This window comes from Aquarana catesbeiana, linkage group LG09 (assembly GCF_042186555.1).
Source record: "Aquarana catesbeiana isolate 2022-GZ linkage group LG09, ASM4218655v1, whole genome shotgun sequence".
In the NCBI taxonomy this organism is placed as follows: domain Eukaryota; kingdom Metazoa; phylum Chordata; class Amphibia; order Anura; family Ranidae; genus Aquarana; species Aquarana catesbeiana.
The window spans coordinates 89,568,984-89,713,162 of NC_133332.1; the positions used below are offsets into that span (position 1 = coordinate 89,568,984).

Below are 144,179 nucleotides of genomic sequence, written 5' to 3' on the forward strand. Positions count from 1 at the left end.
TCAGGCTCAGATGTCCTCTTGTCCACCAACTAGCAGATAACCAAACAAATGATAGAGCCGACAACTCCAAAAATCCTTGAAAAGGCTTTATTAATTACATGACAGTGAGTAAAAACATGGGCTAACCGACTCTGTTATTCGTTTGGTTATCTAAAGTAGTAGAGATCCTTTTAGAGCCTTTTTACATAGTTACACTGGTTCAGCTTGGATCAATAAAACTATGTATATACCATACATGGCCAATGCCCCTGGAAGCTAGAAAATCACTGAATTAGAAAACGCTACTACAGTGATCTCCACTTGCTTCTGAGTACCGTGATGAGCAGCCGGCCTAATGTATTGTGGACACAGGAGGTCATCCACTCAGTACAGGGGCCATTCATTTTCTGAATGAATACAATGCGTTCTCTGATTGGGCAAGGTGGAGAGGTGGGGTGGTGATATAACAATGATGGTGACATCACAGTGGACCTTATGTATTAAAACTAATATGTTTGAAAATTACTAACCATGCCTTTATAGCAAGTACCTTGAATGTCCGGTTTCCAAAATGGGGTCATTTTGTGGGTGTTTATACTGTCTTAGCACTTCAGGGCCTCCAAAAATGTGGTAGGTAGTCAAGAAATTAGATACCTAATGTATGCCCCCTTAAAGCGTGAAGGTGCTTCTTGGATTTTGGGTCCCTCTATGTGTCTAGGCACCATAAAAGCCTTACATGTGGTATCACCATACCCAGGAAGAGCAGCAAAATGTGTTTTGGGGTGTGGCTGTGGGGTGTGAAAAATAACTTGTTAAAATTACAATTTTGTGAAATAAATTTCAATTGAATTTACCGTACTTGCTTAGTTTTCCCGAAAAAATTGTAGTTAGATCTTTATAATACTCACCACGCCTCTTATTGTATACCTTGGGGTAAGCACGTTCTGAAATGGGGTCACTTTTGGGGTGTTTGTACAGTTCTGGCATTTTAGAGCCAAAGAAATCGCAGACGGGGTTCATACATTTCAAATGTATGTACTAGTTTGTAGACTCTTACAGCGTAAATAATTTACACTTATTTGTTTTGTTTCTTTTGCTAAAAAAAAATGTAGCAGAATAAATTTGAGCATGATTTCGTGATTTTTTTATTGGGTATTTTCTTTAATAACAGAAAGTAAGAGAAACATTTTTTAGACATTTTTCTTTATATAGCAAAAGATAAAAAAAGCAGTGATTAAATACCATCAAAAGAAATCTCTATCTGTTAAAAAAAATATATAAAATTAATTTGGGTAAAGCATTGCTTGACCAAGAAATTGGCAGTCAAACTATGACAGCACTGAAAACTGAAGAAAGGAAAGGACGTGTTCTCTGACATGTTACATTTATCACATTATCTTGACTATCGGAGGTATATGGACAAGGGGAGCCGTTATCGGATGTACGAATGCAATCGGTGAGCTTAAAGCTTGTGCTACTTGCAACATTTTTAGGGCCTTGCACCCCTCTACAGATGGCCTGCACGGTGGCTGCGGTTGAATAGATGAAAGTGTTCAATATCTTGCATTGACCGTGTATGAAGAGTAATTTGTCATACATGACTTTGTTACAGTTGATGTTCAGGTCATTTTTAATGTGCTTCTTCTGAAATGTTGCCCAGTTCTGAGACAAGGACAGATGGAAGAGACCCAGGATGATCCCAAATACCAGAAGAAGAGATTTTGCACACATTCTGTCCAATGTTTCTGAAAAGAGAGATATAATAAAATGTATCACTGTTTACAAGATATCAAAAATACAATGAAGATAGAATTGTTTCAGGGAGAACATGTTTAATTTTTTTGGGGGGGGATTGATGGGATGTGTATTCATGGATGTTTATTTTATAAATGTGCTTTGTTTTCTTATTATTTACATGCTCTCGCTTTTCTTTGTGTTTTCTCTCTGTGAAAAAATAGCAGTAATAGCAGTTACTCCAGAGCTTAGCAAATGAGGTAGAGCTTCACTTTGCAAAGAATACCCAATCACATGCAAGGAAATAAAAAAACAGCATTTTTGCTTGCACATGATTGGATGATGGAAGTCAGCAGAGCTTTCCCTCTTTCTTAAGCTCTGGAAAAAATATCCTTGCATAATACAACTGAACTAGAACAAGCATTTAATCCCTTAAGACACATTTACATCAATACAGTCTGTTGCAGTGCATTAAGGCAAGCGTGGGTTGTGTTAGGGTAACCCATTCATTATAATTTGGCTGCTAACTCACCTCAACAGACCAATTTTTGAACATGACCTTTTTTTTGATGCACCACAATGTGGCATAACACAAAACACAGTATGTGTGTTGTGGTGTGCTGGCCCTGACTGTACAGTGTGTTGGGGTGCCATTGACAAAGAATGACACTGAACAACACACACAGCCAAGTGTTTATGTGACTAACAATTGACTGAAAATGGGATAAAAAATGTTTTATCGGGAGTAAGAACCAAGATGCATCTGCATTTAAAGGGTGTGCATCCTCGTCATCAGGGCTAGGTAAACAAAATGAATATCATCAGAATAACTCATTCACTTAGGCCAATGAGCTCCATAAACACCAGGCTTTTTACAACAATGTAGATAAGAACAACATGGTAAAATGTGAAAAGGAGCTGGGAGCTCCATCTGCTGGCTTCATATTGACAATACAAAGCCTTATTGTTCAATATTTTATGTGTACCTGACCTGAAAAAAAAGGGAGATTAAATTTTTTGGTCCTGAACATAATAAGCACAGAAACTATATACAAAGACTTTTGTTGAGACTATTGGTTAGTTTTTGGAGTATGACAAATTTTCTTTTTTGCTACTTTTCTACTTTTCTTGGTGCTCAAACTACTTAAAGCGGAGTTCCACCCTGACATTTTTTTTCCAGAATTGGACTCCTCTAAACCTATAAAAAAACATTTGGAGGGATTTTTTTTATACTTACCAGAATTGCCCTGTTGCTATGTAGTCCCCATAATCTGACACTTCCTGGTCTGCGGAGCTCCTCGTCATTTCCTCCCTCGCCTGTGCTCTTGGAAATGATGTGTCATCATTTCCCATGAGTCTGTGGGCAGTACTGTGATCAAAAATCGCATTATTTCCTGACAGGAAATGACGTGATTTAAGGCGGATCACATTGACGAGATGTGTTTATCTATGTTGCTATAACAATGTGGCGGGACCTTCCTCTGTCGCCTCCCATTGTTATGGCAACTTTAGAAACAATCGGCGCTATGGCCACCGGTGAATCACGCATTTGTGAGATCGAGAGGTGCATGCTGGTTACCCAGCATGCACCTCTCCATGGCCTATCAAGGAAGAGCTATTGATTGGGCTTCACATGACCACAATCATGATGGCAACGGCCACAACAGGAGGGAGAAAATTGTAAGTGGAAAATGTATATTTTAGAAAGTTCCACAATTAACCATGTATAATCTTTTTATTTTAAAAATGAATGATGCTCGGATCAATTTAAAAAAATTAAACAAAATTTGGCCGGAACTCAGCTTTAATACATAAATAATATGTAGATACTCTGGGTCTAATAATACAGTGACTTCCAATATGTTTCTCAAACTTTTTTTTGAAAAGATTTAACAATTTTTGTGGTGAAGAACTTATTTATTTTTACATATATGTTTAATTTTACATTTAATGTGAAGGATGTGCCTGCTTTCGAGAGCAAATCAGATTGAAGCGAGGCTCCAAAGTCAACAAACGGAACAAACAAATGGAACGGTCTCAATTATTATAATATAATTAGAGCGATTGAGTTCTCCCGAGATCTCGCACAAGTCTTGCGTTACAAAAGGAACCAATAAATTACAGACTGACAGAGATTGTGTTTTTATATATGTTACTTTTTAAACTTTTGTGACATTGATTTACCATTTAATTTTTTGATATGTTCAAGGTTTCAAAATGCTATTAATTTAAAATAATATGTAGATACTCTGGGTCTAATAATACAGTGACTTCCAATATGTTTCTCAAACTTTTTTTTGAAAAGATTTAACGGGGCAGGAGGCGGAGCCTAGCGGAGCAGACATGCATTGTTAGAGCTCCACACCGCTGAGGAGAGAAGAGAAGGACAAAGCGGAGCCTGCAGGCTCAAAAGGTATCCATTTGAACCTTTTTGCCCCAGGGAACAAACTGTGAAAGTTTGGGCAGGAAATATGGTACTGGGAGGAAACCGTGGCAGAAATAAAAATCACCTCACAAAGAGCTCACAGGCACTCACTGCAGCTGAAGCAGCTCCAGTCACCTCACAAGATACAGCATCAGGGCACTCTCACAGAGAAAATGTCACAGCAAGACTCTCCATTTGAGTCAGATACAGAACAAATCCTCTCACAAACTTCTCCACAAGCCTCCTCAGTATCCCCAGTAATATTATTACAATTTGAAAAGATGCTTCATAAGGCTTTAAAACAAACCTCAGACCAAATAACAAACAGCCTAACCAAAGAAATAAGAGAGCTGGGAAACCGCACCGCAGCCTTAGAAATAAAAATTGATGAAATTGAAATTACAACCCAAGAAAATATAACAGAATTGGAACAATTAAAAAAAGAGAATTTAATACTTCAAACTAAGCTCGAAGATTACGAAAATAGAGCCAGACGTTCAAACTTGCGCATAAGGGGAATACCTGAAACTGTGACAGACCTGCAATCTACTATTACTGCTCTATTACAAGAACTAAAGCCAGATATCCCTATTGAACGTTTAGAACTGGACAGAGTACACAGAGCCCTCACAGCCAAAAAGAAAGATGGACCCCCACGTGATATAATCACAAAATTTCATTATTACAGAACGAAAGAACAAATACTAATTGCTGCAAGAGAAAAAAAGGAACTTAATTTTCAAGGACACAATTATCAAATTTTTGCTGACCTATCCCAACTTACTATTACTAAAAGACGATCCATGAAACCCCAACTAATGGAACTGCAACGCCACAACATTATGTATCAATGGGGCTTCCCCTTTTCAGTCAGATTTAACTACCAAGGTACAATTTACAGAAGCAGATCAGCAGATGAACTACAACAAACCCTTTTAAAATTAAATCTGACAGAACCCACAAGCAGCAACACTCCCACACGCAGAAGAATGGCATCATCTTCACCTTCAGGCAGCACCCAGAAAATTCCAGAACAAAATGGGAATCATCATTCTCACAAAAGAGGCCGCTATGCCACATCATCCATGGACCAAGAAGATTCAATGGACTGACATCCTAATTCCTGATATCTCTTCATTTATTATACTAAGAGATGGTTCTCTATAAAAAACCTATATTTATAACTGAATGTAACTGCATTCTGATAGTCACACACTGTGTGGGATCATGTTACATTCCAGTTATATTTCTTATTACTTCTGATTCATATAGCCTTAGAATATATAAGTGAAATAAGGAAATTCTTGTTCAGTTATATATTATCAGGTAATAACAATAGATTTATTACTTTTTAGGACAAATATGTTCAATAATCCAGAAGTAATGGAAGCTTTTTTTTTTTCTTTCTTTTCTTAAAACAAATATATTATTACCTAACTAGTTCCTAGAATTATGTTTTTGTTTATTCTAATCTGAAGCAATACAACCTCAATTTTATGAGTTAACATATCTAAACAGTTACATATGAATAAAATATATGTAATTGTTTACTCTAAAAGGGTTAAAATCCCAAAATAATTCAAACTATCTTCATCAATACCAAAGTTATTAACAGTACCTTTCTAACTGAATTATTTAGCCTAGGGCAAGACTAACCATATACAACCACCCTGGAATAAATAATTTCAACAAAAACTATATTCTGCACTCCAACTAATGAAACATCATTTTGATGTCTTTTGACATAGCACTTCTCTCCTGTAAGCGGAAGATCCGTGTACCCCCATTAGCCCTCCTCATTCTCCCAACCATATTATGTGGGAGTGTGACAAAGGCACTTATTCCCCTGAGAGAGATATTTATTCTCTTTCACGGGTAAATTGTGATTACTTGCAAAAAATAATTTATACAATGTATCATCTAATCTCATATGTTTTTTGTTTACTCTTTACTCCAGAATTCACTGGTTTCTTTTCTATCTATTCATCTCTTCAGTCCACACAGGTTGATCTGCGCAGTCAGCTCTGCATAACAAAAAGTAAGTCAAAACTATTTGATCTATTGCCATGGCACCACTGAATATACTTTCCCTGAATGTTCAGGGAATAAATGTCCCTCAAAAAAGGACCAAAGCCTTCCGTACTTTCCATAACAAGAAGGCTCACATAGTATGCCTCCAAGAAACACACTTCACCAAAGATTCTACTCCAAAATATATTTCTCCTTTTTATCAACAAATTTACACGGCTTCTGCCTGTACCAAGCAAAGGGGAACTCTAATTGCATTTCACCGATCCACACCATTCACCTTATCATCAGAAATTAAAGACCCAGAAGGTAGATACCTGATACTCATGGGTTATATAATGGATACAGCAATCACGGTGATTTCCTACTACGCTCCTAACAAACAACCTACACCATTCCTCTCACATATATTACAAGTGATTAATACACACAAAATAGGAACAGTGATAATGTGTGGGGATTCGAACCAGGTCCTCCTCCCATTTCTAGATAAATCACCTTTTACACCATCCAAAATAACCTCTAGATTACCTTTTTCTCAACTTCTTTCCAAATACAATCTGGTAGATTCGTGGAGAGAAAGTAACCCAATGAAAAAGAAATTCACTTATTTCTCGCACCCTCATCAAACCTTCACTAAAATAGATCATATTTTTCTAACAATAGGAATGATACCAGAAATTATTGCATCAGATATAATTCCGATCCGGTCTGACCATAATGCAGTATACACTACTATAGCCTCAGCCATACCAAAAGCGCATGACCCAACGTGGTACTTACCAGACATAATGCTCAAACACCCACTACATCAGATGGCCATTGAACAAGCTTTAAAGGAATACATATCAATTAATAATACAACAGACATCTCCCCAATAACACTGTGGGAAGCTCATAAGCCTGTCTTGCGTGGTACAATACAAAGACAAATGGCACTATTTAAACGGGAACGCAAAAATCTAGCAAAAAAACTAGAACTCAATTTTCTGGTACAATGTTTTTATTGGAAAAAAAAAAAAGGGAAAAAACCCAGATAACGAATTCCCACGCAGGGGATATGTACAAAACGATAAGAAAGAGGTTTACATAAAAGTACATAATTAAACATATTTTAAGAGTGTATTATATCAACTGACATTGACCTACCAGTTAGGGCCGTAGGTCAGTGCACTATGTCCAGGCCATAGGGCCTAGGGCTGAGGCAGGCAAGGGTGAGCAGAGTTGTCCGCAAAACAGGGAAGAGGGTGGCAGACAAACACGAGGAGAGAAAAAAGAAAAAAGAGAAGGGGGGAAAGAGAAGAAGGGAAGAACACATATACCATTACGGGGGGGGGGGGAAGAGGTAAGTGTAGGGTAGAACGTCGGGCGGGAGGCCCAGGAAGAGAGGAAATGGGAGGAAGGGGAAAGGGGTCCCCCAGGCTGGAGGTTAGTTCAAAATGAATTTACAGACCTAGACTAGTTGGATTTAGGTTAGGGAGTGTGTAGGACCACCATGGGGCCCATACCTTAAGAAATTTTGCATGGGAGTCGTGAAGGACGCTGGACATTTTCTCGTGGATCATGAGGGTCGTCAATGAAGTCTTCACCTCTGCGAATGAGACAGAGGGTTTTTTCCAAGCCCTCGCTATTGTTCGTTTGGCGGCAATAAATAAGTATGTAGCTAGTTTCTGTTGATGGGAGAAAAGGCCCGGGAGCGGGCAATGAAGTCATGCAAATTTGGGGTCTTTGCGGAAGTGAACATGAAATAGGGAGGAAAGTAGACCAAAAACCCTTGACCAGAAGCCTACAAGACGGGGGCAAGACCACCATGTGTGCAGTTCATCTCCTCTTTGACCACAACCTCGGAAGCATCTATCATTGCATGATGGGTTTGATTTGGCGATGCGGGCTGGAACCCAGTACCAGCGCAGGAGGACCTTATAGGCCGCCTCCAACGTGGCAGTGTTAAAGGAGCATTTTGCTATGCTGGACCAGGCTTTACTCCAATCCGCTAGATCTATGGGGGATAGGTCGCGTTCCCATTTAAGCACATAGGAAAGGGTAGTGGGAGTGTTGCCAGCAGTTAGTGAGGAGTATATCATAGAAATGGTGCCGCGAGCACCCGGGCATTGTTGGCAGAAGTGCTCAAAGGCAGTCATTTGATACGGGAAGGAGCCTAGGCGCCAGAGGGAAGTTATCCAGTGTCGCAGTTGGATATAGCGGAAAAGTTCAGCAGGTGGAGCATCATGGGTCTCTTGATACGAGGACCACGCAGGGAAGGCGCGGGTACGAAGAAAGTGACGAACCAGGGAGAACCCATGGGCAGGCCACCTTGAAAAAATATGGGGTTGTTCCAGGCCCGGTGGGAACATAGGGTTATTCAAGAGGGGAAGCAGTGGTAAGAATGGGGACATAAGTTTGCCTGAGTATCGAATCGAGTCCCACAATTTCAGACTGTGCGTCATGAGGGGGCTAGCAGAAGGCGGTCGCATTTTAGGGGGTAGCCACAATAAGGCCGAGATAGGGACAGGCGCGCAATTGGGTATCTCCAGGAGAACCCATAGGGGGATATCAGAGGTCGCGTGGAGCATGGTGAGTTGGGAAATTTGGGCTGCTTGGTAGTACTTTGCAACGTCCGGAACGCCTAGTCCACCCCGTAACCTATGGGCATAGAGAGTGGAGCGGGAAACTCTGGGGCGTTTATGTGCCCAGATAAAGGAGAGAAGTCTGTTCTGGAGTAGCCGCAGATAGAAGGCAGGGACCCGGACAGGAAGGGTTCGAAAGAAGTAAAGAATCTTTGGGAGAATGGTCATCTTGACCGCATGGATACGACCGATCCAAGATAAAGTGGGGAATCGCCAAGAAGTCATGAGGGCCGTGATGGTGCGTAAGAGTGGGTAATAGTTGGCGGAGAAAAGGGAGGCGTAAGAAGGGGTCAACTTAATGCCCAAGTAGTCCAGAGAGGAACTTGCCCATCGGTAAGGGAAGGAAGAGTGGAGATGTAAGACTAGGGGGCCTGGGAGAGTGACATTCAGGGCGGTAGTTTTGTTGTGGGTTGATACGGAGGCCAGAGATAGATGAAAATCGGGTTAGAAGGGCCTGGAGGTTTGGTAGGGTGATGATGGGGTTGGTGAGGGTTAGGAGGGCATCGTCAGCGAACATATTCAGTTTATAGTTGTCACCTGCGTAAGGGATGCCCGTGATATTAGGGTCTGCCCTGAGGGCAATAGCTAGCGGCTCAAGGGCAAGAACAAAAAGGACCAGAGATAGAGGGCAGCCTTGCCTCGTTCCTCTAGATATAGGAAAAGAGGGCGAAAAGCAACCAGCATAGCGGACCGAGGCAGAGGGGGTTGAGTAAAGGGCCGTCAGCCACGATAGAATCGAGTCGCCAAAGCCCCAACGTTGTAGCACGTAACGAAGATAGTCCCATGAGAGGGTATCGAAAGCTTTATAAACGTCAAGGGAGAGGAGAAAGCCCGGGATTTTGCGTTGCTGCAGTAGGGTGATCAAGTGAACAACTTTCCGGACATTGTCCCCTGCCTGACGGCCAGGTACAAAGCCCACCTGGTCTCTATGAACCAAGGAGCGCAAGTATTTGTTAATGCGAAAGGATAGGATTTTCCCCAAGAGCTTCACATCCTCATTTAATAGAGAGAATGGGCGAAACGCCTGGGGTTCGTGAGCCTCCTCTGTGGTCTTAGGAATCATGGAAATGTGAGATCGTAATGAGTCTGGGGAGGGCAGCGCACCTTGTTTCATGCAGTTGAAATAGGCCGTCAGATGGGGGAGCAAGAGGGGAGAAAGCTTACGGTAGTATAGTCCGGTGAAGCCATCTGGGCCCGGGGCCTTCGAAACACGAATACCCTTGATGGCCTGAGTCACCTCCAGTTCGGTAATGTCAGCATTAAGAGTCGCACAGGCTTCTGAGGAGAGAGGCGGAAGGTGAAGATCACGGAAGAAATCGTCCGCGAGATTAAGAGGGAAGGGGGAGGGTTTGCTATAAAGTGAGGCTAGGAAATCTGCCAGGGCTGCAGTGACTTTGCTCGGATCTGAAGTGAGGTCTCCATTTGCAGTACGGAGGCGGATAGGTTTATGGCTGCGAGATGTAGCATTGAGTTTCTTAGCCAGCATTGCGCCCGGTTTATTCGCGCAAGAATAGAATTTATGTTTAGCCCACCGCAGGGCCCTCTCGGTTTGGTCGGAGGCCAACAAGTCTAATTCGGCTGCAAGGGTGTCCCTAGCTTTCTTATTTGCTAGCGTGGGGTGGGATTTCCACTCTGCATCAGGGGAGGCCAAAAGAACTGTAAGTTCCCGGGTCCGCTTTTCCCTATGGCGTTTGCGGGAGGATGCCAGTTGTATACAGTGGCCCCTCATGGTAGCCTTGTGGGCCTCCCAAAGAGAGATGGGCGAAGACACGGAGCCTACATTTTCTTTGAAGAAAGTTTGGAGTCGCGTATGGATTTCAAGAAGGGCGTCTTGTGATGTAAGAAGTGAGTCGTTTAATCGCCATTGAAAGGTAGGGCGTGTTAGGCCTGAGAGAGTGAACAAAAAAACAATAGGGTCATGATCCGACCACACAGAAGGGGGATCGTAATTTTATGGACATTGGAGATGTGGCGTAGAGGGATAAAAACGTGGTTGATCCTACAGAAGCTGTCGTGCGGGCTAGAGTAGTAAGTGAAGTCGCGGTCACGGGGATGGAGCTCCCGCCAGGCATCTACCAAGCCATGGGATTGTATAAGGGATCTCATCTGCTCCTCCACAACTAAATCATGAGAGGGGGTGGATCCAGATAGGTATTTCCTGTCCACCGAGGAGTCCAGGGCTACGTTCGTGTCACCCATCAAGATGAGGGTCCCGGAGCTGTGCTGGGACACGACCTTGAGGAGGTGGGAGAAAAATTTATGTTGGAATCGGTTCGGAGCATAGTACCCAACCAGGGTTACATTCTGGCCATTTAACGTGCCCTGGAGTAATAGGTATCTACCAGTTGGGTCCGCAATTTCCTTGGAGCATGAGAATAGGAGATTGCGTCTAAAGGCAATGAGAACCCCCCTCTGCTTTTCGGGGGCAGAAGCCAGGTAGAATGTGGGGAAGTGAGGGGAGATAAATTTCGGGGCAGAAGAGGTGGAAAACCTGGTCTCTTGCAAGCATACTACGTCAATGCCACTAGATTTTAGGTTGTGAAACACCTTGGATCGTTTTGCTGGAGAATTAAAACCATGGATATTATGGGAATAAAACTTCAACGGAGATTGGGTCATTGTGGGGAAATGAAGGTTAGCTCACGTGGTGGTGTCCAGCAGCTGCAGATCAGGTCGGTAGGGATCCCTGTCAGCGACACTTGCGGATTTCCAGCCTGGGGGAAGAAAAGAAAAGAGAGACAGGGAAAGGTGCAAGACAAGAGACAAGGGGCAGGACGGGGGAAGGAAAAAAAAAACATAAAAACAAAAATACAAAAACAGTACAAACGTACTAGATGCGCCACGTTGGGCGTAAACCACGTCTTCAGCGAGACGTGTAAGGCGGGGGGGCTCGACCGCCGGACACATGGCCATTTTAAGTCTTGGCAGCTCAAAATTTAGCAAGAAGAGGGGGGTGCCGGGAAGAGGGGGGGGGAGGGGATCACTGGCCGAGTCAGCCACAGGAAGGGGAGAGGGGAAAGAGAAGGAAGGGAAAAAAAAAAAAAAAGATTTCCTTAAAAAGGAAGGGGGGGGGGGTGCAACTAAGGGTTAGGGCAAGATTGCTGGTGCTCACAACCAACCCAAGGATAAATTGCAATGAGGGATTGCCAAGAGAGCTTTAAACACAGAATTATTATATAACAATAAAGAACACAAATGGGATGTGTAACTTCTAATGTTCAGACCATTTAGTTAGTCCGGATTCCAGCCAGCCAACCTGGAATATCAGGTACAAAGTCCGTCAAGGGGTCCCCTGAATCCCGCCACCAGGCGCAAGCACCACCAGGAAGCGGGCCCCAGAGAGTCCAAGTAAACTAGTAAAAGGGGCTGGACATTAATTATCAACCTGGAGATGAGTCACAGCAATTAAGCAGTACTTAAACATATAATTCAGTATTACTTGAAAACAGTATTAAACATAACTTGTAAATAACATTAGCGGTGCATATCAAACAGTCAGGCTAACCCCCAGCCACCTGGCCAGGGGGCTCAGTTATAGGGTCCACCTGAAAGCCTCCCTGGGCCGGTCACCAACCGCTATCGCTAGCGGAGGGAGGGCCCCGGGAGACCTCCGATAGGGTAAATAAGGACCTAGGCATCGTTGGTTAAAGATCAGACAGGAGTATACAGGAGGTAGGGAAGGAAGGGTCAGGACCATGAGAGGCAGGGGGAGGAAAAGGGAAGGGAAGAGGGGGAGGAGAGGGGGGGAGAGGTAAAAGGAGGGGGTGGGAGGAGGGAAGGGCAGGGGTAAAAAAAAAAAAGGGGGGGGGAGGGGGCGTAGTGGGCTCCCATGTACCATGCATTTTCAGGACCTTACGCTTAAGGGGACGGGGAAGAACCCCGTAGTGCAAATGAGACAATGGGGTTCTGGATGTGATGGAGCCTATGATGTTAATGCAACATGGAAGTCCAGAGTGGAGATCTTGAGGAGGTGGCGAGAAGTAGTAAGAGTCAGGTGCTGTGTGGTTTGGAATATACCAATACGTTCGGAAAGTCCTGGAGCAGCACAATTGAGTCTAACAGGGTGCCAAAGCAGGTGAAATGGTTCAGAGACTTCCAGGCAGGGTGTGCAGGAGAGGTATAGGGCAGTCATATAGAAGGATGGTGAGGGGGCGACATCACAATATGCACCAACCGGTTGGGTCAAGGCAGGCTGGGGGTGGGGGGGAAGGCATATGATCCAATCCAAGCACGGCCATCATTGGGCATGTGTGAATAGGGAAGGTCAGGAGTCAATATTGATATCGAGGAGGGATCCAATCCAACCATCACTTACGGGAGATGGTTGGTGAAATACAAAAGGGTCCTGAGGACCAAAGGGGAAGACAGGACTCATGGTTTCAAGGGTCAATCTGGATCAGATCGTTGGGAGCCAGCCATAGATGGAGCGGGAGGGGGAGGGCGTCTTGGCCCTTTGACCTTTTCCCATGTGCGACCCGGGAGGTTGGTGGAAAGCTGAGGGGGGTTGATCCAGTTGGGCTTCGGGTGTTTTTACCAGATGGTAGCAGATGGAGAGAGTCCAGGACGGACTGTGCTTCGTCTGGCGAGGTCAGCGTGTGACTGCGACCATTGTATGAGAAGGATAGCTTGAAGGGGAAGCCCCAGCGGTACCGAATTTGGTGCGATTGAAGAGCTGAGGTGTAAGGCTTCATCTGTCTCCTTTTCACAATCGTAGACTGGGAGAGATCCGTAAAAAGTTGGTAGTGGTATCCCTGGAACGTGAGGTTCGGCCTGTCCCGGGCCGCGCGAAGGAGGGTTTCCTTAGTGCGGTAATAAGTGAATTTTATGATGATGTCGCGGGGTGGTCCCTCTGATTTCTTGGGGCCGAGTGACCGATGGATACGGTCAAATTCTAGCCTGTCAATGGGGATGGCTGGGACAAGCTCCTGGAACAGGGCTGTGGCAGTGGAGGTGAGGTCCATGACCGTTTCGGGGATGCCCCGCAAGCGCAAGTTACCCCTGCGGGCCCTGTTCTCAAAATCCTCCAGGCGTAGTAAGGCTACATCCAGTTCTTTCTTGATGTCAGAAATGTCCTGCTCATGGTTTTCTAAGACAGTAGCAGCGGCATCCATCTTGTCCTCTAGGTCATTGGTGCGGGAGCCGAGCTCCCTGATTTCTTTAGTGAGGTGGGTGGCCAGCTTGGTGGTTGCGGCTGATAGTTCTGCCTGCAACATGGTCTTGAAGCAGGAGAGCAGATCGGCATCCCGCAGTGATGGCAGCTGGAGCGGGTCCCCGCCGACGGCGGGAGACTGATCCAAATCCTCGGCTGTAAGCTGGGAGAAGGGGTCCGGACTTGAGGCCGGGGCTTCAAACATGGCGTCCGGCGGGGAGGCCCCAGGCAGTGTGCGGTCTGCAGATCGTGAGCTGGATGCTCGTTTGAGCATCGCTGTTCGTGTCGCTGGATGCACGGCAGCTGCGGGAGTCAGCGGGAGGTGGTGGGGGACGGGGGTTCCCTCTTACTTAGCTTTTTATGGGGCCGATGTGTCCTGGCGGTGAGGAGCGAGGCTAGGATGCGGCCATCTTCGTTCGCTGCTCACGAGCGCCCCCCTAGAACTCAATTTTAATGCAGCCTACATATCATTTCAAGATAATCCATCTCAGAGTACAAAATCTCATCTGGAAAAATCTAGATTGGAATACGATCTATTTCTCACTGAGTCAGTTGATAAATCCCTCAAACGCTCCAAACACAATTTCTACATGAATACAAACAAACCAGGTACATATTTGGCTCGGGCATTAAATTCAACTAACAAATCTTTCAAACCAATACGTTTGAAATTATCAAAAAATGTTTACACTTGTAATCCAGTTAAAATAGTCCATAAATTTCACTCACATCTGGCAACTTTATACAAGACAAACAATGAATTTAATCCTACAGAGGCTGAATCCTTCTTCTCAAAAATAACCTTACCTGAGTTATCTCAGAATCAAAAAAGCAGTTTGGATGAGCCTATAACTATAGATGAAGTTGCTAACGCCATAAAAGACCTAAAACTTAACAAAAGACCAGGCCCAGACGGCTACTCGGCTTTATACTATAAAACATTCTCAGAAATACTCTCTCCTATTCTCACTGAAACTTTTAACAAACTTCTAGATGGACATTCTTTTCGGCAAGAAACACTAATGGCAATTGTTTGTATGATCCCAAAACCCCTTTCTGATGATACTTCCTGTGTGAATTATCGGCCTATCTCTCTGTTAAACCTCGATATTAAATTATTAGCAAAAATAATAGCAAAACGCCTCAATAGCATTATAGGAAAATTAATACATAGAGATCAAGTAGGCTTCATGCCAAATAGACAGGCAGGCGATAATATACGCAGGGCAGTGTTATTGGCACATATTGCTAAAAAACGGAAAATCCCTTTATGTTTTCTATCTCTCGATATTAAGAGGGCATTTGACACAGTATCCTGGCAATATATGCAATATTCATTACAAAAATGGGGTTTTGGACCCCACTTTTTAACATGGATCAAAGCATTATATAATAAACCCAAAGCCTATATAAAATGCTGGATACAAATCTGAAGCCTTTAATATCGAAAGAGGTACCCAACAGGGTTGCCCATTATCTCCCTTATTATTTGCCCTTATACTCGAACCCATGGCCCAATATATCAGAACAAACCAAACTATAACTGGCATTGAAGTAGGAGGTATTACACACAAATTATGTATATTTGCAGACGATATATTACTTTTTCTATCATCACCACAGGTCTCTGGTCCTAACTTAATACCAGCTCTTGATGGATTTGCAGCCCTATCCGGCCTTATTATTAATCCTAAGAAATGCCTAGTGCTTAATATTTCACTCACAAACATGGAATTGATCCCGGCTAGGGCTGCACTCCCATTCACATGGGCAGAAAAATCAATCCCATATCTTGGAATTCATTTAACAGCCTCTCATTCTGACTTATTCTCAACCAATTATCCTCCTGTATTAAGACAGATCACAAATCTAATAAAACAATGGTCGCAACTTCCTTTATCCTGGATGGGGAAGATTAATGCAATTAAAATGACTATTCTACCCAAATTGCTTTATCTATTCAGAGTCCTCCCTATTCCAATTCCTTCCTATTTTTTGAGAATAGTACAAAAAAGAGCAACTTCGTTTATATGGGGCTCTTCTAAACCACGTATACCTATACACACACTACATCTTCCCAAAAATAAAGGAGGCCTGGGATACCCTAATTTTACTAACTACTACAGAGCGGCACATTTGGCCAGTCTGTCCAAATACCATGCAAAACAGGAAATCCCATTATGGGTATTTATAGAGGCTTCAGAAAATGACCCTCTATTAATATCAAATTTATTATGGCTTGATCCTAAAGACCGCTTTAAAATTCATAATCCCATAACTAAACACTTCTTATCTCTCTGGGATAAACTAAAAACCAAATATCAGTTACAATCTCCACACAATCCTCTCCTTTCTTTTATCAGAAATCCGGCCTTTTATCCGGCATGGATCTACCCAAATTCTTTTAAAGCTTGGACAACATCAGGCATTCAGACACTAAATGACTTCATAGCATCTAAATCATTCCTTTCATTCCCATCGCTTAGAGAAAAATATGATCTACCAAACTCTGAGATATTTAGATATCTCCAAATCAAAAATTTCTATACACCATTCCTAAAGGGGGATACACCATTATCCCAATTATCCATTTTTGAATCAATCTGTACAAAAGATCCATTTGCTAAAGGTACAATTTCATCACTTTATAATCAATTATATGGAGTACCAAATCTTAATAGACCCTCTTACGTTCAGAGGTGGGAGGAGGACCTGGGACGAACTTTAGAAGACACGGACTGGTCTAACATATGGCTCACATCTAAGTCATCTTCACCCAACATCTTAGCACTGGAGACAAATTATAAAGTCCTAATTCGCTGGTACCTTGTACCCGCTAGAGTGGCAAAATATTCACCTAATACCTCAGCTCTTTGTTTTCGAGGATGCCCAGAAATAGGCACATATTTACACATATGGTGGACGTGCCCAGTAATCCAAACCTTCTGGAAGGAAGTCTTCGTGATTGCATCTAAAATATTTTAAAAAATAATACAACCAGATCCATATTTAACTTTACTTAATCTAAAACCGGAATGGTTAACACTCTCTCAATTCAAACTTATGATCCAACTAATAACGGCTGCAAAACAAACAGTGGCCAAGGCATGGAAATCTCCTACATTGGTACTAGCAGAAACAATTCACAGAATGAATAATACAATGTCCCATGCTAAGATGGTAGCCATCGATCAAAATCAAATTCCAAAATTTGAAAAACTTTGGCATCCTTGGATAAAACAACAGTTCCTGTCAAACTTCAATGACTCTGTCCTGTTGCCATGGTAACAGATTAAATGACTTACAGAGACACCCATTCTAAGGCTTCAAAGAGAACTAAAAAGAATAATAAACTGACGAGCGGGACAACCTTGTGGACCATACCTCTACCTTTCAACCCTTTTTCTTCCTTCTCTTTCCTTTTCTCCATCTTACGATTAAAGCTCATTATCAGAATTTATTTGACCTATATACACTCTACTTGTAAACAATATGTATAGTAGGTATAAATCATTTAAATACCTACAAAAGTAACTAAGGAAATGATATATATCTTTAATTTAGGTTTACGTGAACCCAATGTTTAATATTTGAAATTTCATGATATTTACCTATAGAAACCCTACTGTAAAACAATGAGCTTACTTTATAGATCCTTGTAAACTTACTTTATGTATCTTTATAACATTGTATACTCAATAAACTTCTTTTGACAAGGAAAAGATTTAACAATTTTTGTGGTGAAGAACTTATTTATTTTTACATATATGTTTAATTTTACATTTAATGTGAAGGATGTGCCTGCTTTCGAGAGCAAATCAGATTGAAGCGAGGCTCCAAAGTCAACAAACGGAACAAACAAATGGAACGGCCTCAATTATTATAATATAATTAGAGCGATTGAGTTCTCCCGAGATCTCGCACAAGTCTTGCGTTACGAAAGGAACCAATAAATTACAGACTGACAGAGATTGTGTTTTTATATATGTTACTTTTTAAACTTTTGTGACATTGATTTAATTTTTCGATATGTTCAAGGTTTCAAAATGCTATTAATTTAAAATTATTTTCCAAAACTCCCATGGCACACCTGCAGATCTCAAGCGGCACACTGTTTGAGAGTCACTGATTTAAACAATGTAATAAATCACTGTACAGGAACTACCTGTCAGCAATGTGCAGCCGTAAGGCCCCGTTCACATTTGTGCGTTTTGTAGCGCGGAGCTCCAAAACACTCAACAAGCACAAAACCTATTGTTTTTAAAAGCCCTGGTTCACATCTGAGTGTCGTGTCACTTGTAGCAAAATGCCTGTTGCTCAAAAAAGTAAATAAGCTACTTTTTAGGCAGAATTGAGCATTTTTGTTCCCATAGACTTCAATGGAAATGCCTAAAAAGAGCGACATGAGCTTTTTTTCAAGTGTTTTTGCAGGCTTTTTGTCACACATTGAATCCCATTAAAAAAAAGAAGAAGCAGGATCTTCCATTCTATGGATAGTGTAGGACCCACTGATATTGGGGTACTTTGATGTAGTAGTAGTGGGCTTAGCACTATATGGCCATATGGTTTAACTAAATCCCCATATTTTCTGAATATGCTCAGGTGTTTTTAACCTGTTGCTGTCCGCCCACCGTCATATGACGGCGGAGTGGTGTGGTTCTTGTTCTGGGCCACCGTCATATGATGGCGGCTGGTATACACATGGGCATGGCTGTTCACCATGTGATCGGCCGCGATTACGTCACGGCCGATCACAAAGGGTATTACCGCTTTAGACCGTGCATGCGCGCGATCGGGAGCGCACAGCGCGGTCACATCGGTGGCGGCGTGTTCCCAGGAACACTGCTCGTCACCGAAAAGGGTAAACAGCTAATGGCTGGTGGCTGTTTACCACGTGTTTGGCTGTGATCCATTCACAGCCGATCACTAACTGTAAACATAGACCGGTTACTAGCTGTCACCGGCTCTTCTCTCCTCACACACCGTTTCCAGTGTGAGGAGAGAAGAGCCAGGAGCAGTGAGTGACCGATCTATGTGTGTTCTGTAGTGTACTGCACCAACACCACAAAGAGAACCTGTCACATTGCCCCCCCCAATTACAGCTGTCACCCAACAGTCACCACATCAGTACTTATAAAAGTGCACCTGTCACCCATCAGTGCCCACAAAGTGCACCTGTCACCCGTCAGTGCCCACTAAGTGCACCTGTCACCCGTCAGTGCCCACTAAGTGCACCTGTCACCCGTCAGTGCCCACAAAGTGCACCTGTCACCTGTCAGTGCCCACAAAGTGCACCTGTCACCATCAGAGACTGCCGTCAGCGACTGCACCTGTCACCTTTCAGTGACCGTCATCAGTGACCGTCATCAGTGACCGTCGTCAGTGACCCATCCGTGACCCTTATCTGTCACCTATCAGTCCAATAAAGTGCACCAGTCACCATCAGAGACTGCCATCAGTGACTGTCAACCGTTACCTGTCACCTGTCACCCACCAGTGACCGTCGCACGTCAATGATCACCTGTCACCCATCAGTGACCGTCACCTGTCACCGATCACCTGTCACCCATCAGTGACCGTCACCTGTCGCCCATCAGTAACCGTAATTTGTCACCTGTCACACAGCCCATCAGAAAAAATGTCCAAAAGATTTTATACAAGTGAGGAGGCGTTCCAGATGCTCTCCATGACTGATGAGAGCAGCGGGGAGCTCTCATCAGATTCAAATGCCAATTCCTGTGAATCAAATTCAGCATTTAAACAGATCGAAAGTAGTGGATCAGCAAACGATTCAGAGGAAGAATGGATCCCTCCTAAAAGAGCACGGCACTCTGGAAACCAGGCAGCCACCAGCAATATACCCCAGGATCAAATTCCCAGTACTAGCGCTGCTGTCAGCGATAGACCCCAAAACCAAAGGCCCAGTCCTAGAGCTGCCGCCAGTGAAAGGCCACAAGAAATGCCCAGTACTAGCACTTCCGCAGCATCATGCCCAAATGCCAGCACAGGAACTCCAACTACCAGCACTGGAGTGCCACGTCCCCCAAGATCCAGGGCCGCTACATATCTCCCAGAAGGTCTTGCCAATCCAATATGGCTGCCTTCCGACTCAGGATCAGCAAGAATTCCCCCTTTCACGGCACAGCCAGGTGTGCAGGCCAATACCCACAATTTTTCTGCAATTGATTGTTTTAATTTATTTTTGCCCAACACTTTGCTGCAACTCATCGTGGACCAGACCAATTTATATGCCCAGCAGCATATTGCCAACAACCCCCAATCTTCTTACTCCCATCCATTCGGGTAGAAGGATTTGACTCTGGAGGAGTTCAAAATGTTTATGGGCCTCACCATAAACATGGGGCTTACAAAAAAAAATGAAGGACATGCCTATTGGTCCACCCACCCTATTCACCACATGCCCATTTACTCTTCTGTAATGCCCAGGTCCCGATACGAAATGATAATGCGCTTCCTTCATTTCAATGACAACACCCAGTGCCCTCCCCGCAATCATCCAAATTACGATAAATTATATAAACTTCGCCCACTCATTAATTTCTTTTCCCAGCGATTTGCAGAACTCTATGTCCCCGATAAGCATATATGTGTAGATGAGTCCCTGGTACCCTTTTCTGGCTGGCTAGGAATAAAACAATACATTCCTAGCAAAAGGGCCAAATACGGAGTAAAATTTTATAAGCTTTGCGAGAGAGTCATGGGATATCTGTATGCGTTCCGCATATACGAAGGAAGAGATTCCCAGCTCCAGCCCCCTGAGTGCCCGGCCTACATGGGCACAACTGGTAAAATTGTATGGGACCTGGCCTACCCACTGCTGAAGAAAGGTTACCACATATACCTGGATAACTTTTATACCAGCCTGCCCCTTTTCAAACACCTATACCTCGCACAAACCCTGGCCTGTGGAATAAAAAGGGCTTCCCACAAGCCATAGTAAACAAGAAATTGCGAAGGGGAGAAAGAGCAATTTTGAGATGCAACGAAGTGCTGGCCTTGAGGTGGAAGGATACCAGGAATGTGTACATGATGTCCACCATCCATGACGACACTACAGTTGAAGTTCAGAGAAGATGAGGTCCCATTGTAAAGCCAAAATGTGTACAAGATTACAATCTGTACATGGGTGGGGTGGATTTCAACGACCAAATGCTTCAGCCCTATTTAGCAATAAGGAGGTCCCGTTTCTGGTACAAGAAAGTAGCACTCTATTTAATTCATTTGGCCATTTATAATGCCTACATAATTTACACCAAATCCACCGAAAGCCCTGCCCACTTCCTAAAATTCATTGAAGAAGTTGTCACGTCCCTCATCTACCATCAAAGACCCCCCCAGAAAACCTTCGCTCTGATGCTGTAAGCCGACTGCATGAACGCCACTTCCCGGACCACATTCCCCCATCTGAAGCAGGCCGAAGACGCCAAAAAAGATGTCGAGTATGCAGCAGTAAAGGATTTCGAAGAGATACCAGCTACCATTGTTCCCAGTGTCCCCTTGAACCCGGCCTTTGCATTGGTGAATGCTTCAGACTATATCACACATCCCTTAAATATTAGCCCATATTCTTAACCACTTCCCCATTTTCATGATCTGTGCTGACCATTTCCCATGCTTCCTCAAATAACCATTCTACTGCCTTCTATGTGAACTGACCCTGGCCTGTTTTTTGACTATGCCTCTGCCAACCGTTTGGACTGCTTACATGTGAACCGACCCTGGCCTGTTTTACCAACTACACTTCTGCCTACTGTTTGGACTGCTTTCATGTGAACTGACCCTGGCCTGTTTTACCAACTATGCTTCTGCCTAATGTTTGGACTGCTTACATGTGAACTGACCATGGCCTGTTTTACCAACTATGCTTCTGCCCACCACTTGGACTGCTTGCACGTCATCTGACCCTGGCCTGTTTTATGGACTTTGCTTTTGCCTACCGCTTGGACTGATCTGTTGCCCTGCTACTATAGGACACAGGGGTCTCACATGTGAGGGGCTCCAGAAATGTTTTTCCAGATGGAGAAAACAATTTTTTTTGTTGTCTCCGGGTTTCATAATTTCCGGATTAGGGTCTGGAGTCCGGAGGCTTCATAGAGATTTGGGTGGGTCGAAGCCTCTACCCATGTGCCCCTGTAAACAGGTCTTACCTGATTGCGGCCCTCAGCCTGCTGCTGACTTACTGCCGCCATCCCCCTGCCTGCAGCATAAACTGACCACACCTCTGCCTGCTACCTGGACTATGGAAATAATTAGCTGTAGCAAGAGGCAGTATGTTTATGAAGGGCTGGAGAGCGGTACAATAATGAGTGCAGGGAGGTAACGGTGTACCAGGACCAATATTATGGCTGTGTTGGCTGTCTCTGCCTGGACAATTTCTATGGACAAATGCTTTGGCTGTGCTGACGATATCCTTGTGCTGACTATAGACAATATTCCTGCCTGCTGCCTGGATAATTACTATTGTTGCTAAGCACTAGGGATGAGCTTCGTGTTCGAGTCGAACCCATGTTCGACTCGAACATCGGCTGTTCGCCCGTTCGCCGAATTGCGAACGATATGGGCCGTTCGCGCTAAATTCGTGTGGCGCGTCACGGCCCATAATTCACTGCGGCATCGCAGTGCATTGCTGGCTGATGATTGGCCAAGCATGCACTATGACCCGCATGCTTGGCCAATCACAGCGCCGTCAGTAGAGAGAGCTGTAATTGGCCAAAGCCAGGGTGGCTTTGGCCAATTATGTCTCAGGGGATTTAGTACACACCCCACACTATATAAGGCCGCCTGCACGGCGGCCCTGTGTAGTGTGTGTTCCGGTGTGCTGAGAGATAGAGAGAGAGAGAGACAGTGTCATTTGATTTGAGTTAGATAGATTAGGCAGAACAGTCAGTCAGTTAGCTGCACTTACAGTGTATTGTGTATATATATGCATCCCAGGTGTTGCATATATATATATACACTGTATTCAGTTTAGCTAGATCCGTTCCTGTTATCTTCTATCTAGACTATTTACATTTAGTGCAGTGCGTCCTGCTCACAGTGTTCAGCTAGATCCGTTCCTGCTATTTACATTTAGTGCAGTGCGTCCTGCTCACAGTGTTCAGCTAGATCCGTTCCTGTTATCTTCTAGACTATTTACATTTAGTGCAGTGCGTCCTGCTCACAGTGTTCAGCTAGATCCGTTCCTGTTATTTACATTTAGTGCAGTGCGTCCTGCTCACAGTGTTCAGCTAGATCCGTTCCTGCTATTTACATTTAGTGCAGTGCGTCCTGCTCACAGTGTTCAGCTAGATCCGTTCCTGCTATTTACATTTAGTGCAGTGCGTCCTGCTCACAGTGTTCAGCTAGATCCGTTCCTGCTATTTACATTTAGTGCAGTGCGTCCTGCTCACAGTGTTCAGCTAGATCCGTTCCTGCTATTTACATTTAGTGCAGTGCGTCCTGCTCACAGTGTTCAGCTAGATCCGTTCCTGTTATCTTCTAGACTATTTACATTTAGTGCAGTGCGTCCTGCTCACAGTGTTCAGCTAGATCCGTTCCTGCTATTTACATTTAGTGCAGTGCGTCCTGCTCACAGTGTTCAGCTAGATCCGTTCCTGTTATCTTCTAGACTATTTACATTTAGTGCAGTGCGTCCTGCTCACAGTGTTCAGCTAGATCCGTTCCTGTTATCTTCTAGACTATTTACATTTAGTGCAGTGCGTCCTGCTCACAGTGTTCAGCTAGATCCGTTCCTGTTATCTTCTAGACTATTTACATTTAGTGCAGTGCGTCCTGCTCACAGTGTTCAGCTAGATCCGTTCCTGTTATCTTCCTACTGACAGGCAGGCTTGTCTGGTTACAGTATATAAAGCTACCTGAAGAAAATTACAGGTGTTCTATTTGATCCTATTAGTACCACGGTCAGGCAGCTAGACTATTTACATTTAGTACAGTGCGTCCTGCTCACAGTGTTCAGCTAGATCCGTTCCTGTTATCTTCCTACTGACAGGCAGGCTTGTCTGGTTACAGTATATAAAGCTACCTGAAGAAAATTACAGGTGTTCTATTTGATCCTATTAGTACCACGGTCAGGCAGCTAGACTATTTACATTTAGTACAGTGCGTCCTGCTCACAGTGTACAGCTAGATCCGTTCCTGTTATCTTCCTACTGACAGGCAGGCTTGTCTGGTTACAGTATATAAAGCTACCTGAAGAAAATTACAGGTGTTCTATTTGATCCTATTAGTACCACGGTCAGGCAGCTAGACTATTTACATTTAGTACAGTGCGTCCTGCTCACAGTGTTCAGCTAGATCCGTTCCTGTTATCTTCCTACTGACAGGCAGGCTTGTCTGGTTACAGTATATAAAGCTACCTGAAGAAAATTACAGGTGTTCTATCCCAGCTTAGTGCAGCTACAGGCCATTAGTATGTCTGGAAGGCCAAGAAGGAGAGGCAGACAGTCACAAGCCAATAAGAGAGGGCAAGCAGGCTCTGTGTCTAGTGCTGGTCGTGGAGACGGTGCATCCTCATCAGCACGTGGCCATGGGACACGCTTGGCCTTTTTTTTGGCAGCTGGCCGTGTTGAGCCGCAACATGCGGAAGACTTGGTCGAGTGGATGACCAAGCCGTCCTCATCCTCCTCATCCTCTCTCACCCATGCCCAGGGTGCTTTGTCTGGCAAAAGCAGCGGCCTCTTCCCTCAGCTCAATGTCATCAGTGACTCCTTCCCTAGCTCCACTATGTCCTCATGAGGATTCCCTCGAACTGTTTGACCACAGTGTTGGGTACATGCTCCAGGAGGATGCCCAGCGTTTGGAAGGCTCTGATGACGATACTGAGCTCGATGAAGGCAGTAACATGAGCACGGACAGAGGGGGTGCCCAAGAAGGACAGCAATCTGGCAGTCATGCTCCCCCTGCTGCAGCATACTGCCAGGTTTGCTCCAGTGATGAGGAGGGAGGGGATGATGAGGTCACTGACTCAACGTGGGTGCCTGATAGGAGAGAGGAGGAGGAGGAGGAGAAGGAGGCGGCGGCACATCACCAACGAGGCAGGATGCCCTCCAGGGGCCAGCCTAAGGGCAGCACATTGACTGCATCACACCCCAAAGCTCCACATGTGCAGGGCGCTGCAGTCTCTGCGCGTTATTCAAAAAGTTCTTTGGTGTGGGCCTTTTTTGAGACGAGTGCATCAGATCGCACCGCTGCTATTTGCAACATATGTCTCAAGCGTATCTCGCGTGGCCAAAACATCTCCCGCTTGGGTACCACATGCTTGACCAGACATATGTTGACCTGCCATGCAGTTCGTTGGCAAGCGTATCTAAAAGACCCACACCAAAGAACAAAGAGGATCTCTCCTTGCTCCTCATCAGCTGAGATTTCCAACCCCACTAGACCTTCAGTCCTCTCTGAGACCTGCAGTGAGAGGAATGAAGGTGTAGCATTAGGTGTGTCACAGTCAAGTACTTGTGGGCAATCTGCTTTTGGTACACCGACGTCAGATTGTACCAGGCAAATTTCCCTGCCCCAGCTGCTGCACCGCCGAAAGAAGTTTGCTCCCAGCCATCCACATGCCCAGCGGTTGAATGCTAGCTTGGCAAAATTGCTAGCACTTCAACTGCTGCCTTTTCAGTTGGTAGACTCTGCCCCCTTCCGTGAGTTTGTGGAATGTGCGGTTCCTCAGTGGCAGGTACCCAAACGCCACTTTTTCTCACGGAAGGCGATTCCGGCTCTCTACCGGCATGTGGAAGGCAATGTCCATGCCTCGCTGGACAGGGCGGTCAGCGGTAAGGTGCATATTACCGCTGACTCATGGTCCAGCAGGCATGGACAGGGACGTTACCTAAGTTTCACGGCGCATTGGGTGACTCTGCTGGCAGCTGGGAAGGATGCAGGACAAGGTGCAGTAGTGTTGGAGGTTGTTCCGCCACCACGCCTCCAAAATGCTGATTGTGACACACCTCTCTCCTCCACCCCCTCCTCTTCTTCTTCCTCCATGGCCTCTTCCTCGGAACCAGCGGTGCTCCGTAGGCGTTCAAGGGGCTACGCAAGTACGCAGGCCAAAAGATGCCATGCGGTGCTTGAGCTGGTGTGCTTGGGGGACAGGAGCCACACTGGGGCAGAGGTTCTGTCAGCTCTGCAGGGGCAGGTTCAGAGGTGGTTGACGCCACGCCAACTTAAGGCAGGAATGGTGGTTTGCGACAATGGCACCAACCTCCTCTCTGCCCTCCGACAGGGACAAATGACCCATGTGCCCTGTTTGGCTCACGTCCTTAACTTGGTGGTGCAGCGGTTCTTGGGCAGGTACCCGGGCTTACAGGATGTCCTGAGGCAGGCCAGGAAAGTCTGTGTGCATTTCCGCCGGTCATATAATGCCAGTGCTCGGCTGACGGACCTCCAAAAGGAGTTTAACCTGCCCAAGAACCGCCTAATCTGTGACATGCCCACCAGGTGGAACTCAACGTTGGCCATGCTGCAGCGGCTGCACACGCAGCAGAGGGCCATCAATGAGTACCTGTGCGACTATGGCACCAGGACAGGGTCAGGGGAGCTTGGTTTTTTTTCCCCACGCCAGTGGGCCATGATCAGGGATGCATGCACTGTCCTGTCACCATTCGAGGAGGCCACGAGGATGGTGAGCACTGACAGTGCATGCATCAGTGACACTGTCCCCCTTGTCCACCTGTTGGAGCACACGCTGCATGGAATAATGGACAGGGCACTTGAGGCAGAACAGAGGCAGGAAGAGGAGGACTTCCTTAGCTCTCAAGGCCCCCTTTATCCAGACAGTGTTCCTGCGTGCCCGCCGATCACACAGGAAGAGGACGAGGAGGAGGAGGAGGAGGAGGAAGATTGTGTCAGTATGGAGGTGGAGCCTGGCACTCAGCATCAGCAGCAGTCTTTAAGGGATCAGTCCCAAGGAACACATGGACTTGTACGTGGCTGGGAGGAGGTGGCTGCGGACGTTGTTGTCCTTAGTGACCCAGAGGACTCCGGACCGAATGCCTCAGCAAACCTACGCTGCATGGCCTCCCTGATCCTGCAAAGCCTGCGTAAGGATCCTCGTATTCGTGGTATCAAGGAGAAGGACCAATACTGGCTGGCAACCCTCCTTGATCCACGTTACAAGGGTAAGGTTGCGGACCTTATCTTGCCATCGCAGAGGGAGCAGAGGATGAAACATCTTCGGGAGGCCTTGCAGAAAGGTCTGTGCAACGCGTTCCCAGAGACTGGGAGGTTACAAACACCTGTTTCTGGACAACGTGTTGCTGAGGCTTCGGTCAGTCAAAGAAGGAGCGGTGGAGAAGGTGGCCGTCTGACCGATGCGTTCAGACAATTTTTTGGTCCGCAGCCCCAAGGTATGATCGGTTCCAGCAACCATCGCCAGCGTCTGTTTTACATGGTGCAGGAATACCTAGGGGCAAGATCAGACTTGGACACCTTTCCCACCGAAAATCCTCTGGGTTACTGGGTCTTGAGGATGGATCACTGGCCAGAGCTTGCACAGTATGCAATTGAGCTACTGGCCTGTATTGCATCCAGCGTTCTTTCGGAACGCACATTCAGTGCTGCTGGAGGCGTGGTAACCGATCACAGGGTGCGTCTGTCCACCGACTCGGTCGATCGGCTGACCTTCATAAAAATGAATGAGTCTTGGATCACCACCAGCTACCAAGCACCTGATGCTGATGTAACCGAATAATTTTTTTTGAAATCTCAGATCCCTTCAAAGACTGCCTATGCTGATGCTGAGTGACTATCCCTGAGTAATTATCCTCTTCCTCCTCAATCATCACGCTGATAGCTTGTAAGAAAATTTTTGGTTCTGGGCGCCACCACCAGTGCCTAAGGCACAATTTTTCAGCCCCTGTTTAACAGGGGCGTGTAATTACAATTTTTGATGTAATACTTTGCAGCAGGGCTCGTTCCTACATTCCAACTAGAGTGTCTGTGAGGGGTTGCAGTGTTGTGGCACCAGCACCAGTGCCTAAGGCCCAATTTTTCTGCCCCTGTCTAACAGGGGCGTGTAATTACAATTTTTGAAGCAATACTTTGCAGCAGGGCTCGTTCCTGCGTTCCAACTAGAGTGTCTGTGAGGGGTTTCAGTGTTGCGGCACCAGCACCAGTGCCTAAGGCCCAATTTTTCTGCCCCTGTCTAACAGGGGCGTGTAATTACAATTTTTGAAGCAATACTTTGCAGCAGGGCTCGTTCCTGCGTTCCAACTAGAGTGTCTGTGAGGGGTTGCAGTGTTGTGGCACCAGCACCAGTGCCTAAGGCCTAATTTTTCAGCTCCTGTTCAACAGGGGCATGTAATTACAATTCTTGATCTAATATTTCACAGCAGGGCCCTGTGAGGGCTTACAGTGTTGTGGCCACAGCAACACCTAAGGCCCAAATTTCTGCTGAGTATATAGGGCAGGACCCTACTTTCAAACATCTAACTTACAAACGACTCCTACTTGCAAACGGAAGGAGACAACAGGAAGTGAAATGAAATCTACCCCTAGGAAGGGAAATTCTGTCCTGTAAGAGTTAATATGGGAAAACAATTTCTCCTTTCCACTGATGCTTTCCAATCCTTGTTCCACAAAAAAACCCAAATTTTCAAAAAACATTTTTCATTGGGACAAAAAAGTGAGGTGAAATCTTCTGAAGAGGAGGAAAGACAGCAAAACAAATGTCACAGGGGTGATAACCCTTCCCTATGTTTTCCAAAAAGCTTAGAAAAGATTTTTTGGCTGGAGCTAAACACGTTAAAAATGTTCAAAATTACAAACAGATTCTACTTAACAACATACCTACAGTCCCTGTCTTGTTTGCACCGCCTGTATACTGCTGTTCAGAGTATATAGGGCCTGGTGGCCCCACACCTTTCCTTATTTTAATTTGGGTGCGGGGTTCCCCTTAATATCCATACAAGACCCAAAGGGCCTGGTAATGGACTGGGGGGTACCCATGCCGTTTGTTTCACTGATTTTCATCCATATTGCTATGACCCGACATGACATTAAACCCGCAAGCAGTTTTAAATGAGATTTTTTCCTTTAAAAATGACATTTGGTGCAGGGACTGTTCTAAACATGGGAAACACGCGTCACTTTACAGGCATACTATAGACACCCCCCAGGTACGATATTTAAAGGAATATTTCACTTTTTTTTTTTTACTTTAAGCATCATTAAAATCACTGCTCCCGAAAAAACGGCCGTTTTTAAAAGTTTTTTTTGCATTGATACATGTCCCCTGGGGTAGGACCCGGGTCCCCAAACCCTTTTTAGGACAATACCATGCAAATTAGCCTTTAAAATGAGCACTTTTGATTTCGAACGTTCGAGTCCCATAGACGTCAATGGGGTTCTAACGTTCGTGCGAACTTTCGGTCCGTTCGCGGGTTCTGGTGCGAACCGAACCGGGGGGTGTTCGGCTCATCCCTACTAAGCACATCCCTGCCTGCTGCCTGCTGCCTGCACCAATTCTGTCCTCTGGGGACACTACTAAAACCACAGGTAATACTTTTATTTTACCCTTTCCTCAATAGAATTTATTTTGGAGTGTAATTTTTGGTATGTAAATGCAATGTGTTAGAAATATAAAGGCCTTCAAAAATAATAGGTTGTCAGGAAATTAGATGTGCAATTTATGCTTGTAGAACGCCTGAAGGTGCTACTTCAATGGTGGGCCTCTGTATGTGGTCAGGCTGTGTAAAAGTCTGACACATGTGGTATCGCCATACTCAGGAGGAGTAGCAGAATGTATTTTGGGGTGTCATTTTTGCTATGTACATGCTATGTGTTGGAAATATCTTAACAATGGACAACTTTGTGGAAAAAAAATGCGTTTTCATTTTTTTTCCACATTTTCCAAAACTTCTGGAAAAAAATGAACCATTCAAAAGACTCATTATGCCTCATAGATTATACATTGAGGTGTCTGCTTTCCAAAATGGGGTCATTTTGTGGGTGTTTCCATTGTCCTGGGGCTCCAGGGCCTTCAAAACTGTAATAGGTGGTTGAGAAATGAGATGTGTAATTTATGCTCCTAGAATGCCTGAAGGTGCTACTTCTCTGGCGGGCCTCTGTATGTGGCCAGGCTGTGTAAAAGTCTCACACATGTGGTATCGCTGTACTCAGGAGGAGTAGCAGAATGTATTTTGGAGTCTTTACTCCAGAATTCACTGGTTTCTTTTCTATCTATTCATCTCTTCAGTCCACACAGGTTGATCTGCGCAGTCAGCTCTGCATAACAAAAAGTAAGTCAAAACTATTTGATCTGTTACCATGGCACCACTGAATATACTTTCCCTGAATGTTCAGGGAATAAATGTCCCTCAAAAAAGGACCAAAGCCTTCCGTACTTTCCATAACAAGAAGGCTCACATAGTATGCCTCCAAGAAACACACTTCACCAAAGATTCTACTCCAAAATATATTTCTCCTTTTTATCAACAAATTTACACGGCTTCTGCCTGTACCAAGCAAAGGGGAACTCTAATTGCATTTCACCGATCCACACCATTCACCTTATCATCAGAAATTAAAGACCCAGAAGGTAGATACCTGATACTCATGGGTTATATAATGGATACAGCAATCACGGTGATTTCCTACTACGCTCCTAACAAACAACCTACACCATTCCTCTCACATATATTACAAGTGATTAATACACACAAAATAGGAACAGTGATAATGTGTGGGGATTCGAACCAGGTCCTCCTCCCATTTCTAGATAAATCACCTTTTACACCATCCAAAATAACCTCTAGATTACCTTTTTCTCAACTTCTTTCCAAATACAATCTGGTAGATTCATGGAGAGAAAGTAACCCAATGAAAAAGAAATTCACTTATTTCTCGCACCCTCATCAAACCTTCACCAGAATAGATCATATTTTTCTAACAATAGGAATGATACCAGAAATTATTGCATCAGATATAATTCCGATTCCGTGGTCTGACCATAATGCAGTATACACTACTATAGCCTCAGCCATACCAAAAGCGCATGACCCAACGTGGTACTTACTGGACATAATGCTCAAACACCCACTACATCAGATGGCCATTAAACAAGCTTTAAAGGAATACATATCAATTAATAATACAACAGACATCTCCCCAATAACACTGTGGGAAGCTCATAAGCCTGTCTTGCGTGGTACAATACAAAGACAAATGGCACTATTTAAATGGGAACGCAAAAATCTAGCAAAAAAACTAGAACTCAATTTTAATGCAGCCTACATATCATTTCAAGATAATCCATCTCAGAGTACAAAATCTCATCTGGAAAAATCTAGATTGGAATACAATCTATTTCTCACTGAGTCAGTTGATAAATCCCTCAAACGCTCCAAACACAATTTCTACATGAATACAAACAAACCAGGTACATATTTGGCTCGGGCATTAAATTCAACTAACAAATCTTTCAAACCAATACGTTTGAAATTATCAAAAAATGTTTACACTTGTAATCCAGTTAAAATAGTCCATAAATTTCACTCACATCTGGCAACTTTATACAAGACAAACAATGAATTTAATCCTACAGAGGCTGAATCCTTCTTCTCAAAAATAACCTTACCTGAGTTATCTCAGAATCAAAAAAGCAGTTTGGATGAGCCTATAACTATAGATGAAGTTGCTAACGCCATAAAAGACCTAAAACTTAACAAAAGACCAGGCCCAGACGGCTACTCGGCTTTATACTATAAAACATTCTCAGAAATACTCTCTCTCATTCTCACTGAAACTTTTAACAAACTTCTAGATGGACATTCTTTTCGGCAAGAAACACTAATGGCAATTGTTTGTATGATCCCAAAACCCCTTTCTGATGATACTTCCTGTGTGAATTATCGGCCTATCTCTCTGTTAAACCTCGATATTAAATTATTAGCAAAAATAATAGCAAAACGCCTCAATAGCATTATAGGAAAATTAATACATAGAGATCAAGTAGGCTTCATGCCAAATAGACAGGCAGGCGATAATATACGCAGGGCAGTGTTATTGGCACATATTGCTAAAAAACGGAAAATCCCTTTATGTTTCTATCTCTCGATATTAAGAGGGCATTTGACACAGTATCCTGGCAATATATGCAATATTCATTACAAAAATGGGGTTTTGGACCCCACTTTTTAACATGGATCAAAGCATTATATAATAAACCCAAAGCCTATATAAAATATGCTGGATACAAATCTGAAGCCTTTAATATCGAAAGAGGTACCCAACAGGGTTGCCCATTATCTCCCTTATTATTTGCCCTTATACTCGAACCCATGGCCCAATACATCAGAACAAACCAAACTATAACTGGCATTGAAGTAGGAGGTATTACACACAAATTATGTATATTTGCAGACGATATATTACTTTTCCTATCATCACCACCGGTCTCTGGTCCTAACTTAATACCAGCTCTTGATGGGTTTGCAGCCCTATCCGGCCTTATGATTAATCCTAAGAAATGCCTAGTGCTTAATATTTCACTCACAAACATGGAATTGATCCCGGCTAGGGCTGCACTCCCATTCACATGGGCAGAAAAATCAATCCCATATCTTGGAATTCATTTAACAGCATCTCATTCTGACTTATTCTCAACCAATTATCCTCCTGTATTAAGACAGATCACAAATCTAATAAAACAATGGTCGCAACTTCCTTTATCCTGGATAGGGAAGATTAATGCAATCAAAATGACTATTCTACCCAAATTGCTTTATCTATTCAGAGTCCTCCCTATTCCAATTCCTTCCTATTATTTGAGAATAGTACAAAAAAGAGCAACTTCGTTTATATGGGGCTCTTCTAAACCACGTATACCTATACACACACTACATCTTCCCAAAAATAAAGGAGGCCTGGGATACCCTAATTTTACTAACTACTACAGAGCAGCACATTTGGCCAGTCTGTCCAAATACCATGCAAAACAGGAAATCCCATTATGGGTATTTATAGAGGCTTCAGAAAATGACCCTCTATTAATATCAAATTTATTATGGCTTGATCCTAAAGACCGCTTTAAAATTCATAATCCCATAACTAAACACTTCTTATCTCTCTGGGATAAACAAAAAACCAAATATCAGTTGCAATCTCCACACAATCCTCTCCTTTCTTTTATCAGAAATCCGGCCTTTTATCCGGCATGGATCTACCCAAATTCTTTTAAAGCTTGGACAACATCAGGCATTCAGACACTAAATGACTTCATAGCATCTAAATCATTCCTTTCATTCCCATCGCTTAGAGAAAAATATGATCTACCAAACTCTGAGATATTTAGATATCTCCAAATCAAAAATTTCTATACACCATTCCTAAAGGGGGATACACCATTATCCCAATTATCCATTTTTGAATCAATCTGTACAAAAGATCCATTTGCTAAAGGTACAATTTCATCACTTTATAATCAATTATATGGAGTACCAAATCTTAATAGACCCTCTTACGTTCAGAGGTGGGAGGAGGACCTGGGACGAACTTTAGAAGACACGGACTGGTCTAACATATGGCTCACATCTAAGTCATCTTCACCCAACATCTTAGCACTGGAGACAAATTATAAAGTCCTAACTCGCTGGTATCTTGTACCCGCTAGAGTGGCAAAATATTCACCTAATACCTCAGCTCTTTGTTTTCGAGGATGCCCAGAAATAGGCACATATTTACACATATGGTGGACGTGCCCAGTAATCCAAACCTTCTGGAAGGAAGTCTTCGTGATTGCATCTAAAATATTTAAAAAAATAATACAACCAGATCCATATTTAACTTTACTTAATCTAAAACCGGAATGGTTAACACTCTCTCAATTCAAACTTATGATCCAACTAATAACGGCTGCAAAACAAACAGTGGCCAAGGCATGGAAATCTCCTACATTGGTACTAGCAGAAACAATTCACAGAATGAATAATACAATGTCCCATGCTAAGATGGTAGCCATCGATCAAAATCAAATTCCAAAATTTGAAAAACTTTGGCATCCTTGGATAAAACAACAGTTCCTGTCAAACTTCAATGACTCTGTCCTGTTGCCATGGTAACAGATTAAATAACTTACAGAGACACCCATTCTAAGGCTTCAAAGAGAACTAAAAAGAATAATAAACTGACGAGCGGGACAACCTTGTGGACCATACCTCTACCTTTCAACCCTTTTTCTTCTTTCTCTTTCCTTTTCTCCACCTTACGATTAAAGCTCATTATCAGAATTTATTTGACCTATATACACTCTACTTGTAAACAATATGTATAGTAGGTATAAATCATTTAAATACCTAAAAAAGTAACTAAGGAAATGATATATATCTTTAATTTAGGTTTACGTGAACCCAATGTTTAATATTTGAAATTTCATGATATTTACCTATATAAACCCTACTGTAAAACAATGAGCTTACTTTATAGATCCTTGTAAACTTACTTTATGTATCTTTATAACATTGTATACTCAATAAACTTTTAATAAACTAAAAATGGACAACATTGTGGAAAAAAAATGCGTTTTAATTTTTTTCCCACATTTTCCAAAAACTTTTGGAAAAAAATGAACCTTTCAAAACACTCATTATGCCTCATAGATTATACGTTGGGGTGTCTGCTTTCCAAAATGGGGTAATTTTGTGAGTATTTGTACTTTCCTGGCTTGTTAGACCCCATTCACACAGGGACGACTTGTCAGGCGACCTAGTCGCCTGACAAGTCGCCTCCCGTTCTGTACTATGGAGCCGTTCTAAGGGGAGCGACGCAAGTCGCTCCGATTTAGAAAAAGGTTCCTGTACGACTTCGGGGGCGACTTGGGGCGACTTGCATAGACTTCTATGCAGAAGTCGTTTTGCAAGTCGCCCGGCCATTCGTTTGCAGGTCGCCTCGCTGAGGCGACCGGCAAGTCGTGTTGCCCCTATGTGAATGGGGTCTTAGTGTCTCATGAAATTAGATAAGTCTTCAGTACATCAGGTGTGATCAGGTGTGATCAGGTGTGATCAATTTTCAATGATTTGCACCATAGCTTGTAGACTCTATAACTTTCACAAAAAACAAATAATATAAACTAATTAGGGTTATTTTTACCAAAGATATGTAGTCGTGTAAATTTTTGCCAAAATTTATGAAGAAATATTACTAATTTGCAAAATTTTATGACAGAAACAAAAAAAAGGCATTTTTTCACCAAATTTTCAGTCTTTTTTTATTTATAGCACAAAAAATAAAAAAAAAACGGCTAGTGATTAAATACCACCAAAAGAAAGCTCTATTCGAGTGAAAAAAAGGACGCAAATTTCATTTGGGTACAGTGTTGCATGACTGAGTAATTGTCATTCAAAGTGTGAGAGCGCTGAAAGCTGAAAATTGGTCTGGGCAGGAAGGGGGTGAAAGTGCCCTGTAGGCAAGTGGTTAAATAGCCTTGCATGAATTAAATGTAATTTTTGTATGTGTGCGCTGTAATCTTTTTTTTCTGTCTGTATGGTCTTTTGGCTGCACCATCTTTTATGCATTTTTTAAGGTGTGCCCCCCAAATCTTTGTTTGAATCCCATTAAGTCACGCTACTATCAGACCCATGAAGTTGCAATGTATTAGTTAACTGGAAGATTTACCCCCCTTCATGACCAGGCTATCTTTGCGATAAGGCACTGCGTTACTTTAACTGATAATTGCGCGGTGGAGTGACACTGTACCCAAATAAAATGTATGTCCTTTTTTTCCATAAATAGAGCTTTCTTTTGGTGGTATTTAATCACCTCTATGGTTTTTATTTTTTGAGCTATAAACAAAAAAAGACCGACAATATTGGAAAAAAAAAACCCAATATTTTTAACTTTCTGCTATAAAACATATCGAATACAAAAATGTAAAAAATCTAATTTCTTCATAAATTTAGGCCAATATGTATTCTTCTATATATTTTTGATTAAAAAAAAATTCCAATAAGTGTTTATTGATTTATTTGCGCAAAAGTTATAGTGTCTACAAACTATAGGATATATTTTTATGGAATTTTTTTATTTTATTTTATTTTATTACTAGTAATAGTGGCAATCGATGACTTATAGTGGGACTGTGATATTGCGGCAGACAAATCGGATACTAACTGACACTTTTGCAACTTTCTGGGGAGCAGTGACAGTACTAATGACACTAGCTGGGAAGGGGTTAACATCAGGAGCGATCAAAGGGTTAACTGTGTGCCTAACAATGTGTTTTCTCACTGTGGGGAGGTGATTTTAATCTGGGAAGGCATTGATCCATGTTCCCGCTTTGCAGGAATACAGGATCAATGCCTTACCTACTGACAAAACAGGAATCCACCTTGTTTACATAGGCAGATCACCATTCTGACTCTGCCTAATGATTGGCGGGTGCTGGCGGACATCGAGCCCACGGTACCCACAGATCAGCTCTCGATGTGTCTAATCACAGTGGGAGCGGGTCGCCAGCGGCGTGCATGCGCGTCCCAGATCTGGTAGTGCAGGATCATGTACTAGGTATGTGATCCTGCACAGGAGAGCTACCTTTCTGCTGTATATTTACAGTATACGGTCAGCAAGCGGTTAAAGCAGACCTCCAAGCAGATTTAAAAGTTGAACCTTAAAGTGGAAATTCAGTCAAATACCAACTATACCTAAACCTACTCCCATCCCCATTCTAAGCCCTATTCCCACTACCCTGTAAAGGAAGGATGTGTATATTTACCTAATCTGAGGACGCTCCACTCCAGTTAAATCAAAGGTTCCCACGCTAGCTTCAGTATAGAGGAAGGACAGCAGACAATGGATTCCCCAAAGCAAGAATATGGGTGATGTCATTGTCCAGGCTCTGCAGCCATTGTAACTCCTCTTCACTGAAGCCGGCCGCTGGGGAGGTCATGTGACTGGATCAGATCACCCTCAGAATAGGTAGGTATAAGTATCATTTCCTTTAAAGGGTAGTTAGAATAGGGCTTAAAATGGGGGGAGCATGTTTAAGTATAGTAGGTGTAGAATTCTGGTCAAGCCCTAACTACTTTTAAAAATACTCCCTCCCCCCCTCCTAACACATATTCTGACTAGCCTGTGTATGAAAAGATCTGTATACTTTGCCTATTACCAAAAGTGTTGGGACTCCTGTCTTTACACGCACATGAACTTTAATGGTATCCCAGTCTTAGTCTGTAGGGTTCAATATTGAGTTGGCCCACCCTTTGCAGCTATAACAGCTTCAACTCTTCTGGGAAAGCTGTCCAGAAGGTTTAGGAGTGTGTCTATGGGAATGTTTGATCATTCTTCCAGAAGAGCATTTGTGAGGTCAGACACTGATGTGGCCCAGAAGGCCTGGCTCGCAGTTTCCACACTAATTCACCCTAAAGGTGTTCTATCGGGTTGAGGTCAGGACTCTGTGCAGGCCAGTCAAGTTCCTCCACTCCAAACTCGCTGATCCATGTCTTTATGGACCTTGCTTTGTGCACTGGTCCAAATCATTTGGTGGACGTCACAAATGCCCTTCTGGAAGAATGGTCAAACATTCCCATAGACACACTCCTAAACCTTGTGAACAGCCTTCCCAGAAGAGTTGAAGCTGTTATAGCTGCAAATGGTGGGCCAACTCAATATTGAACCCTACGGACTAAGACTGGGATGCCATTAAAGTTCATGTGCGTGTAAAGGCAGACGTCCCAATACCTTTGGTAATATAGTGTACAGTATGTCCATAAAGTAATCATATCTGAAGAGGAACACAAAAAATATGTATAGATCATGTGCCATATTAAGATACAGACATATATCTAGCACATTGATGGAAATTAAGAAGAGCCTTACATACCACAAATTTCCATTCTCAAGTTCAGATGGAGACAGGGCGGGGTATTGAAAAAACAGCAGGCAGATACCATGCGCATGCAGCTATTGCGCCACCATAGCAGGTAAAAACCATGCCAAGATAATAAATAGTTAAAAAAAAAACATTTCTTATCTTGGCTTGGTTTTTACCTGTTATAGTGGCACAATAACTGCATTAGGTATATGCCTGCTGGGTTTTTTTTTCAATGTCCCGCCCTGTCTCCATCTGAACTTGAGATTGGAAATTTGTGGTATGTAAGGCTCTTCCTAATTTCCATCAATGTGCTAGATATATGTCTGTATCTTAATTTGGTACGTGGTCTATACATATTATTTGTGTTCCAATTCAGATATTACTACTTTATGGACATATATTGTCTGTTTTTTAATTGATACAACATTGGAATATCCTTATGAGGTGACTTTTTTAAAAATCTTTGCTAACAAGGCAAGTGTGCCATTGGTGTTGTTACTCTGCCTTTTCAATGTTATTTGATCTATACAGATAATATATGGCGTATGCACCTTCTCCCATACTTGCCCCGGGGGATTGATTGGGTGCCTCCATATGGCCTGTGTCTAACCTACTTCATTTGACATCTTGGGTGAGTATTGACTGGTCACCATGTTCACCAAATACACATAAATTACACAATTAGTTTTGTATAATTATTGGTTATTATTACTATTATGTTCTTTGTTACAGAATTTCATTCCCTCACTGAACTCCTGAAGGAGCTGGTATCCACGAAACATGTTGAGATTTGGTTAATACTATATATTCACTTTATTCCATTTTGCTTTGACCACTCGCTGATGAATATAGGCATCTTGTTGATATTTTAGTATAGCCAGCTTCAGATGGAAAAACTTTTTTAACGAGTTTTAACAATGAGTCGTCTGTCATAATTGGTATATGTAATAAAGCTTATATGTTTTAATCATGTTGTAATGTCCTTGATGGTACCAAGAACATCCTGTTGCCCTAGTACTTTCTATTCAATAGGGCTAGAAAGAAGATTTTGATATCAATCTGATATCGATATAATATCCCCTAAATGGGTTCAACAGTCAATAGTAATGGGAGTGTCAAAATGTCACAAAAATGAGAACATGAGTACTGAACAAAACATGAGATTATGGGTGCTGAAAAAAAATAAAATAATAATCATCTCAAAACTGGTATGTGTATAAATTGAACCATACATTATACAATTGTAAAAGGAATTAAAATATATATATATATGTAGATCATATTTAACATATGATATTAAAGAAAACATAAAAATTATGAAGTTACTCACCATCCTTGTATCGTATCTTGTATCCTGTTAGGTAGTAGGAGAGGCACAATGAAGACCTATAAAATGATAATAAGCTATGAGTGACTGACACCAACTGGAATAATAACATGAAACACAAAGACATGGCAATATTACAATCATAGGTCTGAGCACAGGGTGTGCCAGGTGTGCCTGGGCACACCCTAATCACCCTGTGTATTGCAGCTTCCCCTTAGTAAACTGTGTGTACTATGCGTCCTATGCCCTACTGACACCATCTATTGTCCTACTCACAGCAATCTCTGCCCTACTGGTACTATCCATGTTTTCTTATATTTTAAAATAAGAGTGTGTGTGTAACTACTGTGCGTATATACACGCACGCATGTGTGTTTGAGCTTTGGGGTGCACACCCTAATGCAAAAGGCTGCACACACCTATGATTACAATACATTATAGTGTGTCCCTCTCCAGCCCCCATACCTGATATGTAGACGGACTTTACTATGCCGAGGAATCTTCACAGGCTGGCTTTTATTTTACTTTGCATTGGCTTTAGTCCAAAAACAAAGTGCAAAATAACGACCACAAACCAACGAATCAGTGCGCACACATCCTTTATCTCTCATCTGTTAATGCTGAACTCCGGCCATTTGTTTTCCCAATGAGTGGGGCTGTTCCCGCACAACATGGGTGAACTGCTCGTTTTTGAGGGGACAGCAAATTTACATTGTTATACAAGCTGTACACTCACTACTTTACATTGTAGCAAAGTGTCATTTTTTCAGTGTTAAACAAACAAGATATTTGGGGGGCACACCCTAAAAGATGCATTAAAGATGGTGCAGGCATAAGACCATACAACAGAACAAAATATTACAGCGCACACATACAAAAAAGACATTTACCTCCTGCAGGGCTATTTAAAACACCTGAACATTTTCAAAAAATATTATCAAAAAATATGGGGATTTGGTCACACCATATTACTATCTGGTGCTTAAGCCCACTTACTGCGACAAAGTACCCCATGTTTTTTGAAAATGTCTAGGTGTTTTTAATAACCCTGCAGGAGGTAAATGTATTTTTTGCATGTGTGTGCTGTAATATTTTGTTCCATTTCTTCAGTGTTGTCACATGAAAAGATATAATAAAATATTTACAAAAATGTGAGGGGTGTACTCACTTTTGTTAAATACTGTGTAACCTGATGCAGTCAGCACTATTTATTGTAATAATTAGTGGCCATATAAACTTCCTTTTTTACTAAGGTGTGTAATGAATTTCCTTTTTCCTGTGTCCCTTTCCCCTATTTTTACACAGTGGCAGGACCTCTCACTGTCACAGTATATATAGATATACACTGTATATATAATGTATATTTTTAAATTTTCTTTTATGTGTTGTGCTTTGTATATATTGTGGTCGGAGAACACTGGGCACAGCATGTTGCCTAGTGGAGTGGAGACATCCATACTAGTGTAGCGGTACCCGCTGAAGATTATGGCTTGTCTGTCACCCTGCCCAGCCCTGCATTCACTCTCAGGCATACAGAGACATGAATTAGTCAGTGAACTTTGTTTTTTTGTTTTATTGAGGGATATAATTTAGATGGGATTAGGAGATATGGGATGCCAAGCGTGAATCAATGCAATTAGGACAACTATGTACACTCCCTGTAAATACTCCTTAAGCTTCCTCCTGCACATTGCTTCCTTTCTGAAGTCACTTCTCCTCACTCCACCAGTGCATTGCTTCCTTTCTGAAATTTCTCCTCAATCCACCAGCACATCGCTTCCTTTCTGAAATTTCTCCTCAATCCACCAGCACATCGCTTCCTTTCTGAAATTTCTCCTCAATCCACCAGCGCATCGCTTCCTTTCTGAAGTCACTTCTCCTCACTCCACCAGCACATCGCTTCCTTTCTGAAATTTCTCCTCACTCCACCAGCGCATCGCTTCCTTTCTGAACTCTCAGGAACAGCTTAGCACAAAGTAGTTAGGCCTGACACTGGCTCAGCCAAGCCCTAGCAATTACCTTTTGCAGGCAGGGACCGCGGGCCCCTATAGTATAACAAGTAGAAAGTCTTTGGTGCTAGCTGTCCTAACCTGCGGCTACTGAGCCCAGTAACCCATCTTCAGGCCTTGCCAGCCCTCCTGGCTGTGACCAGTTGTTCTCCCTGGAGTCTCTTAGGAGTGCTCTCTCCCGCTATCCTCTCCTTGCTCTCTCTTGTGCCTCCGGTCCAGGACCTTCATGCATTCTTAAAGATGGTCCGACTGCACCCCAGCCCAGGCCCAAGGTCACTCCCCCAGACTGGGGAGCTCCCTCAAGGCCCCAACAGCCTCTACACTCTCTCACTCCAGCTCTTCCACCCGACAACTGCTCCCCAGCTGGGCTGACCCATGGGTATTTAAGGAGGCCTGCCCCCTGCCAATCCAGGTTGGGGATAGGTCAGGGCTCCTCAGAATACCCCAGGCAGCGCCACCTCTCCTCCTCTCTTTTCAGAATCTTCTGGAAAGAAGAGGGAGGTCTCAGTGGCGCTGCCTGTGAGTCACCAGCTGCTACCCTGAGCCACTCTCAGCCCAGCTAGGACTAAAACCAACAGGCCTAGTGGCTAGCCAGGCCTGCCTAAATTTACCTAAACCTAACCAAAAAATCCTCACTCTAGCACCTACCTACCTAGAGGGTGCTACACTAGTCATTCCGCAGCCGTGCTGACATACTTTTGGTAGTAGAAGCTTCCACGGATATTTGTACTCCAGCGTAGAAATGACCCTCCCTCCTAGAATGTAAGCTCTAATGAGCAGAGCCCTCTGATTCCTCCTGTATTGAATTGTATTGTAATTGTACTGTCTGCCCTCATGCTGTAAAGCACTGAGCAAGTGGTTGGTGCTATATAAATCCTGTATAATAATATAATAATAATCATTTTTATGTGGCTTTTCCTTCATATGGGCTAATAGATGATGAATACAGAAACAGAGTGCTAGCTCCATTTCAGTTCACAACTGTGACTTTAGAAAATTGAATATGTGTTTTATTGAAAATGCATGTCGTGTTTTTTTTGCGCTTTTTAATGCATTGCCTTAAAATCAATGTAATGCAAAGTGTGCATTTTCTTCCCTCACAGAAAATAAAGTTTGTGTTTTTGGTGCTCTACTATTGACTGTAATGGAAGGCACATTTTTCATGCACTATACAGTTGATGTAGCAAGCAGGACTCAAAAGTGCAGTGCATTATATAAAAACTCAGCGCCCTATACCTACACCAACACTAAAGAGCCGTACACACGGTCCGAATATTGGGTAGTATTGGCTGGTTCAATAGAAATCAGCCGACATTCGGCCGCGTGTAAAGCAGCCGGTCCAACAGAAGCCATCTGAACATCCATTTTTTGTCGAATGTGCATGAATGGAAAAGGTCTGCCGATCGGCATCTGATCATCACTCTTAGCCAATGACAGAGAGCGTGTGTTCACGGGGGGGACATCTCCCTGTCAGAACACAGCACAGCTCAGCAGGAAGATCGCTGGACTAACATTGGATTGTTAGTACAGGATCTCCTCCAGAGCTCTTCAGGTTTTTTCAGCCCGCTGGATTGAACGGAAAACAAAACCTGATAGTGTGTAACAGGCTTAAGACAAAAAAAAAAAAAAACAATTCTGAACTACAATGAAGTATAAGAGGATTTTCACATGCTCAAACAATGATTAGACATGAAAACCTAAATATAATACACAAATACCTATTTTGTTTTACAAAAAACTGCATAAAAATTGAAATGCCCAGTGTGGAGAGAGAGTCCCAAAAATGAGCAGAAGATTAGTGAGGTGTTGATAATGTTTAATCATTGTTGAAATAAACATCTGTGAGGCTTGGTACATACCTATGCAGTTTGCTTTTGATCCATTTCTGCAGTGCTTTTTGCTGTGCGTGTTGTGTTTTTTTGCGCATGCGATTTTGCCGCAATTTGCATTTTTTATGCTTTTCTTTTGCCCAATTTGTTGTTGTCTATTGAACCAAAGTCTATTGAACCAAAAAAGCAAAAAAAAGCACCATTTTGCATTTAAAAAAGTCCCTGACCCTTTCCAAAAATGCAGCGGCTAAAAAACACGTAAATGTGTCCCATAGGAAACCGTATTAAATGAACTGTAGTGCGTTTCTGCAAAAAGCTACAAAAAACTCATAGGTGTGAACTGAGCCTAAAGCAATGATACCAAGCAATGAAAACCAACACAAACAAATGCAGTCCCTTATATAACATGAGCCCTGTTGTTTGGCATGAAAATTTACCCCTCATCAAAACCCCTCATTACATGCGATTCAGAATATGTCACATATGTTCTGGAATGCCCATGCTCCCTTCAATATGTGGGGAGGACTACACAACAATTAAAAACTAGAATAAACGAACAACTTACAAATATAAAAAATGGCTACCCTAACCACAGTGTTTCCAAACACTGGAGGGGTACACATATGAAGAGAGCCATATCACAAAATGAGACATAATGGGGTTGATTTACTAAAGACAATTAGACTGTGCACTTTGCAAAGTGCAGTTGCCCTCTGCAAGGGCAGTTGCTCCAGAGCTTAGAAAATGAGGTAAAGCTTCACTGTGCAAAGGCTAGCCCAATCACATGCAAGGAAAATTTAAAAAAAACAGCATTTTTGCTTGCACATGATTGGCCGATGGAAGTCAGCAGAGCTCTTCCTCATTTACTAAGCTCTGGAGCAACTGCACTTTGCAAAGTGCATGACAGTTGGATACCAGATGTTACTCTAACCATCTCTATACCCCCCTTTGATCTTAAACCCCTTATAATTAAGACCACACCATTCGTTGGGGTATAAAAGGCCGTAGCAGCCAACTTTATTTATATAAAAATACTTTTTCAAAAATAACTTATGGAAAAATTATCCATCAATAACCAAAACAATAACTTACGGAAAAAAGAGAGCGTTGGTCTGGGCAATAAAACCTTGACACTCAAACCGATGGCCATCACCAAAAATTTATGGCACTGCAGTCCATCTCAAATATCAAAAATTAGGCCTCAAGCCGACAAACTGGCTCAGAGACTGCCAGTGACCGCAGTGCCCCCATATCACTTCCCGGCTAACCTCCGTTAGCCGGGAACCAGCATCTGGACCCATACAACGTCAGGTCCCACTCTTACTTGCCATCTTCCTTCCCTTGCGCAGACCAACGCCCGCCACTGCCACGACTTCTCTTCATCTCACACCTGTAAAACAGTTAAAACAACCACCACGCAAAACATAAAAGCACAACAACCTTAGGGAGGGTGGGCGGGAACTTTCCACAACTTTCTGCTTGTACCTCCCAGGGCGGGCCTCCTATTTATCAGTCCCTCCCTGTGTTATCCTCCCCCTCGGCACCATGTCTCCACCCTCTAATTCATTAACCCTGTTACCTCCGTCATGTGCGCCTTGCACATACCTCATTTCGTTCGGCTGCTCCAGGCTTTTCTTGACAGTTGGATACCAGATGTTACTCTAACCATCTCTATACCCCCCTTTGATCTTAAACCCCTTATAATTAAGACCACACCATTCGTTGGGGTATAAAAGGCCGTAGCAGCCAACTTTATTTATATAAAAATACTTTTTCAAAAATAACTTATGGAAAAATTATCCATCAATAACCAAAACAATAACTTACGGAAAAAAGAGAGCGTTGGTCTGGGCAATAAAACCTTGACACTCAAACCGATGGCCATCACCAAAAATTTATGGCACTGCAGTCCATCTCAAATATCAAAAATTAGGCCTCAAGCCGACAAACTGGCTCAGAGACTGCCAGTGACCGCAGTGCCCCCATATCACTTCCCGGCTAACCTCCGTTAGCCGGGAACCAGCATCTGGACCCATACAACGTCAGGTCCCACTCTTACTTGCCATCTTCCTTCCCTTGCGCAGACCAACGCCCGCCACAGCACCCTAAGAGTAAAGCCTTACTCGCGGGTGCCCTCCCAAACCCGAAAAGCTCGCTGGATCCCGTCCTGCAATCCCAAGTTCCATAAATCAATTCCCACCTCATTGAGGTGGACGCCGTCAGCCCTCAAGTACCTCCAGGTCTCAAATTCCAACTCCATATGCCTTATGGCCAAACCCCCATTATTAACTACAAATTTGCTCACTTCCCGGTTAATCTTTCTCCTGGCCCTGTTAACGCCTGCCACCGACCTGGCCATTCTCCACGAACTGCGAGCCACCATATCTGACCACACTATAATAGTATGGGGGAATTCCGCCATTAATCGCCGCACATCACATTTTATGTCCCGCGTGATATCCACCATTGTACGCAAACCAAGGTCATTACCCCCCGCATGAACTACCAAGATGTCTGGTGGTCTGTCTCGCTGGGCGTGGCGCTGCACTTCTGGTACTAATCGACCCCATAACATGCCCGGTATCCCCAACCATTTTATGCATACTTCTCTCCTGTTAAACCCCAACTGCCTGCCCCCATGTCGAGCATCTCCCCTTCTTGCCCCCCAACACACATAAGAATGGCCCATAATCCAGACCAATCTTGCCACCGAACCTGAAATTAGAAGAAGACAATAAAAACTAACCACTAACAATTTAGTGATGAAAACCCACTAACATCTATAACTGAAACAGTAACGCCGTAAAACTTGCTGCAATATTTCTCTTCCTCTTCCTTACCTTCTTTTTTTTTTTTTTTTTTATATTCCTACCACCAAATGAGGACGTACATAAGATTGGAACCTGTTGGATTCCCACCTCCCAATACGTTTTACCGACTCCACGTCGAGACCATGCTTGGATGCCTCTGTAGCAGCCCCAATCCTGAACGAATGTGAAGAAAATTCCTTTTCTTCCAAGCCTACCCCCTTCAAACATCTTCGAAAAACTACTGCAAACTGAAACCTGGATAACCAACTCCCATCCCGATGCACTAACAAGGAACCTTTGAAATCTGGACGTACCGCTAAAAATTCCCTGACCGTGGCCACCGGACACAAAGAGGAACCATGAACCGGAAAAACTTGGACCATCTTACCTTTTCCAACCTGATCCGTTTTTGACCTCTTGAAAAACACCTGCAAAATCTCCTCAACCAACTTTACATCCTGGCAACCCAAACCCCCTTCTACCTTTTTTGAAGGACTAACCAGTTCCCCTATCCTAAATGCCCCAAAGAACGCTAACACGAAAGCCACTTTAAACAACAAAACTTCGTACTCTGATGAACACACCACCTTTAATTGATCAACAACACCCCCCAAAATTTCGAAAGTAACCGGTCTCCTGGAGTCCCGCTTCACCACCGACCTCCTGTAGCCCTTTAGCGCTTGTCTCACTCGAAAGTCTTTTGTTACGTCCGGCTGTCCCTGTAACTTGAACAGGAAAGCCAACCCTGCTAAGTTCGCGCTAATCACAGATGCCGACCTACCTTCCTCCATTTTCCTAATAATGAAATATAGCAATAACAAATTCACTGCCTGCCCGATCGGTTCCTCCCCAATCCCTGCCACAAAAGCCAACCACTCCTTCCATACCTTTTGGTATGCCGACCAGGTGCCCCCACTTACCGACCGCTCAATCCATCCTGCGGCGATTCTAACGCTATGTCCCACATCCACTCGGGACAAGGCACCCCGCGTTGCTCCGCTTCCGGCGCCAACTCTCGGAACCTGTCCCACTGGAATCGAGACAACGCGTCAGCTATCACATTTTCCACCCCCGGTAAGTGAACAGCATGAATAAAAATATTCAATTGTAAACATCTTAACACTAGATGCTGTAGCAACCTGATCACTGGCGGAGAGGACGCCGTGATCCTATTAATCACCTGCACTACCCCTAAGTTATCACCATGGAAACGCACCTTCCGATCCTTGAAAGATGCTCCCCATAATTCCACCGCCAGCACCACTGGAAACAGTTCCAGCAGCACTAAGTTCTTCGTGAACCCTCCTGCTACCCAAGATTGTGGCCAAGGACCAGCACTCCACTGCCCCTGAAAAAACGCACCAAAACCAGAGGCACCCGCCGCATCAGTAAAGAGCTCCAAGTCAAAATTGCTGACTGGGCCCGACATCCACATTGCCCTGCCATTAAATGACTCCAAAAAGGTATGCCATACCCTTAAATCTTCCCTGTGCGTTTTTTTGATCCTAACGAAATGCCTTGGTGATTGTATGCCACTTGTGCTAGCCGCAAGCCTGCGGCTAAACACTCTCCCCATTGGTAGTATCCGGCACGCAAAATTAAGTTTTCCCAACACAGACTGTAACACCCGCAACTGAACTTTGTGCAAACCTATTAAACCTGCAACCTCTTTTTTTAGATCCTCCAGCTTGTCGTCCGGCAGCCTGCATTCCATTGCCTCCGAATCCAAAATTATGCCCAGAAATTTGATGACCGTGCATGGTCCCTCCGTCTTGTCCGCCGCCAATGGAATGCCGAATCTGTCAGTAATATGTGCCAACGTCGCCATGAGCACCGCGCAAATTCTGGATGCAGCCGGGCCGATACAAAGGAAATCGTCCAAGTAGTGAATGACTGAATTCACCCCTGACACGTCCCTCACCACCCATTCCACGAATGAGCTAAATTTCTCAAATAATGCACATGACACAGAGCAGCCCATTGGCAAGCACATGTCTACGTAGAATTCTTCATTCCAATGGCAGCCCAGCAGCCGGAAACTTTCCGGGTGAACCGGCAGTAGTCGAAATGCCGATTCCACATCTGCCTTTGCCATCAAAGCCCCCTTGCCGTAATGCCGTACCCATCCTACTGCCGCATCAAATGACGTGTACGTCACTGAGCACTCCTCCTGGCCAATAGCGTCATTCACCGACCCACCCTTAGGGAACGATAAGTGGTGAATTAGCCTAAATTTGTTGGGTTCCTTCTTCGGCACAACTCCCAATGGAGATACAACCAAATCTGCCAGAGGTGCTTCGGCGAAGGGGCCGCCCATTCTACCCATTGCAACCTCCTTCTTCAGTTTCTCTGAAACCACCTCCGGATGTTGCAATGCAGAACGTAAATTTTTTGGCACAGGAGGAACAACCGCTAACGTACATGGGATCCTAAAACCTAACGAAAAACCTTCCTCCAACAGGACTGCCGCTCTTCTATCCGGATACCTACCTAGAAACGGCCGCATCCTTTCCACTTTCACCGGAGTCCTCCCTCTTGTTTCCAGCGTCAACTGTTCGACCCTTACTTTGCTTAAAGCATCTTGACGCTGGGTGCGTTCCCCCGCAGCCTGTACACTCGTGTTTGTACTTGCACGTGGCCCCAAATTTGCAGGCCCCTGTGTTGTACTGCCAGCAACTCCCTTTTCTATTTCCTGCCGAATGTCCCTGGGCTGAAGGTCCACCGGCTCCCCCCTGAAAAAACTGGTTAGGAGCCCTCACCGTTGTCATCAGGCGCATCCACAGGCTGATGTCCTTGTGGTCCCAACGAAGCTCCGGACGCACCGCTCTCCTCTGCCTGAACTGTTCATCGTACCGGAGCCAAGCTGTGCCCCCGTAGACTCTGTACGCTTCCCCTATCGCATCTTGATAACAAAATAACGCTGAACAGTGTTCCGGTTGCTTTTCCCCGATCACACTTGCCATGATAGCAAATGCCTGCAACCAATTCGTAAATGTCCTAGGTATTAAACGATATCTCCTCTTTTCCTCGTCATCTTTTTTGGAGCTATCGGGTTTCACCCTGTCCAAGTTAAATTTCTCTAGGGGCAACAATGAAAAAATTTCTATGTACTCACCCTTCCACAGCTTCTCTCGAACCTCCTGCTTCAGGTGAGCTCCCAATGGCCCCTCAAAACACACATATACCTCACAACGAGCTGCGTCCCCCAATCTAGTTATATCCTGCCTACCCGCGACTTCCTTAGCCGCCACAGCATTGTCCGTCCCCTGCTTATCCCCGCTCACCACTGCCTCCAGCACCGCAGGTGGTGCCGCCACCGCTGGCAAAGCTACTGTTACATCTGCACTCCCCGTAGTCGGGACCCATGCCGCCGCCGGTACCGGAGCCTGCCGTTCCGCCGCCTCAAACTTCTGTACCAACTCCTTAATGCCCGCCAAAAACCCCAATAAACCAGAAACCCCCCCAGCAGGCCCAACGCTTACTGTACTAGCACATGACCCCCCGACTGTAACCCCCATCCCTGCCATGTCAGCACTAACTGTAGTATGTCCTGATGTACAAGACTCACCGGGCTGCACAGGTACGATCCCATCAGCCGACCTTCCGCCCGCTGCTGCTGCTGCTCTCCTGGAAGGGGGGGGGCGCCTCCTCTTCCGATCCGGATCCTTCCTCCACCACGCCAGGGATGTCCTCTTCCTCCTCAGATGAGGGCCCGCTAGGCCTGCCGACCATAGCTGCCGCAGCGACCTCCATGTTTCCCCTCCTCTGCGCAGGAACCGTTCCGCCCGACTTCCGGACAGCCTTCCCAGGACCGGTGTTGGAAACCACAGTCCTGCCGGCCTCCGCTCTCCTGTCCACCATGCCCGATCGGCCTCTCTCTCCTCTCTTCTGGTCCCCTGCTGCAGATGCAGGTGTCCCGGGCACTCTCCCTCTGGTCCTGGCCTGCGTTCCTGCTAGGCCGCCCGCCATGTTCCTGGGGGCGGGGCTTGCGTACCTTTCCGATCCTCTCCTCCTAGGCCTCAGCTCCGCTCCGTCCTCTTCCCGCCCCGCTGTCCGGTCCACTGCGGTCGCATAACCGCTGCTTCCTTCTCCCCCAGCCGCTCGTTTCGACGGTGGGCCCGCCGGGAGCCCCGCACCGGGACTACCCCGCTGCCGCTGTGCTGTCCCTGGATGCTCTGGGGAGAAACGCTCCGGCGGCCTAGAGCGGCGCGCTCTGTTGCCGGTTCTCCCACGTTCCACCGATAACCGCTCCTCACCTGCCAGTGCTGCACCGACCGCTGCCTGGAGCCAAGCTGTGCCCCGCACCGCCGCTTCATCCCTCAGCTGGGCCATGATCCGCTCTATCTCTGCCATGCTGCCTCAAAACTTTCCACAACTTTCTGCTTGTACCTCCCAGGGCGGGCCTCCTATTTATCAGTCCCTCCCTGTGTTATCCTCCCCCTCGGCACCATGTCTCCACCCTCTAATTCATTAACCCTGTTACCTCCGTCATGTGCGCCTTGCACATACCTCATTTCGTTCGGCTGCTCCAGGCTTTTCTCAGTCTGTTTGCCTTTAGTAAATCAACCTCATTGGCTCTATAAATTACATACCATGCAACCCCATGGAATGAATATAGAAATAGATCTAAATTGCTTCTTGACCAATGATTGACACATTGGGTCACTCTCTGTTATTCTTTTTATATTTTATATCTTCCCAATTAGCTGGTAACACTCTAAAATGTCATTCCCACATTTTCCAACTAGTTAGAATTACCCTCTACCAGACATGGGGGTAAGTCACACATGTGCAAGTCACAAGCAAGTCTCAAGTCTTAACCTTCAAGTCATAAGCAAGTCCCAAGTTACTGTGGCGAAAAGCAAGCAAGTCAAGTCGAGTCCCTGCTAGAAGTCAAGCAAGTCAAGTCAAGTCATTTATTTTGGTCAAGTCACAAATTAAGTCAAAATACTGATCTACCCCATTTCTATCCTTTAAATGAGTTAAAAGTCAGTTTTCAGGAAAGGTTTTGTTTTATTTTCAACATTAACAAAACTGCTTAGTGCTTTTTTCTTGGCATATTAAAGAAACACTTTGAATGCCCAAATAGCAGACAAGGAGCAGAACACTCAGCAATTAAATGGCCAACAAGCCTGAAAAAATGTAGTCCTTGCTGAGGGGGAGTGCAGTGGCCGTCGCAGCGCAGGAGAAAAAAGCACAGAGCCGAGAAGGAGGAGAAAACAAGGAAAGAAGGTTTGTACCTACCTAGGTTTCATAGTTTTAGCATGTGCAATGATATTGATGATTGATTGCATCTGCAATCATATCTGCATCCTGCAATCATCAGTACAGGCCAGGGCCCTGCTAGCTGCTACATCACTAGTGCAGATTTGCAGAAGCTGCAGGTCTGTTTGATGCAGTGCCAAGCAAGCTAATGCTTCCCTGCAAAGTTTGCAGGGAAGTTTTCAGGGAAGCATTTGCTTGGCACTGCAACAAACAAACCTGCAGCTTCTGCAAATCTGTTTCCTCCTCCTCGGCTCTGTGCTTTTTCTTCTGCGCTGCGATGACCACTGCACTGACCCCCATTCTCAGACCAGTTCCTCCCTGAGTCGTGTGACTGTCCCTGCTCCAGTGCCCCCTCAGTAGAAGAATAATAGTCTGCCATGACTTACTCTATGGCTGCTGGACTGGACTCCACTCAGATTCAGTCAGTCGGCTAGGCTTGGCTGGCTCCTTGGGCAACTTCCAGTTCCTTCTTCCTCCCTCACCGTGAGGCCCGTGACTCACGCTGCTGGCTCTGCACACTTGCACAGAAGCCCAGCCCCTCCCTCAGAGATCACTCCGCAGCAGGAGGGGGGCGGCGCCGCGGCCTGGCCGGATGGAATACAGAGACCTGTACAGCCTAGGAGGAGAGACTGCAGTGCAGTCATCATCAAATAAAAAAAAAGTCTGCGGCGGCCGCGAACACTGCAAGCGCCGCTCGCGGACACCTATCCGATCCCCGCCCACAATGTTAGCAAGCTGTATTTGTGCGGGCAGAAGCCGGGACTCGGGGGAGCTTTCTTTTGTGGGGGGGGGCGGCTTTTGCCTAGGCCAAGACACAGCACTGGTGGTGCCAAGTCATTGCAAGTCATTGCAAGTCAAATAGCCCAAGTCAAAGTCAAGTCGCAAGTCATTAGTGGCAAGTCAAAGTCAAGTCGAGTAATTTATTTAATTTTGTCAAGCAAGTCGCAAGTCCTCAAACAGGTGACTCGAGTCCGACTCGAGTCAAGTCATGTGACTTGAGTCCCCCACCTCTGCCCTCTACTCTTGTCCCCAATAGCTCTAACACTATCCCCTTATTATATATGTCCATCTGTAGGATATTAATCTTTTTAAGTTAATATGAAATTTATAATATGGGCTGCTGATGGGCTGGAATTTATAATATGGGCTATTTGCTGAGAGGCATGATGAGTATTTTGCAGCTCTCATTTGTTTTTGAAAATGAAGAAAGACAAGAAAAAAACAATTTTTTTTCTTTTTTCAACTTTCAAAACTTTGTGACAAAAAGTGAGGTCTGCAAAATACTCACTATACCTCTCAGCATATAGCTTGGGGTGTCTACTTTCCAAAATGGGATCATTTGGGGGGGGTTTTGTGCCACCTGGGCATTCCATGGCCTCCGAAACTGTGATAGGCAGTGAAGAGTGAAATCAAAAATTTACACCCTTAGAAAACCTGAAGGCGGTGCTTGGTTTTCGGTGTCCCGTACGAGGCTAGGCTCCCAAAAAGTCTCACACATGTTATATCTCCGTACTCAGGAGAAGCAACAGAATGCATTTTGGGGTGTAATTTCATATATGCCCATGGCATGTTTGAGCAATATATCATTTAGTGACAACTTTGTGCAAAAAAAAAAATTGCTTTTTCCCGCAACTTGTGTCACAATATAAAATATTCCATGGACTCGACATGCCTCTCAGCAAATAGCTTGGGGTGTCTACTTTCCAAAATGGGGTCATTTGGGGGGGTTTTGAACTGTCCTGGCATTTTATGCACAACATTTAGAAGCTTATGTCACACATCACCCACTCTTCTAACCACTTGAAGACAAAGCCCTATCTGACACTTTTTGTTTACATGAAAAAATTATTTTTTTTTTGCAAGAAAATTACTTTGAATCCCCAAACATTATATATATTTTTTAAAACAAATGCCCTGCAGATTAAAATGGTGGGTGTTTCTTTTTTTTTCACACAGTATTTGCGCAGCGATTTTTCAAATGCATTTTTTTGGGAAAAAACACACTTTTTAAAATTTGAATTCACTAAAACACACTATATTGCCCAAATGTTTGAAGAAATAAAAAAGATGATCTTAGGCCGAATACATGGATATCAAACATGACATGCTTTAAAATTGCGCACAAACGTGCAGTGGCAACAAACTAAATACATTTTTAAAAGCCTTTAAAAGCCTTTACACGTTACCACTTTAGATTTACAGAGGAGGTCTACTGCTAAAATTACTGCCCTCGATCTGACCTTCGTGGTGATACCTCACATGCATGGTGCAATTGCTGTTTACATTTGACGCCAGACCGACACTTGTGTTCGCCTTAGCGCGAGAGCAGGGGGGGACAGGGGTGCTTTTTTTATTGTTTATTTTTATATTTTTGGTTTTTTATCTTATTTTTAAACTGTTCCTTTTTATTTATTTTTTTTAATCATTTTTATTGTTATCTCAGGGAATATAAATATCCCCTATGATAGCAATAGGTAGTGACAGGTACTCTTTTTTGAAAAAATTGGGGTCTATTAGACCCTAGATCTCTCCTCTGCCTCAAAGCATCTGACCACACCAAGATCGGTGTGATAAAATGCTTTCCCAATTTCCCAATGGCGCTGTTTACATCCGGCGAAATCTAAGTCATGAAATGCTCGTAGCTTCCGGTTTCTTAGGCCATAGAGATGTTTGGAGCCACTCTGGTCTCTGATCAGCTCTATGGTCAGCTGGCTGAATCACCGGCTGCATTCTCAGGTTCCCTGTTGAGACAGGAGAGCAAGAGAGAAACACACTGGCACTAACCTGACGCTGCCTGGGGCTGGTGCTTGCCAGTTCACCAAAACGCTACCCAAAAAACTGTTAGCGATCGCAGGGATCAGGCCTGACTCTGCGAACGCTGCAGTTATGCGTTTAGTGTTTTGTAAGTGACAGTGATCGATCGATACTGCATTTGGGTGGGCTGGGCCGGGCGGAGGGGCAAAACGCAGGTGCTAGCAGGTATCTGGGCTGATCCCACTAACACTGCATTTTTGGGAACCCTAAACTGCTGGGGACGCTAGTATAGATCTGATCGGATCAGATATTGATCCGTTCAGATACTATGCCACTTAGGGAGGCGTATGCTGCGTGCGTGGGTGTTAGTGGTACTGGCGCTAACCTGACGCTGCCTGGGGCGATGCATATCACCGCCGGGCGATCAGGGGACTAAACCTTTATTCGGTAATACACGGCGGGTGCCCTGACACTATAAAAAATAAACTAACTAACCAGCGTCACCATAACAGTTAGACGTGATCACTGGTGAAAGGGTTAACTAGGGGGCAATCAAGGGGTTAAAACCTTTATTCGGTAGTATATGGGGGTCCCTGATGCTATAAAACGCTGACGGCGAACCTATATATTTACCTCCCTAACTAGCGTCACCAGTGACACTAATACAGTGATCAGAAAAATGATCGCTTAGTGACACTGGTGACAGGGGGTGATCAAGGGGTTAAAACTTTATTAGGGGGGTTAGGGGGGTACCCTAGACCTAAAGGGGGCTAACCCTAACTGCCCCACCACACTAACTGTCACAAACTGACACCAATGCAGTAATCAGAAAAAACAAAACAAAAACTGCTTGGTGTCAGTGTGACGGGGGGGGGGTGATTGGGGGGTGATCAGGGGGTGATTGGGGGGGATCGGGGGTGTAATGTATGCCTGGCATGTTCTACCGTGTGTGTTGTGTTGTGCAACTCACTCAGATGTCTTCTCCCGCCCGCGGGAGGCAGATCACGTACCAGGTACGTGATTTTGCCTGTCCGTGCCATTCTGCCGCAGTATATCTGCGTTAGGTGGTCGGCAAGTGGTTAATCCATTTTGGAAGATCCTTTTGCTTCACTGGCTACTGAGCTAGTCCACCACTGGGACATTTTCTATTATCACTTTTATTGTGTGTCACAAATTTGCGATTTATACATTTTTTTATATATTTATTTACTTTCTAATTTTCAAGGTTTGTAAAAGGTTTTCCATTTAAGTTCTTATATTGTATTTAACATCTAACATTCTAATAATTTTTTAATATCCACTTTAACCAATAGCGCCCCCTATCTATCTACAATAAGCATATATTGACATTATGGCGGACACATCGAACACTTTTGACACTATTTTGGGACCATTTTCATTTATACAGCGATCAGTGCTATAAAAATGCACTGATTACTGTGTAAATGACACTGGCAAGGAAGAGGTTAACCACCAGGGGGCGATGAAGGGGTTAAGTGTGTCCTAGGGAGTGATTCTAACTGTGGGGGTGGGGGCTACCTAGGACATGACAGCGATCGCTGCTCCCGATCACAGGTAGATCTCTGTCATTACACAAGGCAGAAGGGGGAAATGCCTTGTTACATAGGCTTCTCCCTGTTCTACCTCTCCACACTGCAATTGCGGCCCGCCAGAGAACATCGAGTTCCCGGGACCCGCGGGCACGCTCCTGCGGCGCCGCCGGTGCGTGCGCACCCGAAAGGCGTCAAATTTAAAGGGACGTACCTGTACGCCCATTTGCCTGCCTGTGCCATTGTGCCGACGTACATCTGTGTGCGGCGGCCGGCAAGCGGTTAAAGCCCAACTGAACATTCCGTTTTAATTAGCTAAATCCATTACAGGCGCATAAAAAGAAGCAGCATTTAAACTAATACAGTTCTTTAAAAAAATAATAAAAAAAAAAGCCTGTTCAGTGCCAGCATGGTGCAGAGAAGGACCCTTTAGTCTCTCTGCAGAGATTCACTTACCACCTGCTGAGTATGAGCTAAAGCTTCTCAGTTAATAGAGGGTATGAGTTTTGCTGATTGCAGTTACAGGTTTACCTCAGCAGGGGGTGTGTCGGACCTCTGCAGAGAGATCACTGCTTCCACACAGAGTGCAAGGGTTCTTCTTTACAGCATTCTGGCAGGGTACAACTTTTTTACTCTTTAGGCTGTAGCTGCTTTCTATAGAAAATGAATGGTAGGTATGATACACCTGCAATGTATTTTGCTCATTTAAAGATTGGTTGGGGTTTAACTATTTTAACAGATTAGGTTATCAGCTGAATTATCAGCGGACGTAACTATAACCTTTTTTTCACATATACACAATGAAAGCTACAGGAACCTGAACTCTTCACAGCAATGTTTCTGTGGCTCAATCAGGGTAATGTGGCTGCATAGTATACTCTCTACTGTATAAGACTCTGTAACAACAGTGAGTCCAGATGAGACTCACTACTTTAATTTCCTCCTGGAATTGCTGTACTCGGGTAGCAAACAAAAAGGCGCTGGGTCTTCTGGAGAAGCTGCATGAAATGATGGTCCTGCCTGGCTGCCTGCACTCCAGTTCTGGCCTCTCTCTTGGCCACAGATCACTTGCCTCATCAGGTGTGGTCTCTCTGAGCTGCTGAAGGAGAGAAGCAGAGAAATGTCTCCTTCCTGGGAATGTCCAGGAACCTAGGGAATTGTGGGAAAGGAGCTAAAAGGGCCTGTGCCTTCATCTGAGTATGGTGAGAAAATGGGCACTAATCTACAATGTAATAGTTCATAAGCCACCAAGTGGTAGTTTTGGCATTTTTTTATTGCATGGAATAGGATTGTTTCAATCTGAAACTTTAATGGCCTCAATTGTAATCAGGGCTCGCGTCCACAGCAGGATGGCATTACCATTAGCAGTGAAGTCCTGTAGGACTGTGAGCTGTGGCAGGCAATGTGGGTGTGCAGGAAGGGCAGAGTGTCCGTGCCAAAGGGGTGGTCTGCCTCGGGTGCCACACATTGGGGGGGTTGTCATCCCTGCGCGCCCCTCCTCCCCTCCCTTAGTCCTCCTCCAGTGGCTGCTGTAACAAAGTCCCGCCTCCTAGACTTCAGTTATGGGCGAAACAATGCCAGCAAATTGAATCAGTGAATTAGTCTCACGTGTATTATAAGAGGCGGGACCTTGTCATAGCAGCCACTGGAGGAGGAGGAGGACTGAGGGAGGGGAGGATGGGCATGCCAGGATATTCAAATCCAAGATCCATCCAAGCACTGGTAAGGCTGCATTGCTGGGCACTGGTCAGGCTGCATTGCTGGGCACTGGTCAGGCTGTATTGCTGGGCACTGGTGAGGTTGGATTGCTGGGCACTGGTGAGGTTGGATTGCTGGGCACTTGTAAGGCTGCATTGCTGGACACTGGTCAGGCTGCATTGCTGAGCACTGGTGAGGCTGCGTTGATCGGCACTGGTAAGGCTGCATTGATGGACACTGGTGAGGCTGCATTGATGGACACTGGTGAGGCTGCATTGCTGGGCACTGTTGAGGCTGCATTGCTGGGCATTGGTGATGCATTGCTGGGCACTGGTGATGTTGCATTGCTGGACACTGATCAGATGGCATTACTGATCACTGATCAGCCTGCATTGCTGGGCACTGGTAAGGCTGCATTGCTGGGCACTGGTAAGGCTGCATTTGATGGGCACTGATCAAGCTGCATTTGATGGGCACTCACACTGGTGAGGCTGCATTGATGGACACTGGTGAGGCTGCATTGCTGGGCACTGGTGAGGCTGCATTGCTGGGCACTGTTGAGGCTGCATTGCTGGGCATTGGTGATGCACTGCTGGGCACTGGTGATGTTGCATTGCTGGACACTGATCAGATGGCATTACTGATCACTGATCAGCCTGCATTGCTGGGCACTGGTGAGGCTGCATTGCTGGGCACTGATCAGATGGCATTACTGATCACTGATCAGCCTGCATTGCTGGGCACTGGTAAGGCTGCATTGCTGGGCACTGGTAAGGCTGCATTTGATGGGCACTGATCAAGCTGCATTTGATGGGCACTGATCAGTCTGCATTTGATGGGCAGCGATCAGGCTGCATTTGATGGGCACTGGCGAGGCTGCAATGATGGGCACTGATCAGGCTGCATTTGAAGGGCACTGGCTAAGCTGCATTTAATGGGCACTGGCGAGGCTGCACTTGATGGGCACTGGCGATGCTGCAGAGATGGGCACTGATCAGGCTGCATTTGATGGGCACTGGTCAGGCTGCATTTGATGGGCACTGAGGAGTGAGCGGCCCGGGGCCTGGGCCCCACTTTACACAATCAATACAGGCAGCCTGAGGAGAGGGGCCCCGGGCCGGCACACTCAGCACTCCTGGCCTCACTCCTCTGCACAGACCAACACATGTGTTCGGACACCTTGGGGCAGGAGGGGCCCCACATATCAGAGCCTGCATAGAAACATAGTGCAGGAAGGGCCCCCAGACTTCAGAAAGACCGTGCATAGAGACATGGTGCAGAAGGGGCCCCCAGGCATTGCAACTTGTTTTAGAAATTCCCTGCGAGGGAACAATTATCACACATTGTGGTGTTTTTTTATTATAGCATACAGGTCAAATAATTTTGTTGTTCTATATTTATTTCTTTAATGCATGTGAATTTTGGAGGTGTCCTTGTAAACTGGCACTTTACAATAACTTGCACTTTAATCGTTAAAAAAGGAGTACGTATTATACAGTATATATATATATATACACACACACACACACACACACACACACACACACACACACACCCTTTTTTTATTTTTAAGTTGGGGGTGATTTTTTCTTGGGTGAGCTCCCACACTTTGTTTTCCCAGGACTTGACCCCTGATTGTAATACTTAAATAGTCTAGGTAGAAGTGACTTATCCAGTATTGTAGGCTGTACAGTACACACATGGCACTGATAATTCCTAATTACAGGGCACTGATCTAATCATTGAACACATATTCTGTTCAGATTTAAGAAACATCAATGTATACCTGGTCATTTTTCAGTTGTTTTTTTTCTTTTATTCTGTGATGAATTGAAAATGAAAGAATATGAAAACTCGACATTTCATATTCCTGTAATGAGCCTACTGTACCATGTACTTGTATGAGAAAGTATCCTGTTCTCTTTGTATTGCTTCATTTGTGTGAAATCCCTGGTGTTCCTACCAGTCCCTCTGCTTTCCAATTAGAAGACTGACCACACTCGGCATACAAGCACAGAGTGGCCAGTTTTCTGGCTTTGTTGGAAGCTAATCCAATGATCAGACTTGTGCTGACACCCCTCCTCCCCCACTGCACAGCAATTCACTGGGAAGATCAGTGTGTTGATGTTTCTCCTTCCTGAGCTTCTTATTCAGCTAAGAACAGAAGGTATGTGATCACTTTGAAAAAAAAAAAGGGGGGGAAGAGTATTTATTATGCTTTTTATATGTATACACAAATGTTAACTTTCATTTCTATTTTAACCCCTTTTGGACCGCCCCACATACATGTACTGCGGCAGGGCGGCACTTCAGCGGGTATGCCAGTTTCTTTTCTGGGTCTGGGGCGCACCCAGCGACCGCTCCCCCTGTGATTGAATACAGTGGGAGCCAATCAACGGGTTCAGAAGACCCCGATGTTCGCTGGCACCCGGCAAATGTTTCCAAGAGAGGCAGAACGGTGGGCTGCCTATGTAAACAAGGCAGATCGCCATTCTGTGAGAGGGAAAGATGGAGATACGTGCTCCTGCTTAGCAGAAATACAGGATCTCTGTCTTCCCCCAGTCAAAGCACATCCCCTACACAGTTTACAAGCACTCCCAGGGAACACATTTAATCCTTTGATCGCCCCTGATGTTAACCAGTTCCCTGCCAGTGTCATCAGTACAGTGACAGTGCATATGTTTTAGCACTGGTCACTGTATTAGTGTCACTGGTCCTCAAAAAGTGTCCGATTTGTAGTGTCGCAGTCCCGCTATAAGTCACTTATGGCTGTCATTGCTAGTAAAAAAATTAAAAAATAAAATAAAGGAAAATTTCATAAAAATATCCCTTAGTTTGTAGACGCTATAACTTTTGCGCAGACCAATCAATATACGCTTATTGGGATATTTTTATACCAAAAACTTGTAGCAGAATACATATTGGCCTAAATTGATGAAATAATTTGATGTTTACATTTTTTTATTGGGTATGTTTTAATTGTCAGTCTTTTTTGTTTATAGCGAAAAAATAAATAAATAAATAAATAAACATAAAACGCAGAGGTGATCTAATACTACCAAAAGAAAGATCTAAAAGTCAATATTTTATTTGGGTAAAGCGTAGCATGACCGCGCAATTGTCAGTTAAAGTAACGCATTTCCATATTGCAAAAAATGGCCTGGTCATGAAGGGGGGTAAACATTCCAGAGCTGAAGTGGTTAAACTGAATGAGTTGTTTTACAAGGTGAGGGTTCACATATAATTTAAGCATGTATGAATACTGCACAGTAATATGTAGATTGTGTGCTGGGCATAGTCCTGTATACTGGGTGTAATTCTCAGCATCTATTCTTATACTATATGTAAGGAAGTTGCACAATAGCACTTCTCTATGCACATATCTGCAAAATATGCAGCCTTATTATCAGTAATCTTTTTACAGATCTGAAAGCAACTGTATAGTTTTGTTTAGACAGATGGAAAACACACAGCTATGTAAAGATCAATGAACGTACGGTGCTTACAGATTTGTAAAACAAAAATCAGGAAAAATCTGGGTCTGTGGTCAGTAATTTACATGTGTGTGCAGTACAGATGCTCTCTATTGGAGCCTTCTGCATCCTAGTTACAGAAGGACACTATGCAGCTTCATTGGGAAGCCACCTGGGTCCTGGCAGCAAAAGGCAAACTAGGTGGCTTCATAGAGAATCTGCCCACACCATAGCAACAGAAAGACACTAAGCAGCTTCAATAAAAACCCGCCGGCGTCCTAGCAACAGGACAATGTACATTGTAATGTTGTATAAATGTTTCTCCAATGTTACATGCCTATAGAGCACTTTTTACGCTGAATCTTCCTGCCAACAAGACCCCGTGTATTAGTTGCCAAGTGTGTGAGCCCTAATTCTGTATGCTGGGTGTAAGTGTCAGTATTTGTTCTTGTTCTGTATATAAGAACTCTGTACAATAGTATTTCTCTTGTTCTGTGTGCTGGGTGTAATTCTCAGTCCATTCTTATTCTATATGAATGAATGCTACACACTACACAGTGTACTCTGCTAAATATAATTCTCAGTATCTGACCATACCATGGAAATTATATAAGGTGACCTCTCTTTACTCCTGTGTGGGGCTTTTTTTCTCAGAGATTAGGTGAAGGAACTCCCGCCTTCTGAGTCAGCCTTCATTTCTGTCCCCTACCCACCTCTGAGCACTGTCCCTTGGTTCCGCCACCTACCTACCTCACAGTACCGCCCCTTTCAGATAATACAGAACCAAGTATCATTTTGTGCTGCTAAGTGATTTGAATGGAATTTGTTAATGATAGCAAGAAAGACAGTAAAATAGATCCCCTGTGGAAAACAATAGACCCCACCCCTGCAACAGTAGACCCCCCAGAAACATTTAACCTCCCTCAACAACAATAGATACCGCTATGCAACAATAGACTTGTCCCCCAGCATGCGTGGAATTTTGTGCGTCGGAATTGTGTACACACGATCGGAATTTCTGACAACGAATGTTGCTGTCGGAAAATTTGAGAACCAGCTCTTAAATTTTTGTTGTCGGAAATTCCGAAAAAAAAATGTCCAATGGAGCATACACACGGTCGGAATTTCCGACAACAAGCTCCCATCAAACATTTGTTGTCGGAAATTCTGATCGTGTGTACGCGGCATTTCAGTGTAAACAATCTACACTTATTTATTTATTTATTTTTACCAAATAAATGTAGCAGAATACATTTGGGCATGATTTCATGATGCAAGATTTTTTATTGGGTATTTTTTTTTATACCAGAAAGTAAGAGAAACATTTTAGTAGTAATTTTTCTTTATATAGTAAAAGATAAAAAAAAAAAAAAAAAGCAAAGTTGATTAAATACCATCAAAAGAAAATTTGGGTAAAGCGTTGCTTGACCAAGTAATTGCTGGTCAAACTACAGTATGACAGCACTGAAAACTAACTAAGGACATCGTCCTATTCCAGCAAAATGTACAGGATATTGATTCTCACATTTTACACATATGTAATTATTTTCCGTTCTGGAGCTATATGGACAAGGGCGGGGTGTAATAGAAGTACGAGTGCAAGTGTTGAGCTGGAATCTTGTGGTACTTAATACATTCATATTTATCACCCCGGTACAGATGGCCTTCACGGTGGTTGCAGAAGAAATTATGAAAGTGTTCACTCTCTTGCATTGACCTCCTACGATATATATATTGTTGTCCATGATGGTGTTACAGTTGATGATCGGTGTGTTTATAATGTGCTTCTGCTGAAATGTTGCCCAGTTCTGAGACAAGGACAGATGGGAGAGACCCAGGAGGATCCCAAATACCAGAAGAAGAGATTTTGCACACATTCTGTCCAATGTTTCTGAAAAGAGAGATACAATAAAAATATATCAGTTTAAAAGATTTTTAAAAAGTAATGAAAATAGAATTGTTTCAGTGAGGACATATTACATTTTTTTAGGGAGATTGGTGGGATGTGTTTTTATGATTTTTTTAATTTTATTAATGTTCTTTGTAATTTTTTTTATTACTATGTGTGTGCTATCCCTTTTCTTTGTATTTTCTTTCTGTGGAAATAAATTGTGGCAACTATTTAAAGCCCTTAAAAACAGCACAAGCCACTTTCATTTCTCCTTCAGCATTGACTCCAATACATTTTACCAGAAAAATTTCCAAATCTCCAAGATTTCACCAAAATATCAAATTCTTCCCAACCACTTGTTAACCATATAGCAACCACCCACTGAGGGGGGGGGGTCTACGTACCTGGTAGGTGATCTGTTCCGTGTCTGGGGCGCACGCGCAGGCTGCCGGCGACCCACTCCCGCTGTGATTGGACACAGTGAGAGCCAATCAGCGGGTCCGGCGGACGCGATGTCTGCCGGGACCCACCGATCGTTCTGGAGAAAGGCAGAATGGCAGTCTGCCTATGTAAACAAGGCAGATCGGCGTTCTGTGACAAGGGAATGTGCTGATGCTGTGTTCCTGTGTCCCTGTCAAAGCACCCCCCCCACAGTTATCAATCACTCCTAGGGAACACATTTAACCCTTTCATCGTCCCTGATGTTAACTCCTTCCCTGCCAGTGTCATTAGTGCAGTAACAATGCATATTTTTAGCACTGATCACTGTATTAGTGTCACTGGTCTCCCAAAAGTGTCAGTCAGGTGTCCGATTTGTCTACCGCAATATCTCAGTTCTGCTATATGTCGCTGATCGCTGCCATTACTAGTAATAAATAAGAATAAAAAAATACACCATAGTTTGTAGACGCTGTAACTTTTGCGCAAACCAATCAATATACACATATTGCAACTTTTTTTTTACCAAAAGTATGTAGCAGAATACATATTGGCCTAAATTGCTGAAGAAATTTGATTTTTTACATTTTTTTATTGGGAAAGTTTTATAGCAGAAAGTAAAAAGTATAGTTTTTTTTCAAAATTGTCTGTATTTTTTTGTATATAGCACAAAAAATAAAAACTGCAGAAGTAATCACATACCACTAAAAAAAAGCTCTATTTGTCAGAAAAAAAAGGACATACCTTTTACTTGGGTACAGCGCCGCATGCCCATGCAATTGTCAATTAAAGTAACGCAGTGCTGTATCGCAAAATATGGCCAGGTCATGAAGGGGGGTAAACCTTCTGGAGCTGAAGTGATTCATTATCAGCAACACAGGGAGGGCACTGTTCGCAATGGGTTGGGTGACTCATAGACCTACAGTGGGGTTGATTTACCAAAGGCAAATAGACTGTGCACTTTGCAAGTGCCCTTACTTCAGAGCTTAGTAAATGAAGCAAAGAATACCCAATCACATGCATGGAAATAAAAAAAACAGCATGTTTGTGTGCACATGATTGGGTGATGGAAGTTAGCAGAGCTTTTCCTCTATCCTAAGCTCTGGAATAAATACCCTTGCATAGTACAACTGCACTTGCAAAGTGGACACTATATTTCCTTCAGTAAATCAACCTCATTGTGAGAAGGAGCAGTAAAGCCCAGAAGCAGAAGCAGAGTCTGTATGGTTGGTGAGCTTTTACAAGCCTATGTAATATCAAAATAATAAACAGAATTAAAATTAAAAATATTAATGTGTTGTCAAAAATTGCTTTAACCCCCTGACGCCGACATAACACAAATATGGTAGATTATGGTAGTAACAATAAATATAAATTTAAAAAAATAAATAAATAAATAAATTTAAAAAAGATAAATTTTTACTATTTTGGGCCAGTTTACCTTCGAAAATTTAATAATAAAAAAAAAAGTAATTGTGATGATATGTAAAGTTTTACTAACACATGTTAAAGTTGAAAAATTATACTTGGGCATTAGTGCTACTTCGCGTGCATGAAGACATCTGTGTGACTTCATGCACAAATCTCTATGCAAGTCACACCTGAACTTGCAAAAAGTAGCATAAGAACTACTTTCAATCAGAGTCACACCGATTTGACCCCTTCCATTGCAGACAATAGGGTGCGACTTGTCATGCGATTTGAAACTATCAAATTGCATGACTAGTTGCACCGGTGTGGCCAGGGGCTTAGGCATGAAGGGGTTAATGTAAATCTTGCATAACGGTTTTCCCTAAATTCATGCTGAGGTTGTAGAATTACTATCAGTGGAAAACAATTTTGGTGCATTTTTAAATAAAATCTCCACCATCGTGCTGAAGGATGCGGAGTTGGGAGATAAAACTGCCCAATCCCTAATTAATGTTATTCATGGACTCCACAAGACTTTTCGTATTATTGTACTATAGTACAGTAGTAAACTGCTGCAAACATAGTATATTATTTCAGCAATTTTATTGGTTCTCAATTTAATGTCCAATTTCAGCCCAAACATATTTTTTTAAATTATTGTAGAACATAAGCAGAACAAGCAGTTAATCCCTTACATCATTACAGTCTGTTGCAGTGCATTAAGTCAAGCATGGGTTGTGTTAGGCCTCGTACACACCGTACAATTGTTGGCCAACCGAGCGTCTGCTTTTTGTCAAAAGGGCGTGTGCCAGGATCTTGTCTTGCATACCAACGGTACACAATTGTCGTGCCACAAACACGAACGTAGTGACGTACTACGAGGAATTTCAGCTCTTCAGCGCCACCCTTTGGGCCCCTTCTGCTAATTTCGTGTTTGGGGAGCATTGATTCCAAGCATGCGTGTTTGTACTTTCGACTTTTGTGTGACGGATTTGTGACCATACGAAAATCAGACGTCAAACCGTTGTCCGCTGAAAATTTATTAGCCTGCCATCCAACATTTGTTGGCGGATAGTTGGACAACAGTTGTGAAAAGGAGCGTACTAACGGTAAGATTTTAGGACAACAGTCTGTCAACAGACAATCCCCTGCCAACAATCGTATCATGTGTACGAGGCTTTAGGGTAGCCCACTCACTATAATTTGGTTGTAATTACCTCAACAGAACAATTAATGAACATGACCCTTTTTTGGATGCACCACAATGTGGCATAACACAAAACACAGTATGTGTGTTGTGGTGTGCTGGCCCTGACTGTACAGTGTGTTGGGGTGCCATTGACAGAGAATGACATTGAACAACACACAGCCAAGTGTTGCTGCGACTAACAAATGACTGAAAATGGCATAAAACATATTTTATTGGGAGTAAGAACCAAGATGCAACTGCATTTAAAGGGTGTGTATCCTCGTCATCAGGGCTGGAGGTCAACAAAATGAATATCACTCATTATCACTGAATAACTCATTCATTAGAGCCAATGAGCTCTATAAGCTAGGGTGACCAGATGTCCCCGGAAACAGTTTCCGGGGACAGTTCCCAGACTGAAGACACCGTCCCCGGACCAAGTATGTCCCCTGACCAAGTATGTCCCCATACCAAGTATGTCCCAGCTTTTGTTCCCAGATTGTAGTGGCTTAGTGTGTGCCTGTGGGGGGCAGCCAGTACTCTCGCCCTGGGTGCAACATTTAGGAGGGGCGCAAAATTATTACTGTGCCCCCCTAAGTGTGCCGTGTTGCGGCCATGTGAAGCATGCCTCCCTCAGCCCTCTACACCCCCGATGAGGCATGTCTCGACTCCCAGGCATTGCTCTACAGCACCCCCCCACCCATGGACTCCTGTGGTCCAGCCTGTCCCCCATGATCCCTCTGGTGCGGGCGGCCCATGTGTGTGTGAGAACTACGGAGGGGGAGGGGTGGTACGGCGACTGTTGGAGGAGCTCTTGGCAGGGAATACTGAAGAGTGGCTGGACTCCAGAACAGTACCCGGTGCTGGGGAGAGCCCTGCTCCGATGGATGATCATGGGGCCATAGAGAGGTGAGGAAAATCAACTGATCTACACTGTACATGTGTGGGGGGAGGGGGAGTGTGAGTAGTGCAGGAAGTAGGAGTCAGGTAGGTCAGTGTAGTGGTCAGTGTAGGGATCAGGTAGGTCAGTATAGGAATCAGGTGGGTCAGTGTAGTGGTCAGGTAGGTCAGTGTAGGGATCAGGTAGGCCAATGTAGTGGTCAGGTAGGTCAGTGTAGGAATCAGGTAGGTCAGTGTAGTGGACAGTGTATAAATTAGGTAGTGTAGTGGTCAGTATAGGAATCAGGTGGGTCAGTGTAGTTGTCAAGTAGGTCAGTGTAGGAATCAAGTAAGTTAGTGTAGTGGTCAGTATAGGAATCAGGTAGGTCAGTGTAGGAATCAGGTAGGTCACTGTAGTGGTCAGTATAAGAATTGAGTAGGTCAGTGTAGGAAGCAGGTAGGTTAGAGCAGTGGTCAGGTAGGTTAGTGTATGAAGTAGGTAGGTTAGTGTAGTGATCCGTGTAAGAATCAGGTTAGTCAGTACTACTGTACTTGTGGAAGGGACTCAAGGAGTGCTAAAAGTCAGAGGGTTAGAGGGCGCAAATTTCTTGCCTTGCCCCGGGTGCTGACAACCCACGCTACGCTACCAACTGCATATATAATTTGAGGAAAATATGCTTAAAAAATAGTTTACCATTTGCCAATAAAAAAAATATGTCCCCGGATTTCATTTTAAAAATCTGGTCACTTTACTATAAACACCTGGCTTTTTATAACAATGTAGATATAAACAACCTGGTAAAATGTGAAAAGGAGCTGGGAGCTCCATCTGCTGGCTTCATATGACAATAAAAGCCTTACTGTTCAATATTTTAGGTGTACCTGACCTGAAAAAAATATAGATTTAAAGCGGTTTCCTGCAAGGCAAAATACCTAATGTGCTAGTAGCAATGCATACTAGCACATTATGTGAAACTTACTTCAAAACGATGCCTTCCAGCGATGCAATGTCATCGCTGGAAACGGCATCCATCTATACCGGGTCTTCCAGTAAATATCTCCTAAACAATGCATATTTAGGAGGTATTTACACTACCCATAGGTAATCCTTAACATAGGCTTACCTACGGGTAAAACTTAAAAGATGGAAGTTTACTTCCTCTTTAATTATTTGGTTCTGAACATAATGAGCACAGAAACTATATACAAAGGCACTATACATTCCCTTTTATTGGTTAGTTTTTAGAGTATGACAAATTTTCTTTTTTGATACTTTCTTGGTGCTCAAACTACTTAAAGCGCAGCTCTACCTTAAACAAAAATATTAAAAGTCAGCAGCTACAAATACTGCAGCTGCTGACTTTTAATAAATGGACACTTACCTGTCCCGGGGTCCAGCAATGTCGGCAGCCGAAGCCGATCGTTTGCTCGTCTCTCTTCTGCCCCCACTGCCATTCTTGGTCAGGGAATCAGGAGGTGAAGCGTTGCGGCTTCACTGCCCGGTTCCCTACTGTGCATGCGCGAGTCGCGCTGCGCGTCTACACTGGTCCCCTTTGTGTTATGGAAACTGTGTGTTTCCCACAACACAATGGGGGGGGGGGGGGGGCGGGCATTTGCGGCTAGCTGCGGCTATCTATGCCCGGAAGTGGGTGCAGATACCTGTATTATACAGGTATCTGCACCCCCCTCCCCCTGAAAGGTGCCAATTGAGGCACCGGAGGGGGGGAGGAATCCGATGAGCGGAAGTTCCACTTTAGGGTGGAACTCCGCTTTAACCACTTAAGGACCGGGCCTATTACTAATTTGTTGTTTACAAGTTAAAATCATTTTTTTTTGCTAGAAAATTACTTAGAACCCCCAAACATTATATATATATATTTTTTTTTCCAACACCCTAGAGAATAATATGGCAGTCGCTACAATACCTTTTGTCACACCGTATTTGCGCAGCGGTCTTACAAGCGCACTTTTTTTGGAAAAAATTCACTTCTTTTGGAAAAAATTCACTTTTTTGAATTAATAAATAAGACAACAGTAAAGTTAGCCCAATTTTATTTTATATTGTGAAAGATGATGTTACACCGAGTAAAGTGATACTAAACATGTAATGCTTTAAAGTTGCGCCCGCTAGTGGAATGGCGACAAACTTTTACCCTTAAAAATCTCCATATACGACGTTTAAAAAATTCTACAGGTTGCATGTTTTGAGTTACAGAGGATGTCTAGGGCTAGAATTATTGCTCCCACTCTAATGATCGCGCCAATACCTCACACGTGTGATTTGAACACCGTTTTCATGTGCAGGCGCTACTCACGTATACGTTCACTTCTGCACACGAGTTTGGGAAGGGATGGGGCGCGTTTACATTTTTTTTTCTTATTTATATTACCTTTTATTTTTAATTTTTACACTGTTCTTTAAAAAAAATTGAAAAAAAACAGAGGAATGGGAAAAAGCGCATATCCTTACACATAGTATGTCGTCAGCAACTAAGGCCCGTGAGACGAATTTCAAGCTTCTTTCTCGTTGGTATAGATGCCCGTTGTTGCTCCACCGGATATATCCAAATGTCTCAGACCTTTGTTGGCGCTGTCACTCCGCTAAGGGTTCGCTATTGCATATTTGGTGGTAATGTCCATCTGTACATAATTTTTGGGATATGATACTCCAACTTCATACTCGTGCAACTGGGATAACTATTCCCAACACACCACAAATTACTATCTTACCCGGCTCTGGTAGTTTTATTTATATTTTATTTTTATTTTTAGTAATCCCCCCCCTTCCCTTTTTTCCCTTATTTTTGTGTATATATATATATATATATATATATATATATATATATATATATATATATATATATATATATATATATATATATATATATATATATATATATATATATATATATATATATATATATATATATATATATAACACCACTGTGGGAGTTGAAGATAGGGAGTAGGAAATTATATATTTTATCTAGTTGGACGAAGGAAGATAAGGCAGGTTTATTCTTCTTAGGGCTTCTTAGGGTATAAAATTCTGAATGGTCTAAAGTATCACCATGTGTTTCTTTATAACATATGAGTTTATTGATGAGTATACTGTCTCTAGTGTTGTTTTCTCCTTCTTTTCTCTCTCTCTTTTCTTTTTTTTCTTCTTCTCTCCCTTTTCGTAGAGGATCCTGCAGGGTGTTGGCATATGTTTATATGTATTATGTTTTATACATTATTGTAATGTGTTATGTTTTTTATCATTACCTATAGGATGTGGATAATGTTTTTGTCATGTAAATGTAAAAAATTTTCAATAAAATCAGAGTTAAACGCAAAAAAAAAAAAAATTGTGTCACTTTTATTCCTATTACAAGGAATGTAAACAACCCTTGTAATAGAAAAAAGCATGACAGGACCTCTTAAATATGAGATCCTGGAAAAAAACGCAGAGGGAACATGTCAGCTCCCTCAGCGGTGACCGGGTGCTGCTGCAGGGCTTCGTTCTAAGGGAAGTATGTGATGGGCACTCATTAGGAGTGCCCCACTATTCCCACTCTTTCTGCCCACCTCCTTCATTCATAGAAGCCATACTATGACTGAAAAACTATCTTTGAAAGGTGAACGGCCAGAAAATTCAAAGGTCCTCCTCCATCCCTTTTCCTTCATGGAAGCTATAGTGCGGCTATGTGGGCGGTATAGTTGGGCACTCTTGATGAGAGCCTATCACATCTCCCTGAGCTCTAATAACCCCGGAATATTACAACATAGAGGGGTGATTGGAGGAAGAAGATTTCTACTAAACCAGAAGACAACAGCACAAGGGACACATCACTGTAGTAAGTAATGTCCTTTGCCATTGTTAATAAAAAATAATAATAATAATAAAAATGCCATAAATCTATCCCCTATTTATAGACCTGATAACTTTTGTGCAAACCAATCAATATATGCTTGTTGCCAAAAACATGTATCAGAATATATATCAGCCCAAACTGATGAATAAATTTGTTTGTTTTACTTTTTTTTTTTGGAATTGTTTTATAGCAGAAAGTAAAAAATATATATTTTTTCCCCACCAAAAGAAAGCTCTATTTGTGGGAAAAAAAAGGACATCAATTTTGTTTGGGTACAGCTTCGCACGACTGCGCAATTGTCAGTTAAAGTGTCTCAGTGCCGTATCTCAAAAAATGGCCTGGTCAGGAAGTGGGCTGAAGTGGTTAATAAATAAATAATATGTAGATCGGTGGCGGAATTATAGGAGTCGCTGATATCGCCATGGCGACCGGGCCCCTTGCTGCAGGGGGCCCTGTACTCTTCGATAGGAGGAACGGCAGGGGCGGCTGAGACCAAGCTCCCCGATCGTCAGCTGAACTGTAATTGGCACGGACTGTGCAGGGAGCTTGTCAAAGTGAAAGCCCAGTGTGTGCTGTGCTCTTTGTCTCCCCCTACAGTGCAATACCTGGCAGGAAGAGCTAAGGTAAAGAAGGTCTGCCATTTTTTTAATAAGACTATCTATCTACTGTATGTGTGTTTATATGTGTGCATGTATGTGTGTGTGTGTGTGTGTATGTATGCATGTGTGTGTGCATGTATGTTTGCATATGTATGTATGTGAGTGTGCATGTATGTATGTATGTATGTGAGTGTGCATGTATGTGCATGTGTTTATCAGTGGCGGTGCATCCATAAGGGGAGGCGCCGCCCCCTCTCTCCAACCACCCCCTCCCTCTATGACCAATGGATAGATTCATGCATAGCATGAATCTATCCATGGCCACCGCTGCCACCCCCATATTTAGGTGCCTGGCCCCTTTTCAGGTGCCGGGCGCCTGAATTACAGCGGCGGGGGGTGTTTTTGAAGTACCTGATTAGAGCCATAGGCTCTAATAGGCTTCAAAATAGGTGAACTGTGAGTACCATGCTTGGCACTCACAGTCCACCCAGGTGTGTTAGAAAAGCAAATTAATATTCACTTTCCTAACACTGAACCGCCTTTCTGCCAATCAGGTGTGCGGGTCTGTTACCCGTCATCTGATTGGCTGAAACGATAGGCGCGGCTATTGGACGCCTAGCAGGAGGAGAGGACGGGAGATGAGGATGGCAGGAGACGCATGGAGGACACCGCTCGTAGCCGTCACCTGCTGCTCCACCGAGACAGGGTAAGTGCTGGGCAGACAGTGAGCGGGCGGGGGGAATCACAGTGGCAGCATTCAATGGCACAGTTGCAGCATTTGATGGCACACTGGCAGCATTTAATGGGCACACTGGCAGCATTTAATGGCAACAGTGGCAGCATTCAATGGCACAGTTGCAGCATTTGATGGCACACTGGCAGCATTTAATGGGCACACTAGCAGCATTTAATGGGCACAGTGGCAGCATTCAATGGCACAGTTGCAGCATTTGATGGCACACTGGCAGAATTTAATGGGCACACTGGCAGCATTTAATGGGCACAGTGGCAGCATTCAATGGCACAGTTGCAGCATTTGATGGCACACTGGCAGCATTTGATGGGCACAGTGGCGGCATTTGATGGGCACAGTGGCTGGATTTGATGGGCACAGTGGCGGCATTTGGCACAGTGGCAGACTTCGATGGGCACAGTGGCAGACATCGATGGGCACAGTGGCAGTGTTTGATGGGCACACTGGCAGCATTTGATGGCACAGTGGCAGCGTTTGATGGCACAGTGGCGGCGTTTGATGGGCACAGTGGTGGTGTTTGATGGCACAGCGGCAGAGTTTGATAGGCACAGTGGCAGCATTTAATGGGCACAGTGGTGGCGTTTGATGGCACAGTGGTGGCGTTTGATGGCACAGTGGCGGCATTTGATGGGCACAGTGGTGGTGTTTGATGGCACAGTGGTGGCGTTTGATGGCACAGTGGCAGCAATTGATGGGCACAGTGGCTGCAATTGAAGGGCACAGTGGCTGCAATTGATGTTTTTTTTCTAAATTTCTCAGTTTGCTTGCGTCTCCCTAAAAATTTTGAGCACCAGCCGCCACTGGTTTATATGTGCATTTATATATATATATGTGTGTGTGTTTTTATATATGTGTGTGTGTGTTTATACGTGTGTGTGTGTTTACATGTATGAATGCACATTTTAGGTATACGTTTTAATCCTGACCCCCTATATGTGTAAAATCAGAACCGATTTTTTAATTTTTTTTTTTGCTTGTTCATAGTACCAGCAAAAAAACGCTGTTCCTCCAAAAAGCGATCCATGCTCAGTTCGCTTTTCAGAGGCATTTGACAGCCGGTAAAGAGGCAATTTGTTGCCTACTGACCGCCTGTTTTAACCCCTTAAATGCATCATCACTATCCCGCAACTGCATGCAATGCACACAGTTGTGGAGTGCTTGCAGTGCAGCCCCATTCACCTAGGGGTATACTTCAAGGGGGCCCTGACTGGAAAAAGATTGAGAAACACCGACCTAGAGGAACCCATCTCTCCATTTCCCTTCTGCAGCCGCTGAATGCCTGTGGGAGGGAGAGGAGGAGAAGCTGGGGAAATGGAAAAATCGGTTCCTTTATATGCAGCCACCCACTTGTGACCGGGCCCTGGTGTTCCGCCATTGGGCTCGGAGAAAGGGGCCGGGTCAGGGGGGCCCTCCATGGTTTCTTGCATCGGGGCCCTGAAGGTTCTAGTTATGCCACTGATGTAGATACTCTGCAAAACACAGGCATGCCGCGCAACTGTCCCTGATTTTGAGGAACTGTCCCTTATTTGGAATAATGTCCCTCTTTCCTCCTCATTTTTCCCTCATTTTGGTCTGATGTATATACCTGTATTAAAATGCACTATTTGTCTATCAAAAAGTCGTTTACAGTGTTAAAACTTTCATCTCATTTCTCAATTGTTGCATTTAATAATTTCAAAGCCAGTATAAAGGAATAGTAGTGGTAAAAATAAAAGCACTTGTGGGTTTAACTAATCATTTTTTGTGTATTAATTCTCGTTTTCTGCTCAAACAGCAACTCTCCGCCCCTTTTCAGCGGCACACCTTTTAGTTCAAAAATGCCTGACAAAAACTGCAAAAATGTGCAAGTCTGCTCCAAAAAACACTTGAAAATGTGACACTTATGCCTTGTACGTTGTGCACGACTGGAGTTCTGACGGAATTCCGCTCAAGCTGTCTTGCATACACACAGTCACACCAAATTCCGACCGTCCAGAACGCGGTGACGTATAACAAGTACAACGGGACTAGAAAACGGAAGTTCAATAGCCAGTAGCCAATAGCTTCTGTCTCGTACTTGCTTCAGAGCATGCGTCGTTTTTGGTGCGTCAGAACAGCATACAGACGAGCTTTTGTTTGTCGGAAAAATATAGAACATGTTCTCTATCTAAGTCCGTCTGAATTTCCGACAGAAAAAGTCCGATGGGGCATACACACGGTCGGAATATATGATGAAAAGCTCCCATCGGACTCTTTCTGTCGGAAATTCCACTCGTGTGTACACCCCATTAGGTGTGAATGTAGCTTCAGTCATCTCCAGTTGTCTTTCATAAAGTTCTCCTGGGAAACTGTCAGGTGTTTTTAGATCCACAACAACTGGAGACAAGGTTCACATTCCTGACAGGTAAATCCTGCAGAGCGACCTTTTACATTGTTTAAAGCCTAAGGCCCCTTTCACACATGCGATCCATTTTCACGGACTCCACTTGCTCATCAGGGATCGTTCCGCTGATCACCACTGAGCCGGCGGATGACAGGTCCGTCTCCGCTCACTGTGCAAAGACGGACCTGTCAGATCTTCGCTCTCCTCTGTGGGGAGATCGGATGAAAATGGAATGCCTGTCCGTTTTCATCCGATCCACCAGACGGATGGAAAATTTCCCATCCATCTGGATTTAGCAGAGCGGAGTGGATCGGATGTCAGCGGACAGGTCACTGCTGACATCCGTCATTCCATAGAGGTGCATGGAGCGTCCGTTCAGGTCCGCCTGAAAAAACTGACAGGCGGACCTGAACGGTCTGAATGTGTGAAAGGGGCCTAAGTTTAGTAGAAAAAAAAAAATAAAGCAGGACAAAGGACATGGCCGTCTATCAGTGTGATGTGTCTCTTGTGCTGCTGTCTCCTGGTTTAGTAGAAATCTTTTTCCTTCGATCCCTGACCAGCGTAATCTTCCAGTGTGACAGGGACTAATACAGCTGAGGAAGCTGTGATGGGCACTCATTAGGAGTGCCCCACTATTCCCACTCTTTCTGCCCACCTCCTCCATTCATAGACGCAATACTATGACTTGAAAGGTGAACGGCCAGAAAATTCAAAGGTCCTCCTCCATCCCTTTTCCTTCATGGAAGCTATAGTGCGGCTAAGTGGGCGGCATAGTTGGGCACTCTTGATGAGAGCCTATCACATCTCCCTGAGCTCTAATAACCCCGGAATATTACAACATAGAGGGGTGATTGGAGGAAGAAGATTTCTACTAAACCAGAAGACAACAGTACAAGGGACACATCACTGTAAGTAATGTCCTTTGTGCTGATTTTATTTTTTACTGAACGTTTGCTTTAAATCATATTAGAAGTCATGCTAGGATCAGACCCACAAATTTACAATGTATTGATAAACAGGGGGTAATACCCTTTACAAACAAGCATAGAAACTTTTGTTACTAATTGCTTTATGCTAACGTAATGGCACCGATTGTATAACTACAACAATGAAGCCACTGCGGTGGACTTTAAAGCAGACCTTCAAGCAGATTTAAAAGTTTCACCTTAAAGTGGAATTCCAGTTAAATACCAACTATACTTAAACCTGCTCCCGCCCCCATTTTAAGCCCTATGCCCACTAACTACCCTGTTAAGGAAGGATGTGTGTACTTGTACCTATTCTGAGGATGCTCTGCCCTGGTTACAAGAAAAACTCCCACGCTGGTTTCAGTATAGAGGAAGGATAATGAACAATGGAACTTGACTGGCCTGCACAGAGTCCTGACCTCAACCCAATAGAATACCTTTGGGATGAATAAGAGTGGCGACTGTGAGCCAGGCCTTCTCATCCAACATCAGTGTCTGACCTCACAAATGCACTTCTGGAAGAATGGTCAAACATTCCCATAGACACACTTCTAAACCTTGTGGACAGCCTTCCAGAAGAGTTGAAGCTGTTATAACTGCAAAGGGTGGGCCAACTCAATATTGTACCCTACAGACTAATGCCCCGTACACACAGTCGGACTTTGTTCGGACATTTCGACAACAAAATCCTAGGATTTTTTCCGACGGATGTTGGCTCAAACTTGTTTTGCGTACACACGGTCGCACAAAGTTGTCGGAATTTCCGATCGCCAACAACGTGGTGACGTCAAACACGTACGACGAGACTAGAAAAAGAACATTTCAGAACCAAGCGCGGCACCCTTTGGGCTCCTTTTGCTAATCTCGTGTTAGTAAAAGTTTGGTGAGAGACGATTCGCGCTTTTTCAGACTCGTGGTTTTCAGATCGTTTTCTGCTGTTCAGTTTGTGCTTGTGGGTTTGTATCTGCTCTTCAGTGCGTGCAAGCAAGTTCCACGTGACTTTAAGTAGTCATTGTGTTCTTGTTCGTTCGTTACTGTTTTTCAGGTCACTCTTCACAGGCCTTGCTGTTCTTCAGTGCGTTCTGTTACTTCGTTCTGAGCAGCCGACCGTTTTCTAGCCATGTTTCGTATGCGTACTCCTCGTAGAGTTCGTGCTGTGCGGGGGCTTGGTGTTGGGGTCCTGACCTTGACACAAGTCCAGTCCATGAACAGGGTGGGGAGGAGTTCATGGACCAAGAATTGGTTGCTTCAGCGTGACCAGTTCTCTCATATGCCTTTGCTCCGTGAGATCCGTGAGAATAATCCTGATGATTTCAGGAACTTTCTCCGGATGACGGACCCCGTATTTCACCGTCTGTTGGCTTCGCTGACCCCCTATATCAGCAGGCAGGATACCTGCCTGAGGCAAGCCATCACTCTGGAGCAGAGGCTCGACGCTACCCTGCGGTACTTGGCGACAGGGAGAAGTCTGCAGGACTTGAAGTTCTCGACAGGCATCTCCCCCCAGGCTCTGGGGATCATTATCCCGGAGACCTGTTCTGCCATCATCCAGGTCCTGCAGAAGGAGTATATGAAGGTAAAATTTTTATCCTTTAATCTCACATTTTTTTGTATTTAATGATTGATAATATATTATATTTCTTTCCTCATTCCCTAATGACCATGATTGGAATATGCTGTGAATGTCCCCTTTGTCCTCATGCATGCTGGATTTGTATGTAATTAATTTTTTAGTCCTTCATACAGATTGTCCTTCAATAACCTCCCCAGCATGCTCTCCTGCCCCTGTATTCACCTCATGTAGTCACTTAACAATGTATTTTATCAGCTCCATAGTAGTGCTTTACCCCAAACACCCCCTAAAATGTTTTGAAATGTGATTTGTGCTTTAAATTCAGGCAGAGTGCCATAGACTTTTTTTGTGGTGTCCCCAAATCATTTTTATTAACCCTCCCTCCCTCCAACTGGTAAGTCAGCTGATCCCAATTCTCTATCTATCCTCAATCATCTATCTGCTGACTTTGCCAAACCCATACACACTATAGCCATCTCTTTAGTGCACAGATGTATGGATGAATTACCCAAAGCATGTAGTGCAAGGGCCTGCCTGTATACTTTCAAATGGTACTGTTTAAACTTTTTAGATCCTATTATTATCTTGAGACAGGTAATAGCAGAATGTCCAAATGGCCTCAAATGTGTACAGTGTGTATTTATATCTTTGTATTATGACACTTCTTACCTGTCCAGTGGGCTGCCAATAGTGTAACTAAGGAGGGGCTGTTCCAAGTAATACCCTGTATTTAGGCATTCATCTCTCAATGAAGAGGGTTACCTGTCCAAGAGTTCCCCACCCCCCATAATGTTAGAAATGGCCCATGAGAGGGGGGGGGGAATATGATAGGTGTACCTTATACTTTGGTGTTGTTAAATTCCCCTTAATAATGCTATCTGGAGGTTGCCCCAGAATGTTTGTGCCTAATCTGCTTGCCAGGTTTATGTGAAAAAAATATTAATTTATTTTTGTTTTCCTCAACAGTTTCCTTCCACGCCATAGGAATGGCAGACTGTGGCCTCCCACTTTGCCCAGCGGTGGGACTTTCCTAACTGCGGAGGGGCAATTGATGGGAAACACGTCCACATCGTCCCACCACCCAACTCGGGGTCGTACTATTTCAACTATAAGGGGTTCAATAGTATTGTGATGTTGGCGGTGGTGTCGGCTAATTACGACTTCTTGTATGTGGACGTGGGGAAGAATGGCCGGATGTCCGATGGTGGAGTCATCACCCAGACGGAGTTCTACAGGCGTCTCCAGAATGGCAGCTTGGACTTGCCAGCTCCAGAGGACAATGTGGAGGGACTCCCATTCGTGTTCGTTGCTGATGAAGCGTTTGCGCTGGGGGACCATCTTATGCGGCCATTCCCTATGAGGACCCTCACCCCAGAACAGAGGGTTTTTAATTACCGGCTGGCCAGAGCCAGAAGAGTGGTGGAGAACACATTTGGAATCCTGGCCAGCCGGTTCCACCTATTTCTGACACCCATCCATATGGCGGAGTATAAACTTAATCATATAATCATGGCGTGCTGTATTCTCCATAACTTTTTACGGAAACATTCGGCCAACTATGCTGGCTCTGTTGGGCCTGAGGCCGGAGTGATACATGAAACAACACTGACGGCGCTTGAAAGTGGCCGTCCTGGCTTGCCCTCCCTGAGTGCCCGTGATGTCCGGTTACGATACCTGGAGTTCTTTGCAGGTAGGGGGGCCATCAATATGCCAGCAAATTTGTGAAGCCTTTATCAAATAAAAAAGCAAAAAAAAGAAATTCTTTGTGGACATTTACTGCTTGTGTTTGTTTTAGCTGACCCTGACAGAAATGTGTTGAGTCCAGAAAATGGCGTGATTGTGTAACCTTATACAAAGCACTGTTGGGTGTTATTTACTAAAGGCAAAGACACTTTTCACTACAAGTGCACTTGCAACTGCACTGAAACTGCACTTGTAGTGCAAAGAGGATTTGCCCTTAGGAAATAACCCCCATTTTCATAGAAAACACCAATTACATCACCAACAAAGTGTTTTATTAGCGTTGACACAATAATCCACACATTCTTGCTTAACAGTCTCTTTAATACCTGCACAATCACATGTGCATTTCGAAAAGTTTTTTCTAACAAACCCACATGTTTGTTGTTTATAAATTTTTGGGGTAGCATTATAAAACAGATAAAGGTCCATTTATTAAGATAAAACAGGCATGTGTAAAACCAACAAGAAAGACACAAATCTTGAACTTACAAAGTTCACATTTGGTAGAACTTGAAGGCAATATCAGACATGAGTATTTAGGAACTGTGTTTGATATTGCGTTCAGATGGGGTGAAGTCACCCTAGGAAAAGGCAAATTTGGAAGATGCACACAAATTTAACAATGTCAACATGTGCTAGCTGCCATCACGGGGGATCAAGGGATGTGTTTTGGGGGAGAAACCCCTTCCTCTCAGCTACTTTATTATTGAGGAAGGGGTTGCACCCCCAAAACGCGTCCATTGATCTACCGTGATGGCAGATAGCACATGTTGGCACACTGTGTGCATCCTACAAATTAGGCTTTTCTACAAATCTTTCAAACATTTAGAACATTGGAGCACACCAAAAAACCAAGGGATTGGGAGGGGTTTTAAACTCACCCCAAAACATCAATGATGTTTTTATTTTTTAGAATAACATCATTGATGTTTGTCTTGAGGTTTTCCAATTGTAAATTACACCCCATGATCTCCCCGATCAGGATCTGGGCACTTTCTGATGTGAAAGGATCTGGATCCCCAACATCACGATCACCTAAAAAGAGATAAACCAAACAAAAACAGGTATCAAAAATATGCCGGCATCCATCTCTTATCTGAGCCTGTGGTCGCAGACACTCACCTGTTGTGGTGACAATTTCCACCACGTCTTCTTCATCCTCCTGCACTTCTTGGGTTGGGGGAATTTCCCCTTCTTCCAGAGGTGGGGGGTCTCTGGTCTCCTCGGATGAGGGGTGTCCTCCGAGTCTTTTCTCCCCTATGTAAAACAAAAATGCTATACTTAGCACACAGTGATTTGATGGCAGAACTATAAATAGGAAACATTGCTTGGAAGTGGGGTACAATTGTCTATTTTGGCAGAGTTAAAAAATGTAGCGTTTTCAGTGTCCTTTGTCAAGCTTCAATACTTTACCTGTTTGGTACAAGCTTCACAGATGGAGACCCCCCATAGTATACACTGGAGCACCTGTGTGGCCCCCTAATAAAAATGTTGTTCTTGTGTCCCACACTAGAGCTCCAGTGTCCAGATGTGAAAACAGCTGCTGCGTGTCCTCTCCTTACACAGAATCTAGTTTGCATTTCATTCTAGTAACAAAGCCATCTACACAACCAAAATAGTTTAGGACAAGTAGGGCGTAAAAATTGTGGCCCAATGCATATGGCCTAAACAATGGTGTTTTATAGGCCGAAAGAAAAATCTTTGATACGAACGAATAATGTGCCCATGAACATGAAAGTTGCCATTTACAAATGTACACTTCTAAGAAAAGCTCATGGAGCAGCACGAACGTAAGAAACATAAAAAGAATAGGAACACAGGACAACTACTTACTTTTTTGCAGCACTCTCCGGATCTTTCTGTACTGCTCATGTTCTCCTAATTTGAGGTCCGACCACAGCTTCCTGAGCTGATCTTTCGATCGTCGTACCCCTAATTTCCGGTGCAGACTTTTGACCACTTTCGCAATTATCTTGGCCTTTCTGACATTGGGGTTGGGGTAAGTTCCATACTTTCCATCATAGTCGGCCTTCTTCAGGATGTCGACCATCTCCAACATCTCCCCAAAGGACATATTTCAGGCCTTAAATCTTCTTCTGGATCGGGACATTTCCGGCTCCGGGCTTTCCTCCTCCTCGTTGCTATAATTAGCACGATCCTGCTGTGTATCTGCCATGTGCTCTTCCCCCACTGCGCAGAACGAAAAGGGGCGGGGAATAGACTAGAAAGAACGTCAGGGGCGGGAGGAGTTACATGCATGCGCAGTGTGTATAAAGCGTAACACGCGTGCGTATTACGTACGATCTGTGAGCGGATGAAGGAGCATCGAAAGCGCCGATCGTGATAACGAAGGTAAGATCTAAACTTGGGCCTATACTGCTTCGAAATTGAGGCCTATATTGTAACTATATTAGGAGAGTTTCGTCTGACATTAGGGTTTGTCTTGTGTTGTGTCTTGCAGATAAAATGGATGGCTTCAATGACCACAACTTCCTCCCCCTGTTCATAGACAAATACAGGGAGCTGCCCTGTCTGTGGCAAGTGAGACATCCCCATTACAACAATAAACAAAAGAGGCAGGCAGCGCTGGAGAAACTGCTGGAGTTGGTGAAGCCGGTGGTCCCCACAGCAACCATCCCCTATTTAAAAAACAAAATTGGTGGCCTGAGGAGCACTTATCTTAGGGAGCGCAAGAAGGTCACAGATTCCCAGAGATGCGGAACTGCAGCAGATGACGTTTATATCCCCAGGATGTGGTACTATGAGAGACTGAGATTTCTGTCAGACCACACTGAAGTCAGGGAATCCCTCTCTACTCTTCCTTCCACTCTTCCTTCCACCCCAGCTGAGGCTTCCGATGTCCAACCTGGGCCTTCCAGCCAGGAAGAAGTGGAGGAGCCCAGCTGGAGCCAGGTATAGCATTCTTCTACAGATTTCTGGTCAATAAATAAATTATGTTTACTAGATGTTATTATTGATCACTAATTGATGATTGAAAAAAGTGTTTTACATATCAATAGACAGTAGTGGGCAAAAATAATTGGGACAAGAATGAAAAATGCTGAGCTCAGAAGGATAGTCTGTTATATTTGTTAACATTCAATTTGCAAAAGTCAGGAGGTGAAAATTGTGTGTGATTGATGAATAAAAAACTAAAACTATGTCCCTTTTTCATACACAGGAAGACCTCAGCCAGGAGGAGGCTGTGGAATGTGGCAGCCAGGAGGAGGCGGGGATTAGTGGCAGCCAGGAGGAGGTGGGGCTAAGTGTCAGTCAAGAGAAGCCTGGGACAAGTCGCAGGTTCCTCCCCTCCGCCTTCCATACAAAAGGGCGAGGAAGACGACTCCCATGCAGAATTCTGCGCTCAGGCTCATTCAGGAGGCTTCTGCGTCCCTCCGAGCCTTACCCACTCCTGAAGAGGCCTTTACCTGCATGGCTGCCACAAAACTGCAGGGCATACAGGAGAGTCAACGCCTCCTGTGTGAGAAACTTATTTATAAAGTCCTAACTAAGGGGGTGAGTGGGGAACTAACACCCAAGACCGACGTGATTGAGTTGGACCATCCTCCTCCTCCTCCTCCTGCTGCCACAACTCCACCACCACAGCCACAGCGTGGAAGGAAGCATGGAAAGAAGACCAGAGAGTGATTGCCCTGGGTTCAGTCTGGTCTGACAAAAGCTGCAGTCTCTCGTATGACCACAGCCTGGGGACACAGATGTCACCTGCTGCTTTCTGGATCTCTGGGACTTCGAGACCAGACTGCACCACCTTAGATATGGACTCCTCAGGCCACCAATTTTGCTTGAAAATTATTGATGTCTGCCCTGGGGGTCCAAGGCTTTGCCAATTTCTGCAGTTTATCCAGCGTTGCCTCCCTCTTTGTTTAGTTGTGAGCCCTTAATAAAAAATTTTGGGGGGGGAAATTATACTCTCCTGTGTGTTTCCATCCAAAAATGACAGTTTGTTGGTGACGATTCAGGTACATTTCTAACATAAAATGTGAAATTAACAAGGGACAACAACACCAAACAATCTCCTACAGATTAAATATAACAACATATCAATGGTGTTGTGGTAACTTGACACAAAAAACACACACAAAAATTTTCTGGAGTACAAATAAAAATCCCTTAAAAACAAAAACAAAAAAACACCAAAATTATGATGTCAGATGTAACAAATCAAAATATATTGAGGGAATCCCGATAAATAGTAAAGAAATAAGTTTGTGAGAAGTGTGTGTGAATATGAGCAGCAAAACGACTTAATTCTTGTCACATTATAAAGAAGAAGAGAGTGCGCTGTATTAAACCATTTTTAACATTGCAGCGTGACGAAAGTGCTATATCCATTCCGAATGCTAATTTTACCAGACTGAGCTGTTCCGTGTCGAAATTTCTTCTAAGCATGCGTGGCACTTTGTGCGTCGGAACACAACATCGGAATTGACGCGATCGGATTTTGTTGTCGGAAAATTTTATCTCCTGCTCTCAAACTTTGTGTGTCAGAAAATCCGATGGAAAATGTCCAATGGAGCCCACACACGGTCGGAATTTCCGACAACACGCTCCGATCGGACATTTTCCATCAGAAAATCCGACCGTGTGTAAGGGGACATAAGACTGGGATGCTATTAAAGTTCATGCGCATGTAAAGGCAGCTGTCCCAATACTTTTGACAAAATAGTTTATGTTAAAGAAAACATAAAAATGACGAAGTTACTCACCACCCTTGTATCGTATCTTGTATCCTGTTAGGTAGTAGGAGAAGCACAATGAAGACCTATAAAATGATAGTAAGCTATGAGTGACTGACACCAACTGGAATTATAACATGAAACACAAAGACATGGCAATATTACAATACATTATAGTGTGTCCCTCTCCAGCCCCTGAACCCGATATGTAGACGGACTTTACTATGCCGAGGAATCTTCACAGACTGATTTTTATTTCATTTTGCATGGGCTTTAATCCAAAAAGCAAGTGAAAAAAAAACACAAACCAACTGCTCTGTGTGCACACAGCCCTTATCTCTGATCTGTTCTGTTAAAGCTGAACTCCGGACACCACACAGTGGGGCTGTGCCCACAAAGCATGGATCAACTGCCTAAGGGTTCAGCGAGCCAAGCTATATTCACCTAATCCTCCAATCCTCCCCTTGTGCGGTGGACTATTCCTAAAATACATCATAACGCCCATAGACCAGCTCTAGACATGAAGACATTAGGAACGGTCCACTGTTGGTCATGGGGGGAGCTGTTTTCTGGAGGATTGAAGGATCGGTTCAGTATAGGCTTTGTGTTCAAGCCACTCTGTCAATCTTTAGTACAATAGGTAATAACCACACTCATATTTACAATAAACTAATGGAGGTAAAATAAAAAATTTCAGTAAAAGACTTGCTGCTAAGCACTGTTGTGTGTTCCCACACCACAAAAAAAAAGTGCAGGGCTAACTTACTAATCAATAACTTAACAATAATGATGAAACCCTCAAATGTATGGAAATCTCAATAAACTTCAATATTATCACAATACCGGTCTCTGTGATATGTAACTTCACATTTAACACACATCAGGGACGTGCGGTGAGGTCGGTAGCTGGTAAGGCACTAACTGGTATCAGAGTCAGATACACACAGATTACAAAATGCAAGAACGTTAAAGCTAGAGCAATAATTCTAGCACTAGACCTCCTCTGTACAGGAAGTCCCTGAGTTATGAACACAATAGGGACTGTAGGTTTGTTCGTAAGTCGAAGTTGTTCGTAAGTCGCAACACTGCATTTGTAATGCCCCGTACACACAAGCGAATTTTCCGTCAGAAAAAACTTGGATGGTTTTTCCGATGGAATTCCGCTCAAGCTTGGCTTGCATACACACAGTCACACAAAAGTTCTCGGAACTTTCGACCGTCAAGAACGCTGTGACGTACAACACTACGACGAGCCGAGAAAAGTAAGTTCAATGCTTCAGAGCATGCGTCGAATTGTTTCCGAGCATGCGTAGGAATTTTGCGCGTCGGAATTTGTACAGACGATCTGAACTTTTTCCGACCGAAAAATTGAGAACATGCTCTCAATCTTTTGCTGGCTGAAATTCCGCCAGCAAAAGTCAGATGGAGCATACACACGATCGTATTTTCCGACCAAAAGCTCTCATTGGACTTTTGCTGGCGGAATTTCCGATCATATGTACGGGGCATTAGTGTAACTTCCGTTCGGAACACTGCATTCGTAAGTGTAACTTCCGGTCGGAACACTACATTCGTATGTGTAACGTCTGCCTGTGCATGGATGTGGGATGTTCCGGGCGCTTGTTATGTTATCTGGGGCTCTTCTGGCCATGCAGTACATGTAGTACTGCAGTATGGGATGTGTCCGGAGGTATCCAGGACCAGCATGGAGCAAAAGTGGCCGGTATTTGAGGCTGTTCGTAAGTAGGAGTCATTCGTAACTCGGGTGTTCATAACCCGGGGACTGTCTGTAAGTCTTCTACCCATAAACCCATGTTTTTTCCTTGTAGTTAAGAGGGCTGCGCTGGAAGGGAGCATTTGTCTTTTAGACATATGCCCCCTTCCATGATACTGCAGTGAGAGGCCAGCCTCCACTGCAGCATTTTTATTGGACAGCTTGGACCAATGGTACTTTACCACTGGCCCAAGGCTCCAAGCTGTCCATTGAGCTCAGTGCCCCTGACAAGAAGTGAGAGGCACTTTGAGCTCATCCTCTCAGTCTGCTGCAAACAGAGTGTGCCAGCTTGTATTTAAACTGGCTGCTCTGTATGTAGCTTTGTGTCACCCAGTGTTCTCATTCAGACAGATTGAGGGGCTCTAGGATGTTTGTCTCATTCAGAAGAAATTGCTTTTCCAGTTTATTCAACAGTTGGTAAAACCCAGGTTGGAATATACGCTTACTGGGATTTTTTTTTTTTTACCAAAAAGATGTAACAGGAAGACACATTGGCCTAAATTTATGATTTTTTCAATTTTTTATTGAATATGTTTTATAGCAGAAAGTAAAAAATATTTTTTTTTTCAAAATTGTCAGTCTTTTTTTTGTTTATAGTGCAAAAAATAAAAAACACAGAGGTGATCAAAATACCACCAAAAGAAAGCTCTATTTTTTGGGGAAAATAAGACACAAATTGTATTTGGATACAGCAATGCATTACTGCACCCCAAATGACCCCTTTTTGGAAATTAGACATTCCAAGGTATTTAGTAAGAGGCACGGTGAGTTTTTTTAAGTTGTAATTTTTCCCACAATTCTTTGCAAAATCAAGATTTTTTTCTCTCTTTTTTTTTCTTCACAAAATTGTTACATTAGCAGGTTATTTCTCACACACACCTTTTGCATAGCACAAATTACACCCCAAAACACATTCTACTGTTCCTCCTGAGTACAGCGATACCACATGTGTGAGATTTTTACACAGCGTGGCCACATACAGAGGCCCAACATGCAGGGAGCACCGTCAGGCGTTCTTTACACATATAAAAAAATATATATTGATGCGCTCTAATCAATTCTCAATCAGTGCACAAATTACTCCAAAGTAAGTTCAAATAAGTGTAAGTAAATATAGCCGTCAACACCGTGCATAAATGCATGAAAATTGCAAAAAATTCATGTGATAAACACACTAAAATGTGCATATATAAGTGTACCAATATAGTGCAAAATTGCAAGAAATTCCATGTGATGAACACACTAAAATGTGCATATAGGTGTATCAATATAGTGCCACCAAAACATACTATCATAAAATTGCATAAAATCACATGTGATATACACGCTAAAAATAAAAATCTGTGTATAATATACAAATGTCAGCTTTTGTTAATTAAAGGGGTTGTAAAGGTAAATTTTTTTTTTTTTTTTAAATAACAAACATGTTATACTTACCTTCACTGTGCAGCTCGTTCTGCACAGAGTGGCCCCGAACCTGCTCTTCTGGGGTCCCTCGGCGGCTGTCTCAGCTCCTCCCCGCAATAACTAACCACCTTAATGCGAGCTCTCTCGCATGGTGGTTAGTTATTGCGGGCGCGCTCCCGTGATACAGCCGGCGGCTATAGCCGCTCGCTGTATCACTCGGCCCCGCCCCCGGCGCTCCGCGTCATTGGCTGTGATTGACAGCAGCGCGAGCCAATGGCTGCGCTGCTTTCAATCCATCCACTATAGCCAATCAGCGACCAGGCTGATCGGCTGAATGGAGGTCGGGAGCGAGCGGCCGAGTTTCGAGGTGTCAGGTAAGTAAAACGGGGGGCTGGGGGCGACGGTATTTTCAAAAGTTTTTTCACCTTAATGCATAGAATGCATTAAGGTGAAAAAATTTATACTTTTACAACCCCTTTAATATTATAGTGGGTATTATATTGCAGTATAGGGTATAATAAAGTTGATCACAATTCCTATGATTTAAATGAATAATGTTAACCCGACAGTCCATCCATCATTGAGAATACGGGGTTAAATTATATGATGATTAACAATCCTGATATTAACTTCAAACATCGGAGCTTTTCAAATTTCTTTTTCCCAAATAGACAAGTGTTGAGTAGCGCTTTGTTTCAGTTTGTGTTGATCTCAGCACGAATTTAGTTATGCAAAACAAACAAAAGTATCATTGCGCAATGAACTAAAGTAACAAAAAGCAGAGAGAATAAAACCACAATGATACACTCACAAGGGCCCGGTATATAATAGGCATAAAAGGTTAGCAATCACCCGCTGTGAACGGGACTCTTTCAAAGAGCCGCTGCTGCCTTACTGTTGACTCGGAACAGCCGTATGTGTCACTGGCTCCTCCGTGTTCTATATCTTGGTTCTCTTCTTGGGGTAACAATCCTAACCTCTCTGTCAGGGGATGAAGTAGTTGATACTGTTTTTCCTTGTTTAAAATTAACCTGCCAATTGAAAACCTGTTCTAATTGATAGCCATTAGTATCTCTCAGATACTTTCTTTTTTTCCTGTTTAAGTTCTATATCTTTCTGCTCTAATACCTTGTTGAGTTGCCTAGTTAGTATGGCAAATGGGACTGTATCTTTAAATGGTTCCAATAATAACTTGCACTCTGCAATTTGTTGATTGATCATAATCAATTTTCTCTGTTTCCTTTTGAAGGCAAAATGCATTAAATCCATGCCTTTTTCATTAAAAAATTGGTGCCATTCATTCACTGCATCTTGGTCTATTAGGCCATCACTAATGGGAACTTCCTATCTTAATCTTCTGGGTACTAAATTTTCCTTGATATACTGCTCATGAGTAGCTATATCCCACCATAAGCTGACTTTTTTCTCCATCAAATGACCAAACTTTCTAAAATTAGTATCTAAATCACCCATCTCTGTGTTAGGTGCAATAGAAAATGCATTTTCTAGATCAACCGTGCGTTTTTCAATAAAATCAAAAATTTCCATAACTGCTGCTGTAGGTGTTAACTGAAATAATTAGTAGTGAGAAATAAAAAAAAAAAAAAAAAGAGTCCCGCTCACAGCGTATAATCTATGAGGCATAATTAGTCTTTTGAACATGTAATTTTTTTCTACAAGTTTCTGGAAAATGTATAAAGAAAATGAAAATGCATTTTTTTTTTAACACAAAGTTGTCCATTTATACAATACTTCTAACACATAGCATGTACATACCAAAAATTACACCCCAAAATAGATTGTCCTACTCCTCTAGAGTATGGCGATACCACATGTGTGAGACTTTTACACAGCCTGGCCACATACAGAGGCTCAACATGCAGGGAGTGCCATCAGGCATTCTAGGGGCATACATTTCAAATCTAATTTGACTACCTATTACACTTTTGTGAGGCACTCTATTGGCATGGATATGGCATGGATGAGAACTGATGTGGCATGGATTAGCATGAATGGGGATGGATGAGCCGTGGATGGGGTAGCTGAGTATGGATGGGATGACTAAGCATGAATGAGTATGGCTGAGTATGGCTGGGTATGGCTGTGTACGGCTGGGTATGGCTGAGTATGGCTGGGATGGCTGGGTATGGCTGAGTACGGATGGGATGGCTGGGTACGGGTGAGTACGGATGGGTATGAATGGGATGGCTGGGTACGGCTGAGTGCGGCTGGGATGACTGGGTATGGCTGAGTACAGCTGGGTATGGATGGGATGGCTGGGTATGGCTGAGTATGGCTGAGTATGGATGGGGGTGGATGGGATGGCTGAGCATGGATGGATGGATGAGTATTGCTGAGTATGGATGGATGGATGAGCAAGGATGAGTATTGCTGATTAGGGATGGATGGCTGAGCACGGATGATTATTGCTGAGTATGGATGGCTGGCTGAGCATGGATGGATCGATGGCTGGCTGAGCATGGATGGCTGGCTGAGCATGAATGGATGGATGGCTGGAGTGGGCACCAATCAGCGCTGTGGGCACTACACATCCAGCCCACAGCGCTGCAGCAGCATCTGATCCCTCCCCTCTCCCCTCTCTGTACAGATCGGTACAGAGAGGTGAGAGAGGAACCGGATATGACGCCGGTTTGTTTACAGGTGATCGCTCCGTCATTTGATGGAACGATCACGTGGTAAACAGTCGCTGTCAGCGGCCATTTACTGTGATCTGTGATGACCCAGCGGTCACTGATATTCCTGGGTGCGCGCCCCAGGGGGCGCGATTCTGGGAGGACGTCAATGTATGCCCTCCCAGAGTTATCGAGCCGCGCTGTAGCCATCATTCGTCATTCATTCGCAGTTTTAAAAATAACAAACATGTTATACTTACCTGCTCTGTGCAGTGGTTTTGCAGCTCTGATCCTTCCCCCCCCCGGCTCTCCTGGCTCCTCCCCCTTGAGCAGTGCCCCCCTCTTGCCCTGTGGGCACCACTGTGTGCTCGATCCTGAGGCGCTGCTCTATGCGTCCATAAAACACATAGAGCCTCGGCTCCGCCCCGCTCTCTCCTCATTGGCTCACTGGCTGTGATCAACAGCAGTGGGAGCCAATCGGCTCCCATTACTGTCTCACCCAATGTAGAGGGAGTGTTCCGGGACAGCAAAGTCTATCGTGAACATCGCGGAATTGGAGGGGGCTCAGGTAAGGATTGGGGAGCTGGGGGAGGGCACATCACACAGAATGTTTTATACCATCATGCTTGGAATGCATGACTGTAAAAAACCTTCAGTGTTTAAAACCACTTTAATGTTTACATATTGTTATACTGTTAAAATATTGATTGTCTGAGTTCATAAGAGGCATTTTTGTCATATTTCAGGATGTCAGTAAAAAAATGTGCTCTGTCAGTAAATGTTCCATGTTTACTCAGTAAAAAAGTCATGGGGGGGAGGGGGGTTGCCAATACAGGCTCTAGGAAGTGTTGCTTCCCACCTAATGCTAAGCATCCATGCAGCACAATAGTGGGAGGGAGGATGTACATTATTTTACAAATCTTTTGGCAGGTGACACAGCGCCTGTGTAAGATTATTATCTGTGTATCTGTCTTTTTGACTGGACTTGTCATTTAACCCCTTAATGTCGACACCTCTTGGCCCTTTAAGGGGTTTCTGGTGCCAGGAGGTGGAGCGGGGTTTATGATCATGTGACCGTCATGATTCGCCGTCACAGCAGTCACATAATTGGAAAGCTCCCGATCGCAAGTAGCGATCGTGAGCTTTCTGTTGGACGCCGATAACTGCACCGGGAGCGCACACAATGTGCTCTCGGCACAGGTTTGTTTACTTCTTGGTACGCAAATATGCAGCCTCTCAGCGCCAGTGCCCACCCGCCGAAAGGCTGCATATTTGTGTACTGTCCATGCAGCACAATAGGGGGAGGATGAGAATGTACTTAAGTAGAATGTAATTATTTAACAAATCTTTCAGCAGGTTACACAGAAGCTGTGTAGGACTTTTATCTGTCTATTTGACTGAACTTGTCCTTTAATGAAGCAGGTTTATGGCCGGTACAACTATACACTGCCCCTCTGAGAGAATTATTATGAACAACCATGCACAGATAAGTGTTAAAATAAAAGGACGTGTTACCTCCAGCCAACCATCCAAATCTACCTACCTGCAAAAGAGAAAGACATGTGAAGAAATGTTTCTCACCTGACGCCAAGGAACTCCCCTCCTCTTGTGGCTAGAGCGGTCAGAAGAAGCTGACGACAAGGAGACTCGTCTTAGGGGTCACCAATATTAAGTTGGTCTTCCAAGGAAGGACATCAACGCCAATCAGCTTTCGTTATCTGTGTCTGGTTTATTCAAAATACACAATGTCATCAGACAGCTGAATGCAATGTGGTGGTGTACAGATTCACAACTTGCATATTTATACACATAATGCTGGCATGCTACACCATGAACATATTACAAGATAAATGGAATTTTCCTATCACATATTTCACAATCATCTAGACTATATCAACTGTTAGCATGCTCTCATCACTTATTTCTTAGCCAACTATTTGTTTATGTACACAATTAATCAAAATATCGATTACAAAACATTATCTAAATAAGTGTCACAATGACCTGGAATTTCCCAACTCACATGTCAATATTTCTCAGAACATAACTTCTGTAGCCAAATTGGGTCATTGACAGTTGAACACCCCCTAGTTCCAATTACTCAGGGAACACAGTTCAAGAATTCAGAAAGACACAGAAAGACATGTTTCATATGATGATGGATATTTGGTAAAAGCTACATAATTATATATTTTTATTCCTTGATACAGAAGAACTCTTGAACAAATATCATGGAATATAAGTTTTAAAACAATATATTCTAAATATAATATCTCCATGTTTGAGTCAACTTATCACTGTAGATAAGAGTTCTGAGAGATATATGTGGTTTGGAGCTCATAACCGCTTGCCGACCAGCGCACGCCGATGTACGTCGGCAGAATGGCACTGGCAGGCAAAAGGGCGTACAGGTACGTCTCCTTTAAGAAGCGGTGTCGCAAGCGCACCCTGGAGGCGTGCGCGCGCGCCCGCCGTGGTCTCCGTGACCGCAGGTCTCGCGGACTCGATCGTGTCGCGGAGAGGAAGAACGGGGAGATGCTTATGTAAACAAAGCATCCCTTTCTGCCTAGTGACAGGACAGTGATCTACTGCTCTGTGTGATCGAGAGCAGTGATCCCTGTCCTGTGTATTCGATCCCAGCCCCCTCACAGTTAGAATCACTCCCTAGGACACACTTAACCCCTTCACTGCCCCCTAGTGGTTAACCCCTTCACTGCCAGTGTCATTTACACAGTAATCAATGCATTTTTAATCGCACTGATCGCTGTATAAATGACAATGGTCCCAAAAATGTGTCAAAAATGTCCGATATGTCCTCCATAATGTCGCAGTCCTGATAAAAAATCGCAGATCGCCATCATTACTAATAAAAAAAAAAATTTAAAATAAAAATGCCATAAAACTATCCCCTATTTTGTAGACGCTATAAAGGTTACGCAAACCAATCAATATTATGCTTTTTTTTACCAAAAATATGTAGAAGAATACATATTGGCCTAAACTGAGGAAAACATTTTTTTTTTAAATATATTTTTAGGGGATATTTATTATAGCAAAAAGTAAAAAATACTGTGTTATTTTCAAAATTGTCATTGTTTTTTTGTTTATAGCGCAAAAAATTAAAACCGCAAAGGGGATCAAATGCCACCAAAAGAAAGCTCTTTTTGTGGGAAAAAAAAGGACATCAATTTTGTTTGGGTACAGCATTGCACGACCGCGCTATTGTCAGTTAACGCGACACAGTGCCGAATCGCAAAAAACGCTCCGGTCTTTGGGCAGCCTAATGGTCCGGGGCTTAAGTGGTTAAAGCAGGAACTATACAGCTCTAGTTGTCCCACCAACATATCTCCTTTCCTCCAACTGCCACTTTGTGCAACGAGTCAATGTATTTCTTAAGAAACCATACACTTCTCTTATACCTGTATAGTGGTTACCTAGCAGTTTTAGATACCGTATTTATCGGCATATAACCTTGGCTTTTCTCTGCGCCATTTACATTCCCGCCCAGTCCCGCCATTGGACCTGTGTGATGTCCATCATAGGGCGGGACTGGGCAGGACTGTAAGCGGCGCTGAGAAAAGCCGAGGACTCTCGGGTATGTGTATCTCGGCTCCGCCGAGTCCCTGCAGTCTCTGGGCCATATTTGAATTTACACACGGCTGTGTATGTCGGCGGCGATCGCGGCGATCCCACAAGGCTGCACTGGGGCAAAGCTGCACTGGGGCAAAGCTGCACTGACATGGCTGCACTGACATGGCTGCACTGGGGCAAAGCTGCACTGACATGGCTGCACTGACAAGGCTGCACTGACAAGGCTGCACTGACATGGCTGCACTGGGGCAAAGCTGCACTGACAAGGCTGCAATGGACACTGGGGCAAGGCTGCACTGACAATTCTGCACTGGGGCAAAGCTGCACTGACAAGGCTGCACTGATCATTCTGCACTGGGGCAAAGCTGCACTGACAAGGCTGCACTGATCATTCTGCACTGGGGCAAAGCTGCACTGACAAGGCTGCAATAGACACTGGAACAAGGCTGCACTGACACTGACAAGGCTGCAGATGGACACCGATAACGCTGCATTGATGGGCATTTTAATGTAAGTTTTTCTTCCTTAAACTTTACTCCTAAAAGTTTTTTCCTTAAAATTCCCTCCTAAACTTGGGGTGCGTGTTATACGCCGTCACGTCTTATACGCCGATAAATACGGTAACTGTTGCTGCCAAGTTGTGTGTGTATATAAGCTATATTGTCAAATGTATTGTGACACCTGCCTTTACACACACATGAACTTTAATGGCATCCCAGTCTTAGTTCGTAGGGTTCAATATTGAGTTGGCCCACTCTTTGCAGCTATAACAGCTTCAACTCTTCTGGAAAGGCTGTCCACAAGGTTTAGGAGTGTATCTATTGGCATGTTTGACCATTCTTCAAGAGGCACTGATGTTGGGAAGGCCTGGCTCGCAGTCTCTGCTCTAATTCATCCCAAAGGTGTTCTATCGGGTTGAGGTCAGGACTCTGTGCAGACCAGTCAAGTTCCCCCCACTCCAAACTCACTCATCCATGTCTTTATGAACCTCACTTTGTGCACTGGTGCGCAGCCATGTTGGAACAGGAAGGGGTCATCACCAAACTGTTCCCACAAAGTTGGGAGCATGAAACTGACCAATATGTCTTGGTATGCTGACACCTTAAAGCGGAGTTCCGCCTAATTTTTTTTTTTTTAAAAGTCAGCAGCTACAAATACTGCAGCTGCTGACCTTTAAAATAAGGACACTTACCTGTCCAGGGAGCCCGCGATGTCGGCACCTGAAGCCAACCCATCCCGCGGCTCTCGGGTGGAGGCACCGCCATCTTCGGTAAAGGAATCAGGAAGTGAAACCTTGCAGCTTCACTTACCAGTTCCCTCCTGCGCATGTACGACTAGCGCTGCATGATCCCACTGGTCCCTGCTGTCTTCTGGGTGGCTCAGGTATCTATGCCTGGAAGTGGGAGCAAAATACCTGCATTAGACAGGTATCTGCTCCCCCCTGAAAGGTGCCAAATGTTACACCGGGGGGGATTCCGAAAAGTGGAAGTTCCATTTTTGGGTGGAACTCCGCTTTAAGAGTTCCCTTCACTGGAACTAAGGAGCCAAGCCCAACCCCTGAAAAACAACCCCATGCTATAATCCCCACTATAATCCCCTCCGCTACACAGAGTCCTGACCTTAACCTGATAGAACACTTTTGGCATGAGTTAGAACAGATACTGTGAGCCAGGCCTTCTCGTCCAACATCAGTGCCTGACCTCACAAATGTGCTTTTGAAAGAATAGTCAAACATTCCCATAGACACACTCCTAAACCTTGTGGACAGCCTTCCCAGAAGAGTTGAAGCTGTTATAACTGCAAAGGGTGGGCCAACTCAATATTGAACCCTACGGACCAAGACTGGGATGTCATTAAAGTTCACGTACCTGTAAAGGCAGGTGTCCCAATACATTTTGTTGCTTTGCAACCTGAAATGGAGACAGACAGTTTTAGTTTTAGTTTTAGTTTTAGTTTTATCCAACTGTATTTACTAGTGCAACTTATAACATCCAAGTGAAAGATATAACACCAACATGTCAGACAAAAATAAAAAATTCAAAAACAGAATCACTGAGAATCACTGAGTTGGAAAATGGATCACCCCCTTATGTCAGTATTTTGTTGGACCACCTTTTGCTTTAATTACAGCCTTTAGTCTGTTGAAATATGTCTCTACTAGGGGTGCAACGGATCATCACCGATCCGTGATCCGAACGGTTCAACCTGTTCGGATTGGCACACATGTGCTCCGCGGAGCACGCCGACGGCTCGGCCTTAGGAAAGGCCATAGCTTCGGCCTAGCTCCGGAGCAGCGGCCATCTTGGTACACCCGGCGGCCGTTTACCACGTGATCGCTCCATCAAATGACATGTCATTCCTCTCTCCCCTCTGTGTACTGATCTGTACAGTGGAGGGGAGAGATCAGATGGCAGCAGTGCCAATACTCTGCCATACCCTGACAATACTCTGCAATACCCTGACAATACTCTGCAATACCCTGACAATACTCTGCAATACCCTGACAATACTCTGCCAATATCCTGCCAATACTCTGCCATACCCTGCCATACTCTGCAATACCTGCCAATACCCTGCCAATACCCTGCCAATACTCTGCCATACCCTGCCATACTCTGCAATACCTGCCAATACCCTGCCAATACCCTGCCAATACTCTGCCATACCCTGCCATACTCTGCCATACCCTGCCATACTCTGCCATACTCTGCCATACTCTGCCATACTCTGCAATACTCTGCAATACTCTGCAATACCCTGCCAATACTCTGCCAATACCCTGCCAATACTCTGCCAATACTCTGCCAATACTCTGTCAATACCCTACCAATACTCTGCAATACCCTGCCAATACTCTGCCAATACCCTGCCAACACCCTGCAAAACCCTGCCAATACTCTGCCAATACCCTGCCAACACCCTGCAAAACCCTGCCAATACTCTGCCAATACCCTGCAATACCCTGCTAATATATTATTACAGTGCGGGAGATTGTGGATATTATTACAGTGGGGGAGATTGTGGATATTACAGTAGGGGAGATGACGAGGATATTACAGTGGGGGAAATGACGTGGATATTACAGTGGGGGAGATGATGTGGATATTACAGTGGGGGAGATGACGAGGATATTACAGTGGGGGAGATGACGAGGATATTACAGTGGGGGAGATTTTTTTTTGTTGATCCGAAAATGATCCGAACCGTGACTCATGATCCGAGGAACGATCCGAACCGTGAGTTTTTTGATCCGTTGCACCCCTAGTCTCTACTAATGCCCCGTACACACGATAGGATTTTCCGACGGAAAATGTTCTATAGGAGCTTGTTGTTGGAAATTCCGACCGTGTGTAGGCTCCATTGTACATTTTCCATCGGAATTTCTGTCACACAAAATTTGAGATCTGGTTCTCAAACTTTCCGACAACAAAATCTGTTGTCGTTAATTCCGATTGTGTGTACACAATTCTGACGCACAAAGTTCCACGCATGCTCGGAATCAAGCAGAAGAGCCGCACTGGCTATTGAACCGCGTTCTTGACATTCGGAATTTCCGACAAGATTTGTGTGATCGTGTGTATGCAAGACAAGTTTGAGCCAACATCTGTCGGAAAAAAATACATGGATTTTGTTGTCAGAAAATCCTATTGTGTGTACGGGGCATAACTTTGCACATCTAGACTTTGCAATATTTGCCCACTCTTCTTTGCAGAACTGCTCAAGTTCAGTTAAATTTGATAGTGACCGTTTGTGGACTGCAGTGTTCAAGTCATTCCACATATTTTCAATGGGGTTTAAGTCTGGGCTCTAACTAAGCCACGCAAGGACGTTCACCTTTTTCTCCTTCAACCACTGCGTGGTCGTTTTTGCTGTGTGCTTTGTGTCATGTTGGAAGGTAAACCTTCTTCCCATTGACAACTTTCTGGCAGCAGCCAGGCAAACAGCAGCTTTCACTCCTCAGAAACAGTCTAGGAGTTGCCCTTTTTTAAAGTTTATTGCAGATTTATTGCAGATTTATTGGGGTTTAGGAGGTCTGGGATACTCCAGAACTCTAAACAGAAATTTGTGAGGACACTCTCCCCTTGGCAGCAGCTTCTGAACACAGTTCCTCATGCAATAGGACATCAATTGGGCAGCACTGGTATATCATTTGCAATATCCTAGACAGGCAAGCCAAAAAGCTGCGTACACACGATCGTGATGTGATGACAGGCTGTTGGCGGAAAATCCGACCGTTTGTACGCTCCATCGAACAATTGTTGTCGGATTTTCCGCAGACAAATGTTGGATGGCAGGCTTTAAAATTTTCCACGGACAAATGTCTGTTGTCGGATTTTCCGAGCGTGTGTACACAAGTCCGTCGGACAAAAGTCCAAAGTACACACACGCATGCTCGGAAGCAAGGACGAGCCAGAGGTGGTCGGTCTTGTAAACTAGCGTTCGTAATGGAGAATTAACATTCGTGACACGCCAAGTTATGAAATCTCGAAATGCAGCGAACATTCTCTTCTTCTTCTTTAATGGGATAATAATGAAGCTGCTTTGCTGGTGATACTGATGGAGTTATTGCAAACAAGTTTTCAAAAGGCTTTTTTTTTCTAGTGATATCAAGAATAATATTATTATGCTTTTTTTGGGGGGGGGCAAGTTACCACAACACCATTATCCCGTAGTTTTTAAGATCAAAGATACAACTATGTTGGTGTCCCTTGTCAATTTTACATTGTATTTTTTTAAATGTAACTGCCTACTCCCAAACTGTCATTTGAAGTAAAACACATAGCCAAGTATTATTCTCCACAATTTTTTTATTGTGCATTAAAAAGAAAACAAACACAATTAGAAATGCTATCTGCCAATAGAACTTAACCAAAAAGTGCATTCTATGCATCCAAAAAAATAGAAAATATAACAAATCAAATCATTATTATTCAACCAAAAAATAAAATAAAAGCCTCATTCATGTGTCCTGCTTCTTAACCACTTGACGACCGGGCCATAGCCGAAAGACGGCTACAGCGTGGTCGGCTTATTCTGAGAGGGCGTCCATGAACGTCCTCCTAGAATATTGCTCCCGCGCACCCAGGAATATCCGTGACCGCCGCGTCCTCCACGGATCACGGTAAATGGCTGCTGACAGCGGCCGTTTACCACGTGATCGCTCCATCAAATGGAGCGATCACATGTAAACAAACCGGCGTCATGTCCGGTTCCTCTCTCCCCTCTCTGTACAGATCAGTACAGTGCGAGTAGAGAGGGGAGAGATCAAGTGCTGCAGCGCTGTGGGCTGGATGTGTAGTGCCCACAGCGCTGATATGTGCCCACTCCAGCACTCATCCATCCATACTCAGCCATCCATACCATCCATACCCAGCCATCCATACCATCCATACTCAGCTATCCATACCATCCATACTCAGCCATCCATACCATCATTCTCAGCCATCCATACTCAGCCATCCATACTCAGCCAAAAGTTCAAAAGACTCATTATGCCTCATAGATTATACATTGGGTTGTTTTCTTTCCAAAATAGGGAAATTTTTTGGGGCGTTTCCATTGTCCTAGTGCTCCAGGGCCTTCAAAAGTGTAAGAGGTAGTCAAGAAATGATATGTGTAATTTATGCTCCAAGAACGCCTGATGGCGCTCTCTGCATGTTGGGCTTCTGTATGTGGCCACACTGTGTAAAAGTCTCACACATGTGGTATCATACTCAGGAGGAGTAGCAGAATGTGTTTTGGGGTGTCATTTGTGCTATGCATATGCTGTGTGCGAGAAATAACCTGCTAATATAACAATTTTGTGAAAAAAAAAAAAGAAAAAAAAAATCTTGATTTTGCAAAGAATTGTGGGAAAAAATTACAACTTCAAAAAACTCACCATGCCTCTTACTAAACACCTTGGAATGTCTACTTTCCAAAAAGGGGTAATTTGGGGGGTATTTGTACTTTCCTGGCTTGTTTGGGCTCAAGAAATGAGATACTCAGTACTAGGGATGGGCCGAACACCCCCCTGTTCGGTTCGCAGCAGAACATGCGAACAGGCAAAAAATTTGTTCAAACATGCGCACACCGTTAAAGTCTATGGGATACGAATGTGAAAAATCAAAAGTGCTAATTTTAAGTTATTGTCATAAAAAGTGTGGACCTGGGTCCTGCCCCAGGGGACATGTATCAATGCAAAAAATAGGGCCGTTTTTTTGGGAGCAGTGATTTTAACCACTTCAATACAGGGCACTTATACACCTTCCTGCCCAGAACAATTTTCAGCTTTCAGTGCTGTCGCAGTTTGAATGACAATTGCGCTGTTATGCTACACTACACCCAAACAAAATTTTTATCATTTTGTTCCCACAAATAGAGCTTTTATTTGATGGTATTTGATCACCTCTGCGTTTTTTTTTTTTGCTAAACAAATAAAAAAAGACCGAAAATTTTGAAAAAAATAAAAGTTTTGCTTTTGTTTCTGTTAAAAAAAATTTGTAAATAAGTAAGTTTTCTCTTTCACTGATGGGCACTGATAAGGTGGCACTGACAGGCACTGATACGGCGGCACCGATGAGGTGGCACCAATGAGGATGGGCACTGATATGCGGCACTGATGGGCACTGGTAGGCGGCACTGATGGGTGGCACTGATATGCAGCACTGATGGGCATTGATAGGCAGCACTGATGGGCACTCATGGGTGGCACTGGGTGGCACTGGTTGGCACTGATGGGCACTGATAGGCGACACTGGGCACTAAAAGGCGGCACTGCTGGGCACTGATAGGGTGTCACTGATAGGCGGCACTGATAGGCGGCACTGATACGTGGCACTGATGGGCACTGATACGCGGCACTGATATGAGGCACTGATAGGAATCCCTGGTGGCACTGGCAGTGGTGGGCATTGGAGTGGGCACTGATTGGCAGCTGCCTGGGCACAGATTGGCAGCTGCCTGGGCACATGTTGGTATTTCCCTGGGGGTCTAGGGGGCATACCTGGTGGTCTAGTGTGGTGGCCATCCTGGTGGTCCTGGGCGGCTTCCCTGGTGGTCCTGGGTAGGATCCGAGGGGGGCTGTGCTGATAAACAATCAGCACAGACCCCCCCTGTCAGGAGAGCAGCCGATCGGCTCTCCTCTACTCATGTCTGTCAGACGCGAGTGAGGAAAAGCCGACCGCGGCTCTTCCTATTTACATCGTGATCAGCTGTGATTGGACACGGCTGATCACGTAGTAAAGAGTCTCCGTCAGAGACTCTTTACCTAGATCGGTGTTGCAGGGTGTCAGACTGACACCCCGCAACAACGATCGCCGTGACGCGTGCCCCCGGGGCGTGCAGCGGCTCATTATCCTGATCATGTCATATGACGTCCGGTCAGGATAATGAAATCACTTTGCCGCCATCATTCTGCTATATGGCGGGTGGCAAGTGGTTAAAAATGCTTAAAGTGAAACAAAAAAAGTGAAATATTCCTTTAAATTTCGTACCTGGGGGGTGTCTATAGTATGCCTGTAAAGTGGTACATGTTTCCCGTGTTTACAACAGTCCGAGTGCAAAATGACATTTCTAAAGGAAAAAAAGACATTTAAAAGTACTAGCGGTAGCGCCGGCAGCTATAATAAATTGTCGGGTCTCTGCAATACTCATAAAAGTCATTGGAAAAAATGGCCTGGGGTTCCCCCACAGTGCATTACCAGGCCCTTTGGGTCTGGTATGAATATTAAGGGGATCCCCGAACCAAAATTTAAAAAAAATAATGCTTGGGGTCCCCCCAAATTCCATACCAGGCCCTTCAGGTCTGGTATGGATAAAAGGGGAACCCCGTACCAAAATTTAAAAAAAAATGGCGTGCGGTCCCCCTCAAAATCCATACTAGACCTGGAGGTTCTGGTATGGATTTTAAGGGGAACCCCGTGCCAAAATTAAGAAGAAAAATGGCGTGGGGGTCCCCCTAAAAATCCATACCAGACCCTTATCCGAGCACGCAAGGCCACAGGAAAAGAGGGGGGACGAGAGAGCGCCCCCCCTCCTGAACCATACCAGGCCACATGCCCTCAACATGGGGAGGATATCACCATGTTGATGGGGACAAGGGCCTCATCCCCACAACCCTTGCCCGGTGGTTGTGAGGGTATGCAGGCGGGGAGCTTATCGGAATCTGGAAGCCCCCTTTAACAAGGGGACCCCTAGATCCCGCCCCCCCCTGTGTGAAATGGTAATGGGGTACACATGTACCCCTACCATTTCACAAAAAATGTGTCAAAAATGTTAAAAAAGACAAGAGACGGTTTTTGACAATTCCTTTATTGATGTCTTCTTCTTTCATCTTCTTCTGGTCTTCATTCTGTTTTCTTCCTCCGTCTTGTTCTCCCCCCACTTCTTCCTCTGCTTCTTCCTCTTCTTCCTCCGATTCTCTGCTTCTTCCTTCAGTCTTCTCGTCCGCGTCTTCCTCCGGCTTCTTCTTCCCCGCTTCGTTCTCCGGATGATCCGCATCCATGGGAGGTTCCTGCTGTGTGACGCTTCTGTTCTTCTGACAGTTCTTATATAACTGAGGGACCCCGCCCCCCCATGACGCACGGGGACTTCACGGGGACTTCCCTATGGTTTTTCCCATGGTTTCAGAGGGGGCGGGGTCACCCGGTGGGTAACCGGGTGACCCCGCCCCCTCTGACATCACAGGGAAAGCCATAGGGAAGTCCCCGTGAAGTCCCTGTGCGTCAGAGGGGGCGGGGTCACCAGGTGGCCCTCAGTTATGTAAGAACTGTCAGAAGAACAGAAGCGTCACACAGCGGGAACCTCACATGGATGCGGATCGTCCGGAGAACAAAGTGGGGAAGAAGACGCCGGAGGAAGATGCGGACGAGAAGACCGAAGGAAGAAGCAGAGGATCGGAGGAAGAAGAGGAAGAAGCGGGGAAAGAACAAGATGGAGGAAGAAAACCGAATGAAGACCAGAAGAAGATGGAAGAAGAAGCGGGGAAAGAAGAAGACATTAATAAAGGAATAGTCAAAAACCGTCTCTTGTCTTTTTTAACATTTTTGACACTTTTTTGTGAAATGGTAGGGGTACATTTGTACCCCATTACCATTTCACATGGGGGGGCAGGATCTGGGGGTCCCCTTGTTAAAGGGGGCTTCCAGATTCCGATAAGCCCCCTGCCCGCAGACCCCCACAACCACCGGGCAAGGGTTGTGGGCATGAGGCGCTTGTCCCCATCAACATGGGGACATCCTCCCCATGTTGAGGGCATGTGGCCTGGTAGGGTTCAGGTGCTCTCGTCCCCCCCCCTCTTTTCCTGCAGCCTGCCAGGTTGCGTGCTTGGATAAGGGTCTGGTATGGATTTTTAGGGGGACCCCACATCATTTTTCTTTTAAATTTTGGCGCGGGGTTCCCTTTTAAAATTCAGGTCTGGTATGGATTTTGAGGGGGACCTGCATGCATTTTTTTTTTCATTTTGGCGTGGGGTTACTCTTAATATCCATACCAGACCTGAAGGGCTTGGTATGGAATTTGGGGGGACCCCCACACATTTATTTTTTGAAAATTTTGGTTCAGGGTTCCCCTAATATTCATACCAGACCCAAAGGGCCTGGTAATGCTACCGCTAGTACTTTTAAATGACTTTCTTTTCCTTTAGAAATGTCATTTTGCTCTCGGACTGTTGTAAACACGGGAAACATGCGTCACTTTACAGGCATACTATACACACCCCCAGGTACGAAATTTAAAGGAATATTTAACTTTTATTTTTTCACTTTAAGCATTTTTAAAATCACTGCTCCCGAAAAAACGGCCGCTTTTAAAAAATGTTTTTGCATTGATGCATGTCCCCGGGGGCAGGACCCAGGTCCTTAAACACTTTTTATGACAATAGCTTGCATATTAACCTTTAAAATTAGCACTTTTGATTTCTCCCACAGACTTTTAAAGGCTGTTCTGCGGCTTTTGAATTTGCCGCGAACAGCCCAAATTGTTCGCTATTTGGCAAACGGGCGAACAGCCAATGTTCGAGTCGAACTTATGTTCGACCTGAACAGACAGCCCATCCCTTGTCAGTACATCAGGTGTGATCAATTTTCAGAGATTGGCACCATAGCTTGTGGACTCAATAACTTTCACAAAGACCAAATAATTTACACCAATTTGGGTTATTTTTACCAAAGATATGTAGCAGTATAAATTTTGGCCACAATTTATGAAAAAAATTACTAATTTGCAAAATTTTATAACAGAAACGAAGAAAATTTTTTTGTTTTTTTACAGAATTTTCGGTCTTTTTTCTTTTATAGCGCAAAAAATAAAAAACTCAGCGGTGATTAAATACCACCAAAAGAAAGCTCTATTTGTGTAAAAAAAGGACAAAAATTTCAAATAGTTACAGTGTTGCATGACTGAGTAATTGTCATTCAAAATGTGGGAGCACTGAAAGCTGAAAGTTTGGTGAAAGCAGGGGTCCGTCATCCGGAGATAATTCCGAAAATCATCTGGATTATTCTCCTGGAGCTCCTGCAGCAAAGGCATATGACATAATTGGTCACGATTAATAAAGCAACCAATTTTTGGTCCAAGAACTCCTCCTCCTCCTGTTCCTGGACTGGACTTGGGTTAAAGTAATAACACTAAGGCCAAAAATAAATAACACGTTATTTCCTCCGATTCCGCAACATGTCTGGTTGACGAACGGCCGTTCAGAAACAAACTGAAAAGCACGAAATGAAAAGTGCGAACTGAAATGCGCAAAATGAAAAGCGTGAATCAACACTCACCAAACTTCTACTAACACAAAATTAGCAGAAGGATCCCAAAGGGTGGTGCTAAAGAGCTGAAAAAAACACGTAGTACGTCACTACATTCATGTTTGTTGACCAACAATTCCTTGCCATTTGTATGCAAGACAAAATCCAGGCACATGCCTTCGGACAAAAGTCAGAAGTTTTGTCTGCGGAAAATCTGATCGTGTATACGAGGCTTTAGACTTAGTGCAGCAGTGGTTAACACAGAAACAGTCACTGAGATCCTTCACTCTTAAGTCTGTACTCACATGTGCCCAGGGCTTGGCTGTCTCCCTCAGGCTCCAGCAGGCAGACTCCTCTGTGAGACTTCCAAGGCAGGTCTTTAGCTCCTTAAGTACTTGTGGCTGGATAGGCACCCCAGCTGAGCACATACTGAGACCTCGATGAACAGGCTGGATCTGCAGCAGGATAGCCAGGAAAGACAGGCAGCCCTCCTGGCTGGGAACCTCTCCTCCAGGGAAAAGAACCCTTCTCTATGTGGCTCCAAACTATTTATGCACTTCCCAACCGCCATCTGGGCACACCTCCTCCAGGGATTGGCCGGAGCTGCATAAATATTCAGGCTGCTCATCTGACTCTCCCACTCACTATGTTCTGGAAATCTCCAGAAAATGGGAAAGCAGTCAAACTTGCACCTGCAGAGCCCAGAGCAGCCTAAAGGAATCACACACTGTTCTGTTGATTACAGGAGAACCACTGCCTAGTCCAACCTAGCAGCCTATCTAGGAGGGTGCTACACTATATAGACATTTAAAGCAATTAGGGTTGCACTGATACCGGTATCAGGGCCAATATAGAGTATTTCCACTCAATACCTTTGCGGTGCGATTTGAGCCCATACAAAATGAATGGGCTCAAATCGCACTGCAAGAATTGCATGCAATTTGAACAGAAATGCAATTCCTGTCTGAATCGCATGTGGTTTCCCACACTACTCCTGTGTGAACCCAGGCTTGTCATAGTGATCTCAGCCTGGACAAAAGAATAGGGGATGACCAACTATTTTAGGAGAGGGAGCCGTGCCACGTCCAAAACTTAATGAATACAAAACAAAAGGTTCCCCTAGGTGGACTTTTCCGGCACTTGCAAAAGCAAATAGGTGAAGTGTGTACAGAGTAGGGGACATGAGTATATATAGATAAAAGGTATAATTTTATTTGTATAGAAAAATACATCAAATAAAAAACAAGCAATGAGTATACATAGTAATACAATGGGAACTACATAGTAGCTGTGATGAAAAGAAAACAATAATTGATGAGAAAGCTCTTCTCAAGCCCAACGTGTTTCGGGGTACTATATATCTGTACGATCCTTCTTCAGGGGCAAAATTGAGAGAGAAGGTTTCATCTATACTGATAAGGGGGAAAATGGAAAGGAGAAGGTCAGGGAAATGGTTAAACCTATATAGTATCATATGGGAGATTGGGATGATCGGTTGATCACCTACCAGGAACTACGATTGATTGCTTGTAAGAGTTTATAAAAACAAAAGCCAGACAGGGCACTAGAGGAAGACAGGATGTAGTAATACGTATAGGTATTATAGCCAGTAAATCTACATGTTTAGATGGTGAAATGTGCAGGATGGTAGGCTGCAGTCACCGTGGGGAGATGTGACAGTACTCCCGTCCCGCCCAACCCGGGCGCGTGCAAACCGGAGCGGCGTGCTGAGGTCACAGAAAAAACGTCCCTGGAAAATAAGAAAATGTAGAGGGGACCTTTAGGAGAGGGTCCAAAATGTATAGGTAGAGGGAAGGGGTAATTCCATAGATATAAAAGTTTAATCAGAAAAAGCATAGTAAGTGTATAGTTAATATGCATATAATGAGCACTAAGAAAGGGGGGACTGGAAAAAGAAAATCCAGTTCACCCTATATCATAGTGACAGAGTACACCTGTGTATATATATGGGATGCAGTCCAACATAGTATATATTAAAAGTAGATGCACAGTAACCAGTCAAAAAATGACTGTGGTATGTATGCATACTGAAAACGTATAAAGTAGCCAAAGGCAAAGTACAATTGTGAGCATGACCATGATATACACATGATAAGTGATACAAATGCAATGTTGCAGGGCCTGTTGTGGGATGTATAAACAACAGAGTCCAAAAAAGGAACATACTTAAGGTGAGGATTGTATGGTTAGTATGGCAGTGTGGAAGAGTATTGAATATAGTTGAAAAAAACATACCTTAGATGGAGATAAAAGTATAAGTCACGACCTCACAGCCAAACATCCAGCAAGTGTAATGTCCTGCTGGGAAGTGAGGAGGGGTGGTTGATATAGTGCTCAATCAGCTGGCCTCTAGATGAGGCACAGCTGTTTAATGAGAAAACGTAGGCAGGGACGTGTTGTATCGACCCCCCGAGGCGGGGGTGCGCGGCGCCGCCCCAACCGCGCATGCGCGAACGTCACGGCGTTTGGAACAGCGTCGCGCACACCCGCCCCACCGCCACGGAAGTACCACTCCGGCGGACTGCGCATGCCCGCCGGAGTAGCAACATGGAGGCAGTGGGCGTGGGATGGAGAACGCCCAGGTACCTCCCTAAACGCCGCCCAAGGAAAACCCGTGGCGGCTTTCCGTGCCGGGCAGCCGCTCCGGCCACCAGCGCCCAGGGGAGGGCGGGGAAAGGGAGGTTGTGTCACAAAAGATGGACCAAAACATAATGACATAAATAAAGAGACATATACTCAAGAGGTGGGGCGGCTAATAATAAATTGTAGGCATTTTGATATCTTCCAATATGCAAAAATAACCTGTGCCAGCTGCATGAGCGGGGAACTAAAGTATTGTGTGAAACAATGAGATTATAAATTGGCATAGGGGACAGTAGGCAATACCAAATACATATGATACTTATTGACAAAAAAGGCTATTGAACTTCAGGGAGCAGATAAATATACATGACAATGAAGCATATATAACCGATATAAGTACATGATGGTTAAGAACAATAACAAACATAAATACATCATATACAGACCCAGTGTAAGGGCCAAAAAGGGAGGAGCAAAACAAGAGGGGAAGGGATTTGGTAAACTAATTGGTTTTACAAGAGAATGACCAGGCTGATTGTGCGTCACAATACATGGTCCCCTGTGGTACCAACTACAAACTGTATCGGGAGACATAAGTAGGTTGTGGGCCAGTGATTACCAAGGGTAAGGTGAGGAAGGGGGAGGGGGAAAGGAAAGAAAAGAAAGGGGGGGGGGGAGGGGAGGAAAAAGAGGGGGAGGAAAAGGGGGGGTGGGGGGAAGGGGGGTGGGGGGAGGGGGGGGGAAGGAAAGGGAGGGGAGGCCTGTATGTGGCAGACATGCAGCCTGGTGTACAGGATAATAAGGGGTAGACAATAGTCACAAATCAATGAAATATCAACACAACATAACATAATTAAACATGCTTGGAAGTAATCGTGAAAAATAACCCTATTTCTCCATACCCCCGGAATTAAAGCCTTGTAGAAAGGGTTTAAAGCAAACCGCTTCATTCAGGCCTGGAGGTATAGTGGCCTTAAGTAGATGGATCCATTTGAGTTCTCTCTGAAGTAGGATTTTATTCCAGTCACCCCCTCTGGGGTTAGGGTGTATACGGTCCAAAATTAAAAATTTGATGGAGGGAAATTTGCCTCCATGTACCAGTGTTACATGTCGGCCAAGGGGTAAATCGGGGTCTGCTGTTTTCATAGCCACGATATGCCTGTAGGCTCGTCGCCAAAACTCGAGCTTGGTTTTTCCTATATAGAAACAGCCGCAGTTGCACTGGAGTAGATAAACCACTCCAGTGGTTCTGCAGTTAGCGAAATGTTTGGGGAAAAAAGGTTTTCCGTTTGGAAGAGTCGGGTTTTTTTGGGTAAGCATGTAACCACAATAATGGCATGAGCCACAGGCAAAGGTGCCCCTATATTTACAGTGGACTGTCGATGGTCTGAACTCACTTTTGGTGATCTGGTCACCAATGGAGGTAGCTCTTTTAAAGGTGAAGTGGGGCTTTTCTGGGACTAGATGGCCTAGACTAGGGTCTAGGGCCAATAGATGCCAATATTTGTCAACTATTTTTTTGGTTTGGCGATGTTGTTGATGGTATGTTGTAATGATACTGAGTGGGTAAGAGTTTTTTAATTGTTTGGTAGAATGAAGAAGTGTTTGTCTAGATTTGCTATTAGCTTTACGAAAGGCTCTTTTGAGGGACTTGTGAGAGTAGCCACTGTGACATTGGGGATTGTTCAGCTCAAGTGGATAGATGCGTTTTAGTGCAGTGAGTCCACATCAGAGAGGCATTTATAGTTAAGGGCCTGGTAGCCCACGTTTATTAAAGGAAAAAACAACAAAAGTCCATCCAGGAATCCCACGCAGGGGTCCAAGCTTCAGCAAGTAAATACAATAGAAAATCCAAATGAAAATGCTAGCCCACCTGGCTACTCTTCAGCAGTATTGCTGCTATAGGGAACAGGCCCCTCAAACAAGCTGCTTGGATGCACACAGTCTTAGGCTCCTTGGTCACACACAGTTTCAAGAGCTTCAATGCACACAGCTTCTGGCTCCTTTGACGCACACAGCTTTACAGCCCTTCAATGCACACAGCTTCTGGCTCCCTGGACGCACATAGCTTTGAAGCCCTTCAACGCACACAGCATCTGTTCTCACACAGAGACACTTACTAGCAGCCACTGCTCCAACTTCACCTTCCTCCACACTTTCTGCTCTCACCAGTCCCTCGTTATATGGGCTGTGTGCACCTGGGCACACACCCTGCTGGCTGTCCACAAGACCCGGACACAGGGTTGGAGATCCCGTCCCACCCAAGACTCTGAAGGATCTCCAAACTACAGAGCCCCATAAGGAACTAGCAAAACCTGGAGAAAACTGCCAGAGCAGTTCTCTCCACCTCAAACCTACACTCTGTAGCTCTGCACTCAGACAATATGCAGACTCTGTGTCCACTTTAACCCCATTTTCATAGTGACAGAGCCTTGCTCTGCCACATACCCCCCCCTCTTGTTTCGATCCGGAGGGAGAAACACCTGCACCCACCATAGCAGTTGGGACACTTCTGTGCTGGCCATCAGCCACGTAGGCCCAACCCTTTTTTCGGGTGTGCTTCCAGGTACGTCCCACCTTGGATCTTAACAGGGTCCTATAATTCCGTATACTCTGCCTTCCCTCTCTTCTCTTGGGGTTCCTGAGCATACTCTCCTCTCTTGGGGGAACTCTGCCTTCCCTGATCCTACCTTTCAGCTTACAGACGTCAGTTTTATCTTTCACCACAGGTCTTTCAGGTTCAAAAACCTCTCTCTGGTTACCCACGGCAACCACGTCACTTTTAACAGCACCAAACATTAGCAGATCATACATTTCAATGACATCCTGTCGAACACAATCAGTGCCATCTATCTCAGTACTTGTTGTTAGGACCAGACCTGAGGAGGGACAAAACACAGGCAAGTGATTACACCCCACGGGTCCATAGCACAGCTTCACCTCACCTGTTGTCCAACACTCCATGGGTAACTGATCTAACAAATGACACTGATCCAAGCACAAACTACTCCTTTCTGATGTACACATTACATTGTTGCAGCAACCAACATTAGCACTTTCCTTTACAGTGTCTCCGGGTACTTTAAGTTGTACCTCTTTCTGAGTGATAGAAAGCATCTCTGCTAGTGCTGCGTCTATTTTGGGCCCTACCTTCTCATGAGGTTTAGCGGGTGAAACAGTATCCACGCCCTCTATTGACCACTGCTCAGCCGCACCTCGGACCACACCAGCAGAGATGTTTATAGTCACTACACCAGCCGGAGAGACCTTTGATGTCTCCAACAGTTCTCCTGGGCACCTTCCATACCACTCAGTAACTGGGAGCACCCTCTCAGAGAACCTCAAGACTATCTGCCACACTGTTAATAAGCATTGGTCCCACCAATACCATTCTCGATCAAGGCTTCCCAGCACAGCCTGTACCACCTGGCTCCACCCATGGGTACTACGCAGCACCACCTGGTCCGACTGTGGTGGAGACACCCAAGTGTACAGTGAGTGCATTTTTACCAACTCCAGCATTTCAAGTAAGGTTTTTGTCATCTCTAAACATCCAATGTCTAAATACCAGACCTTTCTAAGGTCTTTTTCCCTGTCCAAGACATGGAGGGGCTCATCCACTGCAGCTTGTGAGGTTGAGACATTTGAAGAGACCTCCAACTCCTTGGAGGTACCCCTCATCACAGCCTGTTGCTCCCCTGGAGCGCTGTCAGACACATGTCTCACACTTTTCCCTTCTGTACCAGTGTCAGTGAGCCACTGCAGGTCATTATAAGTCACATTGTCACCTTCACACTTGAGCTGTGGGGCTGTGGACAACACATCTGCTTTGCCAGCACCCTGAACAGTTCCTTCAGACTGGAGGGCATTAACCTTCGCAGGGACAAACGTGTCCTTGAGCACCAGCCGATCTGCGATCCCTCCATTGGGCATAGCAGGTGTTATGTCCACCACATTATTTAATATTGCGATTGCATTCTCATACCAATTATCCCAGTCTATTGTGGTTCCATCACCTACTCTAGAAGGCCCCACAGGAACCTGGGATTCACTAGCCAAAACATCACCTGTGTCATTTCTATACATATCCCTTTGGGTGCACACATCATCTGACAAGGCAGGCTGTAATACATGCTTTTGCCCTACCTGCTCTGGGGGCGCTACTGACACACACAGCTCTGCACTTTCAGCTTTTGCTGGCTGAATTAACCCCTTGACACCAGGGTTACACTTAGGGTTGTGGGGCTGCGCCTGCACACTCTCACTGTGTGACTCAGTCTTCCTTTGTTTCACCAGAGTAGCACCACAGCCATCCTGGAAAACCTCTGGCTCCAACACATGGAGACCCCACGAGACTCCCATGGACAAGCCTGCGCTTCTGGTTGTCATGGGAGATATCCTACTCCCATCATTGGCAGTGAACACATTTCCAACATTTTCAGACATGACATTAAAGGGAACACATTTTTCAATGTCATTATCACCAATACCATCACATTTGCCAACAGTAACATATTTGTCAGCATAACCATCATAATTTTCATTACGTATAGACATAACTGCTACTTTTGTGGATTGTCTATTACCAACCACAGCCTGTGAGCCTCTCCTCACATCACCCTCTATCTTTAAAGGGGAACTCTTTCCTCCTTGGGCAGCTCCATAGCTGACCTGGGAAACTCTCTGCTCCGTCACTGCAAGCTCCTCTGAAGTTTCCCTGGGCAACTCTGCAGCACCTGTCACTAGGGAACATGGCACAATAACAGTTTTGGTCACCCCTAGTTTAACCTCTCCAGCACTCTGCTGGATTATAGCAGGCACATGCATAGTTCCCATGTTCATTTGAGTCTTTAACCTTGCTGTCAGCTGGTCCTCACCAAGTGCCTCCCCACTGCTCCGGGTAGCACACTGCAGCAAGTCTATGTCCATTTGCACTGCGGATCTTCCTGCTGGACACACTCCCATGTCACTAGGTTCAGTCCCACAAACTGAAACAGTCTTACCATTTTCAGTGGCTGACATCATACCCTTCACTTGAGTGCGCTGTCTCTCAGCTGCATCCATACCAGCTACTTCCTCTGTGTGGCCACAGGACGACACTGCAGCCTTTCCAGACTCTTCAGCGTTGTTCCAGAACCTTGGGCAAGTAAAAATTCCATGCCCCACTTGACCACATTCCAAGCACGGTACTGGTAGCTGAACTTTACTTTCTTGGAATCTCCTTAATGACTGGCTCTCTGTTGCCACAGGATACCACTGGTCATGACCATCAGCAGACAGACTCCTTGGATCCCCGACATCCCTGTTGGCCTGGACATTGCTTCCACAGATGACCATATTCCTCTTTTTCACACGCTGTTGTCCACCTGGCTTCCTGTTGCCAGGGGAAACTTCTTTCACTTCCTTTTTAACTGGGGATGACATGATTAATTTACCCCAGGTCACAGAAATTTCACACTTGGAAAAATTCTCTGGCGTGGCTGGGGCATGTGGTGAAATACCCTCTAGCCATAGAACCCTTTCCCTTGCTTCAGCAAGGATTGCTTCCTTTTTCTGTTTTGAACGCCCCATGCTTGCTGTCTTACACACAGCAACTTGCAACACACTTCACAGCAGAGAGAAAAAAAAATATGTGATTCTCCTTTCACAGGTACACAACCTGCATGCAACACGGAGAGAAAAAATATGCGATTCTCCTTTCACAGGTACACAACCTGCATGCAACACAGTCCATCAAACTTCTGTGCAATGCTGTTCGCCTGGCTGCCACACACAGCTAGCAGTAGTTCCTGATGCGACTCACCATGGAGCAAGGACCTAGATTCAACCGTCTACATGCCCGCATTCGAGCACCACTTGTGACATTGGGGATTGTTCAGCTCAAGTGGATAGATGCGTTTTAGTGCAGTGAGTCCACATCAGAGAGGCATTTATAGTTAAGGGCCTGGTAGCCCACGTTTATTAAAGGAAAAAACAACAAAAGTCCATCCAGGAATCCCACGCAGGGGTCCAAGCTTCAGCAAGTAAATACAATAGAAAATCCAAATGAAAATGCTAGCCCACCTGGCTACTCTTCAGCAGTATTGCTGCTATAGGGAACAGGCCCCTCAAACAAGCTGCTTGGATGCACACAGTCTTAGGCTCCTTGGTCACACACAGTTTCAAGAGCTTCAATGCACACAGCTTCTGGCTCCTTTGACGCACACAGCTTTACAGCCCTTCAATGCACACAGCTTCTGGCTCCCTGGACGCACACAGCTTTGAAGCCCTTCAACGCACACAGCATCTGGCTCCTTGGACGCACATAGCTTTGAAGCCCTTCAACGCACACAGCATCTGGCTCCTTGGACGCACATAGCTTTGAAGCCCTTCAACGCACACAGCATCTGTTCTCACACAGAGACACTTACTAGCAGCCACTGCTCCAACTTCACCTTCCTCCACACTTTCTGCTCTCACCAGTCCCTCGTTATATGGGCTGTGTGCACCTGGGCACACACCCTGCTGGCTGTCCACAAGACCCGGACACAGGGTTGGAGATCCCGTCCCACCCAAGACTCTGAAGGATCTCCAAACTACAGAGCCCCATAAGGAACTAGCAAAACCTGGAGAAAACTGCCAGAGCAGTTCTCTCCACCTCAAACCTACACTCTGTAGCTCTGCACTCAGACAATATGCAGACTCTGTGTCCACTTTAACCCCATTTTCATAGTGACAGAGCCTTGCTCTGCCACACCACGTAAAAGCAATCTATCTCGGAGAGCAGAAGCCTCTGTGAGAAAATTACTATTGTCTGTACAGTTACGCTTAATCCTAATGTATTGGGAGTAAGGGATGGAGTCAATCAATGGTTTGGGATGAAAACTAGCAGCGTGCAAAATAGTATTGCCGGCAGTGCTCTTTCTGAACAATTTGGTGGAGAGTTTTCCCTGTCCGTCCTTAAAAATCTCAATATCCAAGAAGGTTACATGGGTATTGTCACAAGACATGGTAAATGTAAGATTAAAATCATTCTTATTCATCCGAGATATGAACTGCTCGAGTACATCCAACGGACCCTCCCATACGACCAAAATGTCGTCTATGTATCGATACCACGTTTGAATGTGGTTAGTATATTGGGTGAGGTTCTCATCTGAGAAGAGGGCTTTCTCCCACTCCCCCAGATACAGGTTAGCATACGATGGGGCACAACAAGTCCCCATCGCCACCCACTGCAAGAATTGCATGCAATTTGAACAGAAATGCAATTCCTGTCTGAATCGCATGTGGTTTCCCACACTGCTCCTGTGTGAACCCAGGCTTGTCATAGTGATCTCAGCCTGGGTTCACACAGCAGCGTTGCGGGAAACTGCATGTGATTTGGACAGAAATCACACCGCATTCCTGTTCAAATTGCATGCGATTTCTCTGCAGTGCGATTTGGGTCCTCATCCGCGTCACCTATTAGTGCAGCCTCTCAGTGCCATCAGTACCGCCTACCAGTGCCTATCAGTGCCCACATCATTAGCACTTAACAGTGCCCATTAGTGCCACCTATAAGTGCCCATCAGTACCGCCTAGCAGTGCCTATCAGTGCCCACATCAGTAGCACTTAACAGTGCCCATTAGTGCCACCAATCATGGCTGATCACGATGTCAATAGGAAGAGCCGTTGATCGGCTTTTCCTCACTCGCGTCTGACAGACGCGAGTAGAGGAGAGCCGATCGGCGGTTCTCCTGACAGGGGGGGTCTGCGCTGGTTGTTTATCAGCGCAGCCCCCCCTCAGATCACCACACTGGACCACCAGGGATCGCCACTAGGACCACCAGGGAAGGGGCAACATGTGGATGGCCAGTTATGTACCCCATGGCCATCCACATGTGCCCAAGGTGCCCAATCTGTGCCAATCAGTGCCTACAAATGGGCACTGATTGGCACCTACATGTTTCAGGTCTGCCCAGCAATGCCACCAATCAGTTTATTCAGTGCCACCAATCAGTGTCATCATTGCCACCTGTCAGTGCCCATCGGTGCCACCTGTCAGTGCCCATCTGTGCCCATCAGTGCCCACCTATCAGTGCCCATCAGTGCCACCTATCAGTGCCACCCATAAGTACCCATCAGTGCCACCCATAAGTACCAATCAATGCCACCTACGAGTGCCCATCAGTGCCGCCGTATCAGTGCCCATCAGTGCAGCCATATCAGTCCCCGTCATTGAAGAAGAAAACTTACTTATTTACAAAAAATTTTAACAGAAACAAAGAAAAACGTGTTTTTTTTCAAAATTTTCTGTCTTTTTTTATTTGTTGCGCAAAAAATAAGAACCACAGAGGTGATCAAATACCACCAAAAGAAAGCTCTATTTGTGGGAACAAAATGATAAAAAATTAGTTTGGGTACAGTGTAGCATGACCGCGCAATTGTCATTCAAATTGCAACAGCGCTGAAAGCTGAAAATTGGCCTGGGCAGGAAGGTGTCTAAGTGCCTGGTATGGAAGTGGTTAAATACCACTAATAGAAAGCTCTATTTGTGTGAAAAAAAAATGATAAAAATGTCATATGCGTACAGCGTTGCATGACCGTGCAATTGTCATGTGTGATAAAAAAAATGTGACAGCACTGAAAGCTGAAAATTGGCCTTGGCAGGAAGGGAGTGAAAGTGCCCAGTAGGCAAGGGTTAAAGATCAATTGTGGCCAACATGTATTATCAGTGAACTGGTGACTGTAACCAAAAACATTCTGTTTAGTTGCTGATTTGGGTTACGGAATGGTTAAAGAAAAAAGTTTAAATAGGACATTCAACTGACATCATATAACAGATCAATATTCAACCATTTCTTGTGTTCGCTGCAAATTTGATTGCGGTATATCGCCCCATTTGCAGTGCATCGACGGCTGCTGATTGGCCAAAGCATGCAAAACCTGCATGCTTTGGCCAATCACAGCGCCATCTGCTGTGAGAACCATGATTGGCCAAAGGCAGGGTGCCTTTGGCCAATCATGGCTCAGGGGGCTAAGTCCACGGCAAACACTATATAAGGCTGTTTACACGGCGGGCGTATGTAGTGTGATAATAATGTGGAGAGGATAACTCCACAGGTTAGGCAGGTTAGTTAGTGGCGTGCAGGCAGTTTAGTATATATATATATATATATATATATATATATACATATATACATATACAATATATACAGTGTAGTCAGTGTAGAATATATATATATATACAGTGCAGGCAATGTATTAAAAAAAAAATATATATATATATATATATATATATATATATATATATATATATATATATACTGTGTAGTGTGTGTGTGTATGTGTATATATATATATATATATATATCTATAGATATATATATACTGTGTAGTGTGTGTATATACAGTGGGGGCGGAAAGTATTCAGACCCCCTTAAATTTTTCACTCTTTGTTATATTGCAGCCATTTGCTAAAATCATTTTAGTTCATTTTTTTCCTCATTAATGTACACACAGCACCCCATATTGACAGAAAACACAGAATTGTTGACATTTTTGCAGATTTATTAAAAAAGAAAAACTGAAATATCACATGGTCCTAAGTATTCAGACCCTTTGCTCAGTATTTAGTAGAAGCACCCTTTTGATTTAATACAGCCATGAGTCTTTTTAGGAAAGATGCAACAAGTTATTCACACCTGGATTTGGGGATCCTCTGCCATTCCTCCTTGCAGATCCTCTCCAGTTCTGTCAGGTTGGATGGTAAACGTTGGTGGACAGCCATTTTTAGGTCTCTCCAGAGATGCACAATTGGGTTTAAATCAGGGCTCTGGCTGGGCCATTCAAGAACAGTCACGGAGTTGTTGTGAAGCCACTCCTTTGTTATTTTAGCTGTGTGCTTAGGGTCATTGTCTTGTTGGAAGGTAAACCTTCGGCCCAGTCTGAGGTCCTGAGCACTCTGGAGAAGATTTTCATCCAGGATATCCCTGTACTTGGCCGCATTCATCTTTCCCTCGATTGCAACCAGTCGTCCTGTCCCTGCAGCTGAAAACACCCCACAGCATGATGCTGCCACCACCATGCTTCACTGTTGGGACTGTATTGGACAGGTGATGAGCAGTGCCTGGTTTTCTCCACACATACCGCTTAGAATTAAGGCCAAAAAGTTCTATCTTGGTCTCATCAGACCAGAGAATCTTATTTCTCACCATCTTGGAGTCCTTCATGTGTTTTTTAGCAAACTCCATGTGGGCTTTCATGTGTCTTGCACTGAGGAGAGGCTTCCGTCAGGCCACTCTGCCATAAAGCCCCGACTGGTGGAGGGCTGCAGTGATGGTTGACTTTCTACAACTTTCTCCCATCTCCCGACTGCATCTTTGGAGCTCAGCCACAGTGATCTTTGGGTTCTTCTTTACCTCTCTCACCAAGGCTCTTCTCCCCTGACAGCTCAGTTTGACAAGACGGCCAGCTCTAGGAAGTGTTCTGGCCATCCCAAACGTCTTCCATTTAAGGATTATGGAGGCCACTGTGCTCTTAGGAACCTTAAGTGCAGCAGAAATTTTTTTTTTAACCTTGGCCAGATCTGTGCCTTGCCACAATTCTGTCTCTGAGCTCTTCAGGCAGTTCCTTTGACCTCATGATTCTCATTTGCTCTGACATGCACTGTGAGCTGTAAGGTCTTATATAGACAGGCGTGTGGCTTTCCTAATCAAGTCCAATCAGTATAATCAAACACAGCTGGACTCAAATGAAGGTGTAGAACCATCTCAAGGATGATCAGAAGAAATGGACAGCATCTGAGTTAAATATATGAGTGTCACAGCAAAGGGTCTGAATACTTAGGACCATGTGATATTTCAGTTTTTCTTTTTTAATAAATCTGCAAAAATGTCAACAATTCTGTGTTTTTCTGTCAATATGGGGTGCTGTGTGTACATTAATGAGGGAAACAAAAAGGAACTTAAATGATTTTAGCAAATGGCTGCAATATAGCAAAGAGTGAAAAATTTAAGGGGGTCTGAATACTTTCTGTCCCCACTGTATATAGATATTCAGTGCCTTGCAAAAGTATTCACCCCCTTGGCTTTTTACCTATTTTGTTACATTACAGCCTTTAGTTCAATGTTTTTTTAATCTGAATTTTTTGTGATGGATCAGAACACAATAGTCTAAGTTGGTGAAGTAAAATTAGAAAAATATATACATAAAACTATTTTTCAGAAATAAAAAACTGATAATTGGCTTCTGCGTATGTATTCACCCCCTTTGTAAGGAAGCCCATAAAAAGCAATGGTGCAACTGACATGAGAATTTATAGATAGGCAACTCCTATCCTCATATTGATTAGTGGTTCCAAATAATAATAACTACTGCAGTAGGGAACAGACACAAAAGATACACTTCGCATCTTTCCAAATAACTGTTCTGCTTTATTATGAAGATTTTTATACACATGATTACATAGGTATTACATTAATATTACAATTGTACGTTTATGGTAACAAGGGGCGTAACATAGGCAGACTAATTCTAATCAGGAAAGAATGCAAACATGTAATGAAAACATTATTAGTGCCGTTGCACAGTGAGGGCAGTGTGCAATACATACAAAATAGAATACAATTATATAAAAAACTTACACATTTCCTTTACAGTCTCCTCTCTTTTGATCAATGTTTTGATCACTAACCATACCTGCTATCACCTTTAACCTGGAACCTCCACACGCTTAGGTGAAGGTAGTCCTGGCCAAAGAAGCAAAACTCCATTGTGGAGAATATCCAGTGCCTTGCAAAAGTATTCACCCTACTTGGCATTTTTCGTGTTTTGTTGCCTCACAACCTGGAATTAACATGGATTTTTTGAGGATTTTAATCATTTAATTTACAGAACATGCCCACAACTTGGAAGATGTTTTTTTTTATTGTGAAGCAAACAACAAACAGGACAAAATAACAGAAAAAGTCAATGTGCATAACTATTCACCCCCCTAAAGTCAATACTTTGTAGAGCCACCTTTTGCGGCTATCACAGCTCCAAGTCGCTTTGGATATGTCTCTATGAGCTTGCCACATCTTACCACTGGGATGTTTGCCCATTCCTTCTTGCAAAACTGCTCCAGCTTCTTCAAGTTGGATGGTTTGTGCTTGTGAACAACAATCTTTAAGTCTGACCACAGATTTTCTATTGGTTTGAGGTCTGGGCTTTTGACTAGGACATTCCAACACATTTACATTTTTCCCCTTAAACCACTCAAGTGTTCCTTTAGCAGTGTGTTTGGGGTCATTGTCCTGCTGGAAGGTGAACCTCTGTCCTAACCTCAAATCACACACAGAGTGGTACAGGTTGGGTGTGTTGGGTTTGCGCCAGACAAAGCGTTTTCTTTGATGGCCAAAAAGTTCAATTTTAGTCTCATCAGACCAGAGCACCTTCCTCCATACATTTTGGGAGTCTCCCACATGCCTTTTCGCAAACTCAAAACATGCCATTTTGTTTTTTGCTGAAAGTAATGGCTTTCTTCTGGCCACTCTGCCATAAAGCCCAACTCTATTGAGCATACGGCTTATTGTCGTCCTATGTACAGATACTCCAGTCTCTGCTGTGGAACTCTGCAGCTCCTCCAGATTTACCTTAGGTCTCTGTGCTGCCTCTCTGATTAATGCCCACCTTGCCCGGTCTGTGAGTTTTGGTGTGTGTGGCCATCTCTTGGCAGGTTTGCTGTTGTGCCATGTTCTTTCCATTTTGGTTATGATAGATTTGATGGTGCTCCTGGGGATCATCAAAGATTTGGATATTTTTTTATAACCTAACCCTGACTTCTACTTCTCAACAACATTGTCCCTTACTTGTTTGAAGAGTTCCTTGGTCTTCATGGCAGTGTTTGGTTAGTGGTGCCTCTTGCTTAGGTGTTGCAGCCTCTGGGGCCTTTCAAAAAGGTGTGTATATGTAATGAAAGATCATGTGACACCTAGATTGCACACAGGTGGACATCATTTCACTAATTATGTGACTTCTGAAGGTAATTGGTTGCACCAGAGCTTTTTATGGACTTCATAACAAAGGAGGTGAATACATACGCACATGCCAATTACCAGTTTTTTTATTTCTGAAGAATAGTTTTCTGCATATATTTTTCTAATTTTACTTCACTAACTGAGACTATTGTGTTCTGATCCATCACATATCATTCAGATTAAAAAAACATTGAACTAAAGGCTGTAATGTAACAAAATAGGTAAAAAACCAAGGGGTGAATACTTTTGCAAGGCACTGTAATTGCTGAGCAGCTTTTTTCATTACAAAATGACTTTTCATTGTGAAAAACAAATAATTGATAAGACATATTTACAGAGTACTGGCTGTACACTCCTGTGGTCAGAATGCCCTTCTAGCTTAATTGTTGGCACGCTGACTTATCAGCACATGTAAACACAGACAATTCTACATAAAATGGAAGACGTACAAAAGACAAATAAGACTTCAACATGGCTAAACTACTTTTCAAATCACATTATATATATATATATATATATATATATATATATATATATATATATATATACATATATATATCCCTTACAATTAGTATGTAAATAAATAGTACCCTAGACTGTGATTCCAAGAGGGAAAGAAATCAAACACAGAGATTTCTTTACTTTAGTCTTTTTTGCAGTGTCTGGTGTGGATCCAGGTGACTTTTCCTTCAAGTTTTGCACAACTGTACATGAAATAGATGCTGTATTAATTCTCCAAACATTTCCTTATATATAAATGGCTCTTAACAATCCACAAGTCACCTGGCTTTAGTTTAAGATCCTTCCAAACATTTAGGATCTGGAATTGGGGAGAAAACACATAAATGAGTTTGTCAAAAACATTAAAAGATCAGCAACATACTCTGTGAGATCTGAATGGAGGACTTCAGCTGCTGAGACAAAATATAAGCAAGTGAGTAACATACTCCCAAACCAAATCTCATAGGGAGAGAGTCCAACATTCCCCTTTCAGGCTTGATAAAATATAAGAAAATATTCAGGCAAAAGTTTTCTAGTTTCTTACTCTACTTTTTCATACATTTTTACATTTTTTACATTGTAGACAGTAGTGGGTGTAAAAATAAAACCTCACAACTTCTAGTAAGGACTCTCCTTTAAAAATGATTTCCTCTGTTACTCTCTGTAGTTTCTGCACTCTATATTTACAAACTACTTCTGATAACACTTTTTACTGTGGCCTTTGCAGTAGCATTTGCCACTGAACATCCAGAAAACATGTCCATACAGACAAAATGCATACTTGTAGATCCTGACTTGGGCCTCTGGATATAGGTTTTTGTAATCTCTGGAAGGGATGGTAAGCTTTTGCTAACACATTTGGTAACTGGTAAAGCAAGAAGTGGCGTGTTATAAAAACAACTGTGGTGATCCCTGGCTCTATCCCACGCTCATTTACTAAGGCGGCCATAACTGCTTGTGACTGATGATATGGGCCATCTGTCAAGCTGGAGGGAAAAGAGTGACTGGCAGACATAAAAGATCACATTTTTCCAAATTCCTGTTTAAGAAGAAATTGCCCCCTTTGGACCACTTGTTCTTCACGTTCTGGGTCCTTAAAGTTGAATTATTAATCCCAGCTATACTGCGCCAGAACTAGGGTGGAATCTGTGAGTTGCACAGACCCAGCAAGTGTCCAGGGCTGTAAATGCAGCATCCTTAGTCACCTGGTCTGCTTCCATGTGTGAATTTTAAGGTTAGTATGGCTACCTCAGCAAGAACCTGGAAGGCTGAAAACAGCCAATCAAATTAACTTGGCATGCTGATTGGTTTACCTGCCAAAGTAAAAACAAACTTCTGGCCCTTCAAATGGAACCAAAAGCTCTCTATATCTTGACTATCTATGTAAATATATACTCTTTTTATAGCTCACAGGCTTTGCTAAAATATGGAGCTCTGCTTCTTGAGCTGGGGAAAAAGGATCCAATGACTCTGAATACAGAGCATCCTTCTGGGTGATAAACTGCATACTCAGTATAAAGCCGGGAAGTAACTCTACAAAAAATGTAATATCTGAGTCTTCAGGTAGTGTTTCCTGCATCGGGCTCACAGCAGCTGATTCCTATGTCATCAATTTAACACATGTGGTTTTCCTTTGTCTCCAGCCTTCTCCAATAGAGGCAATAAGGTGGCTGGATTCAAATATTCACATTTTTCATTGTTAGATTTGTATATAAACAAACAAAACAAGTTCATATTCTGAACCTTTCATTAGACAAACATTTAGTTAGCTGTATATTTGCTACGCAGAATGTGGGATCATTAAAAATTAAATATTTGACCAAAATAACGTCTAACTTTGTCTAATAGCACCTTTGCATAAAGTTACAGCTCTAAATTATCGGGATGAACCCTTCATTACTGGATCCAGCTTGCATAAATATATTACAATGGCTTGTTTTCTATCATGCTGTTTGCCTAAGAACTCCAGTTTCATGTTTCAAAAAGACAAATTTTTCCTGGCAAAATTATAATTTCTCATTGCTTGCTCTGTTGTTAGTTTTAGCTAGATAACTGTCCTTAGTTTCCATCTGACATTATTTTTCTGGTGTCATAACATAATAAATGATACCAATACCCTGTGGTCATGTAGAGATGTCCAATAAATCCAAAGTATTCATCTGCTTATACCACTGCACTTAATTATTTTTCACATGTTTTGGTCACATGTGTGTTGATTTATCCTTTTGCTACAGCCACTAGCTGTTATTTATTATGTAGTGTGATATCATTAGCACTGTCACTTTACTTTTATGGTATACCATTAGCACCGTCATTTTTATTTTTTATCTGTAAAATTTTGTTGCTGGATTAGCGCAGCACCACGCTTTATTTTTGTTTCACTGACTACTAGGGGTAGGGTGTACCCTATCCGGTGCAGGCAGCTTTTCCACTAGCTCCATTACAACACACATGATAGCGCAGTGTAGAATAATTATAATAATTTGGCTTTATAATCAAGATCTGTAAGTATGCAGTCTGAGTTCCCTTTTATGCTTTGACATTGAAAAAGCTCACTCAGCTCTGCATAAGACGAATCTTGAAATAGCTAGGTTGTGTGCATGTCATTTTTGTACCAGTTGTTCTACATGTGCAGAGTTAATGACTAAAGGTCAGTAGGTCAGTGGTTTCACAGATAAGAATATACTCAGAATATCTGTCATAGACTTTATTGTAAAGATCTTTTTTAAGGTAAAAACATATATTATCCATAATATAGTTAGTTATTTGATATAGTTATTTAATTAGTTAGCTAGATTGAGTTTGTGTGAAGTAATATATATATTTATGTATCCAATTGTAGTTTAATATGCATTTGTAAGGTTTGGTACAGAATTGCATTTCTGTAGCTTAAAGGATATCCATTACAAGAATTCGGCCATTTGGAAAGGTCATTCACCTTGAGTTTTTTATAAGAATCTGTTGTGTGTTACTGACAATCAAAGAAGCTTAAGAGACGTGTCAGCTGTTGGCAAAGAGAATATTTAGAATAATCACGAATATGATCATTTCATTTTTAGTTCTAGCCGTATATGGCTATGGCTATAGTCTGCTGACTAGTAGATTTGAAATAGTATAAAAACAGAGTGACACTTCACTTCAGGACGCACGACACACCACACACACACAACACATGTCCTTCACACACACACACAGAAGGACTTCACTACTTTTTCACATACACAAAGAAGAACACACGCATTCTTACTCTACAGAAGACATTTTGTTTACATTAGGCCTAAATACAGCCTACCTCACAAACAGCTGCTAGAGCGGACATCTCTCTGACATAGAAAAGCACAAACGGAGCTGAAAACATCTCTTGAACCTTTTTGATACAAGTTTTTGTTCCTATTATCTTTTGTTTTACTACATCAAGAAGAATTTAACTTTGTATATATTTTCAAGTTGTTGCCAAGTGTGACCAAATAAACTCACACTTTGTTTTTAAAGACAGCCTGGCTACTGAACTTTGGAACAAAACGCCTAAGACACTGTTGACATAACACGTGTCTGAGAAGAGAAGGTTTTTACACCCTCTCTACATTTTTACATTGGCGATTGCCAGCCAGTCCAGTTTTTTTTTCCTTGTTCCTCGACAAAGGGGGGGAGACTCACACATTTTCATGATTGATCAAGTCTCGGGAAAAAACGATCAAAGAACCTAGAATGAGGCGTTTGTGTTCCATCAGACGAGGACGAAAGGTCCAAGGAACTGAGCCAGCTAAAGACGAGAAATTCTTCTAAATAAGATATGGCATCTGATAATCAAATATGGAGGAACAACAAGCTCCAAGAAGAAACTAAGTAAAGAACCTAGAAGGAGGCGTTTGCGTCAGATGTGGACAACAGTTCAATAAAAGTCGCGGGTGAGTTTTTCTATGTCTGTTTTCTCACCTCTAGCCAAAGTTTGTAACTTTGAAAAAAAACCAAAAAAGGAAGACCCAGCCTACGAAGTTGATTGACAAGGCCATTTGGACGGTATGCTTCAAGCTATTGTTGGAAATCCAAGACTTTGTTTGTGAAAACGTAACGTTACGTACGTGAAGATTTCTGGCAAGGTTAGTTCCTAAGAAGGTGAGAAAGTCTCACATAAGAAAATATTGGGTAGTTGCCCAAGAAGAAAAAATGTTGAATCAGGAACTGAGACTTCACGTTATTTGAAAAAGCTACCATTGTGTACAACTGGCAGAAGTACTCTTTTGGGTAAGCTAAGATGAAAGTCGGATTTTGATGTTTGAAGATGGAAAGTCCAAGAAACAGGCAAAGAAAAATCAACAGGCAAGAACACTAAAGCACACTAAAGCACACTACAGCACACAATACAAGGAACAAGGCAAAAAGCTACAAGAAAATTATTCTTCAAAGAAAGAAGAAGTAACGAACGAAAGAAAAAGCAACAAACGAAAGAAAAAGCAGCAAATGAAAGAAAAAGCAACAAATTAAAGAAAAGGCAACGAACAACAAAGTTAAAGGACATTATTAATCTCTTGTTTTTTTTTAAGTGCGCACAGGACTATCATACTAACAAGGGGTGAGTGTGTTTGTTTATATAGAAGGGTAACATGGGATGGTTAACAACTCAAGGCTCAGAAGTATTTTCTTGTACCATCAGGAATACATGCAGTAGTAAGGTAATTAATTAATGCCAGAGTGTAAAGAAGTTATTAAATAAGGAAACTAAGTTTAATGCTGCATGTAAATGTTTATGAATATTTAGGCCCTGAAAAACAGAAATGTGTGTTATTACACGTGGTCATTTTAAAACACATATATAGGGGGCAGAAAAAAGTTTTCAGAGAAAAAAAGTATTGATTAAGATTGTGGAAAGAACTGTATGAAATTGAGATAATGGAAAACAACATGGTGTTTAGTGTTTTACAAAAATCCTATAGATTTGGTTGTAGGAAATAATAAGTTAAGGATTGAACAATTTTTAAAAAAATTCCAAACTTAGATTTGGTTATTAAATTAAAAGTAGTAGATTGTTCTAATTTATTTAAGACTACCCAGAGAAAATATTAAAATATGAAAGTTTTGTTCAATCTAAAAAAATTGTAAAAATAACAATTGTTAAAAGTCTTTGTAAATTAGTATTTCTGGTAAAAGTAAGGACTTTGTTTGAGGGAGGAGTTTTCTCGGGGATATGGCCAATCGCAGTTCATGGGCAGGACCCAATCTGTGATTGTCCTGTGATTGAGATTGTCCTCTAAACAATTTTTTTTTTTGTCATTACTATAATCAGGAAAGTCATATAACGTAGTGTACATGATTTTTGGCAGATGTACAAACAAAATATGTTTAAAAAGTGGTAAAAAGGTTAAACATTTTAAAAACGAAAAACTAGATTGTTACCGAATTGCACAGTGTATTGTATACAAAGCATGATAGCTAAGACTGACTGTAACAGATCATTCTCTGAAGAGTTTGTGACATACGAGGAGTGTATTACCAACAGAGAAATGCAGATCAAGTTACACAGACTACTCGTCATGCCATGACAGTTTTCACTTCTGTGGATCAAAGTCTTCCAAATATCTGGAAGAGGATTCATGGATGAGAAAAAATACATTTTTAAAAGGTATTATTACTTACTAAAGTAATTGTTTTTAAAAATTAAGATTTTTTGGGCCTTAATAACTTTTCTCGAGAGTTCATTGAGATTTTTCTAGACAAAGTATCTGTCTGAGTAAATTTTAATGAATTATATAGGCTTACTGTAGGGCAAATATTTTTAATTACAAGAGAGAACTTATATACAATAATTTGAAGATCTAAAGAAAGCCCTTATTAATTTAGTATTTTTTGATTAATATAGAGATCTCTCTCAGCCATTTTACATTTAAGTGTATGTGGGTGATGAGACAATTTCATTGGTATTTATAAAAAATGTGTTAGGAGTGCATTGTTCAATGCTACAAATCAGAGACATTGTGGGTTTTGCACCATTTGTTTTGAAAAGCATCTTATGTTACACTAAAGGTGTTATTACAAAGAAAACAGGAGGTGTCAGTGCACACAGCTTTGTCTAGTGGCAACTGGATGTTAAAAAGTTCAGTTGTAGTGGTATATAAAAAATTGATGCAATATGAGGGATAGAGCCACAGTTGTGTAAATTAATCATGAAAAAGTCACTTTTTCAACTTTTAGTGGGCATTTATTGGGAAAGAATTTCTTGTGCTTCTATAGATGGATCCAAATATTGTCACAATGGAATGACAATATTAAACTTTCTGTAAGTGTCTGCATTAAAAGCTGAACTTAAGACTGCCATGTGTTTAGCAGTCAGAGTGACAGGCATGTGTGGTTCATTCAATCATACTGTATGAGAGGAATGTTTTTGGTTCTGAAAAGAAATTTCAACATGATCAAATTTCTTTCAGAAATAGAATATTTGGGAAAGCCCAACCTAAATTGTTAGTGTAAAGGAAAAAATACAATATTCTGGTAAGATTATTCTTTTACAAAATGTAATATTAGTCACAGGATAAAGAGTGGGACTATGACATTTTGTCTTAGAATCAGTACAGACTGATGAAGATAATATTTATTGTAAAAAAATAATTGATTCCAACAATAATGGATAGAGTTATTTTTAAATGAAAATATTTCTTTTTGCATATCCAGGTACCTGACTGACTGAATGACTGATTGATTTTTTGTTTAAGCTAATGAAAGAAATGCTGAACTACTCATTTTAGAACACTTTGTCATCAAACTTCTGAATATTGTTTTATTTGTTTATAGAACAATCCAAAAGGAAAGAGTAACCTAATACTACAAAGTATTGAGGAATTTGTCAAATCTATATAGATTGATTATATTAGTTTTTTTTCCACCTGCTAAAGGAGGATATTAGGATGTTGTTTTTTTTAGTTAATGTTTCTTTTTGATAAATTAATTGAGATAATTCTAGAAAAAATAACATTTTTAACAAAAGCTAAGTTGTTGTGAACTTATGTCATATTCCATTGGGGTTGGATTTCAAACCATGGAATCAGATTATGATTTAAAATTTTGCAGGACATGTATGCAATTTTAGGTATTTAGTAAAGTTTTTGTTTCTTATCATCTTAAGTACCCAGGTATTGTAGAAGTATGATTAGTATTATAAAGTCTAAATAGGGTAAGATGATTCAAGAATAAGGTAAAGATTGGGTGACTTATTTACCTGCTACAGTTTTAGTTGAAAAACTTTATTATTTTGTAAACATAGGGTTTATTAACTTTTTAAGTTAATGACAGGATGTCTTTTGAGATTAGCATACTCCGTTATTTTTATATAATCTGTTGTATAGAAAGAAGTGTGGTTGCAAACATTGCAAACAGGTGCAGATATTTCAGAAGTTTGTTCACAAATTATGGCTAGGCCTTTGCTAAATTTAAATAGAAATGATGTCTTGAATGAGATTTCTACTTCTAATGAGTATGTTTAGTAATTTATTCCAGTAGCTAAAGTTATGGTTAAGAATTATAGATCTGAAGGTACCAGGGATGCAAACAGAGATGTCAACTGGGATGCCAATTGGAAAGATTATTTTGTTATTTTTAAGGTACATTGGAATTATAATTTTGTGTATATTGCATCCTATAGTTATTATATTTATTATCATGATATTATGTATTTTATTTCAAATCTGTATTATGGTTAGAATGAAACGATTTTATAAATTGATTAAGAAAGAAATGAAAAAAGGTGAAAAAATTATGACAGGTATTTTTAGTCGGAAAATTACTTCTGGCTTATCTGATCCTGTGATTGGCTGTGGTACATCTGGAGCAACTGATTCAAAATGTGTATGAAAGGGCCACAAATGGAGTGCGCGTGATTTAGGTAATATAATAAATTATATTCAGGGGGGATTGTAGAATAATTATAATAATTTGGCTTTATAATCAAGATCTGTAAGTATGCAGTCTGAGTTCCCTTTTATGCTTTGACATTGAAAAAGCTCACTCAGCTCTGCATAAGACGAATCTTGAAATAGCTAGGTTGTGTGCATGTCATTTTTGTACCAGTTGTTCTACATGTGCAGAGTTAATGACTAAAGGTCAGTAGGTCAGTGGTTTCACAGATAAGAATATACTCAGAATATCTGTCATAGACTTTATTGTAAAGATCTTTTTTAAGGTAAAAACATATATTATCCATAATATAGTTAGTTATTTGATATCGTTATTTAATTAGTTAGCTAGATTGAGTTTGTGTGAAGTAATATATATATTTATGTATCCAATTGTAGTTTAATATGCATTTGTAAGGTTTGGTACAGAATTGCATTTCTGTAGCTTAAAGGATATCCATTACAAGAATTCGGCCATTTGGAAAGGTCATTCACCTTGAGTTTTTTATAAGAATCTGTTGTGTGTTACTGACAATCAAAGAAGCTTAAGAGACGTGTCAGCTGTTGGCAAAGAGAATATTTAGAATAATCACGAATATGATCATTTCATTTTTAGTTCTAGCCGTATATGGCTATGGCTATAGTCTGCTGACTAGTAGATTTGAAATAGTATAAAAACAGAGTGACACTTCACTTCAGGACGCACGACACACCACACACACACAACACATGTCCTTCACACACACACACAGAAGGACTTCACTACTTTTTTACATACACAAAGAAGAACACACGCATTCTTACTCTACAGAAGACATTTTGTTTACATTAGGCCTAAATACAGCCTACCTCACAAACAGCTGCTAGAGCGGACATCTCTCTGACATAGAAAAGCACAAACGGAGCTGAAAACATCTCTTGAACCTTTTTGATACAAGTTTTTGTTCCTATTATCTTTTGTTTTACTACATCAAGCTGTAAGAAGAATTTAACTTTGTATATATTTTCAAGTTGTTTCCAAGTGTGACCAAATAAACTCACACTTTGTTTTTAAAGACAGCCTGGCTACTGAACTTTGGAACAAAACGCCTAAGACACTGTTGACATAACACGTGTCTGAGAAGAGAAGGTTTTTACACCCTCTCTACATTTTTACACGCAGGAATAACCATACGTATCCGAACAGCTGAGAGATGGCTCTCAATAGTTTTGACTCCAGCTCGGCCCAACACAACTAACCGAGTGCTTGCAACTACAGTCCTGCGACCAGCTGTGACTTTCTGCTCTGCAACCACAGTCCTGTGACCAGCTGCGACTTCCTGCTCTGCAACCACAGTCCTGCGACCCACTGCGACTTCCTGCTACAGGATTCCAGGTCACCATCTACAGGCGCTCATGTGCCTCCTGTTCCTTGGCTCCTTCTGTTCCACTCTCAGCGGGACCTGGACTGGAGATACAAGAGAGGCCGACCTTGTCATTTCAGTCTCCCTTCAGGTATGTGACAGTCACTAACAGCTCTATCCAACCTTAAAATTCCACGACCATATGCTCCTCTGTCATCTGCTGATATTCAGATGCAAAGACTTTGCGTGTTTTCGGATGCTTCTGTTAAAGCAATTGCTGCTGTAGCTTACCTGAAAACCATAGACACTAAAGGACAATGCCACATAGGGTTTGTAATGGGGAAAGCAAAACTTGCACCACTTCCTGAACACACCATACCCAGGCTGGAACTTTGTGTTGCAGTATTAGCCATAGAACTAGCTGAATTCATTGCAATCAGAGGCCCAGTGAAACTCATTCACTCTGACAGAGGGTCTAACTTTGTAGGAGCAGTAAAAGAACTTCAAATTCATTCTAACTTGGATGTTCTCAGAGTAGAAAGATACTTGAGTGAACAAGACTGCACGTGGATCTTCAACCCACCTCACTCTTCTCACATGGGAGGTGTTTGGGAGAGGATGATAGGCATAGCCTGCAGAATTCTTGACTCTATCTTCCTACAAGTAGGAACTGCAAGAATTACTCACAAATGTTTAGTGACATTTATGGCAGAGGTTACAGCTATCATTAACGCCAAACCTTTGAGATCCATTTCAAATGACTGAAGATCCAGTAGTCCTCACACCTGCCATGTTACTCTCGCAAAAGACTTGTCTTGCCGGTGCTCCAGCTGGAGAGTTTTGTGAGAAGGACCTTTACAAACGTCAATGGAGACAAGTACAAACCTTTGCCAATACCTTCTGGAACCGGTGGAGGGAACAATATATATCTACTCTACAATTAAGGAGAAAGTGGCACACTGAAAAGCCTAATCTTAGACCTGGTGATGTTGTGCTCATGAAAGATTGCCAGGCACTAAGGAATATGTGGCCTTTAGGTTTGATCACCAAAGTACTACTAAGCAAGGATAATCATGTCCGTAAGGTCGAAGTCAAGATTTTTCAACAGAATGAGGATAAAGTATTCTTGAGACCAGTGACCAAACTTATTCTGTTGCTCTCTACGGAGGACTCTGTTAGTGACATCACTTGATGTCAGGCGGGGAGTGTTCTGTCCACCAGATGTCTTGCTGATTATTTGTACCTTATTTGTACCTGTGTTGTTAAATTTACATGCAAAATGTATAATTTACTTAAGACAATCATATGTGGTGTGCAGGCTCCATCTAGCATTCCTTTTTGGTATTGCTGCAGTTCTGTTTATTTGTTTTAATGTATGTGTGATTAAGGAAGTTGTCAGCAAGCAGGGAATTCTGGGTAGAATCTTAACAGGAAGTGAACCAGCCACCATTCTTTTCAACACATTGCAGGAAGCAAGACATGTCTTTCTCAATCTATCGTCATCACCCCTTAGAGAACTTAAAAAGTACATTTTTATTATGTAATCTTGTACTGTATATCGTTGTTTATGCAATGTATGATATATTGTATGCAATATTATACTTATTAAGATCTATTTCTGTTATTTTGTAGTTTCACCTGGCTTGTTCTAATAAAACTGAGATCAAAGAAATATGGTATCTGAAGTTATTAGGATAAAAAGGTTTAACTATCTGTCCCAGAGACAGAACAATTCCTTGTATCCTTCCACCTCAAGACCAGAACTTTGTGGCATCTTAAAGTTGCTCTTTTCCCCCTTCGCAGTTTTTTATTCACTATGGCTTGTGGGAAGACCTTCCTATTTTTTCAGGCCAGGGTTTCTACGAGGTATAGGTGTTTGAAAAGGGGCAGGCAGGTGTAGAAGTTATCCAGGTATATGTGGTAACCTTTCTTCAGCGGTGGGTATGCCAGGTCCCATACAATTTTACCAGTTGTGCCCATGAAGGCTGGGCACTCAGGGGGCTGGAGCTGGGAATCTCTTCCTTCGTATATGTGGAACACATACAGATATCCTGTGACTCTCTCTCAAAGCTTATAAAATTTCACTCCATATTCGGCCCTTTTGCTAGGAATGTATTGTTTTATTCCTAGCCGGCCTGTAAAAGGGTAGCAGGGACTCATCTACACATATATGCTGATTGGGGACATAGAGTTCTGCAAATCGTTGGGAAAATAAATTTATGAGTAGGCGAATTTTATATAACGTATCGTAATTTGGATGATTGCGGGGAGGGCACTGGGTGTTGTCGCTGAAATTAAGGAAGCGCGTAATCATCTCGTATTGGGACCTGGACATTACGGAAGAATAAATGGGCATCTGGTGGATGGGGTTGGTGGACTAATAGGCATGTCATTCATTTTTTTTGTAAGCCCCATGTTTATGGTGAAGCCCATAAACAATTTGAACTCCTCCAGAGTCTAATCTCTCCACTCACGAGTGTATGGTGATTGGGGTTTGATGGCAATATGCTGCTGGACATATAAATTGGTCTGGTCCACGATGAATTGCAGCAAAGTGTCAGGCAAAAATAAATAAAAATGATCGATTTTGTGCGGTGAAATGGGGAATTTTTGCTGATCCTGAGTCGGAAGGCAGCCATGTTGGGTTGGCAAGACCATCTAGGAGATATGTAGCAGCCCTGGCTCTTGGGAGATGTGGCACTCCAGTGCTGGTAGTTAGGGGATTTAAAGTTCCTGTGCTTGCATTTGGGCATGATGCTGCGGCAGAGCTGGTACTGGGCCTGGGCATTTCTTGTGGTCTTTCTCTGGCGGCAGCGCTGGAAGTGGGCCTTTGGTTTTGGGATCTATTGCTGGCGGCAGCTCTGGTACTGGGCCTTTGTTCTTGGGGTCTATTGCTGGCTGCAGCGCTGGTACTAGACCTGGGAATTTGATCCTGGGGTATACTGCTAGCAGCTGCCTGGTTTCCAGAGCACCGTGCCCTTTTAGGAGGGATCCATTCTTCCTCTGATTCATTTGCCAATTCACTACTAATGATCGGTTCAAATGCTGAATTTGATTCATAATCGGAATTGGCATTTGAATCTGATGAGACCTCCCTGCTGCTCTCAACAGTTATTGAGGGGATCTGGAACGCCTCCTCACTGGTAAAAACTCTTTTGGACATTTTTCTGATGGACTGTGTGACGGGTGGCAGGTGACGGTCACTGATGGGCTGTGTGATGGGTAACAGATGGGTGGTAGGTGACGTTCACTGATAGGTGACAGGTGATGGTCACTGATGGGTGACAGGTGACGGTCACTGATTGGTGACAGGTGACAGTCACTGATGGGTAACAGGTGACGGGTGACAGTCACTGATGGGTGACAGGTGACTGGTGATGGTCACTGATGGGTGACGGGTGATGGTCACTGATGGGTGACAGTCACTGATGGGTGACAGGTGCACTTTTATATAAGCACTGATGGACACTTATGTGGTGACTGTTGGGTGACAGCTGCAAGGGGGGGTGGGTGGGCGATGTGACAGGTTGTCTTTTTTGTGGGGTGTTGGTACAGACACTGACACTACACAGATCGGTAACTCACTGCTCCTGGCTCTTCTCTCCTCACACTGGAAACGGTGTGTGAGCAGAGAAGAGTCGGGAACAGCTAGTAACCACTCTGTGTTTACATTTAGTGATCGGCTGTGAATGGATCACAGTCGATCACGTGGTAAACAGCCGCCAGCCATTGGCTGTTTACCCTTGTCGATGACGAGCAGTGTTACTGGGAACACGCCGCCACCATCATGACTGCGCTGCAAGCTCCCAACGGGCGGTAACTGGTTAAACAAAAATTGTATGATCTCGTGTACGAGAAAAATCTTCGTGCTGATCCCATTGGATAATTTTGCATGAATTGTCGTGATTGGCTCTCAAAAGCTGTGTACTAACAATCAGATTATTGTACGATGGCTTCAAAATCGGTATTTTTCTTACAATTTACTGATCATGTGTAAGTCCGATGGGGCATACACACGGTTGGAATATACGATAAAAAGCTCTCATCGGACTCTTTCTGTCGGAAATTCTGCTTGTGTGTACGCGGCATTAGACTATATTCTGGAACCAACAGGAGAGGGCAGTGCATATAATTAAAGCGAACCTTCATTCATTTTTTCATCTTTCCATCTATTAAATCTTCTGCCCTGGTTGTTTTAACTTTGGATAGTAAAACATTTTTTTCTGCCAGTAGATACATTATACAGCCCACTTCCTGTTTCTTGGCTGGTAAAAAGCCTAGGCAGTGCCGGAAGAGATGGATGCCAGACGTGGATGAGCAGCATTAACTACAGGGAGGAGTTTTTCAAGTGAACCTGAGTGTGCTACAAACGGACCAAGAAAGGCTATATTTGAGGCTTGGATAGCATCCCTCAACAATCATCAGCTTGAATACTGGTTTATTATGAACCATCTGCCTCCATTATCGGTGATCGGGTGTACTGGAGATCCACAGCCTGCCTAGGATACCACCCCTCCATTGGTGGTCGGGACCCGGAGGACACTACCTGGTTGGACATCCTGGATGACCATCTCCTTTTCGCTTTACTGACGCACTGCTATACAGCAGATGCGTCCTACTGATCCGGTAAGAGTACCCATCTTGTTTCCTGAAGATTGGAGTGTCAATTGAATTTGGGGTCACCCCCTTTAAGTGTCCACAGCCTCTTCAAGACACTGTTATTCCCCTGCTTGGGAGAGGACCTTCTGGCCTATTATATATAGACTTTTGGGATTGACATCTTTTTCAGAGACATTAGTTGTATGTTCCTGCCACTTCGAGTTTTATTCATTTATTTTCACATACTAGTCAGCGCTGCACTTTCTTATTTTGACATTATTTGCGACTTGGTTTGTTGTGTGTTAGCAGCTCTTGTTTTTTATTTTTTCTATTTGATTCACTGGTTAGCGCAGCTTTTTTCATTCCCACAGTCCTCTTTTGTCCCCCGGCGATCGGAGGTGAGGGGGAGGCCATCCGTTCGTGGCCCCCCTCGCGATCGCCGCCAGCCAATCAGAAAATTCCTTTGCTGCTGTATGCTAACCAGCAGCAAAGGAAATTATGTCATCTCTCCTCGGCTCGGTATTTTCCGTTCCGGCGCCGAGGAGAGAAGACATCACTGTGAGTGTAAAACACAAACACACACAGTAGAACATGCCAGGCACACAAAACACCCCCGATCCCCCCCCGATCGCCCCCCGATCACCCCCCAATCACCCCTCCCCCCCTGTCACACTGACACCAAGCAGGTTTTTGTTTTTGTTTTTTTTGTTTTTTTCTGAATACTGCATGGTGTCAGTTTATGACAGTTACTGTGTTAGGGCAGTTAGGGTTAGCCCCCTTTAGGTCTAGGGTACCCCCTTAACCCCCCTAATAAAGTTTTAACCCCTTGATCACCCCCTGTCGCCAGTGTCACTAAGCAATCATTTTTCTGATTGCTGTATTAGTGTCACTGGTGACGCTAGTTAGGGAGGTAAATATTTAGGTTCTCCGTCAGCGTTTTATAGCGACAGGGACCCCCATATACTATCTAATGAATGTTTTAACCCCTTGATTGCCCCCTAGTTAACCCTTTCACCACTGATCACCGTATAAGTGTTACGGGTGACGCTGGTTAGTTCGTTTATTTTTTATAGTGTCAGGGCACCCACCGTTTATTACCGAATAAAGGTTTAGCCCCCTGATTGCCCGGCGGTGATATGCGTCGCCCCAGGCAGCGTCAGATTAGCGCCAGTACCGCTAACACCCACGCACGCAGCATACGCCTCCCTTAGTGGTATAGTATCTGAACGGATCAATATCTGATCCGATCAGATCTATACTAGCGTCCCCAGCAGTTTAGGGTTCCCAAAATCGCAGTGTTAGCGGAATCAGCCCAGATACCTACTAGCTCCTGCGTTTTGCCCCTCCGCCCGGCCCAGCCCAGCCCACCCAAGTGCAGTATCGATCGATCACTGTCACTTACAAAACACTAAACACATAACTGCAGCGTTCGCAGAGTCAGGCCTGATCCCTGCGATCGCTAACAGTTTTTTTGGTAGCATTTTGGTGAACTGGCAAACACCAGCCCCAAGCAGCGCCAGGTTAGCGCCAGTACCGCTAACACCCATGCACGCACCGTACACCTCCCTTAGTGGTATAGTATCTGAACGGATCAATATCTGATCAGATCTATACTAGCGTCCCCAGCAGTTTAGGGTTCCCAAAAACGCAGTGTTAGTGGGATCAGCCCAGATACCTGCTAGCACCTGCGTTTTGCCCCTCCGCCCGGCCCAGCCCAGCCCACCCAAGTGCAGTATCGATCGATCACTGTCACTTACAAAACACTAAACGCATAACTGCAGCGTTCGCAGAGTCAGGCCTGATCCCTGCGATCGCTAACAGTTTTTTTGGTAGCGTTTTGCTGAACTGGCAAGCACCAGCGGCCTAGTACACCCCGGTCGTAGTCAAACCAGCACTGCAGTAACACTTGGTGACGTGGCGAGTCCCATAAGTGCAGTTCAAGCTGGTGAGGTGGCAAGCACAAGTAGTGTTCCCGCTGCCACCAAGAAGAAGACAAACAGGCCCGTCGTGCCCATAGTGCCCTTCCTGCTGCATTCACCAATCCTAATTGGGAACCCACCACTTCTGCAGCGCCCGTACTTCCCCCATTCACATCCCCAACCAAATGCAGTCGGCTGCATGAGAGGCATTTTCTTTATGTCCTCCCGAGTACCCCTACCCAACGAACCCCCCCCCCAAAAAGATGTCGTGTCTGCAGCAAGCGCGGATATAGGCGTGACACCCGCTATTATTGTCCCTCCTGTCCTGACAATCCTGGTTTTTGCATTGGTGAATGTTTTGAACGCTACCATTCACTAGTTGAGTATTAGCGTAGGGTACAGCATTGCACAGACTAGACACACTTTCACAGGGTCTCCCAAGATGCCATCGCATTTTGAGAGACCCGAACCTGGAACCGGTTACAGTTATAAAAGTTAGTTACAAAAAAAGTGTAAAAAAAAAATATATATAAAATAAAAAAACATAGTTGTCGTTTTATTGTTCTCTCTCTCTCTATTCTCTCTATTGTTCTGCTCTTTTTTACTGTATTCTATTCTGCAATGTTTTATTGTTATTATGTTTTTATCATGTTTGTTTTTCAGGTATGCAATTTTTTATACTTTACCGTTTACTGTGTTTTATTGTTAACCATTTTTTTGTCTTCAGGTACGCCATTCACGACTTTGAGTGGTTATACCAGAATGATGCCTGCAGGTTTAGGTATCATCTTGGTATCATTCTTTTCAGCCAGCGGTCGGCTTTCATGTAAAAGCAATCCTAGCAGCTAATTAGCCTCTAGACTGCTTTTACAAGCCGTGGGAGGGAATGCCCCCCCCACCGTCTTCCGTGTTTTTCTCTGGCTCTCCTGTCTCAACAGGGAACCTGAGAATGCAGCCGGTGATTCAGCCAGCTGACCATAGAGCTGATCAGAGACCAGAGTGGCTCCAAACATCTCTATGGCCTAAGAAACCGGAAGCTACGAGCATTTCATGACTGAGATTTCGCCGGATGTAAACAGCGCCATTGGGAAATTGGGAAAGCATTTTATCACACTGATCTTGGTGTGGTCAGATGCTTTGAGGGCAGAGGAGAGATCTAGGGTCTAATAGACCCCAATTTTTTCAAAAAAGAGTACCTGTCACTACCTATTGCTATCATAGTGGATATTTACATTCCCTGAGATAACAATAAAAATGATTAAAAAAAAAAAAATAAATGAAAGGAACAGTTTAAAAATAAGATAAACAAGCAAAAAAAAATAAATAAAAAAAAAAAAGCACCCCTGTCGCCCCCTGCTCTCGCGCTAAGGCGAACGCAAGCGACGGTCTGTCGTCAAATGTAAACAGCAATTGCACCATGCATGTGAGGTATCACCGCGAAGGTCAGATCGAGGGCAGTAATTTTAGCAGTAGACCTCCTCTGTAAATCTAAAGTGGTAACCTGTAAAGGCTTTTAAAGACTTTTAAAAATGTATTTATTTTGTTGCCCCTGCACGTTTGTGCGCAATTGTAAAGCATGTCATGTTTGGTATCCATGTACTCGGCCTAATATCATCTTTTTTATTTCATCAAACATTTGGGCAATATAGTGTGTTTTAGTGCATTCAAATTTTAAAAAGTGTGTTTTTTCCCCAAAAAATGCGTTTGAAAAATCGCTGCACAAATACTGTGTGAAAAAAAAAAATTAAACACCCACCATTTTAATCTGTAGGGCATTTGCTTTAAAAAAATATATAATGTTTGGGGGTTCAAAGTAATTTTCTTGCAAAAAAAAATAATTTTTTCATGTAATCAAAAAGTGTCAGAAAGGGCTTTGTCTTCAAGTGGTTAGAAGAGTGGGTGATGTGTGACATAAGCTTCTAAATGTTGTGCATAAAATGCCAGGACAGTTCAAACCCCCCCCAAATGACCCCATTTTGGAAAGTAGACACCCCAAGCTATTTGCTGAGAGTCATGTCGAGTCCATGGAATATTTTATATTGTGACACAAGTTACGGGAAAGAGACAATTTTTTTTTTTTTTTTTTGCACAAAGTTGTCACTAAATGATATATTGCTCAAACATGCCATTGGAATATGTGAAATTACACAACAAAATACATTCTGTTGCTTCTCCTGAGTACGGGGATACCACATGTGTGAGACTTTTTGGGAGCCTAGCCCCGTACGGGACCCCGAAAACCAAGCACTGCCTTCAGGCTTTCTAAGGGCGTAAATTTTTGATTTCACTCTTCACTGCCTATCACAATTTCGAGGCCATGGAATGCCCAGGTGGCACAATACCCCCCAAATGACCCCATTTTGGAAAGTAGACACCCCAAGATATTTGCTGAGAGGTATAGTGAGTATTTTGTAGACCTCACTTTTTGTCATAAAGTTTTGAAAATTGAAAAAAGAAAAAAAAAAAGTTTTTTCTTGTCTTTCTTCATTTTCAAAAACAAATGAGAGCTGCAAAATACTCCCCATGCCTCTCAGCAAATAGCTTGGGGTGACAACCTTGTGCAAAAAAAAAATGTGTCACTTTCCCGCAACTTGTGTCAAAATATAAAATATTCCATGGACTCAACATGCCTCTCAGCAAATAGCTTGGGTTGTGTACTTTCCAAAATGGGGTCATTTGGGGGGGAGGGGGGGTTTGTGCCATCTGGGCATTTTATGGCCTTCAAAACTGTGATAGGTAGTGAGGAGTGAAATCAAAAATGTATGCCCTTAGAAATCCTGAAGGCGGTGATTGGTTTTCGGGGCCCCGTACGCGGCTAGGCTCCCAAAAAGTCCCACACATGTGGTATCCCTGTACTCAGGAGAAGCAGCCGAATGTATTTTGGGGTGCAATTCCACATAGGCCCATGGCCTGTGTGAGCAATATATCATTTAGTGACAACTTTTTGTAAATATTTTTTTTTTTTTGTCATTATTCAATCACTTGGGACAAAAAAAATAAATATTCAATGGGTTCAACATGCCTCTCAGCAATTTCCTTGTGGTGTCTACTTTCCAAAATGGGGTCATTTGGGGGGGGGTTTGTCCTGCCCTGCCATTTTAGCATCTCAAGAAATGACATAGGCAGTCATAAACTAAAAGCTGTGTAAATTCCAGAAAATGTAGACGCTATAACTTTTGCGCAAACCAATAAATATACGCTTATTGACATTTTTTTTTCCAAAGACATGTGGCCGAATACATTTTGGCCTAAATGTATGACTAAAATTGAGTTTATTGGATTTTTTTTATAACAAAAAGTAGAAAATATCATTTTTTTTCAAAATTTTCGGTCTTTTTCCGTTTATAGCGCAAAAAATAAAAACCGCAGAGGTGATCAAATACCATCAAAAGAAAGCTCTATTTGTGGGAAGAAAAGGATGCAAATTTCGTTTGGGTACAGCATTGCATGACCACGCAATTAGCAGTTAAAGCGACGCAGTGCCAAATTGGAAAAAGACCTCTGGTCCTTAGGCAGCATAATGGTCCGGGGCTAAAGTGGTTAAAATTGGCGCAGCCAGACTCAGTGGAGGGAGATTTCTGCAGCATATTTGGCAAGTACAGAATCACAGTATATATAAAATAATATGCAAAGTGTAAAAAGAAAGTGTAGAAATTGCGCCAACTCCCAGGGTAAACTAAAATGAAGCAGCCAACACAACAATCTGACCGTTGAAAGTGTAAAAATAATAATAACGTGTGGCGCTAATAAAATGCTAAGCAAGTAATAGTGATCTCTGTGAAAGAGTATTCAAAACTTAGAGTGTATAACCATAGAGTGAATGTTACAACATCTCAAAGGATATGTGAAGGTAAGTAATAGCAATAAATGCTCAGGTATGTAAAGGAGTGAACGCTTAATAGCAAGCAATGGGTTAATTAAAAAACAATTATGCATAAGATACCATATTCAAAAAAATATACGATAATACTACAAAGTGTCCCAGTATATTGAGTGTGTAGCTCAGTAGGGACGTGTTGTCCGTTTGTGCAGATGCTGAAAAGGAAAAACGTCCAAAGCCCTAAAGAAGGTAAACATATAAAGGTATTGGAAGTCTATTATTGGAAAGGTGCGGTACTTCAAGTAGACCCCACAGCCATCTGGGTATAGGCCATCTTCATATGCAGTGATATGGGGGCTGCTTTAAAAATCCTTAAATGTAGGTGGATTCTTCACTCATATAGATGTTTTCAATATAGAGAGAGAAAGACAAAAGGATGCCCTTACCAGATAAGGTGGACTCACAGGCCCTCGGCGGTGAGTCAAACAAGCTTGTACCGTCAAGCGGTATGGGGTGGCACTCTGTGAGAAGATTTTATGTTGAATCCCATCAGAAGTCCTCAGATGATGTGCCAGTATGGGAACAGGAACCTCCAAGGATCGGCTTCGATCGCCGGTTGATCGTTTCCTCAATGGTCCATCCCATAAGCAAGTGAACAAGGAAAAGAAAAAAACTTCCACATAGTGTAAATCCTTATTTTTCAAAAAAGCGTATTAGCACTTTATTCAGGAATACACTCCGAAAAATTACAAGCGGGGCAGTAAAAACTCGGTTCGAAATACAAAAAGGTATAAAAATGGTATAAAAAATGATATAAAAACAGCGCAGTAAATAGTGGTGGGTTCCTATGTCTACACATACCGCTTGACGGTACAAGCTTGTTTGACTCACCGCCGAGGGCCTGTGAGTCCACCTTATCTGGTAAGGGCATCCTTTTGTCTTTCTCTCTCTATATTGAAAACATCTATATGAGTGAAGAATCCACCTACATTTAAGGATTTTTAAAGCAGCCCCCATATCACTGCATATGAAGATGGCCTATACCCAGATGGCTGTGGGGTCTACTTGAAGTACCGCACCTTTCCAATAATAGACTTCCAATACCTTTATATGTTTACCTTCTTTAGGGCTTTGGACGTTTTTCCTTTTCAGCATCTGCACAAACGGACAACACGTCCCTACTGAGCTACACACTCAATATACTGGGACACTTTGTAGTATTATTGTATATTTTTTTGAATATGGTATCTTATGCATAATTGTTTTTTAATTAACCCATTGCTTGCTATTAAGCGTTCACTCCTTTACATACCTGAGCATTTATTGCTATTACTTACCTTCACATATCCTTTGAGATGTTGTAACATTCACTCTATGGTTATACACTCTAAGTTTTGAATACTCTTTCACAGAGATCACTATTACTTGCTTAGCACTTTATTAGCGCCACACGTTATTATTATTAATATGCAAAGTGGTTGGAGGGAAGATTCAGAATGGCAAAGATGTTTTTATTACAAATTACGTGAGCAGACTGCAGTTCCTCTTTAACGCAGACTGCAGAAAAGGAATTTCTGACTTATGCCCCTTACACTCGGTCGGACATTGATTGGACATCGGATTTTGTTGTCGGAAAATTTTATAGCAAGCTCTCAAAATTTGTGTGTCGGAAAATCCGATGGAAAATGTGTGATGGAGCCCACACACGGTCGGAATTTCCGTCAACAAGGTCCTATCACACATTTTCCGTCGGAAAATCCGACCGTGTGTACGGGGCATTATTTTTGTCACTCTTTGAGGGAGTGTCACTTCTGTTGGGGCTATTTTTAAAAACTCTCCATTGCAATTACCTGAATTTCCTGGTCACATGCAATCAGATTTAATCTCCCAGATTAACAAAATGTACAAAAGAGCTGGATAATGTGAGCACCTACCTCCTTGGATATACTGTATGTTGAACAGAGTGTTTTCCCAGTCCCTCCTCTTACATTAAACATTGGTTACCCACTTAAGGACAGAGGCTCTTTCTGAGATTTGATGTTTACAAGTTAAAATTATTTTTTTTTTGCTAGAAAATTACTTAGAACCCCCAAACATTATATATTTTTTCTAACACCCTATAGAATAGGGTCACATCGTATTTGCACAGCGGTTTTACAAGCTCACTTTTTTTGGAAAAAATACCCTTTTTTGCATTATAAAATAATACAACAGTAAAGTTAGCCCAATTTGTTTTTGTGAAAGATAATGTTATGCCGAGTAAATTGATACCCAACATGTCACGCTTCAAAATTGTGGCCGCTCGTGGAATGGTGACAAACTTTTATGCCCCGTACACACGGTCAGATTTTCCGATGGAAAATGTCCGATCGGAGCGTGTTGTCGGAAATTCCGACCGTGTGTGGGCTCCATCGGACATTTTCCATCGGATTTTCCGACACACAAAGTTGGAGAGCAGGAGATAAAATTTTCCGACAACAAAATCCGTTGTCGGAAATTCCGATCGTGTGTACACAAATCCGACGGACAAAGTGCCACGCATGCTCAGAATAAATAAAGAGATGAAAGCTATTGGCCACTGCCCCGTTTATAGTCCCGACGTACGTGTTTTACATCACCGCGTTTAGAACGATCGGATTTTCCGACAACTTTGTGCGACCGTGTGTAGACAAAACAAGTTTGAGCCAACATCCGTCTGAAAAAATCCTAGGATTTTGTTGTCGGAATGTCCGAACAAAGTCCGACCGTGTGTACGCCCTATTACTCTTAAAAATCTCCATAGGAGACGTTTAAAAAATTCTACAGGTTGCATATTTTGAGTTACAGAGGAGGTTTATAGCTAGAATGATTGCTCTTGCACTACCGATCGCGGAGATACCTCACATGTGTGGTTTGAATACTGTTTTCATATGGAGGCGCTACTCTCGTATGCGTTCACTTCTGCACACGAGCTCAGCAGGACGGGGCGTATTAAAAAAAATAAAAAACATTTCTTATTTATTTTACTTTTTATTTTTACACTGTTCTTTTTAAAAAAAAAATGGTGTCACTTTTATTACTTTTACAAGGAATGTAAACATCCCTTGTAAAAGAAAAAAAGCATGACAGGACCTCTTAAATATGAGATCGGGGTCAAAAAGGCAACAGATCTCATATTTACACTAAATTGCAATTAAAAAAAAAAATGTCCCCTAAAGCGTAAATAAACCCATCCATTTAACCGTTTCAGATAAGTTACATTTCACGTGCTGGGAATGTAACACTCCCATTGGTTGTGCTCTCAACCAGACTGTCAAACCATCCAATGGCTGGTGTCATAACTGACCACATGTGCAGCATCATGGCAGTTGTAGATAAAACAGAGGCCAAGATGGCAGCTTCCTTGGCTAAAAACGATAGAAGGGTTTATTTCCATCTTAAGAGCTATGGGCGGAAGTGACAATTTGACGTCGCATCCGCCCTGCAATGGTATGGAGACGGGTGAGGGCCATCTTTCCCTCACTCATCTCCATGCCTAACAGGGAGAAGAATCCGATCGCCTTCACCGCTGCCGGCAGCTCCGGTAAGCAGGGGAGGGAACCAATAAAAATGATCTTGCGGTGAATCCGCCATAGAGACCACTTTTATCTGAAACAGGACCGCCCACTGAAGAAGAGGATACCGGGGTTATGGTAGCTAGCTGCTGCCATAACTACGATATCCCTCTTGAAAGTGCCAGCGTATATCGGCATGAGTCGGTCCGGAAGTGGTTTTAATATATTCTGTTGATCTGGCAGATCAAATATGAAACTGTCCAATATAGGAGTTTAGAAGCACGGATCATTATGACAACCCCCCCACACCTTACAGAATGGTCATACTAAATGATCGAGACTGCTGATAACAATACACAATGAGTCACTGTTGAATTCATTTTAATTGATTTATTTGACTCCTTAGTAATTGATTGGCTTAGCCCTCGTTCACATTGAATGCGACTTTGAAATCGTGTGACTTAATCTGAAATTGCATGATTTCAAAGCCTCATGTCAGTGCGACTTCAGGTGTGACTTGGAAGACATCTGTGCAGCTTTGTGTACAGATGTCCAGGCAAGTTGCACCTGAGATTGCCGAAAGTAGTGCGGGAGCTACTTTTTCAAAGTTGGCATCGCACTGATTTGAACAGTGCCATTGCCGACAGTAGGGTGTGACTTGTCATGCGTTTTGACCTGTGAAATCTCATTACATGTCGCTCCGGTGTAAACAGGGGCTTAAAGCCCAACTGAACATTCAGTTTAAATGAGCTAAATCCATTACAGGTACATCAAAACAAACGTCATTCAAAGTAATACAGTTCATGTTTTATTTTTTTGAAAAAGCCTGTCCAGTGCCAGCATGGTGCAGAGAAGGACCCTTAAGCTGCTTTCACACTGAAAGCACCAACCATTAGTGCTAAAGCGCCGCTCGTTTTAGTGGCACTTTAGCGATGTTTAAGCAGCCCTTTTCGGCCGCTAGCGGGGCACTTTTAACCCAAAAAAGAAGCATTAAAAACTCCCGTTAAAACGCTTTTAAGATGCTTTGAAAGCGCTGCTAATTCATTCTCATGGACAAGGCATTTTGGAAGCGCTAAATACAGTGCTCCCAACCCGCCGCAAAGATGCTGCCTGCAGGACTTTTCAGAACGTTCCCGCAAGCGCACCGCCCCAGTGCGAAAAGACACATTGCAATGAATGGGAGGCAGTTTTCAGGTGCTTTGCTAAGGCTTTACTGGGGCCTGAAAACTGCCCCAGTGTGAAAGGGGTCTAACTCTATGTGTGGAAGCAATAGTCTCTTAGTCTCTCTGCAGAGATTCAGTTGCCACCTGCTGAGTTTTAGCTAAAGCTCTTCAGTTAACAGAAGGCATGAGTTTTGCTGATTGCAGATACAGGTCTGCCTCAGCAGGGGAGTTTCGGACCTCTGCAGAGAGATCACTGCTTCCATACAGAGTGCAAGGGTTCTTCTTTACAGCATTCTGGCAGGGTACAGCTTTTTTACTCAGGCTGTAGCTGCTTTTCTAATGAAAATGAACTCTAGGGGAGTTTAACACCCTTTGCTTTGATACACCTGGAATGTATTTAGCTCATTTAAACTGAAAGTTCAACTATTTTAACAAAATAGGTGATCAGCCCAAAGCGTTCCCATCTTCATCCTCCCTATGTTGGAGATGTAACACCCAAATAGGTAATTTATTACATACATTATGGGGATGTAAAGCTTTGTCCAGTTTTTGGAAGTCATTTTCCTCATTTATAGCGTCGCTTACAGGAAATCTAATAGCACTCACACCAGCAATGGCCTTATTAGGTCTAAACTTAGATATTTACCCAATCAATTATAGGACTATAGTAGCCAATATTTTATTGGCCGCGAGACTCACCATAACCAGATTATGGAAATCCGCTTTAGCTCCTAACCTGTCAGATGTCATACTAAAACTCAATTCTATAGCCCATTTTGAACTCATGCTAGCGCATAAAAATGATGCTATAGCTAAATTTACAAAAGTTTGGCTTACATGGACTTTACATCCTAGAGCTTCAAATT

General features: G+C 43.4%; 2 long non-coding RNA genes across 2 annotated transcripts; both read right to left on the reverse strand.

Moving 5' to 3' along the window:
* Positions 1 to 1,701: 1,701 nt before the first annotated feature.
* LOC141107910 (uncharacterized) lies at positions 1,702 to 90,457 on the reverse strand. Its single transcript, XR_012235984.1, has 4 exons — positions 90,234 to 90,457; positions 82,869 to 82,924; positions 39,094 to 39,149; positions 1,702 to 1,724 (listed from the first exon to the last, which is right to left on the reverse strand). It is a non-coding gene; the product is annotated as an uncharacterized lncRNA (long non-coding RNA).
* A 13,507-nt stretch (positions 90,458 to 103,964) lies between these two features.
* LOC141107911 (uncharacterized) lies at positions 103,965 to 105,518 on the reverse strand. The gene is made up of 3 exons (XR_012235985.1): positions 105,224 to 105,518; positions 104,475 to 104,717; positions 103,965 to 104,379 (listed from the first exon to the last, which is right to left on the reverse strand). It is a non-coding gene; the product is annotated as an uncharacterized lncRNA (long non-coding RNA).
* Positions 105,519 to 144,179: the final 38,661 nt, after the last annotated feature.